The sequence below is a fragment of the Olea europaea genome, unplaced genomic scaffold, assembly GCF_002742605.1.
Source record: "Olea europaea var. sylvestris unplaced genomic scaffold, O_europaea_v1 scaffold1713, whole genome shotgun sequence".
NCBI classification, from domain to species: domain Eukaryota; kingdom Viridiplantae; phylum Streptophyta; class Magnoliopsida; order Lamiales; family Oleaceae; genus Olea; species Olea europaea.
In genome coordinates, this window is record NW_019234824.1 from 31,180 (window position 1) to 139,168 (window position 107,989).

A 107,989-nucleotide genomic window follows, 5' to 3' on the forward strand; every position below is an offset into this window, starting at 1 on the left:
TGATTGAATCTTAAATCATCCGTGGTCGTAAGTAATGACGAGATACGGATATTTATTACGGATAGACCATCACGTGTGGCATTTTTTACTTGTGAAGTAAGTAGCTGATCTCACAAGTTAAAGTGTGGTGACACTTAAATGAACACGTGGATGTTTTGTTATAGAACAAAACATTGGAGACCCGTCGAGAAATTCCATATGGATAACTATCTGAGTGTCGGTGGTTAATCTCTAACGTTCGGTAGTAAAATTGGTCCTTTGACTTGAGGTCGTCATGGTACCTTATATGAGGACAGTCATATTTTGACGGTGTTGGATGCTGCTCTGAAAAGGGCCGCTAATACGACATCGTTCGGGTACGTCAAGAATCATATGAAGGTTGTGATTGATCAATAAAGGATTCGTCACTCTTAGATAGTAGGAGATTATGATCTGCGTTTCATTCAATTAAGTCAATGATCAAATCCTTGGCCAGGTATACTCATAAGTCGAAAAGGAGTTTTCGATTTATATTGACTTAATAGTGGAGTGAAAGATATGATCGATGATCGAGATTGACACAATTCCATATCTCGTAATTGATCGGATCATATTGACGAAGGGATTATAGTTTCACGGTAAACGACCGAATTTGGTTTTGTCATACCACGTGACATTTCCCGTCACATATATTGCCCTGACACATTGCTAGATGTCAATCAGGGACGGCGAATGTGAATTGACGATAAATTAAAAGGGTGTTTTAATTTATCAATTTTGATTAGATCAAAATAATATTTCACGTCGTTAGACATCGTGGTCGGGAACTTAATGTGTCACACACAAAAGAGAATTGGAAGATTGCAAATTGCCAATTGGTTAATTTAACAATCGTTGGATAAATTAATTAATTGGATTTGTTATTTATATTTTCGAATTAATTAATTGGATTAATTAATTCACGGACCGGGTTTAATTAATTGGATTAATTAATTATTGGACCGGACCGGGCCGAGCCTGTTTGGGTTTATATAAATACATAACTAGGGTTTGAGGTCCATATGAGTTTTCATTATTCTTGTTGGCACAAGAGAAAACCCTAGATGCTGCAATCATATTCTTCGTGTGGATCACCGTTGGAGGTTGGACAATTGGACAACTGTGGTGGCGAATTAAGGTTGTGGAACGAAAAAAAAAGCAAAAGGATTGCAGATCTGAAAAAGGTACAATCTTATCACAATTTCTATCTAATCACAAAGACGATTCTTGATGGGAATCGAAAATTATTTTAAATTCCGCTGTGCATGTATAAGTAGATTCCCAACAATTATAAAGTACTCGTCTGAAGAGATCTGCTCAATGAAAGACCATCAAATAAAGTTTTGAGGTTCTATACTACTTTTCTAGCCAATGCTGGGTGTAGTTCAGATGCTACTGAAGGTGATGGTTTCTTAAGATTGAACTCGAACTCGGGTACGTAGTAAAATCATCCTTTCAAATCCGTTCCGGTAATGTGCCAGTGTAAATATCTTCAGATTATTTGAAGGAGAAAACAATGCTCCAGAAAATAGCTACTACCACGAATTTGAAGCAACCAAAGCCCAACTGCAATGGAGATTCAAATGCATCCCCTCAACCAGTTAATTCCTGTAAGACGGGTTTGAAAAATACGGATAATGTGGCTACAGAAGATTGATCAACTCTGGCATCTGGTGGACAATTAATTACCCTTTGACTATCTCCGGTGACGGTGGGTTCTTCTGGAGAGTACGCAAGACAGCTTGACTCAGCAAACACACTATTTTTTTTCCCAATCCACACACTCATTGGAAATAAAGGGACATCGATGATGCCAATTGGCGGTGTTGTAGACAATTTTCATTTGCCGATGTGATACTTTTTTTTCTCAATCCACACACCCATTGAAGATGCTCTTTTAGTAGCATTATTTATCTTATCTTTCTTTTCTGTACAACCAATGTTATAAAATACGGACCGAACCTGACTGACCTATTCGATTCGAGAATGTGAACCAACCCTAGGCCTGATCCAGCACAAGTGACATGCAATCAAACTGGTCGAGAATCGATCACAATCCAATCAAACCGTCGTTTTCAACTATGGACAAAACACAATCTCCATGGATATGGTCATTCCCAATGAAGCACCAATTTTCAAATTTAACTCAATCATAGCTTGGCAACTGGCAAGGCGAAAGTCAATTATGGAGAGTCTATTGATTCGGGACGTTTTAATAATTGATTGATCAATTCATGAAAACAAAACCACGCAAATGCAGATCCCATGGCTTATCATAAAAGCCTGATCGTATCCTAGCTTTTTATTGCTTTCTGTCTATTTTAGTTTATTTCTTTACTTATATCAATTATAGCTTTTATCCCGATGGTTTCCTCATTTGTCCGTATATTCGACCATATTCTTGGTTGAAATCACTAAGTTATTGATGAAGGTGGTTTATCTCGTTTCCTCTGCATCAACTAAAGCGTCCTGAATTTAGACAATTCACGTGGCATGAGAATAATAATATCATCGTCTTAATCATCGCGTGGGTGAGTGGATGATTGGATGCTAGAGGTTGATGAGCACTTAGAGGATCAAAATTATCTAAACAACTTGACATTTATTATTAGTTCAGATTCGATTCATGCCATCTTGATCTTTATCTAGATGCTTAACAGCTTGTAGTTAGTCAATCAAAATTATTTAAATAAAGTAACATAAAGTCAATCTTGATGCATGGTAAGTGGTTGTTCACTTGTTCATCATGATAATTAATATAATTAGAGGTATCAAATAGTCCAACCAGAATGACCTACAATAAGTCTTTTATTTTTTTCAAGACAGTGTGACTAACTTTACATCTCTAGTCACATGTCGCTAGAATTTTTAGACTTGTCAACTTTGTCGCATTAAGATTAATTGCTAAGGAAACGCAAAAGTCAACGTTGGATGACTGTAGAAAAAAGGCTCTCTATTTTTCCCCCTTTTTTCATTTTTCAAATTTTTTTTTTTTTTTAAATTAGAAGATTAAGGGTCTAGACTCTTTCGAAGGGTTTTTTGGATTGAAGCCTGAATGGTGAAGAATGGAGATAACTTTTTCCTCCCCCCCGGGCTCCCGCCCCCCAAATAATGATTCTTTTTTTTATTTATTTATTTTTTATTTCTGGTATTGGTAAACAGAAAAAAAAAAATAAATAAAATTATCAATCCAAGTTTTGAACAGTGACTTCACTAAATTAAGCATCGTCATCGAATTTTGGCTTTTTGCAAAGTTTAAATTATAATCATTTTTGGTTAAACATACTTTTTATTTACACATTTCTTAAGATTTACAAAGACTAGTCACCTTTTATCCCACACTTCATATGATTCCTTGCTTATATTAGAGTTTAATACCTCGCCTCAAATGAGGCGGGGAATACCGTCCTGTTTCGTAATCGGGGCGGGGATGGGAAATATTTTTCATAGCCTGCTAATTATTTTTTATTTTATTCTATTATGTTTTATATTTTACAATTTAAATTATATATTTTTTAAAAAATTTAAAACTTAGATAAATAAGTAGAAGGGGATTTTTCTAATCCCCAACTCCCTTGGTGCAGTTACATGTTTTAGTCAGATGGCAGCAAAGTAGCTATGTTGAGTTGGTTTTCGAGTATGGCAGGTGCATGGTGGGCGGTTTTGCAGTCGTGGACAAACTTGAAAATTGTAAGGCTGGCTAGCAATTGTGGGTATGTTAATCACGCTTATAGTCACCGACGTTGAGTAGTTACGCCAAATTTTACTGAAATTATTTTCTTATACTAATAGTTACACACTAATGGATACATCTTAACAAGATAAATCGCTCCTTTCCCATTTATTTATTTATTTATTGATTTATTTTTTGTTCCCTAGTGATTTTCCTGGTCAACAGGTTAAAAATATTAATGTTAAATCTTAAGTGGTGCCCTTAAATATTAACGTGATAGCAATGATAGCAAATGAAGTTGTAACTCTTAGTGGGCTGTCAACTGCATGGATTTATATGCATTTTGGTTATGAGACAGAAGATAGAGATTGCGTTGATCTTTGGCTTATAGTGTTTTTACATGGCAAAATGTTGGTTGATTATACGTAATCCTGTGTGCTTTATCGTTTTTGTCCGTTTCATTAATTATCGTGCTTTCGTGTGATTGACGTGACTATTGAAATCAAAGATGAGAGTTCTATTATAGAGTCTGTTTGTCGAAAAGGAAAATCTCGAAGTGATTATATTAAATAATTTTTGTTTAAATCACAAACTTCTCACCACATTAAAAATGTTACAGATGAGATTCGATATGACATCAATTTTAAGAAAAACAAACAATGATTGAGCAAAATATGTAGGAATGCTTCGTAGTCGAATCATAAGCACTATGTATGAAGAAATTATTGATATATGAATTATTTATAATGTATTATATCATAAATTAAGTGAAATATTAATTTAACATGTTATCTCAAGTCGAGACTGACAAAAAAAAAATTAGTTAGCTAAATTAATTTATCCGGTATTTAATATTGAGACTCTACTGTACATGACATAAACTTCTTTTGACTGTTCTAGTATCACATTAGTCAAGCTCACCTAAATTTACACGGAGTTGTATTCGTTTAATTAAATTTATTTTGTAATAAATACTAATGAAATAATTATATTTGCAGTCACTGTACTTTGATCCGATTGAAAATCAGTTCACTACAATTCAATTTGTGTACACTTTAATTTTGTCACCACATTGTCTAGAACAGGACACTAACTTTGCCGTAAAATACTAGCAACTATTCTATGTGCCCGTAAAGATGGCCTAAAAGAAATGAAAAAATCGAATAATCTCCTGTCTGAGTTATTTCATTTATAAGTCTAATGTGAATTGTTTTACTTCTTCTGAGTACCCTCGAGGCATAATTCAGTAGTGCAAAGGATATGAATGAAGTAGTCTCAACCTTGTTGACAGTCGCAATGTGAGAATTTGAATCCTGAGATATAGGATTGGACTTTTTGTGGGCTCCAGTTTACGAGCAAATTTTTGTTCTCTGATCTGAAAGAATACATCTCGCGATTTAGTTCTCTCATGATGCTCAAGGGGTGGGACAGTGAGAGCTTCAAGGTTGGGATTCAACCTGTATTACTTCTTCTGAGTAATATTTTCACGATCACGTGGGATGACCGGTAGTATGTAACGACAATGTCTGGCGAAATAATGTCAGGGAATTTAATAAGGTGGCGGAAATTGAAAATGATATTCAACTTAGACTGCAAATGAAATCAGCCCAACTACTAACTTTCCGTACCCGTAGTATTGGCGTAAATGACCCGCTGAAGGTGGTTAACGGCATGAATTCATATACACTTTGACTTGAGACACAATCCAGAGAGTTCATGATTGTGATCTTTAGCAGCTATATAAGGCCGTGTTCTTTTATTTGACAGAGAAAAAGCTATGCGCGCTTTATAGTTTTCGTCCTTTCCGTTATCAGTTGTGCTTAGTGAAAACCTTTTGGCTAGGTCTCTCTTCTATACTGGAAAATCTCCTCGATACTTTGTTCTTCTTCCCAAATTTTAAACGAGAGCATAATAAAAATAAATAAATGACAAACTGGGATTGAAAATGATTATGAAAAAGAGTAGTTCTATTTTGTCAATTTTCATTTTTGCAGATAGTTTTGATATTTTATTGATGATTATGGGATTCTTGGGGGCTGCGGGTGATGGAATTTCAATTCCATTAATGACATATATCACTGCAAAGCTGATGAACAGCATTGGTGCTGAGAACGCTTCAATCGTTAACTATTTCACGCAAGTCGTTAATCAGGTCCCTCTCCCTCTCTTCTCTCTTAGTGCGTCTGTCTGTACATGCTTTTACTATTATCTTCTGCAAGAGAAACATTGATAATTATATGACCGGTTTCTGTAATTTCTAAATTTGAGAAATAGTTATTGATAGTGATAGTATTTGTTTCTATGAATGTATAGAAATATGAATATTCCAATGTGTTGGTCTACTTTACGTCGTGAAACACACTTTTATGAAAGCTTGTGTCACAGTGTACGTTTCGATACCTTAGTTTGTTTCCTTATCGAGTCATCTAATTGTCGAAGTCGCGAATTGGTATAGTGCATGTCATGCTGATATTGTCACCTGGATTTGGATGTTTTTGGTGACAGAATGCATTGGGATTGTGTTATCTGGCTTGTGGGCAGTGGGTTGCTTGTTTCCTTGGTAGGTCTCCTTTTACCCTTAGATAATATAGTTGAAAGGAGGGTTAGAAATTGAATCAAGTCTAAATTGTTGTTCTCCATAGGGTTATTGTTGGACAAGAACAGCTGAGAGACAGGCCTCACGTTTAAGGACAAGCTATTTGAAAGCAGTACTTAGGCAAGATGTAAGCTACTTTGATTTGCATGTGACCTCTACAGCAGATGTCGTAACAAGCGTTTCCAGTGATAGTCTTGTAATACAAGATGTCATTAGTGAAAAGGTTGGTTGATGTTGTTTCTTTTAATTTTTGTGATTTGATTGTTACGTACGCTAATTAATTCGGTTGCTGAATTCAAAAATAAAAAAATTAAAAAACAGGTTCCAGTTTTTTTGATGAATTTATGGACTTTTGTGGGGGCATATATAATGGCCTTCTTGATGGTTTGGAGGCTAGCAGTTGTGGGGCTTCCATTTTCAGTATTACTTGTGATACCAGGTTTGATTTACGGAAAATCCCTGATGGGCATTGCTCAAAAGATTAGGGATGAATATAGTAAGACAGATACAATTGTGGAGCAGGCTATTTCTTCTATTCGAATAGTTTACTCATTTGTAGAGGAGAGCAAGACTCAAGCTGAGTACTCTGCTGCTCTTCAAGGGACTGTAAAATTGGGATTAAAGCAAGGTTTAGCCAAAGGTTTGGCTATTGGTAGTAACAGCATCGTCTTTGCAATTTGGTCTTTCATTTCTTATTATGGTAGTGCGTTGGTCATGTATCACGGTGCTAAAGGAGGAACTGTCTTTGCTGTTGGTGCCACTATTGCCATTGGTGGATTGTAAGGATTTTCTTCCATTTCTATTCTTATATCACCGTTCTTATTTTTTGACATCAATACTACTGCCTAATTAAGCATATCAAGTCTATGAATTTACTAGTCAATTTTTTTTTTATTTTTATTTTTTGAACAGAGCGTTGGGTACCGGTTTGTCTAACCTTAGGTACTTCTCTGAAGCAATTGCAGCTGGAGAACGCATAATGAAAGTCATATCAAGAGTGCCGAAAATTGATTCAGACAACAATGAAGGCCTAATATTACAAAATTTTGTGGGAGAAGTCGAATTTAAGCACATTGAATTTGCATACCCATCAAGGCCTGAAAGCATTATTTTTAATGATTTCAATTTGAGAATCCTAGCAGGAAAGACAATGGCATTGGTAGGAGGAAGTGGGTTTGGAAAGTCAACAGTGATTGCTTTATTGCAGAGATTTTATGATCCACTTAATGGTGAAGTTCTTCTTGATGGGGTTCCCATTGATAAGTTGCAACTGAAATGGTTGAGATCACAAATGGGACTGGTCAGTCAGGAGCCAGCCCTATTTGCTACCACAATTAAAGAGAACATACTTTTTGGCAAAGAGGATGCATCCTTTGAAGAGGTTATTGAGGTTGCCAAAGCTTCTAATGCTCATAATTTCATTACTCAATTGCCTCAAGGTTATGATACTCAGGTTTGCCTCGCTTGTCCCTCAAAGTTCAACTTATTATAAATTGTTGATGTGGTGTTACGGAATTGGACTCCTTGTATAATCCGATTTTACCCTAATTTATCTATAAATAGGGAGCTGTATTTAAGCTTTATTATTTTCACGAAAAAGGAGAGGAGAGGCTAGAGAACATAGGAGTAGGATCTTCTTTTGGGAAGCTTTGTTTATTTTTTTATCGTTGTAGTGAATTATTGTAGTGGCACGAGAGGACGTAATCTCACATTGAAGTGAACCTTTATGAATTTTGTGTGTTCTTCAATGTTTATTTTTCTTTTTTCAAATTAATTGCTGTCCATGGAATAGATAAGGGTTTATAATTTTCAATAGCTATTGCTAGTAGTAACACTAACATTTAAAAAGCATGCAGGTAGGTGAGAGAGGAGTACAATTATCTGGTGGCCAGAAGCAAAGAATTGCTATAGCAAGAGCCTTAATCAAGAAACCTAGAATTCTACTCCTCGATGAGGCAACTAGTGCTCTGGACTCTGAATCAGAGCGAGTTGTTCAGGAAGCGCTTGACAAGGCTGTGGAAGGACGCACCACCACCATCATAGCACATCGTCTTTCGACCATCCAAAATGCTGACATCATTTCTGTTGTCCAAAAGGGAGAGGTCATGGAGATTGGTTCACACGATGAGCTTATTGAGGATAAAAATAGCTTATACAGTTCGCTTGTCCATCTACAGAAAACTGAGAACAAAAAGGAATCTGCAAATGTAAATAATGTTGGTGCATCAACATCCACTGCAAACGATATTCAAAACCCAGATAGTAAAAGACTATCAATTGTTGGAGAGGCCAGTACAAGAAATGCGACAGGGCCAAGCCAAGATGCTAAGATTGCAACAATTTCCAGTGATCAAGTTCTTCCTATACCTTCATTTAGAAGACTGCTGGCTATGAATTTGCCCGAATGGAGGCAAGCGATATTAGGATGTATAAGCGCAATGCTATTTGGTGCAATTCAGCCAGTTTATGCATTTGCCATGGGATCACTGATAACTGTGTACTTTCAGACAGACCACAACATAATTAAGAAAAAGACGACAATATATTCTTTGAGTTTCCTTGGGTTGGCAATTTTCGCACTATTGATCAACATTTTACAGCATTATAATTTTGCTGTCATGGGGAGTACTTGACAAAAAGAATTAGAGAGAGAATGTTTTCAAAGATACTCAGTTTTGAAATTGGTTGGTTTGATCAGGATGAGAATTCCACGGGTGCCATTTGCTCTAGACTAGCCAAAGATGCCAATGTGGTAAGTTTGTTAACTACTCTTCTATAATGAAGTAACAAATTTTGCTGCTAAGAAGAAAAAATATTGCAATTATTTTCTTCATTATCTTTTTTAATTGATTTTCTGCTACAAAATACATACTAGTAGTTATAGCATGTACTATATCAACGAGTTTAGTTCTAATAGAATTTATTTTAATAGCTTTCCCAGGGTAGAAGAAGTAAGTAAATGTCCAAATCTTTCAAAATGCAAATCTTTTTCAATGGGAGAAATAAGCTTTTTTGGTTTAGTTTGCTCGAAATCTTACCATTTGAGTTATAGGATCATAAACATTCCATAAAAAAATTCGAATTCTAATGGCCGAGATGTGTTTTATTACAATGTCGTAAGAGGATTAGTCAAATGACCCTCAAATTGCCTTATTAAGTGGAGATTGTCTTCAAAATATAGTCATCTATTTGGAATCCATTTAAATAACATCTGTTAACAATTCTTACCATATGGAAACAAGAACTAAGTACTACCTTCATTAGGCATATGTGTTTGAGAAAAACTCAGCGTATTATTAAAATGGAGCATGCTTCAAATTTATGGAATCTAATAACAAATTGGTGTCTCACATTTCTATAGGTTAGGTCATTGGTAGGAGATAGGATGTCACTTCTTCTCCAAACTTTCGCAGCAGTGACCGTTGCTTGCACCATGGGATTGATTATAGCCTGGAGGCTTGCATTGGTAATGATAGCAGCACAACCCATTATCATAATCTGCTACTACTGCAAGCGTGTCCTGCTTAAAAGCATGTCCAAAAAGGCCATCAAAGCCCAAGATGAAAGTAGCAAGCTTGCAGCGGAAGCTGTTTCCAATATTCGTACTGTGACAACCTTTTCCTCACAAACAAGAATTCTACAGATGCTTGAGAAATCCCAAGAAGGCCCACAAAAAGAAAATATTCGCCAATCATGGTTTGCAGGTATAGGGCTTGGAACCTCTCAAGGCCTCATGACGTTAACTTGGGCTTTAGATTTCTGGTATGGTGGTAAACTGGTTGCAGAAAGCTTCATGGGATCAAAAGCACTGTTCCAAACATTCATGATCTTGGTGAGCACGGGCCGTGTTATAGATGATGCTGGAACTATGACAAATGATCTAGCTAAAGGTTCTGAATCAGTAGGGTCAGTTTTTGCAGTGTTAGATCGATGTTCCTTAATTGAGCCAGAGAATCCAGAAGGTTACAAGCCTAATAAGTTAACTGGCCATGTGGAGTTGCAAGATGTTGATTTTGCCTACCCTGCAAGGCCCAAAGTAATGATCTTCAAAGGTTTTTCAATTATAATGGAAGCCGAAAAATCAACAGCACTGGTTGGAGAAAGTGGATCTGGAAAATCAACTATAATAGGTTTGATTGAAAGATTTTATGATCCACTTAAAGGTGTTGTAAAAATTGACGGCCTAGATACAAGGTCATATGACCTAAGGTTACAAAGGAAGCACATTGCACTTGTAAGCCAAGAGCCCACGCTATTTGCCGGTACTATACGTCAAAATATCACATATGGAGCATCAGAACATGTTGATGAAGCTGAGATCATCACAGTAGCTAAGGCAGCAAATGCCCATGATTTTATTACAAGTTTGAAGGATGGGTACAATACATGGTGCGGCGATAGAGGGTTGCAGCTATCAGGTGGGCAGAAGCAACGAATTGCAATAGCACGTGCCATTTTGAAAAATCCCGCGATATTGTTACTAGACGAGGCCACGAGTGCATTAGACTTGCAATCAGAAAAGGTGGTGCAAGATGCACTTGAGCGTGTGATGGTGGGGAGGACTAGTGTAGTCGTGGCACACAGGCTATGTGCCATACAAAATTGTGATATGATAGCTGTTTTGAGCAAAGGAAAAGTGGTAGAACAAGGTACCCACTCTTCCTTGTTAACTAAAGGACCAAATGGAGCATACTATTCATTAGTTAGTCTCCAAAGAACTCCTTGCAACTAATTGATTTCATAGTTTGTTGTTTGAGCACTTAATATTCTACTAAACTATAAGTGGAATGATATTAAAATAACATTCTCATTCCCTTAAAATTCCAATATATAGAGTCGACTTCAGTCATGAGAATAATGCTTAGTTTGTGGAGTTTTCTTTGTTCGATAACTTGAGGTCCTATCTCGATTTTGATGTCCAAATGCTCATTTTTCTCTTTTTCTTGGGAGAATGATATAACCACAAGTTATAAAATCTCGACATAATAATTGATGGCTCACAAGTTCAAATATTGTTTGCATCTCTTTAATTTTAGTAGTTTGTGAACGTTGTGTTGTATTTAATTTAGTTGACACTGTCCCTTGAACTTCTTGAAAATCTATTTAAAGTGGCGGCTTATTAAATAAAATTATGGAACTTTCCAATATCAATATTATTTGGAATCAACTATATTGCTAATCAAGAATCATTACTTTGCGTTCATTGTTGATCGTAATGACCAATAACAATAAATATTGCATACTAACAATTAACATTTGACAATAAATTAGCACAATTTGATTTTGTTGTTGAAAATTTTACAATGGTAACAAAATAAGATTGGCTATCGATATATATTTTGATTTAGTAAATAGATTTTTATTTGATACATTCATTCGTTACAATTATCTATTAAGCATGTTTTGGTGTGGTAATAAATGCTTATAACTTTTGGGGTTCACAACTAAAAAAGGGGTTAAATCCATCAATGGCCACCAAATTTTATACTTAGTGTCACCATGACCATTCAATTTGATTTTGTTTTACCATGATTATCCAACTTTATATTTAGTGTCATCATCATCGCTCAATTTAATTTTATTTCACCATGATAACCCAATTTCATATATCATTTCACCATGACCATCCAATTTTTTTTAACCAATTTCATTAATTTTAAAAGGGTTAAAATGGTAATTTTGCATTATGTATAAAAAATAAATCTTAGAAAAATATAATAAAATAAAAGCTTATTTTAAAAAGTTGCTCAAAAACAAAATAAAAACTCATTTTAAAAAAAGGTTACCTAAAAAAATAAAATAAAATTTTATTTTAAAAAAGTTAAAAATAAGATAAAATAAAATTTTATTTTTTAAAAAAGTTAAAATTTTTTATTTGTTTTTTAAAATTTATTATATATATATATAATGCAAAGTTACTATTTTATCCTTTTTAAAATTAGTGAAAAGAAGTTAGGTGGCCACGATGAAACGTTAAATGAAATTGGATGGCCATGGAGAAATAAAATCAAATTAACTAGTGATAGTGACACTATGTATAAATTTGGGTGATCATGGTAAAACAAAATCTACTTGGATGACTATAATAACACTAAGTTTAAAGTTGGATGACCATTAGTGAATTTAACCCAATAAATGAATTATAAGTATAGAGTTATAAATGCTAATAATTACATGATCCATTAATTTTTGGGGTTCAAAATAAATAAATTTTAAGTCTCAAGTAGTATTTGTGTTCTTACTATATCTACTTTTTAAAATACAATTTTTGAACATCACCAAACAAGTAATAAATAGAACATAAGTGTGACCGTAAAAAAAAAAAAACAAAAAAAAAAAATAATAATAATAATAAAACAAAATAAAATAAAAATTCAAAATTGTAATATATGTACATAACAACAAACAATACACATACTGATATCGCTAATCACTAAAAAAAGTTTCCAAATTATTATTATTATTTTGTTTTTTGCCCTTTAACTCTTGTAGCATTCCCCCAACTTCTCAAAGCCCTTAACAGAGAGACAAAGCAAATGGAAAGACAAACATCCTAAAACCTTCTCCACAACTTCCCCAACATCGACTCCAACAACATCAATGACAGCGACATCAACACAGGTATGTTATAAATTTGTTGTGCTCATGTGAAATTTTGAAATGTTTTCAATTATTTTCAAATCAATTTCCCTTATTTTTGTTTTATAAAGTTAATATTAAAGAACTTCCTGATGAATTTTATAAAACTTTAAATATTAATAACATGAAAACCTAATTACTTTAATGCCAAGATCCTCCATGTCAAATCATCAAGAGAATTAATTAATGCGGAACATACCTTAATTCATTTTAATCTTGAATTTTGCCTCATTTGATTATTTATTTCTTGTTCTTGATTTTACTTCTTGATCCATAGTCGTAATTCTTGAATTCCTTCTTCTTGATTCTTGAATGTGGGTTTTGGATCTTCCTCTATGTTTTCCCTTGTATTGTTGTGTGGATTGAGTGACATAATGAATAAAAATCACGTATGAATTGAGGATCATAATCATATATATAATTTTCATATGTATTTCGTCTATCATAAAATATAATTCTAAAAAAATATGGTCTCTACACATATCATATGGCCCACATTTTATTTAGATGCTCTAAGCTCAATTACCTAATTATTTATTAGATCACTTTAATTTTAGGCTTGACTTTAAGATAGCCTATATACAATTAATCACATATATAGACTTCATGAAAAATTAATAATTTCTCAACAATCTCCCACTTAGGCCACATATGTTACCTTAAAAATGTCTATAATCTTATGAGCTCAAAAAACTTTTACTATAATAACCAAAAGCATCTCCAAACAATCTCGTTCATTAATTATATCAATATAGGATCAAAGTGGTCTTTGTTATAAGTATCATAACTAATCCCATCAATGCATGCATATCAATACAATCAAATGATATAAATCAATTATGGATGTGTAGCATGAAAATTATATGCAATGTGATCTAAATTGGTCATACCTTATTTTTAAATGAGATCACCCATAAACTTTAATCAGAGTGGAACTAAACTAAATATATTATTTCTAAAATAAACCTATCTATGAATAAAGAAATATATGTCTAAAACAAACAAAAGCCGAATACAAACTCCCGCTAAAATGACATATCTTTAAAAGAATCAACACCTATTTGAGCAATATGCTCTTGGAAGACCTTGGGTGATTGCTCCTTAGTAAGTGGATCCACAATTATAAAGTTTGTCATAGTATATTCCATAGAAACTTGAATACTCTGAATTATTTCCTTGACAACTAGGAACTTGATGTCTATAAATTTTAACATCATCAAGCTCCAGTTGGAATACAAGACCACAATTTTCACAAATAACTAAAATTGTCTTTCAAATCCATCCTAAATATGTAGCCCAGTAACAAAATTTCGCATTCATATTCCATAATGAAAATTAGAATATCTAGTTATCTCCAATTTGTATGATTTTCCTAAATATGATCATGTAATCTTTAGTTCTCTATAAATATCGAATAACCCAATTGACTGCTTTCCAAATATCCAACTCAGTGTTACTTAAATATTTGCCTAACATTCAAATAATGAATGTCATATCCAGATGTATGCCAACATTAGTATACAATAAACTCCCTACTGATGAAGCACATAAAGTTTTTTGTATTTTTTTTTTTTTTTACAACCAATATCAGGAAATTATGTTTACTTCCATTGAACTTGTAATATACACATTCATCAACTTTATTTACCTAAAAATCAAACAAGATAATTATTTAATGAGATTTGTAGTACAATTGAAGGTAAGCTTGCTTAAGCCCATAGAAAGAATTATTTAGTTTCTAATCCATTTGACACAGCTTAAGATCAAAATGTGTCACGAGTACTAGGGACGTAAGCGGTCCGATTTACCAACTTTTGACAGATTTTCAAACCAAACCGGTTTAAGAAAAATCCAAACCTAAATCAAACTATTTTGAACGGTTTGAAAAAACTTCAAACCTAAACCTAACTGTTTGGTCCGATTTTAAACTCTCGGTTTCGTCATATAATTTTTTTGTCTATCTACTTTTATGTCATTAATTAATTGAATTCAATATATATTTATATCTTACTAGCGATAAATATAAAACAAACTAAGTCCCTGTTTGAACCAAATTTTTGGGACAAAAAAATAAAAATTTAGATTGTTATCCCACAAGTCCATCCGCCTTTGTTGACTTTCTTTTCATGTATGGGACCCAGCTTCCTCTCCAACGGTCAATTTTCTCGTTATGATGACATGGAAAATATGGATCAAACAGGGGTTAATTATGTCTATTATAAATTTAAATACCAACTAAATTAAAGTGAAATCACAATAAATTAAAACATATTTTTTTTTGTTCATCATTTTTAGACTAATGACGATACAATAACGTTACAATACAAATCTACTAAACTAGATATAATGCCCAAAAAATATAATGATGTCCGGCAAGACCTCGTGATCATTATATCTAAGAAAAATGATACTGATTAGACAAAAAAAATAACTAACTACAATAATAAAGTAATTGTTTATAATATCTAAATATAACTTTTACACAAGCTTACATTTGTATGATGTTACAAAACGTATTTAATTTTAGATTCTTACCTTAGTTTGCTTCAAAAAAATTATTGATCTGAAACTTTATTCATAGCAAATATTATCACCGAAGGTCTAGGATTTCTGTCTTCGATTTCGTATAATGGACTTCAATTCAACTTTGAAGAGGTGTGAAAATTTTGAAAAAGAAGTTTGTAGTGCCGGTGGTTCAAGACAATGTTGGGTGTCAGCTAGAGTTTATCTAAATTTTGAAGAGAAAAATGGTTTTTGATAGATTATGTTAATCTTGAGATTATTATATATAAATTAGGATTATAGTATAATAATAATATATCCGTATTAGAAAATTAGAAATTAAGAAAAATACCCACAAATGATAAAACTATTGAATTTTATATATTTGGATAAATTTTCAAAAAAAATCATTTTTTCAATTTTTTATTTTTATATATTTTTTCATTGGTTCGATTTGGTTTTAAACCGCAACTAAAATTCTCAAACCTAAACCAAATCATTTTCACAGATTTGGTTTGGTTCAAAACCATTTCGTTGACCGGGTCCACGTGGCACCAAACCAATGATTTCTAAAATACGGTTTCAGTTCGATTTTTCGGTTTGGCAATTTTTGCTTACAGCCCTAACGAGTACCATCATAGTCCTAAAAGAGTCTTTCATAAAAATTGGAGAGAAGGTCTCTCTAATGTTAACGTCTTCCTTTTGAGTAAAGTCATTTGCAACAAGACGAGTTTTATATCTCTTCACATCACCCTTCGAATCCCTCTTAATTTTAAATATCTATTTACAGTCAATGGATTTCTTAGCTTCAACCAATGGAATGAGTTTCTAAATGTTATTATCACTTATGAACTTCATCTCTTTATTCATGACATCAATCCACTCTTAAAAATTATTCCTTTGGATTGCTTTATGAAAGTTGATTGATCGAATATTCTTTTCACCAATATAATACCATCATTATTTTCTTGGAGAAAGTCTATATAATTATTCGAATTGCCTCTTTTTTTTTAGTCAATCTCTTTAATGGCATTTGTTCTTGAGGTTGTTGGTCTCCTTAATGACATTTTTTCCTGAGGTTGTTTGTTCTTCTGAACCAATCTTTTGATTGTGGTTTTGAAATATTGTCTTGATTCGAAAATGCTTTTTGAATAAAATCTGGAGCAAGAATTTGTCTCTGATCCTGATAACTGTCAATTGTAATAGAAGAAATATATACATATTCTTCCTTCAAGGAAAAATCTAATGCGAATCTACATAACAATAGTAGCTACCCCAGGATTGATTTAACTCAAGAAAGCCAATAAATCAAAGTTTAGAATTTGATTCAAAAATATTAAATAAAAAAATCAATATAATTGCTGACAATATATTGACCCAGTGATCATAAGACTCAAGAATCTCACTCAAATTGTTTCAATGCAAAAAAAAATAAATTTCGATGAGTTCGGAGTTGGTTCAACGAATAACAAGGATTGAAAGCAAAAATATACTCACAAATTAACCTCTCAATTGTATATATGATAAAAAGTTGTTCTACATTGAGAATAATGAATTTTATTTATAAGAAATCCATAAAACCCTAGTATACATAGAATAAAAGTATAAGAATTACAACAGTTACCAAAAATAGAGTTTTAATATAATTAGAAGATGTCACGAAATTGGCGAAATCACGTCACGGAATTATACTATGCAGCAGCATAGTTCTAACCTATATAGTTGCATAGGTCATTTCAAAACCTATGCTCCATTCTCTGTCAGGTCACATGCGGCTGCATGGTTTATAAAACTATACGGTCGCATAGTTATGTGGTTCGTTCCATCCATCCATTGCTTGAATCAAGTTGATCCATTGTGTTTCTTCCTCTGAGCTCAATATAAAAACTTGTTAATTTGCTTGCCAAGATCAATATTTCTTCCAATGTGGCTTGAGTAAGTAGTCCTATAGCTTCCTTAATCCTCTCCCTCTTTGCTCGTGACCTAGTCATAGGCCCTTCTTCAACGACCAATAGATCATTGTCCGGACTTGCCTTCATGCCATGGATCACATCATCCCCTCACTCTTCGAAATGATTGAACCTCCAATCTGTACTTATATCAAAGAGAGAAAGATCAAATAGATTAAAAGTAGCCGAAACATTATAGTCACCAAGAAGATCGAGTTTGTATGCAGTGTCATTAATCCTTTCAAGGACTTGAAATGAACCATCTTCTCGTAGCTGTAACTTCAATTTTCTTTGTTCTAGAAAGCGTTAATTTTGCGAGTGTACAAAAACTCAATCCCCGGGTTCAAATTTAACGCTCTTCATTTCTTTATTTGCTTGAGAAGCATAGTGTTTGTTGTTCTTCTCAATTTGCAATCTTACCTTTAGATGGATTGATTTCACCAAATTGGCCTTCTTTTTTCAATCTAAGCTACCTCTTTCATCAATAGGTAAAGGAATTAAATCCAAAGGTGTTAATGGATTAAAACCATATACAATTTCAAATGGTGAAAAAGAAGTGGTATGTGTGGCCCTATTATAAGTAATTTTAATGAATGATGAGCACTCTTCCTAACTCTTCAAATTCTTATTGACTATAGTGCATAGCAATTGTATTATGGTCCTATTAACAACCTCAGTTTGCCCATCATTTATGGGTGACAAGTAGTAGAAAACAATAACTTGTTTCATAAAATCCTCCAAAATTAGATAAGAAATTTAACATCCCTATCCAATACAATGCTCCTAGGAATCCCATGTAAGCGCACTACTTCCTTAAAGAATAGATCTGCAATATTGGTGGCTATATCGGTTTTATGACATGGAATGAAATGTGTCGTCTTACTAAATCTATCTACCACATCAAATATAGAATCTCTTTATTTTTTTAGTCCTAGGCAAAACCAATACAAAATCCATAGATATATCAATCCAAGGTTCACGAGGAACAGGTAAGGATGTATACAAACCTTAAGGTAAAGCCTTAGACATAACCTTTTTAAAAGTGATGTATATGCTATAAACCCAATCAACATCAATTTTCATCTTATGCAAATAAAAATGTTCATCTAGACTTTCTAAGGTCTTGTTAACCCCAAAATGACCCATTAACCATTTACTATGTGCTTCATGTACTAATAATTCTCTTATTGAACACTTAGGAACACAAAACCTATGTTCTCGAAATAAATACCCATCATGCCTAAATGACCTATCTACAACACCTTTATCACATGATTCGTATATATTAGAAAAATCTAGGTCATTAGTGTATATGTTCTTAACATATTCAAACCTTAGCAGTTTAGCACCTAAATAAGTTAGAAGTATATACCTTTGTGACCTCAGTAATCATGCCCAATGGACCTATCTACAACACCTTTATCACATGATTCGTATATATTAGAAAAATCTGGGTCATTAGTGTATATGTTCTTAACATATTCAAATCTCAGCAATTTAGCACCTAAATAAGTTAGAAGTATATACCTTCGTGACAAAGCATCTGCTACCATATTTTCGTACCTTCTCTATACCAAATGAGATATGAAAATGTCTCGATGAACTCCAACCACCTTGCATACCTCTTGTTTAGCTTACCTTGACCTCTTAAATGCTTTAAGGACTTATGATCGGTGTGAATCACAGACTCCTTTGGCCATAAGTATTGTTGCCATGTTTCCAATGCTGGAACAAGTACATACAAATTCTTGTCAAATGTAATTGAGACGTGCTCCACTTAACTTTTCACTGAAGTGAGCTATTGGCCTTCGTTCCTGCATCAAGGCAGCTCCAACACCTATCCCTGAGGCATCACATTCAATCTTAAAAGTATTGTTAAAGTTAGGAAGTGATAAAACCGATGCCTTACACAACCTATCTTTAATAGTTTTAAAGGCAGGTTATTGTTCAACGCCCCCATTGAAATCATATACTTTTCTTGACAATTTTTGTGAGTTGTATGGCAATTGTGCCAAAGTCCTTAACAAAACTCCTATAGAAACTAGCCAGACGGAGAAAGTTTCTTACCTTAGTTACGTTTTTAGGTGTTGGCCATTCCTTGATAGTCATGATTTTCTCATCATCCACTTCTATCCCCTTTGCACTAACATATCCAAGGAAAAACTACTTTCTCTATGCAAAATGTATACTTTTTAAAATTAGCGTAAAGTTGTTCTTGTCTTAAAACTATAAGCACACATCTTAGGTACCCTATATGCTCAATTAAATCCTTGCGATATATCAAGATGTCATTGAAGTAAATTACCACGAATTTACCTATGAATGCATGCAAAATATGATTCATTAATCACATAAACGTGCTAGGTGTATTAGTAAGTCCAAATAGCATGACTAAACACTCATACAATCATATTTAGTTTTAAAAGCAATTTTCCATTAATTTCATTCATCTCATTCCCTAAAACTAATTTGGTGATAACTACTTTTAAGAACAATTTTACTAAAAATGAGCCATATAATTCATCTAACATATCATCTAACCTAGGAATAGGATGACGATACTTTATCATATATTGTTGATGGCCTAGCAATCCACTCGCATCCTCCAAATTTCATCTTTTTTTGGTACAAATAGCATTGGTAGGGCACATGGACTCATACTCTCCCTCACATACCCTTCACTCATCAATTCCTTTACTTGCCTTTGAAGCTCCTTGGTCTCCTTGTGATTACTTCGATACGTTGGCATATTCGAAATGATAGCTTCAGGTACAAAATCAATTGATGTTTAATACATCAAATGAGTGGTAACCCACTAGGCATGTCCTTTGGGAACACGTCTCAAATTTCTGTAATAAAGAATTAGCCAAATTATGGAGGGGTGTGTTAGATTTCTAAGATTGAGGAGTGACTCCTTGTAAACCCACAAGATCATAGATCATTTCTCAACTACTGCCATCTACAACTCCCTCCATTTGCAAAGAAATTCACTTTCAACTTTTATTTCCTCTCTAAAGACTTTTTTCTTTTCTTTTTTATAGCTCTACTCTTTTTTCTCACTACTAATCACTTCATTATTTTTACTCTTGCTCTCTATTTCTCTTAATCTTTAATTTGATTTGATCTTCATACACTTGTGTCAGTGTAAATGACACAAGAGTAACAGATTTTCCATCTTTGGTAAAGATGTTCTAATTTTTATACCTAACATAAGTCACATTCCTATCATATTTCCATGGTCTACCGAACAAAATTTGCTCGGCATGCATAGGAACTACATTACACATTACTTCATCATGATATCTCCCAATTGAGAAACTCAACAATACCCTCCTATTCACATTAGCTCTCCACATTCAGTCAACCATTGTAATTTGTAAGGTTTAGAATGTTTTAACATGGCTAACCCCAATTTCTCAACAAGTGTTGTGCTAGCCACATAGGTACAACTACCCCCATCAATAATCATGCTACATACTTTATCATTGATATGGCACATCATATAGAATATGTTCTCCCTCTGTTGCTCTAAATCATCTACTTTGATTTGAGCAATAAGAGCTTGCCTCATAACCAAGAGCTCACCCATTGCATACTCCAACTTCTAACCATCACTAACTTCTTCTAATTCTGACATATCTTCATAGTCATCCTCTCTATCACTTACCGTCTCTCCATTGTCTCACAAAATCATTACCATTTTCTTTGGACATTGAGAACTAATGTGTCCTGATCCTAAGCACCTAAAGCATTTGATGTTTCATTCCTAGATGGTTGATATTCTGCCTTGGATGTGACTTGCTAGCAATTTCCTCTTTTCCCTTTAGTAGTTCAGTTTTGGTCTTCAAAATAGCTCTATCTCCCTTGTTATCCCACTTCAATTTCCAAGAAAGATTAGAACTCGAAGATAATGGATATCTAGCAGTCCCCTTCTTCTTCAGTTGTCTCTTGACCTTTATAGTTAACATGTCCTCCAATTCTACATAATGTTGTAATTTTTCACTACATTAGCTATTTTCCTATTTAATCCATTCAAAAATCGAGCAATGATGGCCTTTCTATTCTCATCAACATTCACTCTAATCATAGCAGTCTCCATCTTCTTATGATAAACCTCCACACTCCTAGACCCTTGGTAGAGACTTTACAATTTTTTATGAAGCTCCTTATAGTAATGATTAGACACAAACCTCATCCTCATGATAGCCTTCAATTATTTCAATGTATTCATAGGTCTCTCATGATTCATCCTCCTAGATGCCACTACTTGATCCACCAAGTAATAGCATAATTGGTAAACTCAAGTACCACAATCTTTATCTTCTTATCCTCCGAGTAGATGTGGCAATCAAATATCAACTCTATCTTTTTCTCCCACTCCAAGTATGCTTCCGGATCACTCCATTTTAATGAAGTAATTGTCATTTGATGTTGCCCATACTTCTATCAACACCATCTCCAACAGGATCTCTACCATTCCTTTCATGCCTAACTTTCTATCCCTCATTTTTCCTAACTCGTCATCCACTAATGCATCCTCATCAATGTCACTACCTGTTTCATATTCCCTATGATCTTCCATGTTCCCTATGTAAATTAGAAAATAATGGGTTTTGTCTCTCCATCCACATCTCTTGCCTATCCAACATGTCTCTCACATCTTCAAACAACATCTCAAATAATCGAATCAATTCATCCATCATGTTGACTTGGCTATTATTCCAGCTTGAAATAGAACAGTTTTTATTAGACTTCCTAAATCTAAAGTAATATTTGCTTCACGTATGTGCTCATGTATCACTTGAATTTAGTTTTTTCTCTATTAATCTCACCACTCTTACATTTTTCCACTCAATGCTTCCGCCCAAGTGCTTTAAAGAACTAATTCGATCTCAACAAAGTTTTATCCTCAAAGAATTCAAGCTAGAATGTGAGTGACAAATTTTTAACTTGGAAGACTTAAGGAAGGAAAGAAAAAGAAGCAAATGAATTTGACTCTTTTGAATGAGAACTAATATCAATTTAAGAAAGTGTTTCTTGAATTTGGATTGGACACCCTTTTTTTTACATCGCTGGTAATTTTCAAATTCAGCTACGATACTAACAACTGAAAAAGAAACTGATTTGGGTGTTACATTAGCACAACAACAACAACATTTGAATTTTTTGGGTAATTTCATGGATTAAAGAATTAAAAGACGAAGAACGAAAAGGAAAGAAAACAAAAGACTCAACAAAAAAGGAAAATGCTATGACCTTGATTTTTTGAGCCTAAACTCTTATACCAACTTATGCGAACCCACGTAGCAATAGTACTTATGAAACTCACAAAAGATTGATTCAACCCAATAAAGCCAATAAATTAAAGTTTAGAATTTGATCCAAAAATATTGAACCAATGTACCAACACAATTGTCGACGATATATTGATCCCGTGATCGCAAGACTCGAGAATTTTGCCCGAATTGTTTGATCGCCACAAGAAACTAATCTTGACAAATTCGAAGTTAGTTCAACGAAGAACAAGAATTGAAAGCAAGAAATGCTCACAAATTAACCTCTCAATTGTATATATGATAAAAGTTGTTCTACAATAAGAATAATAAGTTCTATTTATAAGAAACCCATAAAACCCTAGTTTACATGAAATTAAAGTCTAAAGATTACGAAAGTTACCAAAAATAGATTTTTCACATAATTAGAAGATTTCGCGAAATTGGAAAAATTGCGTAACGTAATTGTACCATGCGGCTACATAGTTCTAACTACGTAGTTGCATAGGTCACTTCAAAACCTATGCTTCATTCTTTGTAGGGTTATATGCGGTTGGATGGTTCATATAACTATGCGGTCGCATAATTATGTGGTTCGATTCCTCCGTCCATTACTTGAACCTAGTTGATTCATCGTGTTTCTTCCTTCGAGCCCAACATGAAACTTGTCGATTTCCTTGCCAAGATCAATTTTTCTTCGACCATAGATTGAACAAGTAGTTTTATAACTTCTTTAATCCTTTTCACTCGCGACCTAGTCATAGGCCTTCTTCAACGATCAATGGATCCTTGTCCGAACTTGACTTCGTGCCATAGATCATATCAAAACCTTAATCTTATAACCTTGTCTCCTCTCATAAAATCTACATCATTAAAGAACTAGGCATTTTTCGTTTCAAAAATTGATCTAATAGTGGGATCTTAAAATTTGTGACCCTTTGACCTTTCAAAATATTCAATAAATTAACAACTGGTAATTCTAGAGTGCAGTTTGTTTTTTGATGGCTTATAAGCTTTGCCTTAACTAGACAATCCCAAACGTGCAAGTGCTTCAAATTAGACTTATTGCATGTCCAAAACCCATAAGGGGTTTTGACAGTTGCTTTACTTAGAACTTTATTGAAAATTTAATTTGCAGTCTTTAGTACCTCTAGAGATTTAGTTGTATTGTAGGATGATTGCACATTCCTCTAGAAATTCAGCAAAAGGCCTTGGACATTGTTCTCTTTATCTACCCTATCTGCCAAATATTCACTATTATGTCAGATCTGACGTGTTTAATTATTTTGCTCAGTTGATTTTTAACTCCAACCTATAAGCTTTAAAAGGTGTCCAATGGTAGATATTTCTCATGAATGAGATATAGATAGTCATGACGAGAAAAATCTTCATGAACGTAATAAATGACTATTGACCATTTGAAGAAACGGATGGAAATGACCTACACATATCCATATATATTAGTTCTAAGACGTTCAGAGTCCTATTGGCACCTAATCTCCTTTTGTTTGTCTGTTTTCTCTTAATGTAATTAACACAAACATTAAAGTCCGTAAAATTAAAAAAAAAATCAAGAATTTCTTCTTACACAAGCTATTCCTTTCTCTTTTGAGAGATGTAATCTGACTTCTTGTACCATAATGAAGCAAAATTCTCATTGATTAATTTATGTTTAATACCACGTAAATTCACATGTAATTATTCTTTATAAGAAGTAATCGTATTAAGCAATTATATGTCATCATAATTGGATAAAGAACTAATACCTACCACATTTGAAATAAGAAAGATAAAACTGACTATTTTCAAATAAACAAGAGTAATCGAATTTGTCCAATATAAAAATAGAAACCAAAATAAGTCTTAAAAGAAAATATGGCAAATATCTTTTCATATTCAAATAATAACCAGCCATTAATAATAACCTAAGAGTCCATATAGTCTCAACTTTAATTGATTTGTCATCGCTCTACATAGATGAATCTTTCAGTATCAATTAGCTTTAGATTGTTCAGGCAACCCCGCTTGACACGCTTATTTGATTAGTCACCGAAATTTATCTGCTAAATGTGCCTAGGTACTAAAACTAAATTCACCTTAGAACATATCAAAGTGAAAAGTGTACTTTACTTTACACACCAAGCATGCTATTTAATACAATCTATCTTCATGTGTAATAAATTTTCACAAAAGTAATAGCTTGATGATTTATCCTTTCCAAGCTTTTGTCGTTTCTTTTGAACCGAATAGGATGCAGCTTTCTTATTCTTTAACTTATCCTTAGAGGTACTTACCTAATGAGTAATATCATTTTTATCCTGTTTTAGCCTTTCTTCTTCTTACACACAATATAGAATGACATCATTAAGAGTTCACTCCGCTTTTGATAGTTGTAACTGACCTTAAATTAACTGAATTGCACAGGACGAAAAGTCACATAACCTAATGCACAAGCAAGTCATAAGATAGCTTAAGTTTTAATACCTTTAGTTAGGAAAAATTGCAACTACGGTTCCAAATATTTTCATTTTTTGCAGACTTTACCCTAACCTACATTTTATGCCAACGAAGATCCCTAACCTTCATTTTGTCCCAGCGACAGGTAGGCGACAGTGTTTCTAGTTTTTTGCTCGAGCATCAGATTTACGAAAGGCTACGTAAACCTTAATAGCATCTATGTCATCGCTCTCCTCTATAACCATGATGTTAAGCTTAAATCTCTCAAGCAAAGATCTAAAGATTTTTTTGACAATCTTAGGCCCAGGAATTAATTATGTCATTCAAGCTCGCATAGAAGTCATCGAAGGTCTCATCATCCTTTATCCTAATCTCTTCAAACTTAGTGGTCAATACGTGTAACGTAGAGGTCGTAACAACTTGAGTTCTCTCATGTATGGTCTATAAAATATCCCAAACCTTTTTTGTAATCTCAAACATAGACACTCACCTAAATTCATCAGGGGACACTACCATAAGTAAGGTATGTAAAGCTTTACTATTTCAATTGCAACTCATCTAAATTTGTCTTCGACCAATTTTGCTATAGAAGTGTGGTGACTATACCATCAACGATGCTAGAAGGGATAGTTCAATCATTTATCACGTTCAACCAAATACACTCATCCATCAATTTTAGGAAAGCTCTCATTCTAACTTTTCAATACGTGTAGTTATCGCCATCAAAATTTGGTGGAATAGATGATGAACTACTCATATAGATAAACTAGGGTCAAGAATCCAATTTGGGCTCTAATACCCTTTGAAAATGGATAAAAATATATGTACAAACAAATGTATACAAAATATGTTACTTACTTTCACAAACAAGTGGCCCTCATGTGAATTTAAAAAATGTCGGCTCATGGTCCCGACCTCCTATTGTGAGTAGTGAGTAAAGAATTTTGTAAAAAAATTTTTATAAGTGTAGCATGATCACTTGAAAATAATGAAGTTCGACCCATCTAACACTAGAGGGTGGTGAATATGGAAAAACTGCAGAATTAAAATTATCAATTAACAGCAACAAGTCACTTATTAATTGTTCTAGATGTTTAGTCAATCAAGTCAATTTATCCTATGTTGAACTGCTACAATTTGTAATATGAAAGCAATCACAAGAATTGTTGACCGAGAAACCCAATTGGGTGAAAACGTTGGATCAAGCCAGTAACCTCCATTATAGATAATAATGAACTTACAGTACGATCTAACCTAGAAATCTCACTAGACTCACTAATCTACTTCTTGCGATATCCAAGACCCACTGGAACATGCTTCACCTGCACCTATTCCCAATCTTCTGGAATTGTCTATCCCTTGTGGATCACCAAAAGGGCCTTGTTCTTGTACTCTTCATGTGCTTCTAGTTCAACCTCTCTCAAACTTTAGCAACCTCCAAAAGCTTTTGAGAAAGTACATTCCTATATGTATATAGGAAGTGGGTATTTTGGATTATGTAAATTAAATGTTTTTTTTCCAGATGTGGTTGAATGGACTCTAGAATCAAAGGATCAATCTAAGGCTTGATTATGTTCTTGAATCTTTGAATAATGACATGGAGAAGGAATCTAATGAACAACCACACAAAAAAGTGATAGGTCTTGGGTATATATAGTAGAAGGCAATTAGTTAGTATGGGCTAGATAAAACTCTTGAAAAATACAAACTAGAGTTTTGTACATAACATCTTCGCTCGAGCGCCAAGCTAGTGACAGGAGGGTGATCAGTGTGTAGATCAAGTGAGAGCTAGGTGACAGTGTTTCTGTTTTTTCCATCGAGCATCAGATGGATTATAGGCTAGCGTAAAATCGACGACTCTTTCTTCCTTGTTACAAACTCGAACATAAGTTACCTATTTCATCTATAAAAAATTTCAATTGACTTGTTGACTTTTATAAATTTTCATATTAGTCATTTGTCTAAAAAATTGCCAGTGCAGTAAAATCCTAACAGTGGAGAAGGAGATGGTGGGAGCACTTCAACAATTACTTATAAAAAAATCGATTTAGTGGAACCCATTTCAAAATTTTCGCATGAACATGAATTTATGAATTTTGAGTAGAAGCTGTGAATGTGGGTTGTAATATGGCAACTTAAGTTATCGAACTAAGAAAACTCAACAAACAGAACATTATTTTCATTACACTTGCAATAGACTTTGTACATTGCAATTTAATACCTGAGTTGTGAATTTTTCCCAGGAAAATATTCACCAATCATGGTTTGCAGGTATAGGGCTTGAGACCTCTCATAAACTTGGGCTTTAGATTCTAGTACGGTGGAATACTAGTTGTAGAAGGCTATCTACATAGGATTAAAAGCACTATTCGAAATGTCATTAATCTTGGTCAGTGACTTAGCATAGGCCACATTATAGCTGAAGCTGGGACTATGACAAATGATCTAGCTAATCAGTTAGATAAGTGTTCCTTAATTGAGCTAGAGGATCCAGAAGGCTACAAGCCTAATAAGTTAACTGGCAAAAATTGAGTTGCAAGACGTTGATTTTGCCTACAATGCAATGATCTTCACGAGCTTTACAGTTATAATTAAAGCTAAAAAATCAACAGCATTGGTTGGGGAGAGGGGCTCTAGAAAATCAACTACAATAGATTTGATTGAAAGATTATATGATCCACTTAAATGTCTAGCAAAAATTGACGGCCTCCTATAAGGTCATATGACCTTAGATCATTGAAGAAGCACAGTTCACTTGTAAGCTAAAAGCCCACACTATTTGTCGAAACCATACATCAAAATATCACATATGAAGCATTAGAACACATCAATGAAGCTGAGATCATTGTGTAAATGCCCATGATTTTATTTCAGGTTTGAAGGATGGGTATAATACATGGTGCAGCAATAGAAGGCCACAGCTATTCGATGAACAGAAGCAACGAATTGCCATAGCACATGCGTTAGACTCCCAATTGGATAAAGTGATGCAAGATGCTCTTGAGCGTATGATGGTGCAGAGGACTAGTGTAGTTGTATCACATAGGCTAAGTACCATACATAATTGTGATACGATTACTGTTTTAAGAAAAGGGAAAGTGGTAAAACAAGGTATTCACTCTTCCTTGTTAGCTAAAGGGCCAAATGGAGCGTGCTATGCATTAGTGTCCAAAGAACTCCCAATTAAGTAATTGAGTCCATTATCTGTTATTTGTGCACATAATATTCTGCTAAATTGTAAATGGAATGATATTCTAATAACATTCTCATTTTATTAAAATTCCAATATACAGAGTCGACTTCAAGTGCAATGAGAATAATGCTTAGTTTGTGGATTTCTCTTTGTTCGATAGCTTGATGTCCTATCTTGGATTTCGATATCCAAATGCTCATTTTCTCTTTTTCTTGGGAGGATGATGTAACACAAGTTAAAAAATCTCGATACAATAATTGATGGCTCACAAATTCGAATATTATTTGTCTCTTTAGTTTTAGTAGTTTAGAATGTTGTGTCGTATTTAATTTGGTTGACATTGTCCCTTGTACTTCCTAAAAATATGTTTAAAATCGTTGTAAGCAATGGTGGTTTATTAAATAAAATTATAGAACTTAGACTTGTTCCAATTCTTATTGGTCCAATATCAATATTATTTGGAATCAACTATTTTGTTGATCAAGAATCATTACTAATTGGCATTCATTGTTAATTGTAAATAATAATAAATCTTGGGTACTAACAATTAAGATTTGGCAAAACGAGTGAATACAAAAATTGCCAACAACTTGATTTATTTTAGTTAAAGTATTCTTTCATTATAGTAAATTAGCACAATTTGATTTTGTTGTTGGAAATTTTACAATGGTGATAAAATAAGATTTGCTCTCCATGTACGTATATATATACACGAAAATGATCTCCTAAACATCGATACTTAGCCATGTCACCGGTGCTTAACATAAACTATGCACTATGCTTAGGAGATCATTCATTTGATACATAAGCACATTTTTTGGCGTGTTAATAAATGCTTATAACTTTTGGGGTTCACTACTTTTATGGTTCAAGTAAACAAATTATAAGTTGACATAGTTATAAATGCTTATAACTACAGTATCCATTACTTTTTGTGGTTCAAAATAAATAAATCTTGAGTGATAAAAATTAAACACGAAAGCTCCATTTCACAAGCTTGAGTTCAAAAACTTTTGAATATTAATCTCTACTCATTTTAAAGCAAATTCTAAACGGAAATTGTGAGAATGGCCAAATGATAGGAATATCATTTGAATCGAACCAGAAACTCGATCACATATTCAAGTCCCTGCTTCAATTCTAAAATTAACTTCTTCCAGAAACCAAGAATTCTTCACCTTATAGAATTGATTAACTACAAACAATTTTCTAGAAAGACTAAAATTTTGAGACCAAAAAATAACAGCAGTAGAACCAAAAAATGAGCATAAAATTATCACGCATTCCTTTGCCAATCAATGAAAGTATACAAGCAGCAGTAGTAATCCCTCGTATTCAAATAAAAACATCCAAACAATGAATGTGGAGACGGAGATAGTGGGAGCGCTTCAACAGTAACTTGTAAAAAAATCGATATAATGGAACCTGTTTCTAAATTTCACATAACACAGCTAAAAATAACTTACCCGCGTCGATGTCGAAAATGAAGGTCATGATGTCATGGAGTTTTGAGTGAAAGTTGTGAATGTGGATTTTAAGATAGCACCTTAAGTTATCGAACAAAGAGAACTCCACAAACTGAAATTATTTCATTACACTTCCAATACTCTGTACACTGGAATTTAATGGAATGAGAAAGTCAATAGAATATCATTCCATTTACAATTTAGTGGAATATTAAGTGCTCAAATAATAAACAGTGAATCAATTGGTTAATTGAGTGCTAGGAGTTCTTTGGAGACTAACTAATGAATAGTACGCTCCCTTTGGCCCTTTAGCTAACAAGGAAGAGTGAGTTCCTTGTTCTACCACTTTTCCTTTGCTTAAAACAGCAATCATATCACAATTTTGTATGGTACTTAGCCTGTGTGCCACAACTACACTGGTCCTCCCAACCATCACACGCTCAAGCGCATCTTGAACTACCTTCTCTGACTGGCTGTCTAACGCACTTGTGGCCTCATCTAGTAACAAAATCGCTGGATTTTTCAAAATGGCTCGTGCTATTGCAATTCGTTGCTTCTGCCCGCCGGATAGTTGTAGCCCTCTATCGCCACACCATGTATTGTACCCATCCTTCAAACTTGCAATAAAATCATGGCCGTTTGCTGCCTTAGCTACTGCGATGATTTCAGCTTCATCAACGTGTTCTGATGCTCCATATGTGATATTTTGACGTATGGTTCCGGCAAATAATGTGGGCTCTTGGCTTACAAGTGCAATATGCTTCCTCATTGACCTTAGGTCATATGACCTTATATCCAAGTCATCGATTTTCACTACTCCTTTAATTGGATCATAAAATCTTTCAATCAAACCTATTATGGTTGATTTTCCAGAGCCACTTTCTCCAACTAGTGCTGTTGATTTTCCGGCTTCGATTATAATTGAAAATCCTTTGAAGATCATCACTTCAGGCCTTGCAGGGTAGGCAAAATCAACATCTTTCAACTCCACATGTCCAGTTAACTTATTAGGTTTGTGCCCTTCTGGATCCTCTGGCTCAATTAAAGAACGTCGATCCAGCACTGCAAAAACCGATCCAACTGATTCAGAACCTTTAGCTAGATCATTTGTCATAGTCCCGGCATCGGCTATAACACGGCCTGTGCTCACCAAGATCATGAACGTTTGGAACAACGCTTTTGATCCCATGAAGCCTTCTGCAACCAGTTTACCACCATACCAGAAATCCAAAGCCCAAGTTAATGTCATAAGGCCTTGAGAGGTCCCAAGCCCTATACCTGCAAACCATGATTGGCGAATATTTTCTTTTTGTGGGCCTTCTTGGGATTTCTCGAGCATCTGTAAAATTCTTGTTTGGGAGGAGAAGGCTGTGACAGTACGAATATTGGAAACAGCTTCCGCTGCAAGCTTGCTGCTTTCATCTTGGGCTTTGATGGCCTTTTTGGACATGCTTTTGAGCAAGACACGCTTGCAATAATAGCATATTATGATAATGGGTTGTGCTGCTATCATTACCAATGCGAGCCTCCAAGCTATAATCAATCCCATGGTACAAGCAATGGTCACTGCTGCAAAAGTTTGGAGAAGAAGTGACATCCTATCACCCACCAATGATCGGACCTGTAGAAATATAAGGCAACAAATTGTTATTAGATTCGATATAAGATAATAAGATATGGTACTTGAAGTATTCTCCATTTTATAGATACACTGCACTAATCTTTTCTCAGACACATAGGACTAGGCAAGATGGTACTTAGTTGTTGTTTCCAGATGGTAAGATGTGTTAAAAATGCTATTTCACAGAATTCCAAATAGATTGCTCCATTTTGAAGACACAATCTCCATCTAATAGGGCATTTTGAGGGTCATTTGGCTAATCCTGTTATGACACTGTAATAAACACTGCTCAGCCATCAAAATGCAAATTTGTTTATTGAAATTTTAAGATCATGTAACCCAAAAATTTGGCATATTGAAAGATTTGGACATTTACTTACTTCTTCTATCTTCGGAAAGAAGTTAAAATGAATTATATTAGAACTGAACTCGTCAATATAGCACATGCTATAACTACTTGTATGTATTTTGTAGCAGAAAAAAATTAAAAAGATAATGAAGAATATAATTTGCAATATTTTTTCTCTTAGCAGACAAAATTTGTTACTTCATTATAGAAGAGTATTTAATAAACTTACCACATTAGCATCTTTGGCTAGTCTAGAGCAAATAGCACCAGTGGAATTCTCATCCTGATCAAACCAACCAACTTCAAAACTGAGTATCTTTGAAAACATTCTCTCTCTAATTCTTTTTGTCAAATACTCCCCCATGGCAGCAAAATTATAATGCTGGAAAATGTTGATCAACAGCGCGAAAATTGCCAACCCAAGAAAACTCAAAGAATATATTGCCGTCTTTTTCTTAATTATGCTGTGGTCCGTCTGAAAGTACACAGATATCAATGATCCCATAGCAAATGCATAAACTGGCTGAATTGCACCGAATAGCATTGCACTAATACATCCTAATATCGCTTGCCTCCATTCGGGCAAATTCATAGCCAGTAGTCTTCTAAATGAAGGTACGAGTAAAGCTTCATTACTAGAAATTATGGCAATCTTCGCTCCTTTGCTCGGCACTGCTGTGTTACTTGTACTGGCCTCACCAACAATTGATAGTCTTTTACTATCTGAGTTATGAATATCATTTGTAGTAGTTACTGATGTAGCAACACTATTAACATTTGTAGATTCCTTTTTGTTCTCAGTTTGCTGTAGATGGACAAGCGAACTGTATAAACTATTTTTATCCTCGATAAGCTCGTTGTGTGAGCCAATCTCCATGACCTCTCCCTTTTGGACAACAGAAATTATGTCAGCATTTTGGATTGTGGAAAGACGGTGTGCTATGATAATGGTGGTGCGTCCTTCAACAGCTTTATCAAGTGCTTCTTGAACAACTCGCTCCGATTCAGAGTCTAGAGCACTGGTTGCTTCGTCAAGTAGGAGAATTCTCGGTTCCTTGATCAAGGCTCTTGCTATAGCAATTCTTTGCTTCTGCCCGCCAGATAGTTGTACTCCTCTCTCACCAACCTGAAAATTTTAATAGTTTAGTGGATGGTCAAAGGCGGGAACACCACATCAATAATTTAAAATATGTTGAATTCTAGAAAAATCAAAAAAATAAGGATATCAAAAGCCATCATAAGAGTGATTTATCAATAACAAAAGAAAGGAACAAAAAGACATGTGAGGCATACCTGAGTATCATAACCATGAGGCAATTGAGTAATGAAATTATGAGCATTGGAAGCTTTGGCAGCCTCAATAACCTCTTGAAAAGATGCATCCTCTTTGCCAAAAAGTATGTTCTCTTTAATTGTGGTAGCAAATAGGGCTGGCTCCTGACTAACCAGTCCCATTTGTGATCTTAGCCATTTCAGTTGCAACTTATCAATGGCAACCCCATCAAGAAGAACTTCACCATTGAGTGGATCATAAAATCTCTGCAATAGAGCAATCACTGTTGACTTTCCAGACCCACTTCCTCCAACCAATGCCATTGTCTTTCCTGCTAGGATTTTTAAATTGAAATCTTTGAAAATAATGCTGTCAGGCCTCGATGGGTATGCAAATTCAATATGTTTAAATTCAACTTCTCCCATAACATTTTGTAATGTTAGGCCTTCTTTGTTGTCCGAATCAATTTTTGGCACTCTTGATATGATTTCCGTTATGCGTTCTCCAGCTGCAATTGCTTCGGAGAAGTACCTAAGGTTAGACAAACCAGTACCCAACGCTCTGTTCCACAAGAAACAAAAACCATGACTAGTAAATTCATAGACAATATGTTTAATTAGGTAATAGTACTGACGTTAACAAATAAGAAGGGTGCTATATGTATAGAAATGGAAAGAAATCCTTACAATCCACCTATAGCAATAGTGGCACCAACTGCAAAGACAGTTCCTCCTTTAGCTCCGTGATACATGACCAATGTACTACCATAATAAGAAATAAAAGACCAAATTGCAAAGACGATGCTGTTACTACCAATAGCCAAACCTTTGGCTAAACCTTGCCTTAATCCCAATTTTACAGTCCCTTGAAGAGCAGCAGAATACTCAGCTTGAGTCTTGCTCTCCGCTGCAAATGAGTAGACTGTTCGAATGGAAGAAATAGCCTGCTCCACAATTGTATCTGTCTTACTGTACTCATCCCTAATCTTTTGTGCAATGCCCATCAGAGATTTTCCATAAATCAAACCTGGTATCACAAGTAATATTGCAAATGGAAGTCCCACAACCCCTAGCCTCCAGGCCATCAAGAAGGCCATTATATATGCCCCCACAAAAGTCCAGGAATTCATCAAAAAAACTGGAACCTGATTTGTTTTGAAATCAACTACCTAATTAATTAGCATATCGTACAAACATATCATAAAAATTGAAAGAAACAAGATTGACCAACCTTTTCACTAATGACATCTTGAATTACAAGACTATCACTGGAAACGCTTACTATGACATCTGCTGTAGAGGATACATGCAAATCAAAATAGCCGACATCTTGCCTAAGCACTGCTTTCAAATAACTAGTTCTTAAACGTGAAGCCTGTCGCTCGGCTGTTCTTGTCCAACAATAACCCTCTAGAGAAAAACAAATTTAAATTTGATTCAATTTCAAACCTTCCTTTTAGTTGGATCTAGTATCATCCACGGGTAAGAGGGACCTACCAAGGAAACAAGCAACACATTGCCCACAAGCTAGATAACAGAAACCCAATGCATTCTGTCACCCAAAAAATCCAATTCCAAGTGACAATATTAGCATAGAGTGAACTATATCAATTCGCAACTTCGACAATTAGATGACTCAAATAAGGAAACAAACTAAGATAATTTGCTTAGTCATTTATATTAGAATTTGGGTGTGACTTGAATTCTTTGTTGAAAATAATTAAGAGTTCTAATTGAATTGCACGTCAAGAGTTATTCAATTTTGGAAGGTTTTTGAAATCCTATTCGAAGACTATTGGACAAATTCTAATTGAAATTCTATTTGGAAGCCTATTGGGAGTTAGACTTTGTGTTGAACTTCAAGAAATCAAGATAAGAAAATTTATAGGCATCTTATTTCATCTACAACTCTACTTTTAGGGTTTGGATTGTTCCTTCTATATTTTTGACTCTTCTATATAATTTAATTGGGTTGTTTAACTTCATTATAAGTTAGAAATATTGTAAGCACATAATCTTTGTTCTCTTTCTCCATATCACTACTATCTTAAAAGAGCCAATATACCATTTACTATTCATTTTTGAAGTATTTTCATTTCCCATTTTGTTCTCAAACAATTAACAAAATCTTTACTCTTTTTCAATATGCCATTTACTATTCATTTTTGAAGTATTTTCATTTCCCATTTTGTTCTCAAACAATTAATAATATCTCTACTCTTTTGACCAATCACTACTCTCACTACTATCTTAAAATAATGGACTAGCCGGTTATTGTTCATTCAGGACGTATTTAGGTGTTTCCCATTTTATTCCCAACTCTCTCGCACAGTAACTCTCACACTAAGGGTCTAATGGCCTTTTTGTATGTAGACAAAATAACAAAAAGTCAAAAATAGTGTGCTACCTAAAGGATTTGATTCCTCGTTTTGCCTGATTTGAATTTTTACGTCTTAAAAAAAAAGTTAACGTCATACACATAAATTTTTTAAGAAAATGATGTAAATTATATTGAGAAAATTATCGCGAAAAAATAATAAACATTATTAAAATAATTGATTTTTTAAAGAAAAATGATGAATTATACGCATTTTTAACACACACGTTTGATGTACGTTTAACTATATTCGTTATTCATTTAGATCATTCGATGTGTCTATGATATAGTTCTCGAAATGAATTTCAAGAGAATATAAAAGATTTGTGAAGATTTATGGTAGATTTTTATAAAAAATAAATAAATCACCCAATGAAAAAAATAACAAAAAAAATTGACACTGAGCATCATTTAAAAAAAAAAAAAAAAAAAGAGTCACGGAGCAACTCCATGCATCACAGAGCATTTGCTCCATGATGCATGGAAAAAATTGCTCCTAGGTCCCAAGAGCAAATTAATTGCTCCATGATGCATGAGTATTTTCATAATAAATTTTTTTCCCTTTTTTCTTGGTGATTGATATATTTTTTTTATTCAAATATATTTTACCCTTATAACTTGATACAGAGTATGTTGAATCATGTATATTGTTTATTTGTTAAATGCAGTTGCGATAAATCAAAGTAAAACTTAACACAATGTTGAAAAAATTTAATACTTGGTCAAAAATATGTCGATTAATTTATTTGACGATATTGAATATTTTAAATGTATATAAATTTTGAAGGATTAAATCAAATATATCAAAATTGGATGATCAAATAAAAATCTCAACGACATTTAAGTGACAAAATATTATATTGTGGCTCAAGTTGTGTTTGGCTCCATTAAATCTTTTTTTTTTTTTTCCATTTTTCTCTCTTTCATTTTCAATAGCAGAATCTTCGATAAAATAATATTACACGTAAATGAAAAAAATTCATTAAATTGATTGGATATTGAACAATAAAAAAAATCGATTAATTACACAATTTAATTATATTAAATATATTTATCATCAAATACGTCATTTATATGTAAAATAATCACTCAAACCAAAATAATATTTGATATATAAATTATGAGCTTCAAATTTGGTTTTTAATCCATGCATCAAATGAGCATTTATCCTATCTCCAGAAAATACATTTCAATTATAAAAACACAAAATTGAGGCCAACTAATTTTTCATCTTAATTATTTTAACATTTGAAAAAATTTTATATATAAAAGAAATTTAATTATTTTTAGGAATTTTTTTTTTCTTATTGCTACTTTTTCCTTTCGATCAATTAATTTTTTAAATAGTATAATAAAATTTTTGACGTCATTTAGAAAATTTTCTAATAAACTTTTAAGTTTTTGTTAATATCAAAAGAGATATCATTTAAAAAATTAAGAATTTCAATAACAAGTTAATTTTAAAAATCTATCGACGATTGTACAGCAGTCAAATGCATAAATCTTCTATATTCTCTCAAATATTATTTTGAGAACTATATCATAGACATTGAATTATCTAAATAAATATCGAAAATAGTTAAATGTACATCAAACATGTGTGTTCAAAAGATATCATATATAAGTTTCGGTAACTCTTTTTTCATATATCTTATGTGTATCGATTATTTTGGACAAATATGAACTCTTTTAGCTTCAACTTGAACTCTCAAGTACACTCATGTATATTATCGATTAATAATAGTATATGATGATGCAGAGTGTGTATCATATATATTACATTTCTATTTATCATTTTAAACAATTAATAAAATTTGTAGATTTATTGAGAGAAATGAATAGATATTTTGACACGTTAATATTATCTAAAAAAATGATATAGCCCATGCATTGCACGGGTGCAAAACTAGTTATAATAAAATATTCATTCTCTGTAAATTATTTTCTTCTTGTGTTCTTGTGATCTGTACTTTATATAATTGTCTTAATCTTTTATCTTTTCATAACAAATTATTATCGGAACTATTCCTTTTTCATTAAAGTTGTTTCAAATTTGGTCCGATTTATAACAATTTACATTGTAAAAATTGTAATTTAACTTAAATTACTAGAATGAGAAATTTATACACACGAAAATGATGTTCCATAAATTTGATTCTATTAAAATTTAGGATTCCACCCTCACAGGTAAACTTTATTAAGAGGAGTAGCTTAAATAGGGCGGAGATGTGGGAGGGCTCTACTGGGCTGTAGCCCAATATTGCCCAAGCCCATATCCAAGAAAATGGAAGGAATGGTCCATTAAAAATAGAAATTTAATCACTTAGCCATCATCAATCCAACAACAGCCCAATTGCACAGCCAGTCCCAACCCAATATTACTATTATTTTGAGGAAAATAAGCCCATATGCCCAACACTTTGACTTTTTGTTGATAGTGTATATGTGCATACATATTAATTTACTTTCATGTATTAAATTTTTTTTTATAGTGTTTCATAATTGAGTATATATAATTAACATTTTTTTGATCATGATATATTTAACATTTTTGTTATACATTAATTCATGTGTTTCTATTTTCAAACTTCTTGATCTACACACCCGATTTTTTTAGCTCGCACGGTCGCACTCGTGTGGTCCTTCAATTCATCGTCTTGAATACTAGTGATGAGATTTTCTTAGTTTAGTTACTTTTTGGAACAAAATGGATAATAGTTTTCTTGTTGATTGAATGAAACTTTACATCGAACGAGAATTTATATGTAGATTTATTATAGATAATTTTATGATGTAAATCTTGTTAGGTGCAATTTTAGATAATGTTATATTATAAGAAATTTTTTTTTTTTTTTTTTTATATTTGAATTACATCAACTTTTTTTTAAAAAAAAAATGCCCCCTGTAGCCGAATCCGAGCACCATAGCCACCCGCAGCGTATATTCCTGGCTTCGCCCCTGAGCTTAAACCTTATAAATTGGTATATATTTTCATCTTTATTCAATATGGAATTTTATCCCTTAATAGATCATGGCTCGTATGAGTTTAGTAGGCTCTAATACCATATTAAGATTTGGTGTTCCATTTTAAAAGGTCATAACCTCGTTAAGAATGGTAGTACAAGCTCTTATAAATTGATCTATGTTTACATATACCACAACCATACCGCTAGGCACAAAGATTCAATGTGTCATTAATAATGGAAGCTATCTATACCAATGAAAGTGCCATTTTCCTATGCTTTTTTAATTAGAGTAAGAGTCTCTCCTTGCCTACTTACTTATCCGTAGGAATTGGATAGCTATCTCCCAACCCCGTTTTCACGATTTAGGCTGCTTCCATTCTGCTCACCACTATTACGGGATTCACTTTTGCATTATTTATTAATGTCTGAGAATTGCTTCGCTCCTGTAATCTTAATTAATGTGAAAGCAGTTGAGGATTAGAGGATATAATTGCTTCGCTCACGTGTAGAAGGCAACATATTCCAAATTTTAACACTATGCTACAAAAATAGAAGTCACATTTGGCACAAATAGAAGAACGAAGAGAAGGAACCTGATTGACGACTTCCGTGAAATATTTAAATATTGAGGCGTTCTGAGCACCAATATTGTTCATCAGCTTTGCAGTGATATACGTCATTAATGGAATTGAAATTCCATCACCAGCTGCTCCCAAGAATCCCATAATCATCAAGAAAATATCAAACCCATCTGCATGACTGAAAATTGACCAAATAGAACTATTCTTCTTCATATTCATTTTCATTCCCAGTTATTGAGCTCAGTGCCTTTTGCAAGTTCTTCGTTAACAACTTTTAAGAAGAAGAACTGAGCATCAAGGAGATTTTCTACTATCTCTATTTTTGCTAAGTAGAGACACTTGCTGTCTTGAATAAGATTCGCTTAATGGGTATATATATAGCAGAAGGATGGTTTTCACTGCGAAAGCGAAAAAGCACAAACGTTTACCTGTAACCACCTCATTTTAATCGTCAAATAAAAGAACATGCTTTTACTAAGCTAAGATTTGTCTCATAGCCAAAATGGATAGAAATTCATACCGTTGACCACAACGGATTAATTATGCCAATGGCGTTTGAAGTTATTTTCTTGTTAATTGTTTTCAACTGTTAGATTAATAGTCACTCGATTAAAAATATTAATGTTAATTCCTACGTGCCAACATGTCACTAAATAACGTTATTTATCACGTCAAGTCAACAAAATTTGGGAGGTGTGAATTGTGATCAATTAGTGTTAAAATGGATGGACAATGAACGCTCGTGATAAGTCGTTGACTTGGTCCATTAACAATTTAAATTGAAACTAGTCTAACATGCTTCGAGCATGTTCATGGGTGTTTGCCAATTATGGCGGGTTGTGCCGAATTGGATTTTTCAACCTATTGATTCATGACGATCGGCCCAGTCAACTTGATTTATTTAAAATATTGTACTAATTATACTAGTAAATGACAATTCTAATCGTAAGTACTTTTTTATATTTCAAAAATACGATAATTTGCAAATATTGTAATGACAATTTTTACTTTTTTTCAATTATAAAATTAACTAATTTTTCCCCCTAAATTGATCTAAATTCTCAACAAAAAGCTTATATGATAGTATTTCTGTTCATATATATATTTCTCTTGGTTAAAAATCAAACATTTAGTAGATTTTGATAAAAAAAATTTGATGAAAAATCCGATTGAAAAATAAAAAATTGTGAATTTTATAAAATGTGTGATTAAAAATGAATTTAAAAAGTGATAGCCATATGCTAGGGAAGTTGACTTTTAGGTAATTAGGAAGTGAAGTTCATTGAAATTAGATGACTTTGGCAAGAAATTCCAATACATAGTTGCACATTGACCAAACATAGTATACGACAGCCGAAAGCTTTTGGCAGCTAACTGGATTGTGGTAGAGAGGAATAGTTGGAGAGAAAATGAGGAAAAAAAACTAGAAAAAATGTCTACGCGTTGCTTGTGATACGTTTGATGTTCTAATTTTGTAAAGAGAGAATTTGTGAGAGTGTGAAAAATCTTGACTTTTTCATCAAACGAAGTTTCTTTTTGTGTGATCATCTAGAAATTTATTAAACCACGTTAAATTTGTGTTTTTTTTCCTTGGTTCGTTTTGTGTTTTCATTTATGTTGCATCTGTTTTTGTCTTGTGAGATTATTATTATTATTTTTTTTTTTTTCAACATCGGACTACTCCTCTAATAAGGTTTAAAGATGAAACCTGAAGTCTTAATATGCTATCAAGATCCATTAAGCTCAAATACAATTAATCTAGTTGTACAAAATAAGTTGACAAAAATGGTTAACAAAATAAGTGTTGGCAGAATCTTGGCATTTGATTTCAAATGATTTAAAAAAAATATTTTTTAAATGATTGATGTAAATGTTGTTTTGTAAATCAACTTTGTCAACTAATTTTGTGCAAGTAGCATTATTCGCTCAATTAAGCAATTTGGTCGTTTATAGCTCAAGTTAGTATGTGAATTTCAAGATCGATGTGCTCAAATGAGCAATCTTACTTGGACATATTAAGGAATAAATTCTAAATCACATAAATGTATACAAAAAAAAATAATAAATGTATATGTGTGTGTAGCTACTTTCTTAATAAGATTGACGATTTTCCTTTTAAAATAGAACATGTGCTTGTTTAGGAATGAATTATAATCAATTTAAATTATAAATAGATATAAAAAAATTGTTATTGGTGAATGAATATAATTTGTGAGTTTCATGTAATGCGTGAATAAAAGGTTGGTTGAGCAATTATATTTATAAATTAACTAGTTGCCCAACAATAGCTTTATAAAATTTTATATATTATGATATAAAGTCCCATCAATTATTTTTTTTTTAAAAATGTCCCATCAGTTATGGCATACCAAAATGTACAATAGCACCAATGCGTACTCAAATTAAAGCTTTGCAATAGTGCATACATGTTTTATTAGCATCTACCAAACGGAATTTTAATCACATATTTCAATGGACTCATAGATATTATTTAAAAATTCACTTTGATTTAGTGAAGTTATTGCCCATGGTCCAAAATTTGGATAGAACAAGTTATTTCTGTTGCTCTCAAGACAGACCAATACCAAAAATAAAAAAGAAAGAATCGCTATCTTTGGATAAAGAAGTTAGCTCTATTCTGCTCCATTCAGGTTTCAATCCAAAAAGCCTTGGGATGAGTGTGATGTCAGGATTTGTCTCGGCCTCGGTCATTTACCTGAAACTTTAAAAAAAGGAACGCAAACTTTTTCGACAATAATCCAACGTTGAATATTTCGCTAGCTTTAGCCTTGGCGTGATAATGATAAAAAATTCTTGCTTTGGTTATGACTTGTGACTGGAGATATAAAGTTAGTCACAATGTCTTGTTGCAGTTGGTCCTAATTTCTTTGAAAAATTGTATGTGATGTTGGCCCTACTATTTCATACTTTTAATTAAAGAGATTATCATAACGAATGATTATTCACCAAAGATTGATTATGGTATTAATTTGCTTATTTAAGTTGTGAAGTCTAATTACTATCATTTCATATATCAACCTCCACGATGAGATCGCTACAGGGGTTTGAAGGAGGGCAGGAGGCCCCCCTCTTGGGGGTGCTAGGCACAAAGCTCCTAGATCAAGATTTTACTAAGGCCCCGTTTTATTTTCATTTTTATCAAATTACATTTTTTTTCTCTTTTTTTTCAAACCACATTCTTATTAAAACAATATTACACGTAAATAAAAAAAAAAATTCTTATTTTTCATCCACACATTCTCCATCAATCTCCTATTTTAAAATTCATTTTTTCATAAAAATGGGTGTCAAACACCCTCTAAAGATTGTTTAGGAATATGTGTTCTTGTAAAATTCTATGAAAGAATAAAAATCATTGTAAAATTCGATTTTATCCTAATTTATCTTATAAATAGAGAGTCGCTTTAGGGTTTATTAGTATTATGAAAAAGAGATAAAGAGAGGTTAGAAAAGATATGTATGCGAATTTCTCTTGTAAATTTTTTTTTCATCATAGTGAATTATTGCAATGGCGGGAAAGGACGAAATCTATCATTGAGACGAATATCTGTAAATCTCATGTGTTCTTTAATTGTTAATTCTTTTTCTTCAAATTGATTGCTCTAGCGAAATAGAATTAGGGTTTATAATTCTCAACAGTTCAGATAATTTTGATTATCTAAGTTCAAACCATTAAACATACATAAACATCAAGCTAATGCTAATGCTAATGCTAATGCTAATGCTAATGCTAATGGAATCAGAAATGAATATAACGGTCGAGTTATTTAGATAATTTTGATCCTCCAATTGCTCTTCATCTGGCGTCCAGTCAAAGATTGGGACAATTCTATTGTTACCCGTGCCACATGAATAACATGCCTAAATTTCATGTACTTTAGTTGATGCGACAGAAATGAGATAAAACATATTGATTGAGAGCTCGTTGATTTTAAACATGAAATGTAGAGAATATGATTGAATATTTGGACAACTTCAAATTTTAACTAATTCAATAACAATGTTGCCTACAAATTTGCAATTTCTTATATAAAAAGAAAAGACACAAAGCAGTAAATCACTTAATAAGCCCAACAATCAAGAGTAAAGGTACATATAATTGAGCTAAATCAAGAAAGCAACTAATCAGAAAGCAATAAAAAGCTGGGATATCGTGCTTTATAATCAGTAATGGGATATGCGGATTGAGAATTGAGACAAATTCACTTTATTTTGTTTACGGGATACCATGAAGTCATGTGAAGAATGATTGATGGAACGTCTTCTTGAAGGCAACATTTATCTTTGATACCAATACGATGCAACAAAAATAAGATAAAACGTGTTAACTGATAACTCATTAAAGAAAAATATCATCGAATTTTGGACAATTCTGAACTTTAATTTTTGTTCAATATCAACAGTATTTGAAGTGTCCCACAAAACTGTAAATTACGTGATAAGGTAAAACAAGCAACTAAAATTGACAGAATGCAATAAAAAAGCTGTGATTTAAATCCATATATTCAGCAACGGAATCTGCTTTTTTGCTTGATTATATATTCATGAATTGATCAATCAATTACTAGTAACTATTAGTGCAGTTTTGTGATAAGAGCAAAAAGAAGTGTCCATGCTGGTGAAGGTCTCATTTAATATAACAAAAAGTACACTTTATTTGACACAGTGGATTTCAAATATGAGCCTATTTTGCGGAAATATATGGAGTGTGGAGGTGTAAAGAGGAAGCTAATTAATTTCAGTGAATTGTGAGTTGTAAAGTTTTCCTTTGAATGGAATCGCTTTTGTTAGGAGTTAGGACACTTGCATAATTTTTTTTATTTATTTATTTTTGTTACTTTCCATGCACCCCAAAAAAAAAAAAAAAAAAAAAGAGAGAGAGAGAAAAGGGTGGACATGCATTATTTACACATAGAATAGAGAAAGCAACCAAAATGTAATTAGAATAAAAGAATGTACATTACAAAATTGTCACGATGTCATCTTGAAACTAGCTACTAAGAGTATTCTCAACGCTAATGTAAATTGCAATAAAAATATTTCTAATTATGTAATGATAAACCACTTTTGCAAAAATTCTTCTCCAGTACCAAAAAAGTGGTACTGACATGGAAAAAATAAAAACATTGTCAACATGTCTGGCTACATAAGGGATTCTAGCAGATGAAGTGAGTCAACCATATATAAACTCTCTATTTCTCTCTAATGTTTCTTTTTTTCTCTTCTATCAAATATAAGATGATGAAATTTGAGTTATAGATGGAGTTTAATTGAGATAAAATTTAAATATGACCGTCTACTTATAAGACATCAATGTCATGTGAATGGAAAACTTCTCCCCTAGGCTGGATTGAATAGACATTTGGTTTGAATACATGAATATGCAATATTTTATGTCAGACCAATGTCCTCAAATGATGGAAATATTATAAATTCTAATAAATTTCGTGGATTTGAATAAATTTTCATAAAATTCATAAAAATATCATTAAAATCGTGAAATATCAAAAAAGATTGTTATATGTAATTTTAAGTTTGAAGTCCATCAAAATCTTTTAAAATCCCCCTATTAATAAAAGTGTAATTATATTCACACTATAATTTTTATTTCTTGCACATGGGATTCGCATTTGTTTGCCGCCCATTATTTGGGATGGAAAACAATGTTTTCAACAATATATAGTTGGCCTTGAAGAGTGACACGTAACTTTATCACTTAAATGGGAAGTTGTACTTTGAGGCAATATTTTTTTTCAGTCTACCTGAAATGCATTTGTATAACTAACAACATCTTACAAGGGTAATGTTGTAATTTGTCACGTTGTAAATGAGGGCATGAATGAAAATCCAGTTTCCAATTGGTCTTGATCCTAAACAAAAGTTTACTGTCAGGTTGTAAGTAATTTTTTATTAGTACAACATTGTTGAAAAATTTTGAAACTCTTCAAAATGCCTAAAAAGGAGGGGGGGGGGGGGGGGGGGGTGGGGTTAGTCACTAGTGCTTTATCCAAATGTTTAGAAATGAATAATTATTTACTCCATTTGTGGAACAACTCGTGGACCACTAAAAAAACAAAAAAAATACAAAAACTAGTTGAATAAAACACAATATCACGTAAATGAAGTGCGATTGGAGCTTATCGATCACGTTTTCAAAATATATACTTTGACACGACATTTTAACAAACGAACACAAACATTCATAGCTTTACTGTAGATATTTGTGACATTTCGAAGCAAAACTTGTCTCTGTTCCATTTCATGTCCTGTGTGTCAAAAGCACTTTGAGATGATAGTGTTTCAAGCCAATGAAGCATTCGATTTGTGGATCATATGTAACATGCCACTAATATATGTTAAAATACTCGATTTATTGTGTGTTATGGTATGGGCTAAGGACTTACCAACCCAAAAAAAAATAAAAAATAAAAAATAAAAAAAAAATAAAAAAAAAAAAAATAAAAAATAAAAATAAAAATGCTTTTTAGTGGCCACTAATCTATTAGTTTCAATTTCTGTTGTAATTTGACCCAAATTTTAGTGAGTATTTAAGTTTGGTTGAAGTGGTCTTAAAAAGATCAAAATTATGTACCAAGAAAAAAAGTCGTCGCATTTTCGTTGGCACGTCATTAGCTGATTGCCCTAGTGGTGCCTGCATATTTTCTCCCGAGACTTGTCACTCACCTGTTGCTCGTCTGGCACTCAAGCGACGGATTTGTCGCCGCCAACCTGTAGCTCAAGCGATAGGGTCATCCAATCCAGGCCTATTGCAAGTTTTGACTCGTTTTCTCATTTTCATCTACAACTTGATTTTTATGATTTATATATATATATATCACGACTTGTATTGTTAAGTGAATAATTCAACAATATCTTGAGAGTTTTAAATCTTTATTGAGAGTATTGAGATCGTATTGTAAACACAATTGATATAGGTTATAGTGAAATTCTCCTTCTCTTCCTGTGATTTTTTCTCATCTTAGGTTTCTACATAATTTTTGGTGTTCTTATTTGTTCCTGTTTATTTCATTATTGTCATTACCTTCCGATTAATTCATAACAAGTGGTATTAGAGTCAGGTTAATTATTCCGCTTGGCAATTATGAAATACGCTATTCCCTTATTGGACTGAAACACTAGATTTACTCTATCACAAGTAAAATGCAATCAGTTCTCGCGCCAATGGATTTGGAGGAAACTTGCTTGGCTTTGATAAGATGTCTTCAACCTGGACACGAGATGAAAAGCGTCATAGGGATCGAAAACCCAAATCTTAAATTCATCCACATCTATCAAATCAAATTCTTTAGGATGTTATAAAGAAGAAAAGTGTCACTATGTTGTGGTTGAAATTGAAGTAGCTTTGTATGACAAAGAGTTTGACCAGTAAGTTATACTTAAAACAACGATTGTATTCTCACCGAACGTCTGAAGGACGCCATTGGATGATTACCTAACTATGTTCAAAGAAATCGTAGTCGATTTGGAAACATTTGAGTTTAAGTATGATGAAGCGAACTTGACATTGATGTTGTTGTATTCGTTGTCGCTATCATATGTGACTTTTAGAGATAATATCCTCTATAGTCGGGATACTCTCACTGTGGATGGGGTCTATGATATTTTACTATCTAATGAGAAGATGAAGCATCTTGTGAGTGGACCTGGGAGTCAGGCTAAAGGCCTGATTGTTCATAAGAGAAATCAAGATAAGAATTTTAGTAGAAATATAAGGGGCAGATCGAAATTCAGATATGCAAAAAAGTGTGTCATTATTGTTAAAATGATGGCATATTATAGCTGATGGATATGCTTTAAAATATAGAATCAAGGCTACTGGTGCTACTAATAAAGGAAAGCAACATGAAAACACAGCAGAGGCTGATGTTGTAGAAGATTGGCAAAGTAGAGAAGAGCTTCTTATGATTTCTGACATGTGTTCTAAACTTTGTGAGAAATGGGTTCTTGAGTCGACATGTACTTTTCAAATATATTCCAACTAGAAATGGTTTATAATATATGAAAAAGCTTTGAGAACTGCAGTGACTATGGGAAACATTGGAGTTGGTACACTCAAAATCAAAATGTTTGATGAGGCTATTGGAACACTTATAGATGTAAGGTACATTCAAGAATTGAAGAGTAATTTTATATCTTTGAGCATGCTTGAAATAAAGTGTTATAGATATACTCATGAAGGTGGAGTTTTGAAAGTGAACCAAAGTGCTATTATTGTGATGAAGGGACAAAAATATCTACACATTTGTAAATTTTGGAAGGTTCCACAATTATAGGGGGTGCAGCTACTTCTTCTTCTTCTTTGAAAGACAAGGAGTTAAAAAACTTTAGCATACGCGGCTAGAGTATATGAGTGAGAATGGTATGGCAGAATTGAGTAGGAGATGATTTCTTGATGTGCAGAAGACCAATAAGATGAAGTTTCGTAAGCATTGTGTCTTTGACCAACAGAAAAGATTTAGATTCATTAAAGGAAGACACAACACGAAGGAAACATTGAATATATATATTCAAATTTTTGGGAATTGACGAGAGTACCTAATAAAGGAGATGTTTATTACTTGTTGACAGTAATTGATGATTTTTTCAAAAAAGTTTAGGTATTCTTCTTGAAATAGAAGAGTGGTGTGTTCGTGACCTTCATGGAGTGAAAAATAATGATAGAAAAATAGATTTGAAAGCAGGTGAAACATTTACGCACAGATAATGGTTGGAGTTTTGGTCAGATGAATTCAATAACTTCTGCAGGGCTGGAGGCATCTTGAGACATTTGATAGTGCTAGAAACTCCACAACAAAATGGTGTGGCAGAATAGATATGTAGAACTTCGATGGAAAATGTTCGTTGTATGCTTTCAAATCCTAGGTTGGCTATGACTTTTTGAGTTGAAGCTACTACAGCAGCTTATTTTTTGATTAATCGTTCACCCTCGGTTACCATTGAGAAAATGATAGTAGAAGAGATATGGTCTGAAAAATCTTCTTATTATTCTTATTTGAAGTTCTTTGGGTGTCTTGCTTATGTTCATGTTGATAATAATATGTTGGAGTTTAGGTCTAGAAAGTATATTTTTCTCGAGTATAAATCATGTGCGAAAGGTTATAAGTTGTGGTGTACTGAGAAAAAAAAAGTGCTGGTCAGTAGAGATGTGGTCTTTGATGAACTTACTGTTGCTCATGGTTCGCCTTGTGGGGATTTTAGTAAAACTGAGGAATATAATCATTCAACTAAGATGGAGTTGAAAATTGGTTCAGGCAAACAATTATAGGTTTCAGAACAGTCCACTTCAGTTCAATCTAGTTCAGAGCTAGCAAACGGTAACACTTTCCCTACTTCGATTACAGCACTACAGTATTCGATTGCTAAGGATAGACATTATAAACAGATTAAACCTCTACAGAAGTATGGAGAGACAGACTTGGTAGATTATGCATTGAGTATAACTAACAGTATTGATTGCACTGAGGAACCTGTTACATATTTAGAGGCAATCAGTTATAGTGATTTTAGCAGATAGTTGATTGTTATGCAGGAGAAAAAAAGAATAATTGAATAAAAATAGTGCTTAGGACTTGATAAAATTACCTAAAGATAAAAAGGTTGTTATCTGCAACTGGGTGTTCAAAAGGAAGAAATGAATATCATGATTAAAGATGCAAGGTATAAGGCCAATTTGGTAGCAAAGGGCTATAGTCAGATTCTAAGTGTTGACTTCATGGATGTGTTCTCACCAATTGTAAAGCATAGTTTAATTTGGACTTTACTTGGGGTTGTGGCTAAGAATGATTTTGAGTTTGAGCAAACGAACATCAATATAACATTCATGCATGGAGAACTTAAGGAGAGCATTTTCATGAGATAACCAGAGGCTTTCATAATTTCTAGAAAAAAAAGACTTTGTGTGCTTGTTGAATAAGTTTTTGTATTGACTGAAGTAGTCACTGAAGCGGTGATATAAAAGATTTGATTTATTCATAACTACTCATAATTTCATTAGAAGCAGTAATGATAATTATGTGTACTCCAGAAAAGGAGTTGGTGGATCCATTACATATTTGTTATTATATGTTGATGATATGTCCATAGCAGTCAAGGATAAGGCAAAGGTAAGAAAGGTAAAAGCTAAGCTTTGTGAGGAGTTTAATAATAATAATAATAATAATAATAATAAAACTTGGGTGCAATAAAGAAAATTCTTGGTATGAAGATCCTAAGGGATAGGAAAGCTGGAAATTTGTATTTGAGTCAGAGGGAGTACATTAAGAAAATGCTTCACAGGTTCAATATGTTGAATGCAAAGATTGTTAATATCCTCTTGGCTGCTTGCTTTAAATTGTCATCTAATTTGTATCCTCAATCAGATAAAGACATTGATTATATGTCTCGGGTTATATATGCTATGGTTTATACAAGACAAGATTTGGCACATACAATTATTACAGTGGATTATTCAAATACTTGAGGGGCTCTACTAATGCTTGTTTGCATTTTGTAGAAATACAGATGGAGTCACTAGGTGTGTGGATTTAAATTATGCAGGAAATCTTGATAAGAAATTATCACTTACAAGGTACGTGTTTATCGTTGGAGGATGTGCTATCAGAGATTGTTCATTGTGATATTGTAGTAAGCAATGTTGATACCAAAGATAATCGTCCTGATATGTTGACAAAACCATTTTTCATTGTTTAGTTTGAGTATTGTTTGGACTTAGTAGGTGTTTGTTATTGATTTAGTCTATTGAGACTTGTTTAAAAGAGGAATGGTTTACTTTGGAGATGTGTTTTGGAATTCTTTGTATTGGAATTTGGTTCGAGACAGAGATTTGTTGTTGTCTGACCCAAATTTTAGTGAGTATTGAAGTTTTGGTTGAAGTGGTTTTGATGAGATCAATATTATGGATTGAAATTAGAAGTTGTCGCATTTTCACTAGCTTGCCACTCGAGCGGCTCTTGTATATTTTCTCTCGAAACTTGTCGCTCACCAGGTGCTCTAGCAGAGGAGCTGCCATCCCTCCCACCGCTACACCCAAGCCTCTCTCACATTTTGACGCATTTTTTGAACTCATATTCATCTATAACTTGATTTCAAATGCTTAATCAACATTGTGAAAGGTTTAGATCTGAACTGAGAGTAATAAGATCTCGTTTTAAACACAACAGCTACTGTTTATAGTGAAATTCTTCTCATCTACCTACGTTTTTTTTTTTTTTCCCTATTTTGAGTTTTCCACATAAATCTTGATGTTCTTATTATGTTCCCGTTTATTTCATTATTGTCATTATCTTATAATCAATCCCTAACAATTTCAATGAGAATTACTTCTCTTGGGATATTTAGGGCTCATTTGACAAGATTTTTTAAAATTGAAAATTACTTCTAAAATTCAATAACTTTTAAATATGTTTAGATGTTTTCTGGAAGTGATTTGTATGATATAAAGTTTTTAGATAAAGTTGATTGCACGTCTCAAAAAGTAGAAGTAGAAGCAGAAATCCAGCCAAATGGACCTTTAATTTTGAATTTATGAATAATTCTAACGATTTTAAGGACTCAAAACTTTAAAACACTAAAGAGTTTATACTTGAGAAATAGTGTTCGATGGTTAATGTTATGCAAAATTGGACTAGGTGACAATGGGGAATCCATGGCTAGGTTTGAGAATTTGGATGTCGATCAAGAAATTATCAATTCAAATTCATTTGTTTGTTTTATTTTTCTTTCGTTTTTAACTGAATTATACCGCGCTACCTATGAGTAACCTCATGAATTTGATTTACTTCACCTGCATATTTTATATTACTTGACAAAATTAAATTGCCGTTCCACATTATTTTGAATTTTTGTGAGATTTTTTTTTTTTTTAAAAGTAAATTGTGTCCCTAACCTTTAAATTAAGTTCGTGATGTTCCTACCGTTTATTGGCACTAATTATCCCAGCCTTTTAGAAAAAATACATAGAGTTCATTGTTTCTATCTTTTTAGGCGTTGAGGCCATATGAAATGATAAATTTGTCCTCTTCGAATAAAGGATTAGAAAGAACAATTATACTACTTGTACAATTTATTTTAACCTTTTAATTATTTCCACCTTTGAAATAAGTTGGAGATATGCCCCTTCCATTATATATATATATATATATATATATATATATATATATATATAGAGAGAGAGAGAGAGAGAGAGAGAGAGAGAGAGAGAGAGAGATTAACGTTTCTATCTATTTTGACCGTTCAGGTCTTTGAATAAAGAAATAGAAAGAAAGCAACAAAACAAAAATAAAAAAATAAAAAGGAAAATATATGGTAGGTGTTCCAAACCTTTTCAAAAAGTTAAAATGGGTCCAAAAATAAAATAATTTAGAAAAGCCAAATGAAATACAATTATAACAAAACATACTGACCAAAAAAAATAAATAAAATAAAAAGTCATTGGACCCGCGGAATCTAACCTTTCTCTAATATGATTTTTTTAATTTATTTATTTTTTCAAAAATTACTTCCTCTTAATCGTCATTTGTATGGTTACTTATAATGCAATAGCGTATCAATGTGTATTCTAATATTTAATTTGTGTAGGTGTAACTAAAATTAAATTGTGAAGACATTGACATTACACAGTTTCTCGCAGCTCTTTAAAAAATAATAATAAATAAATAAAAATAAAAATTAACTCTTACAAAATTAAAAGATAATCAATATTAGTATAACTATTCGATGTTTCAGATCATTATATTGCATTGTGTACATTAACAAAAATGTGCTTGATGAATCTGATAATAAAGTCATTATCCAGTGTTTATAAAGTTAAACTCGAATATAATGATTGTGAAAAAAATTTAAAATTATTATTGTTGTTATTATCATCATCATTATCATCGTTCATATTCAAATAAAATGTAAAAATATTGGAGCAGCATGTGTCACAATATGTTTAATCTGGTTTGTATCCAAAAGTTAGTGACGTCCATCTCTGATTATCTTACTGGAAATGAGATCGCTTATAAATAACTACACGATATAATTAACGAACAATGGGCTAAATCATCCCTTTTGCTTTTATCATACATCCAACTCCAATGCATGAATAATCCCTTTTATCATACGAAGACATAAATTTTTTGCCTTGTTTAACGTGCCCATAAAAGTATGATTTCGTGCATAAATTCAGTTCATTTTCTTTACCAAATTATAGCCTCTTTTTCAATTAAAAATTAAGAGCATTGTCCTTGGATATAACTACAAATAGGTCATTTTCTTTTTAAGGAGTTATCAAAGGAAACTGATCGAACATATCATTTAAGATACAGAAATTAGACACTATCCATTCAACCTTGGACTATCCAATTTAATTATTAGTCACCACTCACTCCATTAAAGGCGCAAACTAGACTTTCGAATAATAGAAAATATAGAAGCAATATTAATATCTATAATTATTTCCCTTGACATACCTAGCTACTATTTTAATTTTTACCCCTGTTCAAGATCCAATAATTATTCTTATACCACATTTTTTGTATCATAATTTAATTGTAATAGGGTTCTTAATATTTGGTCATTTTTATATTTATGTCCTCAACATATTTTCCTTCATTCTTAATCTCAACTTTCTATTAATTACTACAAGTTGTCCATGTCCGTAAAAAAAATTATTAGTCTTCATATTTTAAATAAGAAAAAAAATAAAAAAGATAAAATTCAACAAGATATTCGCTCTTCATCTCAAAGTACGCTAACAAAATATTTGGACAGAAATCGTCATCAATAAAATATATGTTAATTAATTAAAGGTTAAATATAATAAATAAATTAAACAATTAGCATATATAAGTGCAAAAAATGAGTAAATTTTGATTTCATTGATCATAATTAAAATGTTGTGCAAATGATTTTTGTTTATTTATTTTATTTTACATTTGTGGATGACGGGTTATCGAGTGCGTTCGATTTATCGTTGGATGGTGGAGGAGTTGTGTGTCAATTTTATTTCTTTTGGTTTTTTTTTTTCTGAATTATTTTCTTTTTGGGACCATTTTCACTTTTAGAAAAGGTATGGATCTCCCTTTGGAATTTTAATTTTATTTTTGTTTTGTTGCTTTCTTTCCTTTTCTTTATTTAAGAGGAGAGCAATATGCACGGTCGGGAAGATAAGGTCTTTTCCCCTTTTTTAAAATTCATTTATTCTTTTGTCAATTTGTTTTGTTTAAACTGTTCTCTTTTTATAATATTTCCCCTTTTTGGACCCATTTTCACTTTTTGAAACTCCCACTACGATTCTCCTTTTATTTTTTGTTTAATTAATTTGTTTTCTTTATTTAACGAGGAGGATAAATCACTTATTTCACGTTACTTTAATGGCCAAAATGAATGGAAATGGTGAACTTTGCCTATTTTTTGAAAGGTAAGGGGTGAGAGCATCAATCAAGTTTTATGAATGGTAAATAGCGACGTCATTTGGAAAACGAAAGGTCATTCTTTGAATGAAAAACAAGATTTGTGCATTTCCTGTCTTGTCGGAATCAGCCCTTTATAAGGTTGAGCAAAACTCTCGAATCGAATCGAATCCAAACCAAATTGAATCGAACCGAACGGTTCTTCTTAAGTTAAATACCCAAATGAATATCTGAATTGAAAACCACGGATCTGGTTCGATTCTCAGGAACCAAATTTCCATCATTTTTTTAATTTATTTATTTTAAATAAACTAAATTATTTTATTTTTTTCTAAATAAATTTGCTAACTAGTTAATTTAGCTCAAATCCAAAAATATGATTTTCTTATTTCTGATTTTCGATCCAAGCCAATTTGATCAAATTGACGTAAGTTTTACTCAAATCTGTTATTTTATCGTAGTATCATTTCTACCGTTCTAGACAAATCAAATTGAAACTCGACAACTCCTTTCTTAATTATTGTAAACTCGATATCGTCTTCTTCATTTTATTTTAACAATTAAATCTACAAAGAACTTAGAAAAGAAGGATGCAAAAGACATATAAGATTAGACTATGTTATTTTGTTAAAACAAAAATTGAGCATATCATTAGTTGATTTAATGTAGCTTTGTAAATATTAAAAAAATTAATTATAGTACAGAACCTAGGAGCCGAACCGATCTTGAACGGTTCCATAATTAAATTTGGACCCAATGGTTCCACTTACTAAATACTGGAAAATTCCGGGTCTGAGAACCAAACTGAACCGAATCAAACAATGCCCAACCCTAACCCTTTTCGTCCAGTCATTAGTAGGGATTGCAAAGATTTTGTTTGCTTCATTTTAGAGGCATGTTATCAGTAAGATCCAACAATGTTCACAAGAAAATGAGATGGAACCATTAACCCAAACATTAGACATTAAAACGGTGAAAAGCTTATTGTGTAAGAATATAGGCTACTTGATTTGCATCGCGACTAACAAGTAGAGTCGGACCTGCGGAGAGGCCCAGGAGGCCTCTGCCTCAGCCCAGAATATAAGGGGGCCCAAAATACTTGTAACCTTTTTTTTATTTTTCTTGGAAAACCCAGGCCAATTTCAATAGACAGCAGTTATCTCTACTCTTTTGCAGTCGGCTGCTCCAATTCTCCACGCCAATTGCCAATTTCCCATGGTTTTTGGTTACGTTTGTTGCAACTTAAGTCTCAATGGACCACTCCTAAAACCTACCGGCGACGGGCAACGGCAAAGTCAGAGACTCACAGCATCCTGTCCTGTGGCGTCAGCGGTCTTGTGACTTCTATTATCGGACTCGTTTGACGTTGTACTTGGTACTATTTTGTAAGTCATTTATCCCCAAATTCCAACCTCCTGACGGCAATCATGTGATGAATCTGATTCTGATATTGCTGACATTCTACTTCTGTATCTTTATTACTATTAAGTATTAATTTTATCTATCAATTTGTTAATTGTTTTCTTGCAATGTTTGATATCCAAAATGGCAAAATCCGACCGGCCGATCATGTCTTCAACTCTTCATCACTTCATGTTCCTGATGCTATTGCTAGGGCATTGTGGCATTCTGTTTTAGTGATTTTGTTAATTATTATCTAATATAATAATTAATATCTATCAATTTGTTTTTTTGCTATGTTTTGGGTGTGAGATTTAAATTGATTTCTTTCTCTATTAGCTGCATCTTAATTTTTAAACTTGAAGACATGTTAAATTGAATAATTGATTTCAGTTGGTGAATGAAATTCTTAAATTCATCCATTAATGATGAATGATTAATCCTGCCATGTTAAAGTAATTTAAGGGCAAATGAACTGTGATTCTATGAAATAAGCTGTCTGTGACCGTGAGCAATTGTAGCATTCCAATTTTTGTGTTGGGGAGGGGGAGGGGTTTTTTGAAGATAGTAGTTGATGATGATCCGATGAAATAGGTAAGGCTACGTGATGGAAATATAGATTCATTAGCTCGAGCTAATGGATTTAGCTCTCTAGTATTTATTTTTTATATTCTGGTCTAGTTCTCTCATTATCAAGTGCGCAACTAAAACTCTAGAATTGATAAAGTGTGAATTATGGTCGATGTTAAGTTGAGTACTTTTATTATAAGTTATTAGTTGTGACTGGGTCATCAATTTTGAATTTTTAATCTTAAATTAATCTAACTTGGTCCTCTTTTACTCTGAAATTTTAGTAAGCGTTTGCTGTTAAGTGACTTGAGTCAAATACCATGGCCCTTAAATATGTGTCGAGAGCTCAAAAAATGAAGAAGAAAGAAAGAGTCGAGGCATTAACTCGAAGTCAAGCTGGAGATATGAATAAGTACTTTTATGGCAAAAAAAGAAAAGAGAAAGAAGGAACACCAGAAGAGTTAACGATCGAGGAACAATAGAATCAGAATGATAATGACAATGATCATGTGGATGAGCGAAAAGAGAACAAAGAAATGATTGAACCTGCAAATATGGATGATTCAAAACAGAATAATAAAAATAATGTTCAACATAAAGATTTAAATTAAGAGAATTGCTTTTCTTTGAATTTTAATGATCCTGAAAATTGGAAGGACATTCACATTGATCAAAAAATAAGAGACTTTTTAGTTGAAGTGGGTCCAAAAAGAGTTGATGACATCTTCTTTCCCAGAGATAGTAAAGGTAGACATTTTGAATCATCACAATATAAGGATTAATGGCAAATGGGCAGACAACTGATAGAAGATGGTTAGTGTATTCAATTTCTTCGAATAAGATCTTCTGTTTTTGCTGCAAATTATTTAAGACAGAAAAATAGACAAAAATATTGGTCAATTGGGTAATGACGGATACAATGATTGGCATAATATGCATTCGCGTCTTACACATCCCGAAGTGTCTAAGGAGTGTATAGGTTGCATGATTAGTTGGATGGAATTGAAAAATAGGCTTCAAACAAAACATATACAATTGTCCATCAACAAAGAAATAGAGCATTGGACGTGCCCAAGCACGTGAGATTCAGTATACATATCTGGGCCCTAAGATTCAAAATGAATTGATACAAATGTTTGCAGACGAGGTGAGAAGTGCAATTGTCACAAAAGTGAAATATGCAAAATATTTTTCCGTCATACTTGATTGTACTCCAAATGCAAGTAACGAAGAACAAATGTCTCTAGTAATACGATGCATGGATAATTCGGTAGACTCGCCGATGGTACAAGAATATTGGATTGACTTTTTGAAGGTGCATGATGCATCAGGATTTGGACTTTTCGTCGAGCTTAAAAATGTGTTAAAGAATCTCGAGCTTGATATTGATATTGATAATATAAGAGGTCAAGGGTATGACAATGGAGCTAACATGAGCGGGAGACATAGAGGTGTACAAAAAAGGTTACTTGAAATTAATCCTAGAGCTTTCTATACTCCATGTGGTTATCATAGCCTTAATCCAACATCATGTGATATGGAAAATTGTTGTTCGAAAGCTATGTCCTTTTTTGGAGTGATACAGCGAATCTACACAGTGTTCTCTTCTTCTCCCAAACAATGGAAATTTTTTAAAGATAAGGTTCAAGGTCTGACACTTAAGCCATTGTTGCAGATACGCTGGGAAAGTCATGTGGAAAATGTCAAGCCTATAAAAAAACAATCTGTACAAGTAAGAGACACTTTACTTGACTTGGCAAACATTGTTGAAGATCCTAAAACAAAAAGTGAAGCTGAGTCCTTAGCAATATATGAACTTGAAAATTTTGAGTTTTTGCTTGGCATAGTAATTTGGTATAAGTTATTGCATGCAATCAATACTGTGAGTAAATTTTTTTTTTCAAGCTGAAAACATGGATATTAATGAAACCATCAAACTTTTACAAGCACTTATTAAATTTCTCGGAGATTATAGAGAATCTGAGTTTGCTAGTGCCATGGATGATGCTAAACAAATGGCAAGTGAAATGGGAATTGAAGTTGTATTTTAAGAGAGACGTAGCATTCGAAGAAAGAAGCAATTCGATGAAAGTGGCACTGAAGAGGTAACATACTCGGCTAGAGAATCTTTTAGAGTTGAGTATTTTCTCTTTATAATTGATCAAGCTCGATCATCACTTCAAACTCGTTTTGAACAATTTACACATTATGAAAAGATATTTGGATTTTTGTTTAACTTGGATAGATTAAAGAGTATGCAAGTTGACAGTTTCCTGAAATCTTGTATGAATCTTGAGCAGTATTTAGAACATAATGGACATTCAGACATTATAGGTGATGATTTTTGTTCGGAGTTGATCGTCTTGAGGTGCTATTTAACTAGCGAAACAAAAAGAGCAATTGATGTACTATATTACTTTAAGAAAATGAATAGTTGTTTTTCGAATGTTTGCATTGCTTACAAGATTTTGCTCACCATTCCAGTTACAGTTGCAACAGCAGAAAGAAGTTTTTCCAAATTGAAATTGATCAAGGCTTATATCCGGTCAACTATGTCATGGCAAATATTGAATGGTTTAACCATGTTATCAATTGAAAAAGAAATTGTTGAACAACTCGACTATACAAAATTGATCGATATTTTTGCCTCAAAAACTGCAAAACAAGTTGTATTTAAGTAATCTTTTAGAATATTTTCACGTTGTTATTTAATTATAATATACATATTTTAAATATTTCATTTTTTTGATTTATTTTTTGAATTTATGTTGACAAATCTAGTTCCTTAAATCTCTTATAAATGAAAAAAATTAATTGCTTGCTATGATTTATGGGCCCAAAATCTAAATTTCGCCACAGGCCCTGCAAAACACAGGTCCGACCCTGCTGACAAGAGTAAAGGCCAAGTCAAGTAACACTTCTTTCAGCTCCAAAATACAGTGTATCAAGTCGCCCCTGGGTCGCGGATACTAGGATCACAAATTGTTACTATTAAGTTGTTATAATCTGATTCCACCATGGTTATAGCTTGTTGTCTATTTCCTTCTATTCGTTTTTTTATTTTTATGGTTGTAATTGTGAAATAGTTGTGGTATGTTTACTTACCATCACATATCTTAATTATTTCTCAATATCTTCTCTCTCTCTCTCTCTCTCTCTCTCTCTCTCTCTCTATACAGCTGACTTATTCTATATCTCCCAATTCTCTCTCTATCCACCACTCATCCTTCTCTTTATCTTCCACCACCGTCGATCACTTTTCATTCTCTTTACCTTCCACCACCCTCAACAAGGCGCTCTTCATCTCTTCTTATTCTCTAAACAATGTTGCTAGCGAAAATTGTAGAGATCTATTGCAGCGATGATTTTTTCTCCTATACGTGTAGTATCTGTTGCAAATATTACTTTGCACCATAGTACCGCAAGTCACTCTTCTCACTCCTCACTCTCTAGATGTCGCTAGTAACGGAAGTCGCGGAGTTTCATTTTTAGTGGTGATTTTATATCATACATATGTGCGATCTGTTGCAGGAATCTTTTCCCATGGTATAGTGCGGTGCGATAGTGTTGTGGTTGCTATGGTGGCGTTTTGATGGTGTATAGTGGTGTTGTGGTTGATGCAATGGTGATGTTGGCAGTCTAGTGAGGCGATCATGGTGCTATGGTGGTGATGTAGTTGCTATGGTGTGTTCAGATGTTGTGGTAATGTTGGTGATCTGGTTTGGCGGTAATAATGTTGGTGTTGGTGATTGTGGCTATGTGGTGGTCATGAGTAGGATGGAGTGGGGTATTTGTAATCAATAATTTGATTGATTGTAACCAATAAATAATATATGGCTCACAATTTATATGTGATTGAGAAATGACTTGTGACTAAATAATTTGATAATTTGTGATCGATAAATAAATTATGATCAATAAAAAAATTATTTGTGATCAAGAAACAATTTGTGACTAACTAATTCAATAATTTCTGACCAAGTTGTATAAAATTGTGACGTTAATATATTTAATTACTAAAATTATATTTTTAATTCATTATTTCAAAAATAAAATTAATAAAATTTGATTTTTTGAAGTTTTAAAACTTGTCTTAGTTTTGAAATGTGTTATACTTAGCCCCCGTTTCTTGTCCATTATTTGAAAAGTTAAAGAGTTTTGAATAGTATTTTTTTGAGAATGTGTGATGAAAAAATAAATAAACTTTATTGATTTGTGTGTAAAATATTTTATTGTGTGAATGTGTAGTAGAAAATGATACTATAACAAACAATTTAAAATTTTAAAGGGTGCCAAATAAGGGATTAATCTCTTAGATATGAATTTTTCTCAGTAATGAATTATAAGTTTTGACAAATATGGTGCTCAACTCACAAAACTAGTCCAATCCATTTGTTAATTGGACGGTGTTTCCACAACCCAATTAAATGGTTGGCCTAGCTCTATATAAATCGGACAAACGTTAAATCATAATTAACGCTTCCTTCATTCAATGGCGTTCAAACTTGAACGCAGAGAGATTCAAAAAGGAAAAGACGAGAAATGATCTACAGAAGCGACTCCTATCCATAATTCACGATTTCGCAACTGAAAATCTCAAGGAGTTAACATAAAAGAATGACCAAATATATCAAAAGGAGAACCAATCGAAATTTCTCTCCAGCATGACATCCCAAATAGTTGCGAAAATTGAAATGCCAAGTATTGAATACCCGTATTTCACATTTTTTGTGAATTTGAAGATGGGAGAATTGTGAATTAGAAGAAGTGTATCGAAGAGCTTCAATTCGAGCTGGAGGCAGTGAATGCAGAGCATGAAGGTGCCAAGTGACACAAAGAGAGTACGGAGCAGGATGAGCGAGCTTCCATTCAAGCTCTACAAGTTCGCATTCTTCCAAATATGTTGTTATTATGGAAAATACTTTTTCAATTAATTTAGGAATTTGTTATTTTATATTTCTGCAGTCTTAATTTGATAATTAAGTTATAATGTAAGTTTTATTGCGATTTCACCAAAAAAAAAAAAAAAAAAAAAAAAAAAAAAAAAAAAAAAAAAAAAAAAAAAAAAAAAAAAAATTGAATTTCCTCAAGTAGTCATGCTTTTATTACTTTCCGAGTTTAGTCTTTTTCAAATATTAATTGAGTTTGAGTTACTTTTAAGTGAGGATTGCTCCGACGCAGGATGAGATATCAAAAGTTGGATCTCAACTGGAAGCGCTTAAGGTATACTCCAGTAATTGAGGACAATACATACATACACTGTCATGCTTAGATATACACTTCATAATATTCACATGTGTTTCATATGGCTGCATATTTCTGGACTGAGGATGACGCAACCCGTCCTGAATCACCCTAAAGGACCCAACACGTGTCGTGCGTCGATGATAGTACCAACTAAGTGTCGGACCTACCATTAAAGCAACTTTGACCTTCTTTATCTGCGACAAACTTAATAAAAATTTTGGCAAATTTCCCTTTAAAATATGGACTAAAACCACCTCAGAATATAATCAAGTATCCCAAACATGTACATGAAGTTTAAAATAAGGTACACCGGCCCCTCAGAATACCAACTATTCAAAATACTATACTGACAATTCGACCTTTGCAATAATTTACAAACAGGTGTTCCCAAATGCATAATATATACAAAATACAGCAAGCCCAAGACATGTAACTAATTTCTAATCAAAATATGTGTCTATGCCAAATATGAACTTTATAAACTGATAGAGATGAATCATAGGCGCTTGACAATACATGACTCAACTCGATAGATCAATTGGCCCCTAGTGGTGTTTAACTTAGCTACTATCTAATAAGAGAAAGGGTGATGAAAAAATATGAGCCTACAACTTAATGAGTGGATATTTCGCAAGTATATAATTTCCATTTATGCCAACTTTCTGAAAACTGGTATATAATAAAAATGTTCATTTACGGTACTATAAGCTAAAATATTTATTCTTTAAACTGAAATGACTAAATTCTGTAATATGAAACTGATAAACTGTAAATTATTGAAAATCACAACAAAAAGTACCCGGAATAACCTTACTCATGTATCGGTTAGTACTGATATACATAGCAAAGTTATTAAATTTTGAAATTCTGTAATTCTGGTCATACGCATGCAGAGCTGCCCAAAGGCTATAATCTGGTTATACACTATGGAGAATACATTCACAATAGTGCAGAGCGGATAAGATCACTATAACTGATCATACACTGTGAAAACACATTCACACAAATATACACTATGGTAAAATTAACTGGGTATTTTCTAATGGTTTTAAAAATAACTTTAAATATGCTGAAATATTTAATACTGAAATAGTATGCCAATGAAATGATTTAACTTTAAAAATAACTATTTATAAATCAACTTTATTCTGAAAATTATGCTGTCAAATCCACTGTATGAAATAATAAATTTTCTAATTTAATATAAATTTAATAAATACTAATTTTTGAAAAATAAATTTATATCCACCCACAAGTCAAGCTATAGCCTAAGATGGTCGGTAGGCTTTTTCGATATCCTTGTTACCAGCTGAAATACGACACAAAATAACCAATTTAACCACTATTAAAACAAAAACAAAAAAAACTTTTATCTCTAATGATATAATACCTAAATTAATTCTCGATATTTGAATAAATTTCCAAATTTTCCTTTAATCAATTGGAATTAATTCCACTTTCTAGTTCATTTACTAATAACCGATTCCTCCAATTAATCTTCATCCAAGGCATGTAAATAATTTATCCTTTCAATCTAGTGAAAACTAGCAATCATACTCCAACCAATTTAAGATATATCTTGCTCCATAAAATTATTCTTTCAAGTGAATAATTCCATCACTTGATCATTTCCACAATTAATTTTTACTCAATCGTCCAATTTAAAAAACTAGGGTTTACTAGAATTTGATATTTCTTACCTTAAGGTAGATAGAAATTAACCAATCAAGGAATCTTCACAAGGTATAGTTCTAATTTCTCTTAATCTATAATTTATATCCACAAATTAACCAACTACTTTAAACCTTAGAAATTTCAGCATCATCATTGTATACAAAAAAATTATGTCTTTACCTCTTGAAGAAATTGAAGACCTCAAACCCAAGTTTACCTTCCTTTCCCTCTCCTTTTCTTTCTTCTTCTTTCTTTCTTTCTCCCTCTTTTTCTTCCTCTATTTTCTCGAATTTTCTCCCTCTGCCGAACTCCCCCTCACTGCCTGATTTTTAGTGTGTTTGAGTGTGTGTTTTAATTGCAAAATGGGTCAAATTTTAGTCATATAGAGGCCCACTTACTCAAAATTGCAAAGGAAGTCCCTCTTCCTTAATATAATATTAAATTAAATCCTAAACTTCCTAAAATATATAAGTAGATCCCAAAAATTTTATTTTATTCAACTTAAACCTTCAAAATACTTTCATAATAAATTAAGTCCCAATTAAAATAATTTATTTCATTTTAGTCCCTATTTCTCTTTGACTTTAACAATTCAACTTTTGATTTTTTACTAGTAAAATCTCGGATTGTAACAGAGAATATATTATTTGCAAGCCTGATATGCCTTTCAGTGACCTATAATCCAATGATTTGAAGAGTGACGAAAGTTCTAGCAGGTATAGATTTGCAATTTTAAAGAAATTGAGTTCTCAAATTTTGAAATGTAATATTTGAACCATTTCTTTTAAACTTTTTTTTTTTCAAAATTTTCACAGAGAATGGCTTTATCGGGAAGACGCTTGAGCTGAATGGACGGATAAGGTAGACAACATTATGCGGTTCATCAATAGTTACTTGGTCTAGTTCATAAAGCATATTCATTTTATACTGCACCAGCCTATTGGAGGATTAGGAGGATTGTCCTCCAGCGGTAATAAGTAATTGTGCTTTTGCATCTTTATTGTTTTGTATCACAATTTAATACTATGGTTTTTTCCAAATCCTGAATAAAGCAGATAGTTATTTGCATATCTTGAATAGAGCGGGTTGGTTGACTGGACGTGTATTTCATAATGCGTATGGAACACTTCGATTTCGTTTCACACTTCACTTTTCCAGATTTACTCTTTCATACTCAAAATTTGGCAAATTGTCGCTTTCAATTTTCTGGGCAGGAAATTCGTCACATATAAGGAGTATTCTTTTAGTATCCCATCTTCTCTCATATTTCTTTCCAATGGAGAGGTTGGGGTAAATTTATGAATCTCTTCAGTATCAACACAATTAATCAAATGAAGTTTTATCATCTACCGGATATACAAGCTTGCGTATATGTTTGTGAAACTTCCATATCCTTGCCAATTAGTGATAGCAATGTGGATGGGACCTCTTCGATAGTTCTCTCCTGTCCATGCTGCAATAGCATTCACAGGAGAAACTTAAGAATTAGTGCTTGATATCAAATTTATGTAATCCATCCTGTATAATTATAGCAAATCATCTATCCTATAGAACAATTTTAAATTTATGAGAGTACATACAGTTCTGCTAGGAGTTTTTGGGAGGAAGGTGGTCGGAACAGCAGTGAACCTTGGATTGCCAGATTTCCCTACTTCAATTTGTGTACAGAAAAGGGCTGAGACAGGCCGATGATCAGAGAACTTACTTTCACTCCGGAAATAGGAAAGTTGCCTGACTCCTTTGCCATACCATAGAATCCTGTCATACCTGCAAATTCAAAGTTCTAACCATATTACAGCTCATTCATTTACCATGGGAAGATAGGTGGAGTTAGTTTTCTGATTTTTAGTGAAGCATTCTCTTAAAAATTATAAAGTTGAAGACAAACACACCAGCTAATTAAGATTTTCTTGATATGGCCCAAGGCAATTAGGAATTCATGACAAAAAACAAGGAACATAATCAATGAAGTTGTCAGGGCTTCAACATACCACGCAGGAGTTCTTTTCTTCTTTCCTGCTCTACCTGTAATTCCACCTGAATATCTATTCAGTTTGAGGAAGAATACTTGTACGTTGGTGCAAATTCTATGTTTCCCTCTTTCCTGTTAAGCATTTGGGCTGCCTCATATTCTTGGTCCATAATATTTGGGCCTATGTTGCTGAGTGTGGATAATTTTCCAAGCCGGGTGAAGAAAATGTGATTCTTTTAAACACGCCTCTTCATGTAATTGATGCTTGATCGGGCCGTACACTTGGCCATCTCCCAACCGTTGATCTGTGGCTCTTTGACCGACTGCTTAAAGTATTATTTGGCATGGTGGTGGGGGAAGTAGGCTCTACGGCTCATTCGTATCCCGTGATCGGCATATCTATGATTCTTTTCTCCCAAATGAAGTGGCACGCATCAGTCCGTAAGTTGGCCTAATGATAATGAATGAAAGTCAGTCCGCCATTCATTTTAGACATAGTTGAACTTTGTGTTTTAGGATTTTCTCTCCTTCTTCTCTCTAACCACACCGTATATTCTTTGTGATTTTCTTGATTTGAAAATCTGAGTTATTCTGAGATTCTACACTTGATGTATACAATGAGAAAGATTCTTAGTGATTTGGTGTGGTTTTGTACTGTGTGTTGAGGCTAGAGGAAACATCGAAGAAACCTCTGATTTCTTCATACATATTGTAACTTTTCTTGGTGATTTCTTGGTAGATCTAGAGCTTTATCCACTTATGGATGCTCAATAGGTGAGTAGATTGTAAGACTGAATATCCGAGCCCTTTGTGGCGAAAAATTCTTCTTGTTCTTGATTCCTTTAAAGTTTCTGCAATTTTTAATAAGTTTCATTTCTGAAAATATAATTTTAAACTAGATCATGATACCAACAAGTAGTATCAGAGCCTTTTCTTTGAAAAGAATTGCATTAGGGTTTGGTTTTTCAAAACAAAATGCCTATAATTTTTTGAAAATTGCAGATCTAATATTGGAAGGGGTTTGCTGTGATAAGAAAATTTGTTTTTCTTGAAAGTTTTTACTAATCTATCTTCGATCCAACTTTCTGGTTAGATCTCTTTAAGGAATGGAATTACCCCTTTTGTGTAGATCTGTGAGATCTACGGTGATTAGTTGACACTGTGTTCTGTTCAAACTTTTCTTTGGAAAATCATTGTAACTCGCTCTTGACTCGTAACGATCTGTTGTTTCTGTTGAGTTGTGGTGATTTTCGAGTTGACTCATTACTGAGTCCTTCTCGTTCTTGTGACTCATACTGAGTTCCTGGTGAGTTGGGTCGACTCTGTCCGATTCCTACCGAGTTCATGCTGAGTCTTTATGACTCGTTGATTCCCTGCATAAATATTGAAATTCTTTGTTCATTTCTAGAGTATCTGAACTCTCTCCTTACGGTTGATCACCTGTGTTAATTTTTGGAGCTGGTTATTAAGGTAAGTTGTCCTCCAGTACCTTTCTTTATCCAAGATCTCATACGAGGATCTGAGAATTTGAGGGAGTATTGGAATTAACGGTTACCACCCCTTAAATTGTTTCAAAATTGGCAATTGCATTTTTACTTTCAATTTCTATGATCATGTTATTGTATTTATCACAATGTCTACTGCATATAAACTTTAAATTGAGACCTGAAATGGTACTGGAGACTTTAGTCTCTAGCGCAAGAAAATGAGGGCTCTCTTGTTACAACAGAGATGTGCTGTTGCACTTGATGGTAATTGGCCTGCTGAAACTAGTGCCTATAGGAGAAGAGAGTTAGATGATATTGCTTGGAGTTCTATTTTCCTTAATCTTTCTGATAGTGTAATTAGGAAAGTAGGTGAAAGAACTTCTGCTGAGGCCTTATGGACTAAATTGAAAACCCTTTATCTAACTAAATCCACACCTAACAAATATTTGTTATCTTTTGAGGTAGTTTTATAATTTTAGATCTGATTCTTCCTTAGGCCTAGAAGAGAACATTGATAGATTCATAAAACTAGTTCAGAAGTTAGAGAATTGCGATGAAGAATTATCTGAAGGCCAACAAGTTGTTGCCTTACTGAACTCTCTAAGTGACAGATATAGGGAAATTAGAAATGCCTTGGAGTATGGAGGACAAGAACTCATAGTTGATATAGTAACCTCTGCCTTAAGAAATAGGGAACTTGAACTTAAAACTGATTCAAAAGAATCCAAGTATAGTGAAGGGTTACACATAAAGGAAAAACTAAACCAAAAAAAAAAAAAATCAATGTAACTTTAACTCTCACAAGAAAGAAAACTATCAGAACCCTAAGTTCAGAGATAAAAACAAGAGCCAAGCAAAATACAAGAACCAACTTAGAAAGTGTTACTACTGTGGGAAAACATAACATTTGATAAAAGACTGTTTTAAGAAAATTTCTAATTTGAAGTACACACAAAATACTGATGGTTCTGCAGCTGTTATCTGCAAGAATGAACCTAATATTCAAGGAGTTGTTCTTGTTAATACCCCCAATAGTGACCCAACAGAATGGGTGCTACATTCTGGTTGCATATGTGCCCAATTAAAGATTGGTTTACTGAACTTGTTGATCTTAGTGGAGGACAAGTTCAAATAGGAAATAACATGAGTTGTCAGATAAGGAAAACTAGAAAATTGAATCTTCTATTAAGCAACAACTATATACTTGAACTTGATAAAGTCAGATATGTACCTGAACTAAAAAGAAACTTGATTTCTTTTGGAGAATTGGATGAGAAGTATGACATAAGGATTCATAAAAACCTTATAAGATTGATCCTTAATAATAAAGAAGTCATATCATCTCCTAAAATAAATGGCATATGTACTCTTCAAGCTGAACCTTTAGTAGGTTATGGCTCTCCAACTATTAATTCATCCTTTGATAAGTCATTAATATGGCATAGAAAACTTGGCCACATGTCTGAAAAGGGACTGACAATTTAAAAAAAAAAATGGGATGTTTTGGAAAAGATAATATTGAAAAGCTAAGTTTTTGTGAAGATTGCATAATTGGAAAGCAAAGCAAATTACCTTTTAAATCTGGAACCCACAAATCTACTATTATTTTAGAATATTTACATGCTAACCTTTGGGGTCCAGTATCTGCAAATACTCTGAGTGGATTTAGATTTTACCTGCTCATTGTAGATGATTTTTTAAGAAAAATATGAGCTTTTCTCTTAAAGCACAAGTCTGATACTTTTCAAAATTTCAGACAATGGAAATTAATAATTGAAAATCAAACCAATAAGAAAATCAAAGACTAAGGACTGATAATGGCTCTGAATTCTGTAATTTGGAATTCTAAGGCATAGAATCGTAACATACACCCCTCAGCAGAATGGAGTTGCTGAAAGGATGAATAGATCCTTATTGGAGAAGGTTAGATGTATATTACATAGTTCTGAACTTCTAGAGTTCTTTTAGGGTGGACCCTGAAAACAGCAACATATCTTATAAATAGAAGTCCATCAAGTGCCATTGATTTTCAAGTCCCAGGAAAATTGTGGTCAAACTCTATACCTAATTATAATGAACTTAAAGATTTTGGCTGTACTGCATACTCCCATCAAAATGAAGGTAAACTTGAACCAAGATCCTTGAAGTGTGTCTTCTTGGGGGTATGGGGAGGAAACTAAAGGGTATAACTTTGGGTTAACTGTCAAAAATGTTATAGGGTTATCATTGGTAGAAATGTCATCTTCAATGAAAATGAATTACCTTGCAAGACATCATCATCTGGGATAGAATCTGCTGAATCTATACCTATGAAAGAGGCTATTATTGAAATCAAACAAATGAATCAAATTATCAGAATGACTTAATTGAGGTGGAGACCACCCAATCAGATATTAATCAGGGTCTGAGTGAACCTGAAGATGAAACTGAATTAATAAATCCATCCCTAACTGATTACCAATTGACTAGAGATAGAGATAAGAGGAATAGGTTTCCATCTTCTAGGATCAGAGATGATGAATTTGTTATTTTTTTCTCTGCTCTTAACTCTATAAATTCTGAACCTTCTACCTTTGAAGAAGTTGTAACTTGTTCTGAATCCAAGTTTTGGGAAGAAGCCATGAATGAAGAAATATAATTATTGATTAAAAATGGAACTTGGATCTTAGTGAATAAACCTAAAAATTAGAAAGTTGTGGATTGTAAATGGATCTTCAAGATAAAAGAAGGGGACTCTAGTATTGGAGATAAAAGATACGAAATTGGGATGGTTGCTAAAGGGTTTACCCAAAATGAAGGAGTGGACTATAATGAAATTTTTTCACCTGTTGCTAAATACACAACTATAAGAATTTTGCTTGCCTTAACTGCCCATTTTAATTGGAAACTTGATTAGCTAGATGTAAAGACTACTTTTTTAAATGGAGACCTTGATGAGACCATTTACATGAATCAGCCTAAAGATTTTGAAGAAAAAACTAAAATCGAAAAAGTCTGCCTATTAAGAAAATCACTTTATGGCTTGAAGCAAGCTCCCAGGCAATGGTATAAGAAGTTTGATTCATTTATTCAAACCTTGGGTTTTGCCAAAAGCAATTATGATTCCTATTTTTTTTTTCAAAGGGTCAAGTGGACCTGAATCCATTTATTTACTTTTATATGTTAATGATATGTTACTTGCTTGCCCAAATAGATCTGAAATTGATTTTATTAAAGTGAAATTAAAATTTGAATTTGAAATGAAAGATTTAGGACAAGTTAAGAAGATTCTTGGAATGGAAATAGAAAAGAATAGGAAAGATTGCACCTTATGCTTAAAGCAATGTGCTTATGTGAAGAAAATACTTGAAAAAAACAGCAAAGAAGGTATAATTCTTAAAGGATACATTGACTCCGATTTTGCTGGAGACTTAGATAAGAAAAGGTCAACTTCATCATATGTTTTTCACTTTGTGTGATGGGTGCATTAGTTGGAAATCCCAATTGCAAAAGTTAGTTGCTTCGTGATCCACAAAGGTAGAATATATAGTTTCATGTGATGCTGTTAAAGGAGGTCTTTGGTTGAGAGGGTTATTAAATGATATTGGATTCATAAATAATTCTATTAGAATTTATACTGACAATCAGAGTGCTATTCATCTCAGCAAAAATCCTATGTATCATGATCGAACAAAACATGTTGACATTAAATTTCACTTTGTGAGAAACATGGTTGAAAAGTGTCTGATCAGTTTAGTAAAAATTCCAACATAATTTAATTCCTCTGATTTAGGGACCAAAGTACTGCCTTTAACTAAGTTTAAAAACTGCTTGAAGATTCTAAACATCACTTGAAAGGTAGTGTGTTTAAAAAAATCAAGCTGTATAGTTTTAGATATGTACTAACTTTCTCATTTTTGTTTTTACAGGTGAATAAGAGCAAATGAAACAAGTTGATGCCTAGACCCTAGAAATTACCAAGAATAGTTCAACAAGGTAGAGATTGTTAAGTATTTGGGCCGCCTCATATTCTTGGTCCATAATATTTGGGCCTATGTTGTTGAGTGTGGATAATTATTCAATCCGGGTGAAGAAAACGTGATTCTTTTAAACGCGCATCTTCATTTATTTGATGCTTGATCGGGACGTACACTTGGCCATCTCCCAATTGTTGATCTGTGGCTTTTTGACCGACTGCTTAAAGTATTGTTTAGCCATTCATTTTAGAGACGATTGAACATTGTGTTTTAGGGTTTTCTCTCCTTCTTTTCTCTAACCATACCGTATATTCTTTGTGAGTTTCTTGATTTGAAAATCTGAGTGATTCTAAGATTCTACACTTGATGTATACTGTGAGAAAGGTTCTTAGTGATTTGGAGTGATTTTGTACTGTGTGTTGAGGCTAGAGTTAACATCGAAAAAATCTCTGATTTCTTCGTACATATTGTAACTTTTCTTGGTGATTTCTTAGTGGATCTAAAGCTTTATCCACTTGTAGATATTCAACGGGTGAGTAGGTCGTAGGACTGAACATTCGGGTCCTTTGTGGCGAAAAATTCTCTGTGTTCTTGATTCCTTTTAAGTTTCTGCAATTTTTAATACGTTTTATTTCTGAAAATATAATTTTAAACTAGATCATGATACCAACATTTCCAACCCTGGAATATGCCACGTTCATCTAGTTCCCTCCGCAACTGATCAAACTTCTGCAATGCTGTCCAATCTTGCTGTCTAATGAAATGCCTTGCCATGTTGTCTTCTAAATATAGTCCGTAGTTAAGATCTTCAAGCAAGAATAATCAACTGCTGTACAAAGAACAAATTTTGTCGTAAGCAATGTTAAAATAACCCGATCCGGTAAACTTATCTTTACCATATTTTCTTCCATACATATATAAAATAGGTATAGGCTACGGATTTCCCTTTTCTTTTATGATCTTGATGATAAATATTTTGGTTTTCTCACAAGTTGCGATGTGAGAGCGTTTGCCAGTGGTCTGGATCTAAAATTATTTGCTTAGTACTTAGGATATTAGGTTCTATCTTGAATTCCAGATGAATTTTTTAATATTCTGTCAAAATTAGAAATTTACATGAAAAGAACATAGATCTCGTATTAGATTCTTTCATTTATCTTTGCTGGAAACTCAACTTACTCGTGCTCTAAGATGGTAAGGGGAAGAAGACCCTCGCCATCTTCAAGGAGGTGTGGGAAATATGAGCGCCTAAAAATCTCCGACACCTGATGATTCCTTCTCCTTTCATCGCCTTTCTTCTCGCCAGAAGCTAAGTGCGTTGCTATGAAGCAAAAAGTCGTTCCATCAATTTACATACTGACGGAAACTGATACTTTTTTACCCAAATAACCCATGATACCACAAGCCACTGAACAAACTTGCACTCCTGCTATGTTGTATTTTTCCAGCAATTCCCTTCTCATCCATACGCTGATAAAGACACCCACCATCTTCTTGCTAGCCATTAATTTGTACTTACTTTGCTGCCCATGCACTGGAGTTGTGGTCAGACCACTAATACTAGTTCGTCTTTCACAGTCAGTAATTCCTTCGTTAGTAGCGATTGGATTCAGCAGAGGCGTTAACCAAGGACATCTATATTTGTTATTAAGAGTTTTTCCAATTAGTAGGTTCCAATTGGTAGCCTCTGTTGGATCTTCTGCTCCAATTACAGTTTCACCGTTAAAGGTACAATTTCTTGAAATCTGCAGTTTGGAGAAATGTTGACCTTAGAAAAGATTTTCCTGATTACGTTGAAGTAAAAGTGTCTTTAACGTACCCAAGAACATATATATCTGCTACATCTTTGAGATTCAACCATTCATCCAAATCTACAGCCAAACATCCCACAGGGGACCTTCCCGCCACATTCCAGGTACCCACAAAAACTCTGTAAAGTCAAAAATATTCACCCCGCTCCTCAATATAGGAAGTATTCAAGGATGGTGTTGAGCAAATGTGAACAGTAAAATCAAAAAAAGAAGAACAATAAAAAATTGACATACAGAAATTTAAATGGTGCGACAATATGCCTACGTTCACTGTACGATGCAAAAAAAAAAAAAAAAAAAAAGCCGCTAATTTGAATAAGGTTAAATAAGGTTGTTTATATAGAACTTTAATCCCCAAATTACCCTTGCAACACAACCGCAAGAGCACTTGCTCCCCCATCTTATCTACGTCTAACCTAATGACTAACGAGCTAGTTGATTACGCTACGTGTCCCAACCTACCGGCCCACACAAACATTCTCCTAAACTCTCACCTCAATGTATTGGTAGAAATGCATGGATCCTTCTCAGACAATCCATCGGCGACACCATCCATGTAATCATCATTTTCTTCGCCGCCATCTGCATGCATAAACAGGCTATTCAAACTCAAAATTCTTGAAAATCAATGTAAAGACACCAGAAATTTTTAAAGAGGATAACACGTTGTGCCTGATTTCACATTAAATTGAAATGGATCCGCTTCCTTGTGCTTCCTTGAAAACCACCACCGGGGCAACCTTATTTGTTCTAGAGCCGTTGTGCTTGTTATCCTTATCCATGATTCATAAAACAGAAATATTCCCTGCCCCAGTTACAATTTCTTCTACTTTTTAGGACAAAAGGCTATAGATTTCGTGTTTTCGCTGTAAGCTAATATTGTATTGATCGATAGGCATATTTACAGTTCAACCGATTATAACGAGAGAGAAGGTCAAATGTGGTTGTGTCTCTGTGAAACTTTAATTTATTTGTAATTTACTAAGGAAATACGAAAATTAGAGTAGTTCTGGACCTCATGTGGTTCCATCATTGCTTAATAATTGTTGGAGTGATCACGTAAATCTTATGACAAGGTATTTTGCAATGAATTTGGCTAGGTCAAATTTAATATCCCCTTTATTTGTTAAAAATAAATAAGGTTATTTAGAATCTTGAAAATTGGAGACTTTGCCAACTCGTGTCCACCCATATGGAACAATTAGTTAATATTTCTAAAACTTAGAAAAATCAGTTCGAGCATTGAATTAAAAAAGATAAAAGAGCTAAAAGATCAAATGGTTCGATCCAAATTAATGTTGAACTAGAACCCGATTTATAAAAAATTATGAGTCATTAGACCCTTAAATAAGATTATAATAATAAAGTTATTCATATAATGTAATATATCTAAAAGATAAATTTCAAATATGTGACTTATGTTGACTTATTTTGAATGTTAATAAGTTCATATTAAAAATAAGCCACATATTTGTTGCTTATCTTTAATATAAGTCATCCGAGCATACGCTCAATCACTTAGTCCTTAACAATCATTTTTATATGAAAAAAAGGCCGTTGAAAGGTCCATTGTCCCAAGGTTAGTTCGATTTTTACTTTTTGATAAGTGTATTTTCTACATTTATTTAGGCCATTAAAATTGAGTATTTGTTGATGAATTTGATGAAATATGACTTAATCCTATGTATATATTGTGTGTAGATTACAATCAATGGAAGATACGAGAATAAAGAAAATAAGCAGGAAAAAAGACTCAATTACATCAAGGGCAAAGTTTGGGGACTAAAATGCAATAATTCAAAAGTTGAATTGGACCAAAGAACGATGAGTTGAGAACACCAAGAGTCAATTGGAGTTGAAGAGAAGTTAATGGGACAAGAAATTTTGGAAAAAGGACCAAAACACACACTTCAAAAAGTTCAAGGACCAAATTGCAAATTGGCCTCTAAAATAATTGAACTATGCGTACGCATGGGCCTGCAGGCCTTGCGTACGCACGGTTGGAAAATTGAACTTCCGAAACTCAATTTAGGCTACTATGATGAACCATGTGTACGCATGGTTCAACTTCGATAAAAAAATTCTGATTCCGTATTTTGTTCTGGAAAGTCTTGGTTTGAAATTTTTTATAGCATATTTATACCAAAAGTCGGCTAAGACATGGGAGAACCTAATTTTCTAACATCTTGCAAGCTGACAAAGAGGAAAAAGAGAGCGGGACATACATTCAGGAACAAGACTTCATTACTTGGATTCGAAATTGAAGGCATAAAGTGCAGGATTTCATATTATTTTCATACTTTAATGATTCGGGTGATGTCGTTCTTTTATTTTTCCTGTTTTTCCTACATTAATATGCTAGGCTAAATATCTTTGTGTTGAATGAATGACAAAACTGATCGACTTTTAGTTTTTAATTGAAGACATTATGTTTTTATCTTAATTCTTGTGTTGTGATTTCTTTAATATGCATATCCATATTGTTTTAATGTTTGCACACTATTAGGACAATAAGTTTCTTATTCATATTATTGGAAAACTCACAGTAGGTAGAACACTGTTATTGGAACGCATGGACAATGAATGTTAGGAATAATATTTGTGACGTATGTGATCATGTTTGATAATCCTATACATCAATGCGTGTTTGCCATATGAATTTGGATTAAGAATAGGATCATCTCGTGGTAATCATAGGTTTATTATATCTTAAGAAAGAATAATAAATAAAAGTGAAATTATCGATCATCACTATTACATGAGTTGAGATAATTGTCATAGGTTAAGAATTAGAACTAAGAGTTGATCAGTGGCGTCGAAAATCCAATACATTCACTCATCTGAATTCTAAAACAAATTCTCATTAATTTTGCAATTTTTAGTTATAGAACTTAATTAGCTATTCAAACAAACATCAACTTTTAGTTAATCACACGAATTTAATTATATCGAATACATTGAAATTAGACCTTATTTTCTATGGGACGATAACTCTTTTATCACAATTATTACTTGTACAACGAATCCGTACGCTTGCGAGATTTCGACGAACAAATTTTTGGCGCCGTTGCCGAGTATAACGGTGTTAATTTTACTTATTAGATATTTTAGATTCGTTTTTATTTTTATTATTTATCTTTTTTTTATATTGTTTGTGTTTTTATTTTATTTTTAGTTGTTGTTTTTAGGCTACCATTACACTTTTTAGGCGACTTTAGTTTATGCAAAATCCTGACAAGCCAGATTTTTTTTCCAATAGACCACTAAATAGAAAGAACATTTAGAAATCGTAGAAGAGTTCAACGTCAAGCAAGAAGAATAGCCGATAACCAAAATCAACCACAAAATCATGTTCAGCTTCACGAGCAAATACCGTAGCCAAATCAACCGAGAGCTATCTAGAACGAAGTCCCTATCTTAGTTGGAGATTATGTTAATCCAATTCCAGCACCAGTGCAATCAGCTGTAGTATATCCTTCCTTTGGACAACCTAATTTTCACCTTAGACCAGATGTCATCAATTTGTTCCAAAATCATCAAGACATCCAGTTCTTTGGAAAAGCCACAGAGAATCCTCATGAACATATTTCGGCGTTTCTTATGCTACGTGAGGTAATCAGTCACGAAGGAATATCAACAGATGCATTTTGAATGAGATTATTCCCTCATACCTTGAAGGACACTGCTAGGGAATGATTTCTTAGTTTACCACCCGGGAGCATTCAATCTTGGAACGATATGGTTCAAAAATTCATGATGAAATTTTTTCCACCTTCTCGAGTTTATCAAGTCAGGAATAAAGTCCACACTTTCAAGCAGAAAGATCTCGAGAGCTATCCCAAGGCATGGGAGAGATTCAAGAATTTTTTCAGGAAATGCCCCAGCCTTGACATCCCTAAAAAGACTCAACAATATCTATTCTACTACGGTCTAAAGCAAGAATTCAGAAATATGATAGATGCTTCTGCAGGAGAATTGGTGATGAAATTTGATGTGGATGAAGCATAAGCATATGACTTATATGAAAGAATAGCTGAGAATCAATCGATGTGGCCAACCGATAGGGAAGCTCCAAGGAAGACGGTAGGGTTACATAATGTATATGCAGTGACAGCACTGGCTGCACAAATGGAAGTTCTTACAATGAAAATAGACAATCTATCTCAGTCAGTTAACATGGTACACCAATCTCCACCGGTTTGTGAAGGTTGTAGAACTGATCATAATACTACGCACTGCCTTTTGGCATCTACACATGTTTACCAGTTTGAAGAAGTGAGCTATGCACAGAACTTTCAGAGACAGCAAAATAGTCCCTTCTCTAACACATTTAATTCGGGTTGGAGGAATCATCCAAACTTTTCATGGTCTAGCAATCAGGGACAAGGACAATGAGGTAACAATCAGAATAAATCATCAGGGTTCCAATAGCAACAATAGCAAGGAAGAAAGCCATCGTTGGAAGATTTGCTGGCTCAATACATTACTAAGACTGAAACTAACTTTCAAAATCAGCAGGCGTCTATCAAGAATTTGGAACAGCAGGTGGGATAGATCGCAACTGCAATAGCTATTAGACCATCGGTTCCCTTACCAAGCGACACAGGGAAGAAACCACGGAAGCAGGTATTTGCAGTTGAGGCGGTAAATTATGCAACTATTGAGCTTCCATCATTCACTCCCACCAACCTTGGCAAGGCGTATGTGCTACCCATTCCATTTCCTCAGAGACTACGAAGGCAACCAATAGTGCAGCAGGTTTAGGCCATCACTACTAGGAGTGGTGTTCAGCTATCAAAAATCATAATGAAAAAGAAGGGGACTGAGGAGAACCAAGTGCCTACCACGGGGAAAGATCCGATGGAACAGTCTGAAGAAACAATAGAAAATGATCAAAAGATAGTTTCAGATAGTTCACAACTTAAGGCAAATATTCTTGGCACTACACTAACACCCCCGGTCCCTTCTCCTCAAAGGTTGCAAAAGCCAACTTGGAGAAGCAAGCTATGAAATTCTTGGAGGTCCTTAAAAAGCTACATGTCAACATTCCATTCATCGACGCTATCCTTCAAATATCAAACTATTCTAAATTTTTGAAGGAAATGTTGACTAAGAAAAGGAAAATGCCTGAGCATGAAACAATAGCACTATCTGAAAAATGCTGCGCGATCATCTAGCATAGGATCCCTCCCAAACTTAAAGATCCATGGAGTTTTACTCTACCTTGCTCCATAGGAAATCTAAATGATATAAATTGTTTAATTGATTCAGGAGCGAGTATTAATTTAATTCCCTTACCTCTTTACAGGAAACTAGGATTAGGAGTTCCTAAGGCGGCATCTATTATCCTTCAGCTAGCGGACCGATCACTGAAACACCCCTACAAAATAGTCAAAGACATGCTCATCAATGCGGGGAAGTTTATTTTTCCAGCTGACTTCATCATCCTCAACATAGAAGAGGCAAATCATATGCCAATAATCTTGGGACGACCATTTTTGTCTACAAGTCGAGCCTTGCTAGATTTTGATGCTAATGAGATAATCTTGAGGATAGAGGATAAGCAACAGAGCTTCACTATGAAGAATGCAATCAAGCAATCATCTTACTTTGAGTATTGCCAACGAGTTGATCATTGGAAGAGCTACAAAGGCAGGCCAAATGAAGGTGAAATTATTGGTAAGGACAGTAATGAAAACTTGATTTTGTGGAGGATGAAAGATGAAATAAGGAAGTGCAATTAGTGCATAAAATGCAGAGGTGAAAATTCCCTCTTCGAACCACCATGAATAGCCAAAACAACAAAGTCTAACTAAAGATTATAAGTTAAACGCTTATTGGGAGGCAACCCAATTTCTAAACTTTTTATTTATTTTGTTTTCTGCTTCGCATTGCATATAGACTTGTTTTAATTATTAGTTTGAATTAAATTTAGGCACGTTTAAATTTATATGGTGTCATCATTCGATCATGTTTTCACTGAGGCCCTTAAATATAATATTAGTTATTTCGAGTGTTTGGACTAAGTAATACATATTCTAGATTATTTGATCTCTAATATTCGATGTGATTGACATATGCAGGAACATGACGTCGTGGAACACTCAAACCAACATAAGCCAAGAGGAAAGCATGATAAGAAAAATTGTCTAGCCGTAACCTACAGGACATTCCATGTTCAATAGAAAAATTCGAGGAGTACCTTCGTCATTTTCTTTCCCATCCCTTTACATTCTTAATTATGTTTTAATACATTGAGAACAATGGCGAGTTTAAGTTTAGGGGTGGTTTAATACGTAATCTTCATTGCTTGCATGTGATTTACTTCTTTTCGCATGATTGATGTGTTTTTATAAAATAATAATAATAACAATAATAATAATAATAATAATAATAATAATAATAATAATAATAACAACAACAACAACAACTGTTTTTAACTTTTGTGTGCTTGTGTGGGTTGGATGGCCTTGCTGGCAATGATGCATATATTGGAACTATGTAATTAACTAAGAACTGTGGAAGAATTATATGTTGAGTTAGTTGACACTTGTTGATGTGAAACTCGATCTCTATTGAGCACGATATTCATGTTTTGCATTATGAATTGATCACTTGGTTTGTATAAGGAGAAAGTTGAACATAGTTGATTAAAAAAGTCGAAACAACACAAATACATAAGACCATAAAATCTCTTTTAGGAGAATTTGGAGATGATTAAACTAGTATAGAGAAACATTGAGATAAGTAAGGATTCCATGTGTGAAATGATTGTGTGGATTATCTAGAGCTAATAAGATGAATTGGGATGAAAACCTCAAGTTAGGGGTTCGGTTTCGAGAATAAGTGTTTAATAAGGGGCATTGCACTAATCTTGGCAATTAAAAGAAGTAAAAAGAACCTTTCTTCGGAGCCTTTTTTACTCGAGCAATTAAGAATGCAACGGTCCTTAAAACCTGGTGCCCTATGGTCATTTGATTTGGGAGTCATCGGCTGAAAACTCGCTACATGGGTCACTTAGTTGCTTAATAGAGAGAAGTATATTTAAAAAAATTGTTAAAGTATCAAAATGAACAGGTGCATGAAACAAAAGATGCACCAAGTACCAAGATTAAGCCTCAAACAATTATTTTAGATACTTATACTTTTGACAATAGGTTATTAGCTCAATTGAGTCTTAAAGGCCGAAGTAATCAAAAATATGGGAGAATCCTTATTAGTCGAAATGTAAACCTATATTAGCTAAGATCTATCCAAATGAGAGAGGGTAAGGATCAGAATTAGCTAAAAGTCAACCTTAGTGCATACCTCGGGAAAAGTGAGTAAAAAGCATAAGTTTGGGGTGTGTATCTTACGAGTGAGGAAAGGAAATAATTGACTACTATAGGTTGAGAATCAAACCAGTTATTAGCGTTGTAATGTTTACATGAATATTCACGCACACACTTTAAGTTTCATATTGAATAAGTAGAGATTAATTTCAAATGTGTAATTTGGACACTTTTCAGAGTAATGACACAATTATCCAACCCTGAGACTAACAGCATACCATCTAACCAAAGTTTAATTGGATCGGGCTATAGATTGTTTGAGGGCATACAAATGTTCAAATTTGGAGGTGTTTGATAAGTGTATTTTATACATTTATTAGGCCATTAAAATTGGGTATTTGTTAATGAATTTGATGAAATATGACTTGATCCTATGTATATATTGTGTGTAGGTTACAATCAATGTAAAATACGAGAATAAAGAAAATAAGCAGGAAAAACGACTCAATTACATCAAGGGCAAAGTTTGGGGACTAGAATGCAATAATTCAAAAGTTGAATTGGACCAAAGAACGATAAGTTGAGAACACCAAAAGTCAATTGGAGTTGAAGAGAAGCTAATGTGACAAGAAATTTTGGAAAAGGACCAAAACATACACTTCAGAATGTTCAGGGACCAAATTGCAAATTGGCCCCTAAAATAATTGAACTATGCGTACGCATGAGCCTGCAGGCCTTGCGTATGTACGATTAGAAAATTGAACTTTCGAAACTCAATTGAGACTACTATACGTACGCACAAAATGAACCACGTGTACGCATGGTTCAACTCTGGTTCAACTCCAACAAAAAATTTATGTTTCCTTATTTTGTTTTAGAAAGTCTTGGTTTAGAATTTTTTGCACCATATTTATTCAAAAGTCAGCTAAGACATGGAAGAACCTAAATTTTTAATATCTTGCAAGCCGACAAAGATGAAAAAGAGAGCGGGAGATATATTGAAGAATAAGACTTCATCACTTAGATTCGAAATTGAAGGCATAAAGTAAAGGATTTCATATTCTTTTCATACTTTAATGATTTGGGTGATGTCGTTCTTTTATTTTTCCTATTTATTCTACATTAATATGTTATGCTAAATATCTTTGTATTGGATGGATGACAAAACTGATTGACTCTTAGTTTTTAATTCAAGACCTTAGTTTTTATCTTAATTCTTATGTTGTGATTTCTTTAATATGCATATCCATATTGTTTTAATGTTTGCGCACCATTAGGAGAATAAGTTGCTTATTCGTAGTGTTAGAAAACTCATGGTAAGTAGAACATTGTTATTGGAATGCATGGACAATGAATGTTAGGAATAATATTTGTGACGTGTGCGATCATGTATGATAATCTTATACATCAATGCGTATTTGCCATATGAATTCGGATTAGGAATAGGATGGTCTCATGGTAATTATAGGTTTATTATATCTTAGGAAAGAATAATAAATAAAAGTGAAATTATCGATCGTCACAATTGCATGAGTTGAGATAATTGTCATAAGTTAAGAATTAGAACTAAGAGTTGATCAGTTGCATCGAAAATCCAATACATTCACTCATCTGAATTCTAAAACAAATTCTCATTAATTTTGCAATTTTTAGCTATAGAACTTAATTAGCTATTCAAACAAACATTAACTTTTAGTTAATCATACGAATTTAATTATATCGAATACACTGAAATTAAACATTATTCCCTGTAGGACGATAATTCTTTCATCACAATTATTACTTGTACAACGAACCCGTACGTTTGCAAGATTTTGACGAACACTTTTTTCCGATTAAACCGCTAGGACCTAGCTAATAAGAGTTCATCTTCAAATTTTTGGTTAATGAGAATTCGTCCTACTTTTACTTAAAAATAAATAAATAAATAAATAAATAAGGGCTTTCATGTTTAATGTTGTATATTTCGATATTGTTTTTTTTTTTTTTTTATGGGAACACGGTCTTGATGGATTGACGTTCATCTTCAAACATAGTTCCAATTACTATAAATTATGGAGCTCCGCCTGAGTCTGAGGGGGCCAATAAGACCAAAACATAATACAAATTCTGTTGCTTTCACAATTCGCGACTTTCAAACTAGTAGATGTGGTTGCATTTTTTGCAGAAATCTTTCAAGCATAAGTTTGGGGTGTGCAATTTTTTTCAATTGAAATTACATATTTTACTCATTATGACGAATCAACAAGCAATATGCATCATTTATCATCCCTAGTGCGAAATAATCACAAAATCCTTTTTCTTTCATAAAAATTACACTCTTAGTTCCTAAAATTAGAAGTTACATTTTATAGAAAAGGAAATTGTAAAGGTGGACCTACTTTGGGATAGAGATTTGTAAAGTAGGCCAGAAATGTGAAGGTTGATCAGGCAGTTCAGGTTGTCGTGACTTGACTCTTGTATGGTCCAACTTCGTGAGCCACATAGATCTATTTTAAAAGTAGACCTTGCTTTGGGGCCTACCAGAAAATCACATGCCCACTTCTTAACATTTTTGTAGTGAGAACCTCGTATTTTTTGACAGACCGGCCCTGTAAAAATTGCGGAATATCTCGAGACCTGATCGAGTGGCTCAATCTATATCCGCTGTCTCATCAACAACTCTCAAACTAAGAATTAAGAATTCGTTATTTGGTACGCAAATTTCAGAGTTTTCCAATATAAACGATAAAAATAGCTTTTTATTCATACATTTCGTGAAACGTACAAGTACTAAGCAATCATATAATAGCTAGATTATCATATTGAATTAAACATACCAAAATTCAATTAAATTGACTAGGTAACAAATTTGACTTGTAGATCTGCTAGACCAAAAATATTGAATTATGCTGCCTAAACCTAGATGTAGACATTTTTCGAATTCATATGTAAGAGTTTACTCTTAGCATCAGAAACTAAATATTGCTGTCTAAACATTTTAATAAAAGCCTCAGCTCTCTCATTCAATTCCTCCTTTGAAAGCTCAAAACTACCTTCTTTCCCATATTCGTCATCTTCTTCATATTCTGCTGCAATTTTCACACATAAGCCTTCACTCTTAGGCAAGTAATTGTTGGCTGACTCCAAATTATGTCTGCAATTTTTGCTTCTCTTCTTCTTCTTCTCTTCCTCGTATGCGTCAACACAATTGTCAACTTGATTATTAGATGGCAGTTGGGTTTGCATTGTAGAGGTAAAAAGAATGGCCAAAAGCAAGAGATTGAGAGCTAAAAAAACCCACACCCGCCAATGTGTGTAGAAATAAAACCGTTCGAGGCACGCCATGAATGCTGCCATTCCCGCTGCAAACCAGACTGGTTTTAGTTCTCCTTCTCTGTTCTTATTTTCTGCCATTAAAACTTTGCTGTTAACTCTCAAGAACTGATAATCAGGCCATTTTATAGAGTCATGAAGCAATTGGGTAGGGGAAATATGGATTTGAAATGAAGGGATCGGAGGTGGGATTGGGACAAGAAGACATGTTGATTCTGAAGGAGGAGCATCAGTGGACTACCTTATGATTGCTTCAACTTAAGAACTGTTTGCTAATGTTGGGTTTTGTGCATGCCTTGTGCTTTAGGCGTGCACCGGCTTTAATTTGGTATATTCTTTTGCATCATTTTCCTTTTACATTAATGGAAGTAAAATTACATATGAAGGGTGTTGGGGGTCTCCTCCATTTGTTTATAGGAATATTTAAATATAAAAAATTTTATATACAGAAAATGAGAATAAAATAATTCGCGTAGTTTCTTCTTTTGCTTCTAATTCTTCAATATATTGTAACTAGATCGATTATATTCTTAATTTTATTTCAGCAAAAGTTCATGGCATTGTAATTTAATGCAAATTCTGTTTTGGGACAAAATAAATAAATAAATAAATAAATAATAATAATAAATCCAAACCACCAACTGCATAAGGTAACTTTTAATTCTTTCCTTCAAGGTATTGGGGTCCTTTCTCATTTTGGCAAGTGATATCATATATGCTGTCTCAGAATCGTTGTCCCTTTGACCGTCTCATAAATACATTATTGACACGTTAACACATCAACTCTTCATTATAAAATCGAAGATGCCATGTATTCGAGTGTCAAAAATTGTATTGACATCTTCTTTATTTACTATGAAGAAGAGATGTCTCGAGTTGTATAAAATGTGTCGATGGAATAACTAAAAGAACAATAACTTCGAAAGAGCAAATGTGAAAAAAATACAATAATTCCAACATAAAGGTAGCAGCGTTTTGCCGGGAGAGATGAATGCGGGTGCAAAGCACGCCAATAGGTCCTTACCGTCACACAGTGACTAGCTGACCCTACATGTCCAAATGCTCAATTGCTTATCATAAAGGTATGGACTCACTTTGTTTCCAGTTTCATAATGAAGGTTTGAGGGGGGAAAAAATAAAAATAAATATAGTTATGTAATTTTCTTATTTTTTATTTTTTACCTTTTAAGGTAAGACAGTTAAAATTTAATTAGTTGTACTGAAATTGCAAAAAAAAAAAAAGTTAAATATGATTCCTAAAAATATATTGAAAAAATATTTTACTAATCTTTACAATAACTTGGGCAACCCGACCATTCCATCAAAATGATTGCCGAGTGTCACAACCTCATCTAGTGAAACTAGAATGAAATTTTAGGATAAAATAATTTTATTTATATCTATTAGAGAATATTACTCATTTATGTAACATATAAAGTACCACGAAATGATAAGATCATTTAAATGTATAGAAACAGAATTAATTTGCTGATATTATCATTTGATATCATGTCATATGGTGATTATTATCAGCGGAGATAAATAGTGTTACTCTTTGGGATATGCTAAAGTTTAAAGCTCTATTAGATACAAGCCCAATCATGTCCTTTACCATTGGTTCTGTTTACGCCATGGGCTATCCTTACACACAAGGCCCACTTAGTGATCTCATAAACTTGTTCACAAAATTATTCTTTCGATTTGATTCAGCAAGTGTACGGTTCGCAACAAATAATAAAGTGGAAAATTACAGTTCAAATGTTGTTCCACGGAGATTCAATAGTTTAATTCTATCTAACTCAGCTATAACCTAAATCAAATTATTACACGAGATTTGTAATAACTAGAATTAGCCCTAATTTTAACCCAATATGCAAATATGAAATCCCCAAGTAATGTGCAATTCTAACCCTAGTTTCACAAATTGACGACACGTTGATATTTTGAAGAATCAATACTCTTAAATGTATCCAATAATCTCTCTTGAGTAAAGTTGAACATATTCCCATATACCACCGACCTATATCTATATGATGGGTGCAAATATATAAAAATGTATGTGATTTTTTAAGCACTTAAAGATTCACACAAAGCACAACGGTATATCTATATTTCTTATCGGACCTTAAAATGATTTATACCCTGTCGAACTCATTCACCTTTTCTCGAATGCATGAAATAAGTCACTACATTCATATAATTACATTCACATAATTATTGAAGCAATTGATTGCATATAAATCATTCGAAATTCAAGAAACGCGTTTTGATTTCAAACCTGCAAAAGTAGAAATAAAAAAATTACATCACGAGGTTCATCAATCTCTTAATACATGAATTTTTAGCATAGCATGAAGAAAATTACAAATTACATGATAATTTTTCTTCCCCGGGCAATTTCTCCTTTGATGATTTCAGGGTTTATATATCGTGTCGCAACGAGGTTTTATAAGAGTTTTAACGAAAACATGAAGCTGCATAATTCACGCCCCGGATTGTAGCTATGCGATCGCATAGCTTAGCCAAAAATGCCCTTTCATTTTCCTGCCGCAGTGTATGCAACTGCATGAAGTTTACTACTATGCGGTTGAATAGTAGTGTAAATTTCCAAATTGTGTCACTTTAGTTCCTAAAATTGATTTACTCCTATTGTGACCTCTTTTATTGATTCTCCTCTTTCCATCAATCCAAAATAGCATTGAATTAGCGCTTGGTTTGTCCAATTCCTCGATTCTCCCTTTGGATCATCTTTTGACTTATTTACATTTTGGTCCCTAAACTTTCATTTTTCCATCTTGGTTCTTCATCATCATTTTCATCCTTCTATCATCACGTTTGTGTCCTCAATTAGCCTTTTGGATCAACTTTTGGTTATTTGCACTTGAGTCCCTAAACCTTATTTTTCTTTCATTTTGGCCATTTTTTTACATCTTTTCTCTTGAATTCCATCACATCCATCAACACAGTCCTACAAAACAAGATTTAATAGAATTAATTCATATTTCACTATATTTATCAGGAAATAGTCATTTTTTGTGGCTTGAATAAGTGTGTAAAAACTTACTTATCAAGTACCAGAATCTTGCGACCAACACTTACTCGACACTTGATCGAAATATTGTCTATTTTAACTATGGACTAGATAAATATATAGTTAAAGCATTTCTCAAATTATTGTAGACATAAAAAAATAAAATGAATTGGGTTGATTTAAATAGTTGGCCCAATTAAATTTGAAGTCTGCTAAAGTCCATAAAACCCAAAACCCTATCTCACCTTTTAAATAAATAAATAAACAAACAAAGAAAATCATAATTACTCAATTATTCATTTTAATTAATCTCCTATAAATAAGTCCAATGTTCCATGAGAATAGATTGGCAGAAAAGAAATAAAAGAAGAAGTGAAAGCAGAGAATGCGATCATGAAGTGCTGAAAAAATTTTAAAGACAGAGAAGGAGAAGAAATCTTCTCAAACCTAAATTCAGTGAATCCCAAGAAAATCAAAATCTTCTTCAAATCAAACATATTCACACCAAGTTCGGGAAGGTCAAATCTTTTTAAAATCAAATCAAATTCAAGCATAAGTCCAATCCCCAAAACTCAAGTGCTGGACAAGTTGAGTATCAACAAATCCTCGAAGGCTAGGATTCAAGCTACGTGATCTCTCGTCTTCAAATATTCAAATTATTAATCAGAGGATTTTTACAATTTTGCAATTATAAAAAGGTTAATATCACTTGTATTTTTATCAAAATACTATTTGTAACGATTTCTGCATTTTAATACACGAAATTCATCGTACAATTATAAATCTGACCTTAAATAATAGAAATGATATAATTGAAAAGAAAAATGTAATTAAGTTTTTCTAAATCTCTAGTCATTTAAATCTTGAACTGCATTTGCGATTTATAATTTTTAGTTTTTAAGTTTCCGATAATTTTATATTTCTCATATTGACTTTGACGTGATGAGCTTAAACAGGGGGAGCAATCGAATAATTTCAAATAAGGACCTTGAAAATATATTTCTCTTATCCTCTTTTTGGTTTTTTAGTAGTATCGTTATGTTATGGTGAACATTTATCCAGTTTTGGTTCAGTTTCAAGTTAGGGTCCATTTGATTGTAAAGGTGAAATTGAATTGAATTAAAAACGAATTATAATGAATTGAATTGTCTAGAAATTGTTTTCCTGGGAATAGTAAATTATTGTTTTTTATTGGTATAATTTTCCAAGTGGAAAATGTTGAAATAAAAATATTTTTTGGTGTTCGTTTGACTTTATTTTACATGAAAATTATCAATTAAAGGGATAGCTTTTATTAGTATTAGGGATGAAATTTGTTTCCATTGCTAAAAAAAAAAAATTCAAGAAAATTATCTATCTTTTGTGTTCGTTTGTCTTTGTTTTACATGAAAATTGTCAATTAAAGGAAAATATTTGTGTACAATAATTCTTAGAATTTATTTCCATTGCCAAAAAAAAAAAAAAAAAAAAAAAAAAGGAAAAAAAATTGCTACAGTGATCCAAGGAAGGTGAGAATTCATTTTCCTCAAAAAGAAGAAAAATGTCTATGAGGCATCAAAAGGTGGAAAATGAATTTCATGGAATTTTTTGCCAATCAAACACCAAAAAAATGAAAAGATAGAATTGCAATTCCATTTTCCATGAAATTGATGTGCAATCAAACACTACCTTGGAAAATTCGGTTCCGATTAAAATGCTCACCCCCTTTGCTCAATGTTCCTTCATTTCCAATGTGAGTTGGGACTTTTCCAATTTTCCACCATTCATCTAATTCCATTTTTAAAGTTTTAACCAACTCTCTTTTGACCTTAGTTTCTCATTTACTCAAAGTTGATTTCAAGCAAGTAAATATAGGGCAACAATCTGCTCACAAAGTAAAACACGTTTGGCTAAAGTACTCTCGAATTCAACTAATTAGAACTGCTCAAATACTTGATCAAAATTGGTCAAAACCAACTTATAATAAGCAATTTCCAGCAAGTTGTCCTAGGTTTGTTTCTTCAAATGTGCCAACTAATCAAAAATAACGTTTAGCAGTTGACTGGAGAGATATTTCAACGATGTCCATGTTCAACTGTGACATGCTATCAAAAAGGGTAAAGCAATTCTACCAGATTTTGTACAAGTTACTCACAGTGTCATGGATCACACCCAATTAAAAAATGTCACAAATAATACCACACCCATTTGCATGTGAGTAGTAGTTGGAGGTTCTGTGAATCCCCATCCCAGTAGAATAGCACAATCCATTAAAAAATGATAAAGTTATTCTACCAGATTTTGTATAGGTTACTCACAATGGGATGGGTCCCACCCAAATAAAATATGGCGCAAATAGTACCACATCCACTTGCATGTGAAAGGACTTGGAATTCAATTTCTACCTTCCTTTCCATCTCCAGTCATCAATGATGATTAGCGGCGGATTTAAGGGTTGGCCAGCTAGGGCGGCCGCCCTAGCTAGATTCGTCATAGAGAAATTTTTTTTGTTGATAATAGATAAAAATTTTAAGTTATATGATTGATAGTTCATTTTATTTTCAAACCCCTCATTGGCGCAGTTGGTTAGAGCTTGCATTTTTATATTCCAAGTATTGGGTTCGATTCCTTCCCGTCCATTTCATTGTGCAAAGTTTTTATTTCTAAAATATTTACCAAAATTAATTTCCTAAGGAAAGGATTCAAACCTATAACTTCTAATTTGGATGATTGGAAGCTTAAGTGCTTAACTATCATGACAATTGTTGAATTTTGAATCTAAATTTAACAAAACAATATATGTTAAGATTCTAGGAGAGTCAATGACTATTTTTTTTTTTTGTTGGTTTTTGTCGTTCCAAATATTTTATGCTTTAATAATTTATAAGATATGATTTATGAATATTGAGTTTTAATTTATTTGAAAATTTGTCTACCATGAATTGTGATATTAAAAATTAATTTAAGTATCGTGAAATGTGAATATGTGATTTATGAAAATTGAAAATGAGAAATTGGGAAATTTATAATTTGTGATGAATTGGTGTTGAGAATTGAAAATTGAAACTTTAATTATTTTTTAAAATTAATTTTAATTACATTTAATCTTTGATTAACGTTTAATTCTCATACTAATTATGGAATGATTTTTTCAACTGAATCTCAATCTAGTTCTTGTAGTGTTGTATCTAATCTCTCAACTATTTTTAGTCAATCAAACGATTTGTTAAGCATTGATAACACAAAGAAGTTTTATGTATTATGTAATTTATATTATTTAGGATTGTATTGAAATATAATATGATATAAATATAAGATTTTTATGTTTTAGTGTGTTTACATATAGATGGAAGAATTTTTAATATTATTTTATTTAATATTAATAAACAATATCGCTATACGGCTGTTGACTATCGACAGTCAACGGCCAATGATCAACAGCCGTTCTAATTGAGTCGAAGTCCTGGATTCACCTGTGATGATGATCCCTCCTCTTCTCAACAGATACACTACTCTCTTAGCTTTCCTGCTATTTTCCAACTGGGTATACTCTAACGACGATGTTAGATGCTTGAAAGGGGTGAACAATTCGTTAACTGACCCAGAGGGGAAGCTTAGTTCATAGAGCTTCTCAAATACTTCGGATGGGTTCCTTTGTAACTTTGTCTGGCTTACATGCTGGAATAGTAATGAATCCCGACTCTTAAGCATGGAGCTTGGAGACTTCAGCCTCACCGGAAAAATCCCTGACTCTATATAGTACTGCCTCAACCTTCAGACCTTGATCTCTACGTAACCGTCTGTTTGGTTCCATCCTACCTCAAATTTGCACTTGGCTGCCTTATTTAGTCACTCTAGATCTATCCTGCAATGATTTGATAGATGGAATCCCCGTTGGTCTTGCAAACTACATGTATCTAAACAACTTGATCTTAGATGACAATTAATTGTCTGGGAATATCTCGGACAAGTTTTCGAATTAGAGAGGATGAAAAAGCTTTCGGTTGCTAATAATGATTTATTAGGGAGGGTGCCCCTGTTTAAGTATGGGTCACTGGTGCTTAATATAAGCGGGAATAGTGGGCTTTGCAGCTAGGAGAAGAGCTAGGATTATTATTCAGTGCGGGCAAAATTTTTTATGTGTTCGTATCCTTTACATGCTCAAACAATTCTTTCTCGATTATTGTCTTTATGACAAATATAGCCGTGCTCACTTTGATTATCTAATTTTATAAAGCCATGATTTTGTCTAGTGGTATCGTGTCACTTCCGTCAACTACTTCTTGTAGGTCTTGTCCTTGGAGATAAAACTCTATGTAAATTTGTCGCATTGTATAATTTTTGGTTATTGAACTTTTTCATTACGTCTACAACTTTTAGGTTTTCTTTCGTGATTTAATTTACCTCTTTGTAATCAAATGAACTTTATAGAAGCTTTAGAATTTCCCTTTGTACACGAACCCCAAAAGCTCAAATATTCGTCTATGATTGCTACTCTCTAATATCAAATTATTAAATTTAAATATTAAAGAAACAATTTAATTGATGAAAATTTGTTTAATATTTTGTTACAAACGCACTCTCTCTCATCAAACACCAATACACGCCACCTCACTATCTACAACACTCACTCCACTTTGCTGAAACCTATAAGTTCAATCTCTCTCTATCACAACACTCAATCCACTTCTCTATTTCTCTTCTCACTCTATCAATTCTCTGCAAACGACAACCAATTTCTCTCACACTCCATTTGAATTTATAGATCTACTAAGCACCGGTGTTCAACTTATGTTAAGCATCGATGACATGGCAAGATTCTTCAATGTTGATGATTTAATCGCATTTACGAGTTTTTGCCTTCCAATTTGTGGGCACCCAAAATTGAAGTCTGAAAGGAAATGAGCCAAAGTGTAGTATGGGCATATGCCCGCATTGGACCCTTCATAGCTCCACCCCTGTTTGCAATGGAAGATTTGGAATGAGTAGAGTTTGGCCATTATTATCTCGGCCAGGGTTGCTGAGGCGCTCTTTTCAATGTTGATAGGGTTATGTCTACGATGGTGGTGTAATTATCGTGATTCAATATTTGAACAAAATGTACGAGGTACATCTAATCCAATCATACAGTGTAACGAAATGTTTGATTTATTTTGATTAGTAGTTTGTTTAATTTATTTTAATCTAGGTTGAATAATCAATATTGGATAATATGACAAATGTTCAACAACAGTGGTTTATAAAATTTCTCTATTTGAAGACATAATTTTACTTGTCAAAACGAGGAATCATTTCAATAAAAATTCACCTGCCTATGTGCTTCACTTGTTGGTAGCGTAATGGCATATGTTACGCTCCGATCTGATACACCCCGGAACTCGCACCACCATATATCCTGACCTGATAAAGACCCGTCCGAAGTGTTTCCAAAGTGATATCAGCAATGCCTGCAACCTAGTAGTACTGACCTGACCGAAGCACCTCGCCCGCGAGGCCGAGGCCAAGTGGACCCAGGTTAGAAGATCCGCCGCCAATTTCAAAAAGAGATTTGTGCCAAGATCCTTCCTGCACCTAAGGTTTAAATTGATTTGGCGTCTCCATGAGGCTAGTTGATAGAGGCAAAGGTGATGAAACTCTTACTACATAGCACTCCATAGCAAGCTTATACATTTTCTCCTCCTCCTTATCATTGATTTGCACAGCCCCTGGGTACTGTTCCGACCACTTAAACCTGACTTGACCGTCAGAGTGTATACGGCCACCACCACCCTCACTGGTCCTGGCTGTGTGCATCTGACCATTCGCTAATTGTGCGTAGGGAGGAATACTTGGAGTAGCTCTCGGTTGGCCACGTGGAAGGACCAATTTTCGAGGTCAACAGATTGGTGCCGTCTGTGGGAAGCACTTCCCATTCAAAGTTTTGCATTCTCCATCAGAGAAGTTACCAAAAAATTAGCGACTAACCCTGAAAAGGGGACGTTCTTGAAAAAGAACAAAGTCGAGTTACAATTCAAGTTCTCACCACCCTTGAAAAAAGAGATATGATGAGCTACAGCCATGAAGACGACAACCCCATGAGAGAGGCCTCTGAAGAAGAGGTACTCCATAACAATGTTACTCATCAGAGACCATATCACCGGCATTGCCAAAGTGGAAGAACAGCCATACTCACTGAAGGAATGACTCAGATAGCTACAGGTATGAGAGACATCGCGGCTCAGAATATGGCAATGCATGAACTCCTCATGCAAGCCCAGGGTCATCAGGGCTATCAAATGCCCCAAGGATCTTATCCGGTGCGGGAAGCCCCTGTATCTCACTCCCAAGGCCACATGAGTCGGCACACAGAACGTTCCCTCGAAAGAAAGATAAACGTCGAAGCCACATCTTATGTGCAAGGGAGCCAGCTATCAGAACCACGCTTGGAGGTCATTTCCCTCAAGAACATGAAGAACAGAAGTCGGTAAGCATCTTCGACTGGATAGGGAAAGGTCCTAGCAATAGGGTCCGCCCAGCAAGATAATCAGTTCGTCCAGATCACGAACAAGAATATGCTTCCCTTCCTCCTAGAAATAGGAGAGATATGAGAAACCTAGTCGATTGGGGAAGTCGAGGAGAAGCACCTCCACCTTCCCAGAACATCCAAGATGATGAAGGGTCAGATGGATCCTGTTGATCTTATGAAATTGACAATGATGATGATAGCCTCCCTTTCTTAAGAGAGATCCGAAGGTTCCCAATGCCAGCAAATTCCATGCCCCTAAGATCCCCAAGTATGAAGGAAAGGGGGACTCGGAGAAGCACCTCACCAAGTACATGACACAGATGAGCCTAAGGGGAGCCTCGCTTGCTTTAAAATATAGAGCCTTCCATTTAACGCTGGGTGGGGCCGCCGAGGTATGGTACAGTAGGCTTCCTCCCATAGGCATCAGAAGTTGGCCAGATTTGAAGAAAGCATTTTTGAACCAGTACCTCTCACGCAGAGAAGGAGAGGCACCGGTGCAACGCCTACAAGATATGAGGCAGGCCCCTGGGGAGATGCTGAAAAGTTATCTCACCAGGTTTACAGACAAAATCACCTACTGCGAACAGGTCACTGACAGAGAAACCCTTTCATCCCCTGAAAGGTGGGCTCAACATGAACACTTTGTTCTGGAGGGACGTCCGCAGCAAGAATCCCTCCACATATGACGAGCTGGTGAAAATGATGAGAGTGAAAATTGTTAGTGAAGAAATGATTGATCATCACAACTGTGCCGCGTAGGGACTCCCTCTTCCTCAGAGGCAGGTAGGTCAAGGACCCGCAGCACACCTTGTTACTTAGCAATGGACCCGAGCAAGTCATACAATAGCTCCCACATCCAGACAGACCCTAGCTTTCGCCACATTGAATGCAGTACCGGTGTTGGCATATGATAATGCTCCTACCGAAGCGGGACTATCTGGAAGAGCTGATAACTAGAAGAAGAAGAAGAAGAGGTCAAACAGACCCTTGGAAGGGGCAAGGTTTTGTACGTTCCATCAACTCTATGGACATGATACTAGTAAGTGCTGAGACGCCAATCGACGCCCTAATCGAAGCAACCCGCACCCTTCCAGTAGGAACGAATACCCTCGTAGATCCGCCTCCCCAAGGAGGGGGGAGAGATCACAGGGAACAATCGTCTTGGAGAAGAAAATCAAGGGATCGAGGTCGATCAAGACCGGGAAACCAATCCCAATTTTCTGAAAGCCAGGTCATCAGGGAAATCGATACTATCATTGGGGGACCCCACGTCAGTGGCAATACCAGGAATGTCCAGAAAAATTACACAAGGGAAGTAAAGGACCCCCCAATGATCACTTACATTATCAACGAATCGCAAGCAGCAGATAGGATGACCCCAATCACCTTCTCCCAGGAAGACTCAAAAGGGGTTCACCACCCCCATTGTGATGCATTGGTTGTAAGAGCCGTAGTAGCTAGAAACGGATTAAAACGCATGCTCGTTGACAATAGCAGTTCCATGAACATATTGTTCGGCTCCACTTTTGACAAAATACAAATTGAACATGGGTTGATCCCCATGACCAACCCACTATTCTAATTCACTGGGGACAGCATCAACCCATCAGTGCGGATCACCCTGCCTGTCGAAATGGGTTCGGCACCCCTAGTGGCCCAGCACTTCATGGAATTTTTGGTGGTAGATCACAGATCGGCTTATCATAGACTATTGGGCAGACCTGCTCTGAAAGATCTTTGGGCTGTCACGTCCATCCACTAATTGTGCATGAAATTTCCAATCGAACATGGGATTGCTACGGTCCAAGGCGATCAGATGGGCTCCAGGGCATGCTACTTAAACTCGCTGCAAAAGTCTGAGCCAAGAACTGTTAATGTAATCCTAACTGAGGTACCCGCTGAAGTCAGTACGGACGTGAAAATGCTCGACGCCCCTGAACAAGGGCATACCTCTGAAGAAGAGGGAGACATCGACATGAAAGAGTTCCCTGAATAAGGACACCCTCTTGATGAGTTAGATCCCAGAATAATTGATTCTGAACTAAATGCGACCCCAATGGAAGAATTGGAGACTTTCACTGTCAACCCAGAAGACCCCAGTCAGGTCTTGCTTATAGGAAAGTCGTTGTCCCCTGAAGCAAAAGCAGAGATGATAAGCTTCCTGAAAGGGAACCTGGATGTCTTCGCATGGAAACATGAAGATATGGTGGGAATAGATCCTAGGATCAGTTGTCATCACCTTAACATCAACCCCTCCTATGCCCCCCATAGACAGAAGAGGCGTGCCCTCAATTCGAAAAGGTACGAGGCACTGAAAGATGAAGTAAACAAATTTAGCCGCAGTGGTTTCATAAGAGGCCATCTATCCAAGGTGGAAATCCAACCCGCTCTTGGTGAAAAAGTCCAGAGGAAAGTGGAGGGTATGCGTGGACTTCACGAACTTAAATAAGGTGTGCCCCAAAGACAGCTTCCCACTTCCAAGAATAGATCAACTAGTGGATTCTACTACTGGACATGAACTACTGAGTTTCATGGATGCATACTCAGGGTATAACCAGATATCCATGTTCCGACCTGATGAGGAAGCTACATCGTTAATTACGGACAGAGGTCTATATTGCTACAAAGTCATGCCCTTCGGATTGAAGAATGCCGGAGCTACATATCAGAGGTTGGTCGACATGATGTTTGCCGAACTCATTAGCAAAACCATGGAGGTCTACGTTGACGACATGCTGGTGAAAAGCCTCCAGCCAGCCGAACACATGAGTCACCTCGAACAAACTTTTCAGATACTTAGAAAGTATAATATGAAATTGAATCCCTTCAAGTGCACCTTTGGAGTGGCATCGGGCCAGTTCTTGGGGTATATTGTCAATCAGAGAGGAATTAAGGCAAATCCAGTGAAAGTAATGGCCTTACAAGAAATGAGGTCACCTCAGAAACCGAAGGAGGTCTAAAGTCTCAACGGTCGGATAGCCACACTCAGTCGCTTCATCTCAAAAGCCACAGATAAAAGCTTACCTTTCTTCAATGTGCTGAAACAAGGAAAGAAATTCCAATGGACTTCGGAGTGTGAAGAAGCCTTCAAGGCCCTGAAAAAGCACCTTGGAGAGGCGCCCCTCTTGTCAAAACCTCAACCGGATGAGTCTCTACTGCTGTACCTAGCGGTTTCGGACGTGACGGTCAGCGCAGTCCTAATCAGAGAAGAAAATGAGAGCCAATTGTCAGTGTACTACATCAGCAAGGTACTTCTCCCAGCTGAAACAGGCTACCCAGACATGGAGAAACTGACACTCGCCCTTATCACAACCTCAAGAAAACTGAGGCTATACTTCCAAGCCCACTCAATACAAGTTCTCACCAACTTCCCACTAAAGCAGGTGATGCAAAAAACAGACACATCAGGACGCCTGCTAAAATGGGCAATCGAGCTCAGTGAGGTCGATCTAACGTTTTGACCTCGACACGCCATCAAGGGTCAAGCCCTTGCTGATTTTATGGTTGAGTTTGCTAAAACCCCAAAAATGGAGACGATAATGGAACCAATCGAGCCTCCCACATGGAAACTATTCGTAGATGGGTCCTCAGGAGAGGCTGGCACAGGGGTAGGGATTGTATTGGAAAGCCTGGAAGGCCACAAGCTAAATTGTGCAGTGAGGTTCGGCTTCAAAGCCTCAAACAACGCTGCTGAATATGAGGCTCTTCTGGCAGGTCTTAGACTCGTTAAGGAGATGCGGGTCAGGAGGCTCCTGGCGAGCAGTGACTCTCAGCTTATATTAAATCAGGTCAAAGGAAACTTCGCAGCCAAAGATGGTAGCATGATTGCGTACTTGAAGGTGGTTCTGGACATAATTCCTCATTTTGAGAGGTTCGAACTAACTCAAGTCCCCCGTCTAGAGAATGCACATGCAGACGCCCTTTCAAAATTGGCCAGCAGTATGGATTCAGAGATGCTAAACGTCGTCCCTTTGAGCACTTATCAAAGCCCTCCACCTCCAAAGGTGAAGAGATACTGTGGATAGAAGGCACCCCATTATGGATGCAGCCCATCATCGCCTACCTGAAGGAGCAAACACTGTCTGCTTCTAGAGGCGAGGCGAGGAAGTTAAGAAGAAGGGCTGCACACTTCGTCCTGCAAGAAGATACCTTTTACAAGAGAGGCTTCGCCTCACCACTTCTTCGATGTGTAGGAGGTGAAGAGGCCACATACATACTCAGGAAAATCCATGAAGGAATCTATGGAAATCACTCTGGAGGAACGGCTCTGGCACACAAGGTTCTCCGTCAAGGCTACTTCTGGCTGACCCTAAAAAGGGATGCTTGCCAGTTTGTCCAGAAATGTGACAAGTGTCAGCGCTTCTCGAACATACAAAGAGAGCATGCTCAAAGTCTCTCCATAGTAACCAGCCCTTGGTCGTTCGCCAAGTGGGGCATTGACTTCATTGGTCCACTCCCAAAAGGGAGAGGAAGTGCAACTTTCGCCATTATCGCCATTGACTACTTCACTAAGTGGGTCGAGGCTGAACCCCTTGCCAGGATTACCGAGGCCAATACTACCAAATTCGTCTGGAAAAACATCTTTTGTAGATTCGGCATTTCCCACTCCTTAGTGTCTGATAATGGAAGGCAGTTCGACAACAGGAAGATGCGGGACTTATGCAACGAACTGGGCATAAAAAAGAACTTCTCAACACCTCATCACCCCCAAGCGAATGGGCAAGTTGAAGCAGTGAACAAGACTATCAAACACACCTTGAAAAGGAAACTTGATACCTCAAAGGGGGCCTGGGTTGACGAACTCCCCCACGTCCTCTGGGCTATCAGGACTTCTTGCCGGACTGCAACCGGTGAAACACCATTTTCAATGACCTACGGAGCTGAGGCTATGAGTCCGATCGAAGTCGGGGTCCCATCACATTGACGGATACATTTCAATGAGATCAACAACGACGAGGCTCGAATAAGCAAACTACACCTCATTGAGGAAAGGAGAGATACCTCCCAAGTGAACTTGGCAAAGTATCATCGAAAGATGACCCGCTATTACAACTCCAAGGTCAAAAACAAAACTTTTCGCCTGGGCGACCTCGTCTTCAAAAGAGTCTTCCAATCTTCAAAACCAACCGGGTCAGGAGTGTTTGGCCCAAATTGGAAAGGCCCTTACCGCATCCGCAGGGAATCCCAACCCGGTACCTTCGAAATCGAAGATATGGCAGGAAAGGCGCTGCCTCATCAGTGGAACATCGAACACTTGAGGAAGTACTATCAATGATGAGACTTTGTTCTGATCCGATCTCAATATGTTATAATGAATCGATTGTTCTGATCTGATCTCAGTTTTAAATTCCCTAAGTGCTGGAATTACCTTGGTAAAGGGTGGTGTAATTTATCTTAAGTAATGAAGCTTCAGTTCCAAGCCACATCAATTAGTAAATAGTTTCCTCAGTCCTTCAATAGGATCATTTAAGCGATCCGATCTTCAATTATTAGCTAATTAACGTTAAGGGGCTCTTCATGTTTGCTTAAGTGGTCCGCTTCATATTAACTTAAGTGGTCCGATCTCAAATTGTTAACAGGTTAGCATTAAGAGTCGCTTCATACTCGCTTAAGTGATTGAGTGGTCCGGTCCGCAGTTATTAACTGGTTACTGTTACGAGGCAATTAGTCTGACGCTTGTCATTCATACAAGTATGAACAGATAGAAAAGATAAAAAAGCAGAAGCACAAATACTTAGCAAAAATTTCATTTCATTGAATAAATTTAAGTCCAAGGAGGCCGAAGCCATTACAAAAGGTAGCCCTACTCTGCTGGAGGGACTTCTACATCGGCCGCCTCCGAAGCTTCCTGGGCAAGCCTATCAGGCCGACCTTCAGTTGGCCTCCCGAACTCTGCCTCCAATGAGGAGATGTCCAAAGTGGGGCGCATCTCCTTCAGTCGACCCAATAAGCTTTGGGCACTCCATGAGGCCCAAAAATTGGCGAAGTCGTCATATAGGGGATGGTCTACAAAGTGGTCGATGAAGTTCTGGACTGCCACCTCCCCTACAGGCTTCAACTCCTCCTTCAAAGAGGTAATCTCCTCTGACTGAGCCTCTGTCTTCTGCCTCAGCTCCGCCTTCTCTTTGTTGGAGGCCTCCAGAGCCTCAGTGGTGAACTTGTGGTGCTCATTGGCGTGATCAAACTGTCGAGTCACAGCAGCCACTTGGCACTCCACCTCGTACAACTCTTTCTTCAGCCGCTCCACTTCTGCTTTGGTGGCAGTTAGCTGGGCCTCAGCTTCCTTCTTCCCCTCCTCCGCCTGCATGGCCTTGGCCTGGGTCGCTCGCACAGCATCCCCGTAGTGCATCGCCTCCTCAAGGCGCTTGGCGAGGTCCTCCCTCTTGGAGTTCAGATCCTTCACCAAGCCCTCAAGCTGGATGCTTGTACTCAGGGCCCAAGCCACGCAGGCTCTATTCGCAGCCACCAAATCCTCAGCTGTGCAGGAAGTGGTGTGGTCCATCCACTCCTTCGTCCAGTATTTGCTGTAGACCACCGCCACCGCAGCTGTTTTTGGAAGAAGAGCCTCCAACACTTCCCTTACGGGCTCCTCCAGGTTTGTGTCCAAAAAGTCGACCTCCTTAGAGGGACGGGGCCTCTTCCTCTTCTACTGCCCCGGCACTTGATCAATTGGCACGACAGCGAGGGGTGTTGTGGTCGGGGCAGTGGCAGGATCAGTTGGGGTGGGCCTCTTCTCCGGAATGGCCACCCCGGTGGGAATTGTGGTCTGCCTCAGAGTAGGGGGTGGCCTCACCACAGCTGGGCATTTTGGAGGGGCAGCAATCTTCTTGCCCTTCCTCCGAAGGTCAGCCTCCAGGTCCTCTGGTAGCTCCTTCTCTATCAGAGGCTGAAGCCTCTTACTAGCTTTCACCAAATCCTCCATTTTCTTTTTGTACGAGGAGGAGGAGGCCTTCAACGCTCGTGCCTCTGCCATCATCTTCTGGATGGTCTTAAAGTCGGGGCGCACCAGCATCTTTTTATTAAAGTTGTCTGCAAAGAGTAAATAAGGAACTAGGATAATTGTTGAGAGTTCGGAATAAAAAGCAAAGACTTCGGTCCAGTTACCTTAGGATGCCATCAGATTGTAAGTAATGAAGTGGATGTTCTTTCAGATCAGCCTATGGTAAGACCTCTTCTTTTGAGGCAACTAATAAATGATGCAAATGGTTTCAAAGTCCTCGGATGACAGCTCGCACCGAGGAAGAGCACCTACAAAGGAAATGTAAATGTTAGGCACAATTCGAACCGAAGAGAAATATAAGGAAAAATAACTACTATACTCACTAAGTGTTGAGTACTTCGTCGGGATCGTAAGAGGCGCCAGGGGGTCCCCCTCCATCGTGTCCCATCGCCCTGCGGCCCAGCACTACGAGCTCTTCCATTCTTTGATGGAGCTCGGCAGATCGAGTACGAATGAAGTGTGGAAACCCCATGAAGTAAGGTAATACCATCCCCGAGTCTTATTCCCCCATCCCCCCCTCCCCCGACAGTTACCTTAGGTATATAAAGGGTCTGGAAGATGGAGAGGGGCATCTCCACCCCTAATGACGCCTCTTTCCACAACATCCAGGAGCCCACCATTTGGCTCCAGGAGTTCGGATTGAGCTGCGTCAAGGCTAGCCCATAGGATCTAAGCACCATCCTAAAGAATGGGTGAATTCGCAGCCTAAGTCCGGCCCTAAGGATCGCCTCGCTAATGGCCACACGGCCCGACCTAGGGTAGCAGACTCTCTCTTTCAGCCCGGGGAAGATCAAATCTATGCTATCAGGGATCCTATACTCTGTCCTAAGTCTCCCCAGGTCTGCCTCTCTTAAGTTGGATGGGTAGTCTGATGCCCCCCAATGCACAGAAGTATCTGTTGGGCTATCCGGTAGCTTCCATATATTTTCCCCCCTTATTATTGCCTCGGCTATTTCTAAGAAGGTCGCCACAATGGGCTCGTCCATCCTCACTAGTTCTAACCCCTTCCCTGAACCAGAACTCCCCTCCGAGGCCATTTTTTCAAAATTTAAAAGCCCTAAAAGGTACTGAAACTTACGAGTTTGAAGGTTTTCCTAGCCGAAAATGGTGTAAGGTCGCCGGAAGTTCAATTTTCTCACCGGAATTGCTTAGAAAACGTCGAAAATCACCAATGACTTGAGAGCAAAGTATATTGTTTGTTTCGCAAAGGTGGAAAACCTGAGAAAACCTCAGAGTTCTCCTTTTATAGAAAGACAAATCCGATCTCCACCATCGAATTCAAATGCGATCAATCTAAGCCGTTCATCACATCTTCAATCTAGGCCGTTGAAATGAAACGCCAGATTTGATCTACACCCAAAATGTCGCTGTGACATTCACGCTTGCTTAAAACGCGTCACCTCGGTTACAACCAGCCGTCAATAATAATAAGTAGCTCAGCAGCCTTTTAGAAGAATGGGCATAGCACCCAACTGTCACCTTGGAAACACGCAACAGTTGTCAAATCATTTGACGTTTGAATCGCCTCGGATCGAACTCCTCACTCAACTTTACAAAGCTTGGACGCACCTGACGCGAAGCACCCTGTGGGTCATCGCCTCGGATGCTGCGTTCCCTTCCACGCTTTACAAAGTTTTAGCTATCTCCCAACGCGTCGGCCCTGTGGGTCAGCGCACCGGTGGCAGATGAGTTCCTCACTCAACTTTACAAAGCTGGGACGCACCTGACGTAAAGCCCCCTGTGGGTCATCGCCTCGGATGCTGCGTTCCCTCCCATGCTTTACAAAGTTTTAGCTATCTCCCAACACGTCGGCCCTGTGGGTCAGCGCATTGGTGGCAGATGAGCTCCTCACTCAACTTTACAAAACTTGGACGCACCTAACGCGAAGCCCTCTGTGGTTCATCGCCTCAGATGTTGCGTTCCCTCCTATGCTTTACAAAGTTTTAACTATCTCCCAACGCGTCAACCCTGTGGGTCAGCACACCGGTAGCAGATGAGCTCTTCACTCAATTTTACGAAGTTTGGACGCACCTAACGCGAAGTCACATGTGGGTTACCGCCTTGGACGCTACGCACAGCAATGAAACTTTGGCACATCTGCCTAGGATCATAACCTTGATTACTGCAAAAGATCAACCCCCCAAACTCCTACGAGTCGCGGTTCGGTTAGGAAAGCAAGTCCACCCATGATATAAATATTCATACCTGGACTTGGGAAACCACTGTTACGCTCCGATCTGATACGCCTCGGAACGCACACCACCATATATTCCGACCTGATAAAGACCCGTCCGAAGTGTTTTCGAAGTGATATCAGCAATGCCTGCAACCTAGTAGTACTGACCTGATCGAAGCACCTCGCCCCCGAGGTCGAGGCCAAGTGGACCCCGGTTAGAAGATCCGCCGCCAATTTCAGAAAGAGATTTGTGCCAAGATCCTTCCTGCACCTAAGGTTTAAATTGATTTGACGTCTCCATGAGGCTAGTTGATGTAACTTATCAACTTTATGTCAATTCAACACAAAAGAAACCAACTGTCTGCCCACTCTACAGACGCGGCTGATTGACGCCTATGAGCGGACGCCTCATACCGTCAGATGTATACATGTGTCCCACATCCAACGGCTTATACCACCTATAAATACCCAAGGTTTGGCAAGAGGCAAAGGTGATGAAATTCTTACTACATAGCACTCCATAGCAAGCTTATTTATTTTCTCCTCCCCCTTATCATTAATTTGCACAGCCCCTGGGTATTGTTCCGACCACTTAAACCTGATTAGACCGTCGGAATGTGTACGGTCGCCGCCACCCTCATTGGTCCCGGCCGTGTGCGTCTGACCATTCGCTGATTGTGCGCAGAGAGGAATACGTGGAGTAGCTCTTAGTTGGTCACATGGAAGGACCAATTTTCGAGGTCAACATCATACACGTGACCTGGTGTCGCATATCGAGAATTCTCATTTTTTTCATTTGGCAACATAAAGTCGTTCGGCAGATGAATTATATTACTGAAAAGTGTACAGATGATGTGTTAGTTTAATTTTAGTCCTTCAAGTAAATTTATTTATACTCACAACATTTTAAAATAAAAATAATAATTTGTTTTTTCAATAAATTATTTGTATTAATTTGAGCTTGCATTTTGTTCATGGATCGACTTGATATTATAAATCAAGTGTTTAAGTTGTTAAATACGGAAAATTTTGATTTATAATTCGATTTAAAGTTTATTGTCCACAATCGGTAAATAAAGACGAACATTTTATTTTGATAAGATTGTCCCAATTTTATTCAAAATTGATCTTGACCTTAGAAATAAAATTGACTGTACATTTTGGAATGTATTGGATAGGACCCGTGAAATTAATTTATGGAATTGACCACTTGAATTTAATTTTGCTTGATTATTTTACGTAGTACCTTAATCTTGAGTGAGTAATGAACTTTGATTATTAACTTGAAGTTTTTTTAGCTATCAATGAGTGAGATTGAATTGCTAATAAATATCTCGATTCCTTGGGATTTAAAGTGGGATAATTGGAGAAGATATATTCACGATATGGAATCCGTAAACTATTTAATAGGCACAATTATAACCTCAAGAGATTTTCTAATGAACGGGGGTAATACGTAAGAGGAATTTGTCAAAGGGTGTAATTATTGTAGTTTCAGTAATTTCAATTAAATTAAGAGTGCAATCACGTTCTTTTAATAGAACATAACTTGATCAATAAATTATCTAGACCGATCAAGAGTTGACCGGGTCAAGATTAATTTATTGGAGGTTGATTTAATTTGGTCCAATTGGTCCCTTCAGTGGCTTCAAAATAAGAACAGGAATAAATTATAAGAGTTATAATTTTATTATTAACTGTAAAAATATAAATTAATTAAACCGGAATGTATCTTGAAGGTGCCCAGCATGTGACATTTAGATATGAAGATTTTGATTTGAATAAATACAAAAGAGATTCCTATTTTGTTGAGGAGTTTTATCCAATTAAAAGATAAAGTTCTTTTGGGATTGGAAGACTTGTGATTCAAATCCATATATGTAGACACGTTCGTTCTTATTGGGGTTTAATTAATGGTAATTGGCACAAAATATTCTTACATTTCGAGGTTATTGTGAAAAATGTCCCTACATTTCTTTTTTGACATTTTTGCCTCTATTTCCACATTTCTTTACACTAAACGTCATTTTCACAATTTTTGACGTAAAATGACCATTATACCCTCATATTTAAACAAAAAAAAAAAAGGAAAGGAAAAAAATTGCAATTCTAGCCCCAAACTTTTGAGAAGTACAAATAAATCCAAATTAAAAAAAAAAACCATCACTTCCCCCCTCTCTACTGCTGGCCTCCACCTCAACCACCAACACACAATCGCCACCTAAAACACTGGAGCTCGTACCATAAACAATTGTCATCAACCCCCAGACATTTTTCCATAAACAAATCGATCAAACAACATAATTCTATGGGCAAAATCAACCAAAATTTATCACAACTATTATTCACAAAAATTCCCTTTCCTCTGCGTATGTCTCAAAGGCCAAATACTCCACACTTGTCCAGTATCCTCTGTAGCTTTTTGCCTCCATTCCCATTCCGTAGTACCAGTGAACTAAACTTTAATCCCAAGTGATCTTCTTAATTCTTGTTGTAAGTTCATTTTTTCATTCTTTATCGAAGAATCAAACAAATTCTTCAATTTTTTTTTCCGAAATTCTTGATAAATCGACATGGTTTTTAAGGGATTTTTTGAAGGAGGGATTGCTTCCATTGTGGTAGGATGTAGTAGTCATCTTCTTGATCTGATTAAGGTCCGAATTTAAAGCCCAAAAGGAATCACTCGGAGGGGTGCTTCTGCTTCTTTTCTCTAGGCCCGTTGGCCTTGTCTTTCATTTTAGCTTCCCATCGCTCCCTCTTAACCCCCTTTGCTTTGTTAGGTAGTGCCACACTTCCAACCTACATACAAGAGAAGCTTTTAGTGCTTATCAAAGGCTAGCATGAAATATCAGCCTATGGAATTCACTGAAAGGAAGAAATATTGCTGTGATGTAACGTAGCAATTACTTGGTTGAAGGTGCGTAACTTGGGCTTCTATTGAATAACAACAAGAATAGACATGGTGGAAATTTTGTGACTAGAGTTGCAATTTTTTTTCCTTTTCTTTTTTTATTTTGTTTGAATAGAAGGGTATATTATTCATTTCACGTCAAAAAATGGTGAAAATGACGTTCAGCGCAAATAAAGGTGAAAATTGGGGGTAAAAATATCAAAAAATGAAATGTATAAATGTTTTCCAAAATAAACTCAAAAGATAGAAACGTTTTGTGCCAATTACCCTTTAATTAATATATGCAAAATAAAATTCTTGTGCACACACTCAAAGAAAAATACCTACAGTACTTTTTTTTTTTTTCCTTGAAGAACATAGGAGAAGACCAAAAGGTTTGAAGGAAAATCAAGAAGATCAAACAATGAGACTCGAAGGTGGAATCAAGGAGATCAAATGAATTTTTATTTTTTTGTAAAGCACACTATGAGGGTAATTTCTAAAACATGTATGTGTTTTTATATTCCAAATTATTTAATTATTGTTGATACACAATTTAATAAAAATCCTTTGTATTTTTCCAACATGATATCATCATATACATATATTGTCTAGCATCTTATCCATAAGCAAGCGCGTGTGCTAGTTGTTTTGGGCTTGTCTACTTAAGAATGAGGAGAATGCTGTCCCGAGGTGCGGAACCTCATTTGCTAAACTTGCGGTTTGTGATAATTGGTATCAAAGCTGGATCCTTTAAATGTACATTGATTGCTAGAGATCGTTGACATGTGGTCCTGTGAAAAAGTACAAATCAAGTTAACAAGCAGACAGAACTGATGAGAAAAGCTTTGAAGATGATGGATGATGAAGGCAAGTATTGTGTGAATGGTCCTATGTAATTTATCAATTTATTTCGTGGAACGCACGTTATAGAGGAAATCACAATGACGGAGATTGTGTTGGTGCTTCTACATGTGCAATAGCAATGTGGCAGATTTCGTCCATTCGAGGAACTAATGCTTGAAGGGCAAATGGTAAAAGTTGGTGTCGAGGGCAATATGTACAGAGTTATTGCGGGCAGATTTGCGAGGAAGCACTTTGTGGATGCCCTGTCCATGATGGTATGGTGTCATGATTATTCTTGCAATGAAAGGAATGTACAATGCTGTGAAACTCGCTTACCATTACGAGGGCGTTAGCGGATTCAATGGAGGAGTATATCACACACCGAAAGTGCTCATCTAGTCATTCGACAAAGTAAGGTCGTCAATAGCTAAGCATATGATCTATATTATTGGAAAGTGCACTAGTAGTATATTCATATGCAGATATTATCTAGCATCCTATTCAAAACTAGCATGTGTGCTAGTTGTTTCGGGCTTGTCATCTAAGGATATGAGGAGAAGGATGCCTCAAGGTGCGTAACCCTGGGGCACAAACTTGCAGTCCGTGATACCTGACTTGGGCTCAGCTGTGAGGCATTCTGGCTGGTGGTCTAGTTTATGTTGACTGCTTGGCAGGTCCAGGTAAAAGGACATGACGGCTAGACACAGTCCATCTCAACATGGGGCCATGCCTACAGGATGGCACGAAGTGGTTTCCACCTGGACGCCTAGTAGAGCATAGATGTCTGCTAATTATTGATGCTATATATTGAGTTATGTGGAAATTTATTAAAGAACTAAAACAATGATAAAAGGCTACAAATAAAAGCAATCGGAGAAAACTTTTTAATTTCTGTCTCTCGTGCGAACAGAAAGGTGACCCAGAATTTGAATCTCAGTCGCTTTGGACCATGTCTCTCTTCTTGAAGCAATCAAAATCAAAGCAAAGAAAGCCAAAGAAAGAATATCCAGACAACTTTATTTTGCAATATTGGTATAGATAATGATATTCTATTTCATTCTTCTCATTAGTGACTGAATAGAAAATCGAAGTACTTTCCAATATAATGATCGTAACTCGACAATTCTATAAACAAGATTATAATTCATTTTTCTTGCTAATTCTGCTGAACACTCGACAATTATATGAACAAGATTATAACTTATTTTTCTTGCCAATTCTACTGAACATGCACCCATGTGAGAGCATTTTGCTTAACAAGGGCCACAATTTTCAACTTAGGGCCCATTTGCCAAAGTTTTCCAAAAATCTGCTTCCGATAAGAAGCTGCTTTTGACCTATTTAGATAATTTTCTCAAAGTGCTTTGTTTGGTTAGAGAGTATTTCAAGAAAATTGACTTAAGATAGCTTCCTCAAAAACCATTCTACAAGAAGTAGAAGCAAAAGTAAAATCCCTATCAAATGGGCACTTAAACTTATAAATATTTCTCTTGAGATTAGTTTTGAACAAGATCGCTTTTTACTATCCCGTGTAATTTAATACATAGAGAGAATAAAAAAATTGCAAGGCAACCTAAATTTCAGGAATAAGCTTAGCCAAAGTAGTGTGAGATGGCCAATTATTTTAAGGCAAATGATTTTGGAAAGCAAAACCCTTTAACCCGTGCAAGGTGCTTTATGTGGGGAACCAAAAGGTATACATGTACATGCCTAACACAAAATGTTCCCTCCATTGCGTATTTCCATGCAAACACCCGAAAATTCCATGCAAATTACAGATAAACATGACCAGAAGAATACATAGATTTCTGCTAAATGAGGACTATAAGAATTTCATCATCAAATTTCACCAAACCAAATATTCACTATTTTCTTTAACCGTTTTAAAGTGCCATAAAAGACCTGAATTTAGTAATTAGTCTATAAACATAATGTAAAAGCTGTTCTCAATCAATAAGAGAGTGAATCAAAGAGTTTCCTGCTACACGTCCCCAGCAACGTCTTAATCCAGTCATGCTTAAACTCGAGTAGGTAATCAAGAATTTCCTGCTACCCTGGAAAATCAAAGTTCAAGGAAAGTGTCTTCAGTTAAGTAGCTAGACATATGAGTAAATCATCTAATATTCTCAGCTTTTGTTAAAGATGGAAAGAATGTGATGTGTATACCGCTAAACAAGCATGATTAGAGAATTCCCATTTTTCCAACTTTGCCAACAAGATCGAACTAATGTAAAATCTTGTATCAAATCTTCATGATTAAGTACCTGTTGTGAATTGGATCAGGTCCATTAGGTACTCTTCTCTTGCTCACACAACTGAGGTCGAAATTGTGGTGATAAGCGCGCCTTCTGCTTTCCATGGACTTCAAACTTTTAAAACTTCGGGACGATGAAGCTGTGATAAGAGTCTTCCTATTTTTGTGGTGCGCCAAAATCCCAGTAAACAAAAAACAGAGAAAACTCACTAACAATGCAGCACCTACAACACTTCTACCCATCGTGTGTCAAAAGGAAAAATGATTTGAAATCTGAAACTCTCTAGAACACTAACCCAAAGGCACTCCCGGAGCAAATATTTTGCACGTCTCAAGAAATAAGCATTCGAAGAAGAAATGAAGGCTATTACAAGCAAAATGGAATTTTCTTGGCAGTAGGGAGTTCATAGGTTGAAGACTAAACAAAATATTGCATTTTTATTATTGTATATTTGAATGTACATAAATAGTAGTGATAGCAAAGTTCAAATTATCTCTTATTGCTTTTTCACCAATTGATCCAACCAAGAACTCCTCCTTTACTTTGGCATGTGCATATTCTATTTCATGGGACCTCTCAATTCCTTCCCCCCTATTTTCAGCTACAGTTAGTCTAAAAAAGACATTGAGTCTTGTGCCTCATCCACTTATTATTAATTCTAATAATAGAACTAACCTCCTAGTAAAAATAAAGTAGCTGCTGCATAGTACAAACAAAATTTTCATATCGACTAGACATAGGGATGGTCTCGGATTTATGAAGTAACTGAGACACTCCTCTTACTATGTTAATTTTTTAGAATGAAACTAACTACACACGAACAATTTCGGATTGTTAGTGTAATTACCAAATTAATGCACCAAATATAATTGCAATATATGTTGGAAGAATTTTGTGAATAGTGACGCCGAAATAAGTATAATGATGGTGACAAAGCCGAGGCAAGAGTTGGACTCTTTGTCCTTAAGTCGAATTTGCCCCGCAACGGTGCCTACGGATTTCGGCAATCGACTCCCAAGATACAACGGCTACACTTGTGTTTGTAGCACTCCAAAACACAAGTACAAAGAACCCAATGTAGGTTTATGTACTCCACAGATGAAATGAAAGAAAATCAAAATAAATGAAATGATTTTGATTTTGGATAGAAGAGAGGATGAGAGACGTTTTTGCATATCAAACTGTGAGGAATAGGACACTCAAAGGGTCCTATTTATAGACCATGAAGGGGTGTGG

The 107,989-nt window shown here is 34.8% G+C and overlaps 4 protein-coding genes and 3 pseudogenes across 4 annotated transcripts; 4 read left to right on the forward strand and 3 right to left on the reverse strand.

Moving 5' to 3' along the window:
• Nucleotides 1–5,221: 5,221 nt before the first annotated feature.
• On the forward strand, nucleotides 5,222–11,031 carry LOC111377732 (annotated as a pseudogene).
• Nucleotides 11,032–27,540: 16,509 nt separating this feature from the next.
• LOC111377735 lies at nucleotides 27,541–28,298 on the forward strand (annotated as a pseudogene).
• A 1,572-nt stretch (nucleotides 28,299–29,870) lies between these two features.
• On the reverse strand, nucleotides 29,871–39,266 carry LOC111377733 (ABC transporter B family member 15-like). Its single transcript, XM_023000861.1, has 7 exons — nucleotides 38,945–39,266; nucleotides 34,506–34,560; nucleotides 34,240–34,418; nucleotides 33,696–34,153; nucleotides 33,030–33,570; nucleotides 31,966–32,862; nucleotides 29,871–31,387 (listed from the first exon to the last, which is right to left on the reverse strand). The coding sequence occupies exons 1-7, from the start codon at nucleotides 39,155–39,157 to the stop codon at nucleotides 30,005–30,007; spliced, it is 3,726 nt and encodes a 1,241-aa protein (XP_022856629.1). The 5' UTR covers nucleotides 39,158–39,266; the 3' UTR covers nucleotides 29,871–30,004.
• Nucleotides 39,267–56,470: 17,204 nt separating this feature from the next.
• Nucleotides 56,471–59,142, forward strand: LOC111377737. The gene is made up of 6 exons (XM_023000863.1): nucleotides 56,471–57,125; nucleotides 57,244–57,380; nucleotides 57,639–58,007; nucleotides 58,425–58,429; nucleotides 58,870–58,884; nucleotides 58,977–59,142. Exons 1-6 carry the CDS (start codon nucleotides 56,471–56,473, stop codon nucleotides 59,140–59,142), a joined length of 1,347 nt encoding a protein of 448 aa, XP_022856631.1.
• A 4,459-nt stretch (nucleotides 59,143–63,601) lies between these two features.
• On the reverse strand, nucleotides 63,602–72,465 carry LOC111377738 (annotated as a pseudogene).
• Nucleotides 72,466–76,291: 3,826 nt separating this feature from the next.
• Nucleotides 76,292–77,229, forward strand: LOC111377739. Its single transcript, XM_023000864.1, has 2 exons — nucleotides 76,292–76,461; nucleotides 76,794–77,229. Exons 1-2 carry the CDS (start codon nucleotides 76,292–76,294, stop codon nucleotides 77,227–77,229), a joined length of 606 nt encoding a protein of 201 aa, XP_022856632.1.
• Nucleotides 77,230–81,498: 4,269 nt separating this feature from the next.
• Nucleotides 81,499–87,575, reverse strand: LOC111377741. Its single transcript, XM_023000865.1, has 5 exons — nucleotides 87,487–87,575; nucleotides 85,000–85,039; nucleotides 83,823–83,881; nucleotides 83,684–83,712; nucleotides 81,499–82,286 (listed from the first exon to the last, which is right to left on the reverse strand). Exons 1-5 carry the CDS (start codon nucleotides 87,573–87,575, stop codon nucleotides 81,658–81,660), a joined length of 846 nt encoding a protein of 281 aa, XP_022856633.1. The 3' UTR covers nucleotides 81,499–81,657.
• Nucleotides 87,576–107,989: the final 20,414 nt, after the last annotated feature.

What these genes read in the sequence shown, in the direction of transcription:
- LOC111377733 (XM_023000861.1), bottom strand. Translation starts at nt 39,157, where the DNA reads ATGAAAATGAATATGAAGAAGAATAGTTCTATTTGGTCAATTTTCAGT. An exon ending in AAGATGTCATTAGTGAAAAG is followed by an intron (nt 34,154 to 34,239) that starts GTTGGTCAATCT and finishes AAAACAAATCAG; the next exon opens with GTTCCAGTTTTTTTGATGAA. An exon ending in TAGCCAAAGATGCTAATGTG is followed by an intron (nt 31,388 to 31,965) that starts GTAAGTTTATTA and finishes ATATTTCTACAG; the next exon opens with GTCCGATCATTGGTGGGTGA.
- LOC111377737 (XM_023000863.1), top strand. Translation starts at nt 56,471, where the DNA reads ATGTTTGCAGACGAGGTGAGAAGTGCAATTGTCACAAAAGTGAAATAT. An exon ending in TGAAGATCCTAAAACAAAAA is followed by an intron (nt 57,126 to 57,243) that starts GTGAAGCTGAGT and finishes TTTTTTTTCAAG; the next exon opens with CTGAAAACATGGATATTAAT. An exon ending in GTGAAATGGGAATTGAAGTT is followed by an intron (nt 57,381 to 57,638) that starts GTATTTTAAGAG and finishes AATCTTGAGCAG; the next exon opens with TATTTAGAACATAATGGACA.
- LOC111377739 (XM_023000864.1), top strand. Translation starts at nt 76,292, where the DNA reads ATGAAAAAGAAGGGGACTGAGGAGAACCAAGTGCCTACCACGGGGAAA. An exon ending in CCGGTCCCTTCTCCTCAAAG is followed by an intron (nt 76,462 to 76,793) that starts GTTGCAAAAGCC and finishes ACCTCTTTACAG; the next exon opens with GAAACTAGGATTAGGAGTTC.
- LOC111377741 (XM_023000865.1), bottom strand. Translation starts at nt 87,575, where the DNA reads ATGACGAATCTAGCTAGGGCGGCCGCCCTAGCTGGCCAACCCTTAAAT. An exon ending in TGGAATTCAAGAGAAAAGAT is followed by an intron (nt 83,882 to 84,999) that starts GTAAAAAAATGG and finishes AATTTGATTTAG; the next exon opens with GTTATAGCTGAGTTAGATAG. An exon ending in TGGCGTAAACAGAACCAATG is followed by an intron (nt 82,287 to 83,683) that starts GTAAAGGACATG and finishes CTCCTCCTTCAG; the next exon opens with AATCAACATGTCTTCTTGTC.